The sequence below is a fragment of the Poecile atricapillus genome, chromosome 3 (assembly GCF_030490865.1).
Source record: "Poecile atricapillus isolate bPoeAtr1 chromosome 3, bPoeAtr1.hap1, whole genome shotgun sequence".
In the NCBI taxonomy this organism is placed as follows: domain Eukaryota; kingdom Metazoa; phylum Chordata; class Aves; order Passeriformes; family Paridae; genus Poecile; species Poecile atricapillus.
In genome coordinates this window covers 44,764,496-44,899,408 of record NC_081251.1, presented here as the reverse complement: position 1 = coordinate 44,899,408, position 134,913 = coordinate 44,764,496, and the positions used below count along the sequence as shown (strand labels likewise).

The window sequence follows — 134,913 nt, the reverse complement described above, 5'->3', positions numbered from 1 at the left end:
CCCAGCCCTGATCGTTTGTTTTTTGCAGAGCAGGAGGATCTCGCAGAGACCCTCGAAAAGGCTTTGCTGACAGCAAAGAGTTGCAGGAGTTTAGCCGCAGCAGGGCTTGTGCTGTGGGCTCGGTACATTCAGTGCACGCCAGCAATACAAGGTCTGGGCTCAAACCCACCAAGCAGCAAGCATGAGAAGCAACCAAGGTTTATTTTTTTCTTGCTTGTAGTATTTTAAAATACAGTGATTTCTCAAACTTGTGGAAACTAACTTCTAACTACAGATAACCTTCAAAGGATGGTGCTTAGTAGGGAGGTTTCTCTCCTCTTGTGCCCCACCGCCAGCAACCTCACCTCTATGTTTTGCTTACCGTATTCTATTACAAACAAATCAGTACAGTTGAGCTCTCATTAAGTACAGGAGATATTCCCAGAATCACAGTGTATTCTTTCACACAATAAGAATAAAACAGCACAAGGGGAAGTTGCTTTTAAACACGACCTCACATGGCTCTTTGAAACCTTTGGCTGGAAAAAGCCATCTAACCTCAGATGACTATTTTGCTTTGAACAGCCACCACTTTGCTGATACATTGAGTCATTCTAATGAAAAAGACAAAACTAGTTCTTGTATTACACATATTGCTAGTTTCTCTGCAGAGCAGATAGAAGAGTTTTAAGGAAAACCATAGAACTTCTGCTAAACAGAGTATTGCCTCAAATGGTTCTTGTTCAATGGAACATCTGAGGACTACTTCTCAACACTTACTATGTGTATTGTAATAAAACACTGGCACTTTTTCATTAAGCACTGCATAAATTTAACAGGTTTGAGTTGACAATCTGACAAAAAGATTAATCTCAAACTCCCAGCATAAACAGAACTTCCTTTAATGTTGAAAGATACTATGGTGAAGATATTTGCAAGCCTAGGTGATGTGAATTGACTACAGCAGGTTACATGAGTAGACCAGAATGATTTTTTTTCAGGATCAAGTCTGTCATTCCAGTTTTCCTGACTAGCATCTGAAGGTTTGGCTGCAAATTGAAGCACTTCCCACCCCTCTTGCTACCAGTTCTGAATGCTGATTCTCACTTCTTGATCACCAAAAGTAACGACATTCATCTGGGGTTTTTCACAGTATTTTTCTGAATGCTTTTGAATGGAGATGTGAACTTACTTCTCCTGACAGTAGGCTTGTTTTCTCTGCTAGTTCTGGTAAGCTCTTTAAAAAGAACCTCCAGTCCCCCAGTACTTTGTCAACCACCAGATGAAAGCCTCAGTCTTAAAACATATCCTGTTTTTCTCAGTATTTAATGTAGGACTGGGACGGATACAAAAGTTCTACCTCTCTGTGTCCTAATAATAATATCTCCATCTGACAGCAGGTTATTTCTGCAACTGTCACGATTCCTACTTTTCTAGAGCTGTTATTACCTTTATATATTGCATATTATTACACTGCATATTCTTGGGAAGTTGTTCTTCTAGTGACAGCATATGGAGGACCATCAACTGTCAACACAGAAGTTCATGCATTTAGAGTGCTCAGACGTTACCTGACACACATCTGAGGTACCGAAATAAGTTTTGGAAACCATCTAATTATTCCACTTGTTACTAAGGGGGAGGGAGTGACTAATGAAAAGGAATGCTTTCAGGTTTTAGTGGTAACTCCTGAATTCATAAGGGGAGGCAGAATATCACAATCTATGGAAGCCACGCTTTTGTCATCCATACAATGGCATTGATCTGAACATCTCCAAAAAGTTATGAGAAAATAAATCTGCTATTTACATTACAGGCACCCTAACATTAAACACATTTCCCAAACTGCGGCAGCACCACATTTTTTTTTGTATAAAAACCTGTATTTTCGGCAAAGAATCCTGGTTCTCTAGTTCTCAATATGGATTCTGCAAACATCTTGAACAGGTGAATAAAGGTGACTGATTGGATCAATAGAACTGCTCAGATTTATTCTACGAGACAGAGATACTGGGGTATGTGGTATCAGTAAGCAGACAAAGATGAAACCCCGATCCTGTGGGAATCAGTGAAGATTTTACTCCTGAGTTTAATGAGACCAAATTATTTGTGAAATTTCCAAGGTGATTTTAAATCAATCTATTAGATCGTGTATTCTAACTACAGTGCAGTAGAGAAAGTCTCTCACTGTCATGATGGTTTGAAGCTGGTTGGTTTCTTGGTCACTTTTAAAACTGGGAAGAAACTATGAGGTTCCACCTTTTGGTGGTCTTTAAGTCGTGGCAAGAATCGGAGCTTTTCCTTCCATTGCCCAAGCACATGGTCTACACCCAAAGCTCCATGTTTTACCAAGCTCCATATTTTTGTTCTATGACAGATTTGTTTCCAGCTCTGAATTTGCACTTGGGTTTTTGCAAGCACAGTAATTTAGACTTCTGAAAAAAAAAAGTATCGGTCATAAAATTGCATGTGCAAATAAGCTGCCCAAAATAAATCACGCCAGGTTTAATTTATATTCTATTGTTCATAGTCCTATTTATTAGTGTTTAGATGTTTTAAAAGTGGACCTATCCACATACCAGACCTGCTTTTTCGGTAACATAAAAAAACCACTTTGCTCCAAGTTCTTCATTTTGGCCTTTATTAATGCATCAGGCTCTTTAATATTATTAATGAGCTATTTCTTCTCGGTTTTTTTTCCCTACTGAAGAGGACGAGATAAACAAGTAGGCCTGATTTTTCCAGCTGCTAAATATGTAAGCAGCACGACGGCTTCAAAGCGAAAGGTTTTAGAAGGCAACAGCAACAAGCGAACGGTGCTCTGGGGGCACTCTGGAAACAGTGTGCCGGTTTTCAGAGGCAAAATCGGGACATGCGGGGTCATCCCCGGAGCCGCGGTGCTGCCCGGAGGGCGGGCGAAGGGGCCGCGGTCCCGCCGCCCCCGGCCCGAGGAGCGGCATCCCCGCCCGGCGGCCGCGGCGAGAGCTCCCCCTCCTGTCCCGCTCCTTCCCAGCACGGTGGGAAACGCATCATGGAGCCTCGGACACCGAAACGTGTTTAAGCACCAGTCTGCGTGCGATTATGCACGTATAAACCCACACGTCCACCCACACACACGGGGGGAAAGGGGGGAAGCCGAAGGTAAAAAGGGAGGTTGTTTTCTCTTTTTCTTTTTTTTTTTTTTTTTTCCCCAAGTAGCGGCCCCAGACGTTGCAGGCCAAAGTAAAGGTAAGGCTCATAACTGGATTCTCTTCATATTGCTGATAATTTACCGTATTATTCTCTGCTTGCCAAGGTGTTGTCAGCTCTCCATCAGGTTGCTTGGTAATGCCAGTCACCGTGGAAAACATATGTCTATGCAGTCTTTCACCTGTATCCGAGGGGAAGCCATAATAAACAGCAATTTAAATTCAGGTATTTGGTTTGCTGAAGTGTTTAATTAAACAAAGAAATTCATTATGTGAGTTCACAGAAAAGTTCCATTACGTTGATTTTTTTTTTTTTTTCATTTAACTTGAAATGGAAATGTTCCTCTGACTTTTTGTGTGGCACACTAAGATGATGGATTATTTATGCCATCAGAAACAAACAAATGCAGTGAATAATTAAAACACTGGCTCCCAATATTTTTTTTTTAATAAGTAGACAGCCATTTTCATTCACATGGAAAACATATATATGAGCTTCTCTCTCGCTTCAGTTCCACCCAAACCCCACTTCCACTTCAGTGATGTTTTTTCACCCATACCTTGGAGAAGGGGTACATTCCACTCGTTCCTGAGCTTGGACAAACGCCCACAGCGTTACTCGCACACAGTAGTGTCTGTAGATTCCTTTCTGCTGTGGATACTAATCTCAATCCAGAGTTTCCTTAGACGATTACAGGCTGTTCTGCAAAATGTCAAGAGGTAGCTTTTGCAAAGCAGACTCAGTACGGCAGTTGAAATGGGGGTAGTGGCGGCCTTCCAAATACAAAGGTCTGGAAATGTTTGGAGATATTTTAATATTGATGAATATTTCTTTGGTTTTTTTTGTGCGGCTTTAGGGTATCAGTGTCAAATGTATATGAATTAATGGCAAGACAGTGCCTTAACACTGTTAATGTTTTTTTAAACTTCTGGCAAAAAGGGATAAACTTTACTTATTTTATTAAATTATTAATAACAATTGTTCTTTTGGCCTGAATGCTCACAAAATTTGATAAACAGAAAGGAAAGTTAACTCGTTTCTATGATTCTTTGTTAAATACTTCCAAGTCTCCTGTTAAAATGCCTTTTTGTTTCTTGTTTATTTTCTCATGTTCCTTACAAGAAAAGCAAGCAAGAAAAAGTCTTTAGCATGAGAGAACACCCATGCTATTAAAAAAATAAAAAAAATAAAAAAAATCAATCAATATTAAACCTTTTTAAAAGGTAGCAATGCATTAAAAACAAAATTAGTAAAAATAAATCCCGGACACCAATATTGACTTTGGGGAAAAAATCTTTATCATCTGTCTATTGCTACACTCTGCCTATCCACTCTGATTGTTCAGTGGCTCTTCTGTGATGCTTTCTTATTGAATACAATGCCAAAAATCAGATAGAGAAAAATAAAGGACCTATGGATGAGCAAAAAACTTAAGACACATTATACCAGACTTGAACTTGGCTGTGACAAAATATGGATTTGCAGCCTTATTACAGTTAAGGTCTGTACCTCAGAATGAAATTTATCTATTAAAAGAGATTTTGTGAATCTTTTGAAGTTTCACTTGGTCCAAAATGGTGCTCTACTCGCTGTCACAAAGGTTGGTCAGGGCATATACTAAGCCCTACTTTCTTCTTTCATTGGGGCCGACACCCAAAATGCTGATCTCCAAAGGCTGCTTCGGAGAAGGTCTGAGGTCAGCACCCTCCTAACTCTGTGTGTGCTGTGCCCCTGCTTCTTACACACATCAAAAGCAGGCAACTGTCAAAGTCGGAAACAAATCCGGTGAGGGGTGAAGACTTGTGCTCTCTGCAACAGTCCTAAGCTGTAAACCTCCCTCTGAGGTGAACTGAGAATGTTTATAGCCAAGGCATCTTCATTTCTTCACCTACCATCTCTTGACAATGACTTTTTCCTCCCCTTCTGATTATTTTACTTCTCCATACAGAAAAAGGCAGGAGAGAGTCTTCTTGGGTTTAGTTTAATAAATAGGCAAGTCTCCCAGATACTACAATGGCAGAAGAAAAGGGGCAGAGATTCTGTGGGATTGGAATATAGCAGAAAGTTCTCCTTTTGACTTCACTCTTTTTTTTTAATAGATTAATTTTGCTGATTCTTGAAAATACTGGTACAGTACTCTATGTCAAGTTCTTCCTAAAAAGTATCCCTCCTCTTTTTGTCTTTCTGTGTAGAATAAAAGAATTTTTTACAATAGTGACAGTGGTTTATACATTTTCTCATAATCCTGTATTTCCCCTGTAAGCTTTGTTGCATGATATAGTATGTCAGTTTAAGTAACATCTGTCAAGGGATGGAAAGCAATTGCAGGTTCTTTTCATTCATAAAGTCATTCTGGAGTTTCTTCATCCTTAATTTTCTTGTCATGCTTTCAAAAACATTACATAATTTTGTCCAAATTACCCCCTGCATTGCATATACAAGATACAGCAGGTTATTAATTTCTTTCCTGGACCCAAAGAAACATGTCAAGGTATCTACACTGATATATACTAAATAATTTAGAGTTGGTAAAAGTTGAGCTTTGGCATGTCATTATTTGACAATTGCTCTTCTACTGCAATGCTTGTTTTCCTGCCAGAGTCTCCTCAGAATCCTACATGACATGTGATTCAATCTCTTGATCTTCTCAGTTACATTTACATTAATTTAACACATTCTAATATATAATGGCAATGCCTTCACATTGATGTGGTGAAAACTCTGACAAAAAATCCAAACATATCTTGGGCATGCATGACAGAGATGTATTCAGGATTAGAATAGGGCACATATTTAGCAAATCAAAGAATAGCTGGGATTGGAAGTGACCTCTAGAGATTGTACAGTCCAACCTCCCTGCTCAAAGCAGAGCAGGTTGGTTTCTGTGTCCAGTCATGTCTTGAATAAGTATGAAGGCTCCAGAGCATCACATTCATAGTAGAAAAAAAAAGAGATTTTTCTTATGTTTATATGGAATCAGCGTACTTCTACCCAAGGCCCATGTGCCTCTTGTCCTATCACTGAAAAAAGCCTGGTTTTGTTTTTCTACTTGCCTCCCCTCATTCAGATATTTGTACACATTGATCATATCTTCCCTGGGCCTTCTCCTTCCTAAACAATCCCAAATCTCTCAGCCTCTCAAACATCAGATGCTTCAGTCCCTTTATCATCTCCGTGGCCTTTCTCTGTCCTTGTTGCAGTGTGTCCATGTCTCTCTTATACTGTGGAGCTCAGATCTTGACCCAGCAGTCCAGGTGTGTCTCACCAGAGCTGAGCAGAGAGGAAGGATCACATCCATCAACCTGCCAGCAGTGCTCTTCCTAATGCACCCCAGTCATCTTTGCTGCAAGGCTGCACTGCTGGCTCATGTTCAGATTGTTGAATACCAGGGTCCCCAGGGCCTTCTCTGCAAAGCTGCTTTTTAGCTGCTTCCCCAGCTTTGTTACTACAAATATTGTTCTGATCTGCGTGCAGGATTTCACATTTCTTTGCTGAAATTCATGGGATTCTTTTCAGCCTTTTCTCCTGCTTCTTATTAAATTTGTTTTGATTTATGATCTTTTAGGTAATTAGTAATACTATTAGCAGGAAATATTTTGTTTTCATGAACTATGTGGCTTTTCCTAATTAAATCATGCATGTAACATTAATGATAATAATCTATGTCTCTTACCATAAGTAGATTTTTCTCAAAGACAGTTCTTGGAATCCTTCTCTACACATACAGGATCTTTCACCTTCAAACATGATCAGCGTTTGTATCCTTCTCCATCCAAGATTCTTGAAGTCAGGTGTGGCTATTGATTTCTTATCACAGTGCTACTGGGTTAAGTGGAATTGACATGTTCTCACTACTCGTTTTCAGGTCACCAGAGGGTGTAGATGGGAGACAGTCACAGGTAACTTCCATCCCACCCAGATGGCTCAGCAAATGCTTGCCACGAGACTTCAGCTTTGGACAACTTCTGGGAGCTGAGGCTCAGGAACACCATGCTTATGTTCCTTAGCATGCACTGAAATCTTGCTCAAACACATGGCAAACCCTGCCATGCTGGTGTTTATTCTGATTATCACTAGAGGTCCCCAGGTGCACCACCATTCCTGCAAAATCAGGCAGCAGTGGCTTGCAAAGCCAAGGCTCTGTACTATTTCTTCCTCTCAGCCCTCAGGACAATGTGAGAAGTTTCCTGCTGCACACTGTGTGTCACAGCTGGTGTCTTGAGCTCAGGTGAGAGGAGCTGTAGACTGAGGTTCACTGGCTTTGCCCAAACTGTCAACACTAAAACCAGATCCATGGCCAACTCCAAAACCTTGCCACCCGTATGATTCATTGGGGTCTTCTTGTCTGTTGTTAACTAATATTACAACTATCAGTTAGTATTACAGCTATTTCACAAATGAGAAATCATCAGGCAAGAGATAAAGTGACAAAACATATGTACTAGAAGAGACTCATGGCCTCAACTAGAACTCAGCTCTTATGTCTTGTAAGACAGTCCTGTCACCATTAGAACACGTAAGCTAACCTTCTTGGAAAAAAATGAAATGTGAGCCTCCCTTTGAACCAGCTTGACTTTGAGCTCTCATGAAACACCAACAACCTTTGAAAGAACACAGGGATGGCACCATTGACAGATTTTACCTCAGCTGGCTACAAATAAAGTTATTTGAAATAACTGCCAAAGCTGTAATTTATCAGACTTTTTCACAGATTCCACAAAAGCAAGGAAATTCAAAGTTGAAAGGCTTTCTCCAAGCACATGCCAGGCATTTGTGCATGAATTGCAGGAGGGGAAACGATATGTTTCTTTCAGAACTGTTGTTGCCATCACGGAAAGCGAACAAGCATCTGTGCTTTGGAAATCAGTGGATGGAAGGTGTTCCGTGAAAAGCAGCATGTGGGAAAGCAGCTTAAAATGGTGAGAGTGTACAAAAGTAGCAGGAGTTCTGAATGCCACCGGGGAGAAGAAGTGGAACAAGGCTGACACATAGAAAGGTGGTGAGAAAGCAAAAAGAAATGCAAAGAGGAGTACACTGAAAGGAAAAAACCCACCCACTTTTGGCTAGAGAATAGGTCTGAACAAGTTCCAAGAGAGGAACAGAGAAAGAGAAAAAATTATAGGGTAGATGGAAAGTGTATCTATTAGATGACTGTGCAGGTGAAAATGTAAGTTGAAATTTTGGTGTTTTACTGTGGAAACAGATACAAAGCTGAAAATCAGATGTTCCAGCAGGACTCCTGATACAGCAAATCTGTACATTTATAGTACATGAAACCTGTAGGATTATTCTTCTCTGCAGCGTTTGCCACTGATCTTCCTGAATGGGAAGATTCACATTTAGTAATATTTAAATAAAGAGTACTACTTACCTTAAATCACAATAAATAAAGGTTGCACTGCCAGTCCTAAGGCTCTTAATTTCACTCCAGGACTGATGATTTCCTGTGTCACTACACTGTGAAGCTGAATCCAGAGTAACAATTTAATACTCGAATGCCCAGAGTCAGGCAGATGCTTTGCATAAAAGTGTTCTCTTGTGCTTGTGGAGTGCCTGCAGCTCCCCTGAAGAGCTGGTGGGTGCTAAGCATCTCTGAAAATCAGGTCACTGTCACTCAAGAGCTCATAAAGCAACTGAGGTGCCAAAGTTTAAGACTAAACTTACAAGTAAGTGACATCATTGTGGAAGACTCTGTCTCTGAAGGACTGCTGTGCTTTCAGTCATTTGAATTTTGGTATGTGATAGACATGCATTTATAAATTAGATGCCTTTATAGCTTGTAGCACCCTCTAGAAATTAGGATAAAAGAAAGAGGGCATTAGAAAGGAAAGAAGGAAGATGAGGGGAACTAATAAAACAGAAATGGATGGAGATGTTCAAGATTATTTTAAACTAGTTTGGGCATGCCTCATTGGTTCTGAATGCAGATAGGAAGCTTAAAATAAATTAAATTAAGTGGGGTTCTTCTACATAACACATAAAAGAACTGGGGAACAGAGTGTCCACAGGATGTTTGGAGGGAAAAAGGTCCAAACAGCTTCAAAGAAGAGCTTGGAAAAGCCAGACTTGGAAGATCTGAGAAATTACTCCATTTTCATTTATTAAACATGATAGACTTGACAGAGCATCTGGCTCAAGAAGTCTCCAAAGTGCAATCAGGTGGGAGCTGGGTGGACATACCACAGAACTTACTTATCCATATTTGCGTCATTTCTCATTCTATTGCCTTAATCATTTCATTCTGGCTCTTATGGGAGACAGGCTGTACTACTTTAAATGTTCCTTTCATCTGACTCAATGCTCTCGTATTCTATTTTGCATTAGTAGCTTATGTTTTCCCTTCTATAGGAATAGATACTATCTATCTTAACTGTGCTGGCCTAAGTCAATTGGTCTTCCTCTTGTCCTTCTGCAGCAGTAACTATGATTGCTGTGATGTCCAAATATAAACTGTTTTAGAGTGGGTACTGAAGAGGCAGGCAGGCATTTTAATTACAGGGTTTAAAAGGAGAACAGATGCAAGTGAGTCGAGAGCTAGGTAAATATAACTGCGTCACCCCTTGTACCCTGAGAGTCATCACTCTTTGTCTCCAACAGATTGACATCAGGATAAATTCAAAAGTAGAGGGAATAGTACTGGAAAATACCTATTTTTAACAGACTGGGGTAAAGTGTACAGATAGCACAGATATTATAGATGGATACATTTTAATTTACTCAAAGCCATTTAGTCAGTGCTACTAAAAATACATTATTTTGTTCAGACACAGAATTACAAAGATGTATTCAAGTGGTTTTAACTTGAGTTTTCCAACTCAAATTGAAAAAAAAAAACTTTTCCTGAATCTGCCATGTTCACTTTCATATATTGAGCTTGGTTCCCAGACTGGCATTATACTCCACCTGGTAGCAAGGCAGTGAGTGGGCACAGAGGTAGAGAAGTCCCTTAGAAAACTGTTTTGTCCAGTGCTCAGGGCTTTAAAGTTGATTAGTAAACAGTAAGCCAGTGCTGAGTCTCTGGTGCAGACTGCTTGTGCTGTGCAGCTCTGCTCAGGGACTGGGTAGTGGCTTTCTTGGGAACTGGATCTTTCAGGCATGTTTCAAAGGGGACTCATAAATAGAAAGGTACAGAAACTCAGGTGGAGATAACAAAGACACCAGTGACTTCCACAAAGTTTACTTCAAAGGAAATGTGCAGCCAGCGTTAGCTTCCAGTCTAAGTAATAAGAAGAGAAAGACAGAGGAAGGTGTCCAAACCCAGGACTATCAGCAGAAAAAAACATTTAGAATTGTATCTATGTTTCAATTGTGCATATGAATAGCAATCAGCGAAATATAAACAGCACTTCATAAATTACATATATTTAATCCCTGAGAAGTAAGCATTTTAACTGAGAAATGTTTCCACTTATTTAAATCCACATAAAATGTGCATGTTGTGTATGTTTGCCAGCTTCCTGACCATACTATGACTATAATCCCTGGTTTCTATCACTGCCTGATAACTGTTTCATGATTTAGGTAGTTTTTCAAGCCATTTTCATCTAACATAAAAAAATCCCATTTTTTTCCCTGCAGGACCCTCCTAAATCCCATCATCATCTCTGATTTTAAGGGATACTAAGATGGATCTCATTGAAAAAAAAATCCATAGAAAATCTAGAAATTTGTGGGGTGGGGAATTTAATAGAGGGTACATGGGTAAGTCTTTGTTCAGCATGGCTGTCAGTTCCTCTTTGCTGCATTTCATTCTTGTCCAAACCATGAATTCCTTAGACAGGGGACCATCTCCTTTGTTCTGGTTTTGCAATATGTCTGGTTAGAGTTTTCTACTGCTACTGATGTTCAATTAAATACAAATAATAAATAGTTAATGGTTTGCTGAGCTGCAGAGGTGGGGCTAATCAGCTGAGACTTCATGGGGTGGTTAATGATGGATTAGGAATGGGGGAACTGATAAAGCTGAATATTTAAAGACTAATATTGTACAGGATGATGGATGTTTTGTCTGCTTTCATTGCATATGAGCAGGAACTAACAATGTGCTTATCTTCCTCCTCCTTCTATTGTAGATTACTCGGCTCCAAAACGTTGCTGTTCTGAGTCTCTGTCCAAATTCCCCTGAGTGGAGCAGTGCCCATCAGGAGATGGCCTGAGAGGCTCTTACAATGGAAATTGGGTGGGGAGGTGAACAGTGACTCTATGAAGGGGGGCGTGTTATCAGCTGCACACTCGTCCACTCCTGTTCATACTAAGCTTGCTGAAATGGAGGGGTTACAATTGATTTTGCTTTCTTTTGCAGTGCTGACTGATGAGCCAGTGAGGAGGCAGCTGCGTTCTGTGGGCAAGTGCCACAGAAGGGGTTTGTCCCACTGCCTGCGCAGCGCTGCTGAGACACAGCGGGATCTTTGGCTTTCCATCTGTGTCATATACCGATGAGCTACTCTATCCCTGATGATGAGCTACTGTATCCCTGAGACTGGTGTGCAGAGTGAAGAGTTACATACACCTTCTCTGTCAAAGGAACCCTATGTATCACAGATATATTTATTTGTTTTGAAAAAATCTTTTGCATTTGTTATCGTTTATTAACCAGCAACATATCAAGTTCTGATATTGGTATCACAGTAGGTATAATTCGGCTTAAAAATTAATACTTCTAAGTGTCAAATTCTGTCAAGGGACATGACACCTACTGAAACCAACTGATGCTAAATGATGATGTTTTTTCAGTGTCTAACTATAGGATCAATATGGCCTTCGCCCTTGTCAGTAGTTCTGTCAGCTGCTAGGAAGACAGGCAGCCTTGCAGACAAGACACAGACAAGAAGGTCAAGAGAAGTGGATTCTTTTCTCAGTTTGCCTTAGGCTTTTGCAAAACCTTGGACAAATCACACAACCTCTCCGTTCAACCTCCTGACTTCCAAAATGGAAATGATCATAACTCTCTGCTTTCCCAGGATGCCATGGAGTAAATCAATTATTGGGAGGAGGGAAAGGGGAGAATAGGTGTATGTAGGAACAACAACTATATGGGTGCTTTGGAAGGAAGAGACAATTTTTCTTTACTTTTATTTTTGTAAATTGTCTTTGAGTGCACCTGGGATTTAACATATTAAAAAATTAAGCAACATCTATAAGATTTGGTCATGTAGACAGGTTATAGTTACTACAATGTATTGGCATTGCTGGTCTCATTTTCCTAAAGACATTATTTATTTTGAATAACGCCAGGGTAACTATGAAAAATTGAAAGTTCAAATGCTCCAAATCAAATGGAAGTGCTTTGCAATTGTTTTACTTTAGATGGCAGTCAGGAAAATATTTCCTTGTTTCATGTGCTAGAAAAGAGATCCACAGCTGGCATTAGTAGTGGCTTTGATGTATTCTCTGGTACATTGGTCCAGAGCATGCTGATGTAAACAGAAGTGTCTCTTGACCTGTCATCTTTATTCTTCAGCTTTGATATTGGCCCTATCCAGTGGCTTCCTTCTCCTCCTGGGGAGGCTTTTAAAAGTCATTTGATACAGAAAAAAAAAAAAAGAGTTTCAGTTTTCTTCTCTGCTTAAGACTCTAAAGAAATAGACACATCTATTGTACAGTCACTAAAGCTCTTGAAATAGTGCGGGTTTTTCTCTCCAATCCTGCAGGGAAATGAGCAAAGAAAAAAAAAAAAAGAAAAAAAAGAAAAACAGAAAAAAAAAAAAGCATGTGGTTTTGTCCACAACTTATGATGTGGTAAGTACATCATACTTTTGCTTCTGATGGGTTTTTTTTTTTGAGATGAAAACTGAGAAGCTCTGTTTCAGAGACAGGCAGTACAAACAGCAATGCCTATGGGTAAGTTAGTCCATCATTGCCTATTATAGGACCCTGGCTTTTGATGCCTGTAACTGTCAAATATCAGCTAATTTGTAATGATTTTTTCCTGTGATTGGTGTGCCAGCCTGAAGCTGATTTTTAAAATAGTTCGCCCAGTTTGAAAAATGAGGTTAGCAGAAAAAGAAAACGTTCTCCTTTTGTTGAAAAACATCATTGGGTTGCATGACTGAGAAACTCTCCATGCTCTAAACCTGAAATTTGGCAAAGAATTTGCCAAGGATTTGGAGAGTCCCACCCATAAGGATGTATGATAAGAAGATTAGGATGCAGGTTATGCAGACAAGAGGGTTATTGAGGGTCAAATGAGAAGGCTGTAACAAGACTGAAAGAACAGTAACCCATAGGGATGATGTATGGGACTGAAGCAAAGCAGTGAGGAGATTTGGAGAAAGAAACCGTGAACTTGGACCAGGAGTAAAAAATGAACTACTGAAGCAAGACTCCATGGCTAAGAGAAGGGAAAGGGATGAAGGCATTGGGCTGAGAATGAGAGAAAGAAACTCCTTAGGTATTACAGTACAATCTTCTCCAAGTGTCTCTGTGGCCAAGAAATAACAATTTAAAAAAAGCTGGAAAATGACAAAATATTTGCTTTATTTCTCTAGCGATTGCTGCTTTTAAAGAACATCAACTTACTGCTGGTGAATCCTGAGAAAGCCCTAGTGATAGTGTGCAGAGTTGTGGATACCAAGGGTTTTGCTCTAGTTCAAAACCATTTGGACTTAGAAGAATTCTACACAAAGAGTACAGAGGCATTCAGATTTTTAGAATAACATAAAGAACAGCAATTTTAAAAAGTTAAAGTCTCACGCATTAGGAAATGGTAGGTTTACTGCCCATGGAACCCTAATTCTCCCCAGTTTATACGTATTATTTTAAGCAGACTTTAATTGCATAATCATGTTAAGTTTTTCACAGAACACTAACCACATTAAGTGCAAAAATGGATATGGCTCAGGAAATGAATCAAGGAACTTGTCACCATTACAGGATGAGGTGCCTTGGTAGCTCCTCTTAAGTGCATCCCTCCGGCAATTTTCATTAACTTAGGCTTTCTGCACAGAAACATGCCACTGCATTCTGTCATTTCTAAACTGTGTTTATGAGCTGAAATTCCCTATTTAGCAACAGTTTGTTCTCTGACACCAGCTAACTAAACTGCCTCAGTGGCAGCTCCTTCAAAGCAAAGCTTTATTCTCTTAGAGACAGGCAGCACAGAAAGCAAGGATTTGACACCAGAAACTTAACTCTTAAGTTACCTTTCCAGTTCTCACAGTTTCCTCTGTTCTAGTTTTTCCCCTCCCTATTGGGAGAGGCCACTTATGAGACACCACAGGCATGTCCAGGTGTTGCTGACTCCACAGTCAAAGCCCTTCTTTAGGACAGTACCTTTTAGAGTGCTGGAGTTGTCTCAGGTGTCAAAACAACAAACATCATGTTTTTGAAAAACAGGTAAGGGCGTTCCTTTTTAGCAGCTTCTCCCCTGCAACTGCAAGAGTTATATTGTGCTTTCCTGGACATCTTTCTCTCTGATGGGATTATTTTCTATTTGCATCTTCTTTTACAGTATCCTTCAATGTAACTCTCTTTATATCATGTGGAATAATGCAAACAAAATTAAGTGACCTGTAACTTGTATTTCCAAAGATAGGAAATGTAACACCCTCATTTTCAATATGACTGTAGTCAAAAGGACAGTTTTCTCCTCAAATCTTTGCCTGATCCGTTGCAACAAAGCCTTGAAGATATAGAAGGAACGGATGTCAGTGATTGTAAAGACAGACCATATTCTTTCTGTGGGTATCTGTGTAGTATTAGAAGTATCTGTGGGTGTGAGGAAGTCACTTAAACACAGTTTCTGAAGACAGCCAGTGAATTCTTCTCCTCTGTTAAATCTGTTATCTGAAATAGAACATATATTCTCTGCATTCACCAAAGTTTTGGGGGCAGGTACCTGCAAAGAGGCATTGGTGATGGCCGTGCTCAGAATTAAGGAAAGACTACATGATATACAGCAGGTCACACAGCAGGATCCTGAAGTCTTCACTAGGGTCCTCAAAATTAGCTGTCTCTTTGAAGTTCACTGGTTGCAAGTACCTCCTCAGCTCAGAAGGAGCCTGTTCATAACCCGCTCAGCTGGCTCAGAGCAGAGCACCATACAACACAGCTGCAGTGCAAGGCAGAGCATGCAGTAAATAAGGGCGGGTGATGCCATGCCCAAGACAACTCCGGGAAGAGGTAAAAAAGAATGCCCATACACTTAAATTATTGACCTACAGGATCATCGGGGTTGGAGAAGACCGTCAAGATCAGCACATCAGCCGTCAGTCCGAGCATCAGACCAGCACTGCCGCCCCTAAACCACATCACCCAGTGCCAGATCCAGATGCCTCCTGAACACCCCGGTGAGTCCACCAACCTCCCTGAGCAACCTATTCGAAATCCTGACCAAACAAACAGCAAAAAATAAATGCACAGAAATCATGACTATGCAGCTAAAGACTACAGGCCGAACACCTCAGGTGGGACCCTGACCTCTCTTCCCCGCTGGTCCTTGAAGCAACCCTGGGCACAGGCAGAGCACATCCCGTTCTGTGGGACACCCTCAACCAGCCGGGAGGAGGCGCGGGGAGCGTTCCCCCTCCAGCGGAACCCTCTGCCATGGCTCTGGAAGGCAACAAGCGCAGAGTAGGGAAGCGCTTTATCCCCGCGGGTTCTGAGGGCAGGGGACAGCAGGCACAGCTCGCTGCCTGAGGACACCAGCGCACCCGTCAGCAGCCCCCGCCTCGCCGCCCTCGCTTTACGGCGCGCCGTGTTTTGCGACGCCCAAGATGGCCGCCCCCAGGGCACAATGAGCCCGCTCCGGCCGCCGCCGCCGCTGGGGGGGACGCGGGGCACGGGCAGGGCCGTCCGGGGCACAGCCGGGGCGTTCCTCCGGCAGCAGGACCTGTCCGCGACTGCTCGGTGTGTGGGGCCCCGCCGGGGCTCGTAGCGGGAGAGCGGAGCGTCCCTTGGGAGGCGGCATGTGGGGTGCCCTGCTGCGGCGCGGGGTCCGCTGCGCCGGCGGGATCCGATGCCTGTCCTCGGGCGGCCCGCCCTGGAGCCAGGTGGTGTCGGAGGCCGAGAAGATCGTGGGGTACCCGACGTCTTTCATGAGCCTGCGGTGCCTGCTGAGCGACGAGCTCAGCAACATCGCCATGCAGGTCCGCAAGCTGGTGGGCACCAAGCACCCGCTGCTCGACACCGCCCGGTAAGCGCTGGTGGGAGCTGCGGGGGCACGGCGGGGCTCCCGGCCCTCGGCAGCCTTGGCACAGCTCCTGGCAAGTTTTGGGCTTCGTGCCGTGAGTGGGGTGTCCCCAGGGAAAGGCTGCCTCGGGGGTGGGAGGTTTCGCCTCCGCTCCGGGATCCTCGTTTCCTTGCCGCAACAGGTTTTCCCTGCGGTTATCCGCTGTCATTCGGAAGTTCCTTCCTTGTGGCGCCACGTGCGGCGCTTCCCCCGTGCGGGGAGGGAAAAAAAAAAGAAAAATTCCCCGGAAAAGCGCGGCTGCCTCGCTAACAGTTACGTATTTTCTTTATAACTAGGAGCTATGTGTCAAGGGAAACAAGGAAAAAAAAGCAGAGAGACTACTCAGTTCAAAAGCTCGGAATGACACTGCTCGGAACTGTGCATTTTGTTAGCAAGTGTTTGGGATTATCCAGCTGGGAGCTGCGAGTTTTTGTGTGTTGTTGAGAATTTTAGAGTTGCTAAGCTGTTTATCCACTCTTTCATTCTTAAGGCAAACTAATGGAAGTCTTGCGTTCCTGCCAATAAACAGAAATTGGGATTGTTGAGCAGGGTTTTCTTTGACTGTAAAACAAGAACTGGTTGGCAGTGGGGTTTTTATACAATGAAACTCCAGACGCTTACCAAAATTAAGGAAAAAATAGAAGTGCAGTTTTCTGAAGACTTGTGTTTGTAGGTTTGAGTGTCTTGGTTGTGGTTTTTGTATGGTTTTGGGGTTTTTTATGGTTTTTGTTTGATAGATCTGTGTTTGCTGTAACTGCAGCTAGAGCAACATTAATAGAATCCAAGTTTAGTATGCACAGTATTTTTTAACAGGTGTAAGACAAAAATGAGCATTTGTTTAAAGTGGATGTTCAGCTTTTCTTTTAAGGAGCGGAAATTGTAACTCTTTAGAGCTCCTTGGCAAATCCACAGTGCTGTAATGGTATAAAATCAAGATTTGTTTTTCAAGCTCTCTGTCTCTAAATCTGGTTTTCTTGAGTGAACAAAATGAGTACAAGGGACAAACTGTTTTTTTTAAAGAAACATGATTTTCAGGAAGGGAGATTTAGACATTGGCCTTAAGTGGACTTTTCTGGAAGAAACAGATTAAATTATTAATAAAAATGGAAAATACATGACTTTATAAAATGGTGGTGGAGGGGATTTTGTTGAACTTTTTATAACTGAAGGTTGTGATATTATGACAAAGAGGAGGGATGTGAAGAAAATGCTCTTCTGTCTTTGTATAGTTGATGGAATGGAGGGAATAGGAGAAGTGAAGCTCAATGTATTTGGGCTCTTAAGTTTGCACTGCAGTCATAGAAGTGTCACAGAGACCTGCAGTGCTAAAGTGGAACCTTAGAGTGCCTGCTCCATGTGTGGTAGTTGCTGGTTTGTTTGTGAATTAAATTTAAAAGCAGTATTTTGGGGCATGGTTGGAAATTTTGTGGTGGGGCTGTGATGTAAGGGTTTGTTGGGGTTTTCTATTATTTTAAGTGGGCTGCTTCAGGCTTAACTCTGTAAGCCTGTGGCTTGTGGAACACTGGTAGGAATATAGTCATGCCCAGGCTCAGCAGGATTAAAGATACTAATTTTTAAAATTCATATATGTTTCAGAGTACACTACTAAGCTGATGTGTTGTGCTGGAAAGAAGAACTGTTTACTCACATAAAACTGAAACCCTGTGCCCTTATTCTGAATCTTCTTATGTTCTGAATCTTCTTATTTTCTTGGTTTCACTGTGTTTCCGAGGGCTTTGTTGCAGAATGGTTTCCAGTAGCCTTGACCTTTGTGTTATAAGAAGAGTTAATATCCTATTGACAAGCTTTAGTACACCCACAGTAATGCACAAATTGTACCTTGCTCACCTTGTTTTATGGTGCAATGTTGCAATAAGGTGAAATTTGACCGTGTTCTTTCTCAATAATCTTGATAATTTATTTCTGAAATTTAAGTGTTGTATGTTTCAATGTAAATTTGAGTGATTTTAGTTTTGCGTCTGAGATCTGTGCCCTGACCTATCATAGCAATTTAGGAAACAGGTCATGATTTTTCAATACTAGGATTTTTTTTGAATACCTTTAATCTGTCTCATTACTCATTCTTAAAAAGTAACAAAGGTTTCCTGTTGTGTGTTCAGACAAATGCTTTAAAGCATGGGTATCTAAAATATTTTATTTGCTGATTTATTTTTTTTAATACTTAAGTGATTGATATATTCTGGAACTCTCATCTTTGAGATTCTGAGTGAGTAAATGCTATATATGTCTGAGAAGTACTCCAATATTTAAGGAGATTTTTGTATTTGTGGAAACAACTGAAAAATATGTGCTGTAAAATTGATTAATTGCATGTGCTGTTTCTCAAGTTTCTACTCATTTATTTTGGAGGTTAGAAATGGTGACAGTCAAATTGATTGCTTGCTGTCAAGTCTAAACAATTTTCTTTAACCTTCATTGACTGGTAGCATTTTGTCATCAGTGGTTTTGTGTCTACCCTCCCTTCATGCCTAAAGGCTTTGCTAGCTTTTGAAGCCTTCCTGAGTTCGTTAGGGGTTTCTTAAAGCAGAGGGTTCTCTACCAATGCTTATCTTCATGGAATAAGTTCTGAGCTGAGACAGCATAGGACATAATTGCCACCACACTGAAAGCCTTTAGTGTAACCAGAGTGTGGATGAGTGTTTTTAATATTTTGCCAAGCTTTGGCTCTCTAGACTGTTGCAATTCAATGCTTGTGCTGAGAGTCTTGAAGAAGGCAGGTGAAAGGTATCTGTGCGTGTGAGACAGGACATGTGTAGAAACAGCTGTTGGGCCAGTATACATTTCCCTGATGATCCCATCCATTTCTTCCTCTTGTTCGGATGCAGCACTGGCAGCTCCTGGGTGTGCCTGCTGTGAATCAGGTCTGCAGCAGGTGTTCTGGGATGATGTGTGACCCTGGTACCTCCTACCAAGCTCGTGCCTGGCCAGCAGCTTTAAATCTGAGAGCTATTGCTGGCCCTCCTCTTAGGAGGACAGAGATGCCTAACTGAGCCCTACAGTGATGGATTTGGGAGTTCTGTAATCCGTGCAGTAAAGTTGAGTTTGTATTTTATTAATTTTTGTTATATTTCTGACATTTTGGCTTCTTAAAAGTCAGCTATGTGAACAGCCCTTGTACTAGCTTTGCCAGACCTGTTAGAAGGAGTGCAAAATGTGAGGAAAAGGTTACATTTTGTTTAAGAAAGGCTAATGTCTAATGGTTAATGGATCATTGGAAGCTGGGGTATCTGGATTAGATTCACAGCTGTGCTTTTGGCTCTCTGACTAGAGCAAGTCACTTAATTTTTCATACTTGTATTTACTTATCTGTGAAATGAATAATGTAGCATCTGTTTTCTGGAGATGTTGCACTTCATTCATTGCAGCCTGTATCGATCACTATGATCTTTCAGTGGAAAATGGTGTATAAGCAATATTAACAATGAATACTTTAAAGAAATGCTATCATTAAAAAAAAAAAAATTTGCCTCTCATGGATACTCTGGAAACAAAATTGCAATCTGACTACTTCTGGATCTTTCTGTTTGTAGTCCTGTGAGTCGCTGTATGGTTTTTCAGAGCTTTAAGATATGCTCTGATGAAGTGTCTTCAGCAGCTACTCAAAACTAGCACTTCTTGTTTTTTTTCTCTTCATGCTTTGCTGGGCTAAAGCAAAACCTTTTCAATGCATGATTGTATGACTTCCTATTCACTTGAGAAGCAAACAAATCTCCTGACTTTTTCCCATCTCCTTTCTAGGCTAGCATACATCCTTCTTAGTATAGGAAAGAGTCTGTAATTGGCACAGTGATCTATTTTTCTCAAATACATAGTGTGAATAACATTTTCTTGATTACTTAATCTCCCTTGAGAAGGGTCTAGCTTGCTGCAGATTGTAAACAGTAAATGTTATGGCCAATGCATCACTTTTATAATACAACTAAATGAAATGGAACAATTCATACACGTAAAATTATTATGGGATACCATTTAGCTCCAGCCATTCTCTCATTAGCCTGCGGGAGGAATGATTATATTTTAGTTCTGTCAGAATTGTTTGTTGGTGATAAATGCTTAAGTAGACATGGTTACAGTTTTCCTGGATTATTACAGAAGTAAAAAGACTGGCTAGACCAGTCTTTGTTCTGTTGCAGCCCGGTCAGTGTAGATCCCTAGGCATTTTAAGGGCCAAGAATGAGATCCAGAGCGCTTTCAAGATGACATGCTTTTTGTTTAAAATGTCTGATAACATTGGCTTTCTGGTAGTTCTGTTTCTTTATCAGCTTGAGATAGCTTAGTTTGGTAACACATCTTGTAACTCCAGGTGTGGCGTGCATCTGCCTTCCTACGCAGGTGACCGGTTTCAGCATAGACGTAGGCATTTGTTCCAGCCTGTTGTTGATGGAATTGTTATTGCCAATTTATATTTTGTCTTAACAGAAAGATGACCTTAAAATTGTCTTTTTTTTATATAATTGAAGTTGCTGTGAGTGACTACAAGTTTTTTAGCGACTTGTTTCAAATGTTAATTAATTTTTATTTTCTGAGCCAGAAAAATGATAGCATCTATTTACAAGACAGTGGCTAATGAGGTACCTTTCTCTGAAAACAGCAGGCAGCTGGACACTGAAGATGATAAGCAGAAGGTCTGGCCAAGGCTGAGCTTCTACTACAATCTTTCAAGTTTTACCGAGTTGCTTAATCTATAACGGGCGTGGGGTCATAAAGTCCTTCTCCTGCAATTGCCAGATTAGAAGTTAAAACACATTGGCTTTCACTAAATTTTATTCTATTTTCAGCCTGCTATAACACTTCATAAAAAATATTTTTGCAGTAGAGAGAGGTGATTTTTATAATTGTGGTCAGAATGCCTGTAAAGTTAGCAATGATATGGCAGCAGTGTCGTTTCCTATGTTCACTGCACAGATCTGTTTGACTTCCTGGAATCACTGACTCCCCCAGCTGGCATTCAGGACACTTGTGCAGAAAGTATTAGTAGTGATGTCAGAAATGCAGAAGTATTTTTCCTGCATGATATGTTTGATACTATTTGCAAAATAGAATGGTGGTTATGTCTATATATCTATATATTTTTATATATATCTGTATATATATCTATTTATATACCTGGCTTTGTCCAGGAAGACTATTGCCCTAAGCATTGTGTATAGCTGATGGAAACAGGGCTTTTCAGGAGAGCTCCAGTGGATTGAAGCACCAAGTTAAATTCTTGGTTTGATTCACCCCATCAAGAAATGTTTGTTTTTCAAGGAATACTTACCCCTCTCAGCTAAGTTAAGTTTTGCGACTATCTCCCAGTCAGTTCTGATGGACTTGAAAAACCTTCATCATATTACATAACTTAGAAATGTTGGTACTCCCTAGGGTTTTCTGTTACCATGCCATCAAGTAAACCTTTCCTAGACACCAAAACTGATTTATTGTGTATTTTGGCTGAATGAACTCACAAAGACCTATTATGGTAAAGTTAACTTTGGAAGGTAAAAAGACATAAAAGAAATTAAACCATTGCAGGTTCATATATGGATTGAAATTTCCTTCTGATTACTTCTGTATTATTTCTTGTTCCAGTGGCCTTCAGTATGGTTCTCAGTCAGCCACCACTTAATACTGTCTTGTACAGTTAAGAGGAAGAGAGAATCCATTTCTGTAGGTCCCACTCATCCTTTATGTCGTAATCAGGTAGAATGGGAGGACTAGATATCTATCCACACATACTCCCTCATTGTATTAGTAAATCCTATCTCAAGGAAGTCAAAGTTGCCATTGTCAGGATCATGGGTTTTCAGCTGTTGTGGTGCTGAGTTCTTGTCTTGCCATTCATTCATAGTATTTGTGTGCAAAAAATTATGTAAAGGATGTTTAATTGTATAGTACAGCACTTAGTTTTGCTCATTATTTTGCTACCATAAACAAAGTAGGATCGAGTAGGAAATCTGCAGTATGAAGATGCATAAGCTAGGCTTCAAATTAAATTCTCTTGAATAATTGGATTTTTTGCAGTGATTCTCATTTAAATATCTATGTTAAATCCAGGTTTCTGTGCTTATGAAGAATGTATTATTTCAACATGTAGGGTGGTCTTTGTAAACAAAGTATACTCAGTAGGTGGTGATTCTGTTTGGGATTTTCTGATGGAATTATTTACAGTGAAAACTAATATGCTGTTATGATAGTGATAATTTCTGATATTTTGCATAGGGAGTGTGAAAGTTTTAGGAGAATTTCCAGTACAACTCGGTCTGATTAAATGAAAGACTGCGGGAGTACTTAGGCTTGGGTTCTCAAGCACGTGACAAAGAAACGGAATATATAATGCCCAGATGCAAGTGCCACTCACTCAGTCTTGAAAGGATGTAGTATGCCACACCTAGAGAAAATTTTGCTTCACTTTGGGCATGCAGTAGCCTAAAATGAAGGTAATTTTTAAAGTTCACATCTGTTCTTTCCTGCTTTCAAGTACAATTGATTTATAATGCATGTGAATATTGAATACCGAGTTGAATGTTCTAGTGATTGACTGTTAGGTCAATGTTTGCTCAATGCAGGAAAAGAGTACTGAATAAGTGGAAATAGTTTCAAAATAATTCTTTCTCTAACACTGAAGAGAGTTGCCAAATATGCCTTTCTATAAAATGAAAATGAGAACCAATGTCAAAGAGTAATCAAAATTAATATTTGGGTTACTGGAAGTGGTTTTCACTCAGTGAATCTTCTATTTGGCAGTGGTAAGTTAACCTCTTTACCTTACAGGAATAACGGAAAAAGTACTTTACCCAGGGCTTTTTCTCTCTCCGAGGTCTGTGTTTTGTAGCTTACAAATAGTGTTCTTCCCTGCTGTGCTGCCTCTTTTGTTGATGGAGCCTCCTAGTTGACTTCTCTCCTTGCTTTGGAGGTCCTGGCAGTGGCAGGAGGTGTCATTAACCATGAACATTTTCAGAGCTCCTCCAAATACCATGGGTAACACTGTATCCTCTGCAGCACTTTGTAAATCTGTTGAGGAAAATACAAGTTCAGGGAGGACAAATGTAAGCTCAGGAGTTAGATCTTTCCATACTTACACTATTGCTTTGTCCTAGGGGTGGCAGACCACTGTCTTAAATTATTAATATCTTTCCTTTACCCCACATCTGAGTGTCTTAGTTTCCCTCAGGGTAGGCAGACAGTCTGTAGTGCTTGCCCTAAAGGAACTCCTGCTAGAGACAAACCTGACAGACTATAAAGGAACACTGTGAATTTAAAAATCGGATCTATTACAAAAAATAAGTTTAAAATCTTAGTAGCTGCTTTGCTGTCCTTGAATTGTCCCTGCCAATTGTCTGAGATTGACAATCACTTTAGCTTGAATTTTTTTTTTTCCTTCTCTGTTGCTGTATGAAAAAATTTTATTTAAGGAAAGAAACCCTGATCATAAAGGAAAACTGTTGAGACTCATTATATTTGAGCTTTTATCAAACACATGCTGTGAAATACCTAGATTTTACTTATAATGATAGATAAGGCTTAGAAATTTGCCTCAATGCTTTATTTTACTGAGAAACTCTAGGACCTTTTCAGCCTGCTGGTGGTTCTTCAGGTGAGCCATAGTCATCTTTTCTTCAATCCTCAGATATTCCTAATGAAACATCAGGAGCTCCAGCTTTTGCATTCATCTTTCTCATTTCTTTTCCACATAAATTACAAGTGATGGTTGTTCTCATTTCCTTTCTCGTTCCCCCAGTTCCTTTCTTCAAAATAGGACTAGCTGGTTCTATTCTATGGCAGCTCTTCCATTTTGGAGAAAAACAAAGTCCTAAAGGTAATCTTCTGTGCTAAAGGTAATCCTCTGTTTCTTAATAAAATGAAAGTTTATACTTTGTTACATCTGGTTTGTTTTGTTCCCCTCCTTTTTCCCAGCTAGGGAAGGGTGTCATACACCTTGGCACCACTGACTCAGGTTTATTTTTCTAGTAAAAAATATGAACAGGAAAGCCCTTTAGCCTTCATCTCTAATTTGTTTCAAAAAGTACTGCCTTTAGAAGGAGATTTTTTTGAGACCAAGTAGAAATTCTTTTTGATGATTTGTTGGTTAAATGATCCTATAAGCATGAATTAATTGACTTGATAGCTGCCACTAAACATGTACTATTAATTAGTTTTATAGAATCTAAACTCTTTAAAGAAAAAATCATTCTCCCTTACAGCTCCCATTATTTCTTTTCTAGATTTTCACACTCGTGGTGCGAAGTGCAAAGTATGACAGCTATCTTTTCCATTAACTGCCTGTTCAGCACTCTCCATGAAATAATCATAATCAAAGGGTCGATACATCTATATAATTGTCTACACTGTTTTCATTGCTCCTGGAAGTAGCTTACCTATTGCACCTTAAAAAAAATAAATAGAAAGATTCTGTGTTTCAGTTATAAAATAGGACTGGGTCTGTAGCAGGCTGTGCTTGTGTAGACCCATCCTGCAAATGCAAAGATTAAGGCAATTTGAGGGTAAATGGTCCATGCCAACACTCTTTGTGGCCGGTTGTCTTATGAATGATTAGCCAGTAGTAGAAGCACCATAATTAGCTGATTTGGTAAGACTTCTTTTAATCAGACTTAAAAGACAGTTCAACTTGTTAAGAGCTAAATGAAAATTGTATTTACAGTTGTTAATTGTAAATACACAAGCAAAACTACAAGTTGAAAAATCGCCTCTTTTGCACATTTGAAAAATGACCATGCTAGCATGCGTTTGTTACTGGGTGGGTTTTTTTCCTAAAGACCCATTGTTTTCCTGTTAAATTAGTGTTGAACTTTGAGATTGAATATGACAGAACCACTGTGTTTTTCTATTATGGAAATTCATATATTTTCATAAGGTAGAAACTAAAGGTTCCTTTGATATATCAGCATTATAATAAGCATCTTATGTTCATGCTTATTATAAAAGGGTAAAGTTTTTACCCCAGTGACTTTCCAGTTTCTGGTTCCCAAAGGCTTTCTATTTAATGTGGTGTATGAAGATGAAGGTATACTGTGTGCATATTTTAAAAGAATTTTGGTGATGTTAATGCTACATTATGAAGTTCATATTTGGTTTTCTTTTAGAAGTTGGTTTCTGAATGTGGTCTATCTGGTATGACTATATTTCAGTAATTAAAAGTTAATCTACAAGAAAAACAAGTCTTCCCCAAACCTGTGTTGTCTCATGGAAGTGAAGCTGAAGCATTAATGGGTCAGTTCATCATCTGTTCTTCATCCCCAGTTGTTAAAACCAGAAATACAAGGGAAGATTTGTATTCCATGTTTTAATGTCCACTGGAAGAACTTGTCACTTTCTGATTATTTTTAAGTTTACATAATATGGGAGTCATTGACAGGCTCTGAAAGAAATTGGATGTCATCTCTCAGCAGGAGTAATAACGTGAAAAGACCATTTTCAGAAATAAGGTTCAGAAAACTTGAGAAAAGTAGAAGTATGGAGATCTTTAGAGTAATTGTGGGGGGAAGCCCTCCATCCAATTCACATTTATTCAAGGAATGGAAGGCATTAAAGGAGTTTCTACTTCTAGAATTTACAGTATATTTTACGTGTCTTTTGTCCATGATATAACTTCATAAAACTGAAACAAGTAGTCTTGCCAGTTGGAAAGTAGGAAATGAAGCCATGTAATGACTATAACGTGTTGTAGCAACCATGTTTTAAAATAGTCAGGTTCCAAAATAAGGTTATAAAAATTATGTCAGAGACAAAAAAAAAATACTGTGTATTATGTTATAGCAACAGAAACATGGCCTTGTTTGTTTGTTCGTGAATCACTTGGGATCACATTTCTGCCTGTGGATTTTTGTGGGGGAGCAGGGCTGGAGTTTCTGTCCTAACACACAGTGTTTGTTTGAGGGGATGTGTGAGGTTATACTTTTTTTTTTTTTGTCATCCTTATTCCTGTGACAGTTTGAGAGGACTGAAGTTAATTTTTCCTGGTTTGAATTTATTTTCAAATAAAGAACTAACCAAAAATTCACCTTCTTGATTGCTTTTCTACTTCCAAGACTTTAAGAGTTCCCTTGAATCTCTCCAAGTCTTTTACCAGGGAATGATAAAATTTTAGTAGCCAAAAATCATGAATGAAGCTTCAAGAGGTTGGGTTTTTTTCCACCATTGGTGGATGCCATCCTGCAGCACAATGTTCTGATGCTTCCCAGAGCAACTGTGAGATTCACAGTGGGAGTATGTGCATCCCTCATCCCTCCACTTCTGTGTGCATGGTAATCCAAGCCTGGGGGAGCTGCTCCCTGGGGCTGAGCCAGGCTTATTCTCTTAAGCAAGCAGCTCACAATCACAGTGTACATCCAGAACTCTGCGAATGCAAGTGGTGGGCAGCGTAGCTCTGTGTTGGATTCGAAGCGTGGAAGCAGAAATGGGATGGGCTGTCTTGCCCTGCCTGCATGGATGTTCTGCAGTTAGTTCCTTTGAATATGTTTTCATTTGAGGGCTTTGATTTCTAATTTTCACAGGTCTCATCCTCAGTCCCCAGTGTTCTTTCATATGTACCGTCTTCCTAATAGTTAATGTAGAAAAAAACTTTTTCAGGTAGCTGCTAAGATGTGAACATGCATTGCAACTAGGAGTTGAGGTGTCTTCTTGGCAATAATTCTTCCTTTCTCTTACTTTCCTCTGTTATAATTGCTAAATTATTTACTTCCTAGAAATAGAATAAGTCTGGATTAATATATTGTCCTTGGTTGGTACCAGTGCTTCAGATTACCTTGGTGTGCATGTAGGTATTAAATATTGAAAGCTGTTTTCATGTTCTCACGTGATGGAGCTCTGGGTGAACAAGTCTTACTGAGCAGTTTGGGAAGCATGTACACACTGGTTTGCCTTAGGAAATCTACCATTTAAGCCTTTGTCCTGATTTTCACTGGCTGTAGTAAAAGAAGTGGTAGACAAGGAGCCGTAACAGTGAGTGTTACTAAGAGGAAGAACCATTGTCCTGACATTGTGAAGAAAATCTCCTTAAGCTCATGAATAACTGAAATGCTTACCAACTACTGTCACTAATCCTCATGAAACAATTTTCAATCTTTTTTTCTTTTTCAAAGGCATTCAAAAGTCTCTTATGTTGTATAGAGTCTTTGCTCTCAAGATTTGTTCCCCCCCATGTGTTCAATCTGGAGACAAACAAACAAGCCCTAATAAATGTAAGCATTAAGGAAACAAGAAAATACATTGAAGAAGTTTGAAGACAAATTAGTACTTTAAATCTGCATAGAATTAATGTTGCCATGCTATGGAGTGTAATGTAAATGTGAAACCTGTGAAGGTGTTGCTAATACCTGTGAGAGTGTAGTTATATGGTTTAAAAAATCCCAAACAACTGAAAAAACCTCCAGTTTAGGGGGTAATGTTGTGCAAGTTTTATCTGTTTTATAATTTCAAATGTGTATTGTTAAAGACAGGAGATAGTCAGACCTTATACATGTTTAGTCTTAGCTTTATTATGAGTCATTTGGAGATGTTTTCACACTTCTATATCAGGAATGGAAATCCCTTTCCTCATTTGTGTGCTAAATAGACATTTCAGAGCTAGTCTAGCTCTAGACAGAGTTAAAGAAAGAGTGAGCTAGCTCTTTTTTAGCTTTAAATTTCCCTTTTATGATTTTTATGAATTCACAAAACATTGAATATTTATTTCCTTTTGTTACTGAGACACAAAAGGCAGAAGCCTGCAGGCTTGTTATGGCATAGGTAGCCTATTATGTTTCCATACCTGATGTAATTTTATGTAAAAATTGAATTTTGCATTAGATTACCTCAAAAACGTCATCATCTGTTGATGCGAAGAATTTTAAATTCTTCCCCTGTGACTGATGAATTATTCTTTCACAAGAGATCTAAATTATTTTAATTAATTACTTCAGGCTTTAAATCTTTAAATTTAAAATTAAGTTACAGGTGAGTTAAGCTGTTCCCTGAGGAGCTTTTACTGTGTTAGCAGTGGAGAGGGATAATATTTGCTGCATAATTCTCTAATAGGCTGTTGTATGCTGCTCTGTTGAACAAGTCTTGATTTGCTCTTTTGCTCTTGATTTCTGGTTTGTGTCCAGCATTTCAGGGATCAGCTTGGACAGTTAGGAGATATCACCAGAAACGTATTTTCCTGTCTGCTGTGGAAGAGAAAGATTAGGACATAATGTATTGAAATACATTGCTTTCTGAAGTCGTTGAGGACCACAGAAATTTAATGTAAAACCAAACGATGCACTGATAACTGGATGTATGACATTTTGTAGAAAATGTACAAAATACAGAGCCAGGTTTATTGGTGTTAGTTTCATATCCTGATCTCAGTACATATTCCTTTTGCTTAAACTATTTCTCATGTATGTATATAGCTAGATACAATTACAAGAAGGTAACTTAATCGTTGGCTTGTGGGCTGTGGGGATTGAACCAATGCTTATTTTCCTCTTCTCGTGTATGATTACTTGTTGAAGATGTGATACATTTAGGTCATATTTGGCATGTGTTTCAACTGAGCCCGGAACTGATTTATGAAAAAGAGGGAATAACAAACCTAAATTGTGTTTTCCCATGTGTGGCTATTGTAGCCAAGCTGCAATTTATTTTGTAGTGTCTTAAGTTACAGTAAAAAATACATTCACAAAATAAAGCAGGGTAAAGAGTTCAGCCATTGAACTGTTTTTTCCCCTTTTCTTACTTTCTTTCTTTTTTCTTTTTATTTTTTAAGTTGGCTTTCATCATTATGCCTTTAATTGTGTTAATTACTTGAAAGAATTTTTTGGGAGGCTAGTTGAAGAACAAGAGGGAGGAGAAATTGCCTCTAGCAAAGACTTTTTTGTGAGAACATTCTTACAGTATCTTATGGGAGAGATATCATTAAAAAAGTCTCTTTTAAAATCCCCATCGTCATACTTTTTTAAATATGCAAGTATTTTTAGTTTCCTAATAATGTTCCAGAATACCAGATTTCAATGCCTGCAGCCAATGTGAGTGAGCAAAATTATCCTGTAATTAAAATTTTATCATATATTTTCATTTTTTGTATCTTTTGAAAGTGGGATGCTAAGTTAGATGAGTTGAGTTGTTGAACTTGGTGTGCTCTCCCAGCACTCAATGGTTCAAGTGCTGGCTGGCTCAGGCTGGGTTCTGCATTCTGTCTGCGTGGCTGTTGGCAGGTCTTTTTCCTGTGCAAATTGTGGCAACTTGATGTGCACAGCACCGCACTGGGGTATGGACTCAGAACATGGCAGGAGCGTAATGCCCCAGGTGCCTTGAGATCAGAACCATGTGTCCATGTTCTGCTTCCCAGTCAGTGTTTTGTGAAAATCCCCCTGGGGAGCCAAAAAAAGTCAGTGTCCTAGCCTGGAACCTCTGTTTACTGGGGTGCAAGAGCTGAAAAATTAATTGAAAAGCTCATGAAAACTTAAATGTGGGTAATTGCATGTGATTGGAACTTAACAGTGATGTCATACAACTAATAAACTTCAGTTCTGTTGATTTTTTGAAATTTGTTTTGGTGATTATTTTTAGTTTATATTTTTACTGCTATTGTGAATTTCTGTTTTCAAACACTACTGGCAGTTAACTCTGAAAATGCTTAATTTTTTTTCCCTACAAATGATATAAGATTGTTTTAGCTGTTACAAACTCAATATTACTAGGTTATTAATATAAATGCAGTTTGGGATGTAACAATAAATATACATAAATATATATATAAATATATATTAACAAAAATAAATGCAGTTTGCTTAGTGGTAGCATTATTTATGGGCATGTTCAAAGTCATAATGCTATGTAAATGGGAACTTCTTATTGGCATCCTATGATATTGGAAAAAGAAAGTATTTGTGTATGTCATATGTAAAGAAAATTGTGTCCAACCTCTTTTTTTTTTTTTTTTTTTTTTTTTTTGCTTCATGCACAAGTGGTCCTAACACATTTTCAGACTGAGGCAGAAGGTAATCTCCAGGTAACAATATTCTATGCTATTTTAAGGGTGCATGGCCCACTGATGGTTTTTAAAGCACAAAATAATGATAGCATACCAGGCAGAGGTCTTGCTTGCCTGAGGCAAATAGTCTGAATGCACTAGATGCGGACTTCTGTTTGCTGATGAAAGTGTTGGAAAGGTGCTTGGTTTTATTTGTGTTTGGTTGGGTTTTTTGTTGGTTTTTTTTTTAATAGGCAGTTATCTACTTTGCTATTAATGATATTGCATTCATTTAATAGCTGAAATATGTTACAGAGAATAAGAAAAAAAGCATAAGGTTGCCTGGGAAAGAAGTTTGATGCTCAATTTTGGCAAAAGTTGATTCAGTTGATTGCTTGATAATGGCAAAAAGAACACCAGGCAGTTTGGATGAAATGTGCCAAGCCAGGGGCAAGGTAGATTTTCAAGCAAAGGAAAAGCCTCCTGACAGATTTCCTAGTGAGTGGGGAATTGGGATGTTACCACTAAATTATTAGAGAAGCAGTTAATGAGGGAGGAAGGAGTCACGGAGGCTAAGAAACCCACAGATTTCAGAAGGAAAAGGAAGAGGTGTATGTTACAGAAGTCAGATTGAAGAGGAGTCAGGGTGGAGTGTGTGCACACTGAGGGCTCATCACAGTGAGGTTGTTAAAGTTGCATGAAACAATTCCAGTTTGTATCCAGAGCGTTCCAGTGGTTCCAAGAGGTTTTTGGCTGTATAGTGCTTTTGAAAGCTAGGAACCATACATGCTCTTTTCATAACATTAAATTGAAAACAACAGAAAGATGTAGTTCAGTGGACAAGCATCTCTCCTTATGGACAGCAGTTCATGAACTTCATTTGTCTTGCAGTGCATGTCTGAATTGTGCATACACAGTCTGACAGCCTTTCTTCAGCATCAGCAGGTACCTGTCAAGTAAAGCTGGAAATACGTAGTGTTTTTCATACTAATCATCAGAGAACATATGATACATAAAGGAATGCAATGTAACTTTTTTTGATTCGAAAGAAATACGAGTGATATGCTAGTAGTAGTATAGGGAAGAAGAACCTTTTAATTAAAAATACAGAAGTCCTGATAGTGTCTGAACATGCAAATGACCAAGTATTAGCATGTTGCATATACACCTTTATGCAGGAATTGGAAGTGCTTTCCTAGTTGGTTGGGACTTGAAAATATTTGTTGTATTAGCTTTCTATTTTGTAGTTATTTCAATTTTAGACTCATGATTTGCTGAGGGATTTAATACTTATCTGAAATCTTGTATTGGCTCTTGTAACAATTCTTTCTCTTAAAACTGTTGTAAAGCTTTTCCTTTGGCAAGGGAAGTTCTTGGTTATAATGGGCTTTGATAAGTTTTATTCCTTTTTATTTTTGCCTTAGTTATTACATTCTTGCTCATCAATCTTCTGGTTCAAAACTGTGGAAGAGGAGAAATGGGAGAGAGCAAGAAAAACACAAAGAAATGTGATTCTTGTGAACAACAGATGAAAGCTATACTGAAATGGAGGATTATTATGGAAAATGTTGTTTGTGTCAGGCCATTGTGTCTATCACTGTGTCACTGACACTTCAGTTCATAAATAAACCTTTTTTTTTTCCTTTCTCAGTTTAGTATCAGGACCATTTGTTCTGTATAAGATTAATACAGAAGATATATTCATTGTTGCTGTACTGTTGTTGAGTTTTAATTGCCTCTTTTGGGGAGAAAAAAATTAAGGCAGAATAAAAAGAAATTCTTTGCATCTACAAGAACATGAATAATACTTTTTTGAGCTTGTTTTTTAATGATTCAGGAGAAACTTGTAGATAAACAGTTTTGTTAAGTGAAAATCTTTCTGGATATACTGCATAGAAAGCATGCAAGAGATCTTTTTGTTTTGGTTGGCCCTTAAGTGATGCAGTAGGATAGTTTTAACAAGGGGCTTAAGGCTCGTTGTGTTGAGTGCAAGAAGCAGAGTTGGCCAGAGAGGTCTTGGATTGTGGTTTCACAAGCAGCTGAGTTGGTCTGCTGGCCATTGCTGCTGGAAGCAAGAGGTGATGCTCTTTTCTTCCCTGCTCCTGCTTGTCACTCCTGTGCTTTGGCTGTGTATGATGTTGGTCTGACCTTTCTGTGAACTAATGTAATCCCCCTGATCTAGGAGAAGGAAAAAAAAGAGGTGTTTTCTTCATTTTGGGTGCATTTTCTGTTTGATAGAATTCAGTGGTGAAGGTGGTTTATTGTGCACTCTCAGGCATGATATTTAGGTTCCTTAACAAGGCTGCCTTGTTCTGGAGAGGTGACTTCTTCCCTTTGCAGTTTGTAAGGATACTTGTCTCAGCATCTGAAGTACCAGCTGAGCTTCTAAACTCTGCAGCACCACCTGAGTTTTCTCCAACTCTCTGCTAGTTTCTCTTTTCACCGAAATGAAAAAGCTTAAACAGTTTTCTGTTTCTCTCCTTGAATCCAAAATAGGGGTGAATGGCCTTGCGTATTGTAGTTGTCCTTCTTTGCTGTTACTACACATTGGTTTCATTTATGAATGTAGTTTTGCAAACAGCCAATGAAGAGAACAAAATAATGAACTCGGGTTTCTGTATAGATTTTCTCTGTTCACACCCTCACTCAATGATTGAGACAGTAGTGGAGCTCAACTGTTGGCATCTGGCAGGAGCAATCCTTCTCTATTTCATGATCATTTCATGTTAATGTACAGATCAGTGCAGGAAAGGATGTGTTTGTCTTTCACAGGCTGTCTAGCCTTGTGAGGTGGATAGGTGTCAAGTATGTCTTGGATATTTTAGCAATTTGTTTTGTCTTGGCCATAAAAAGAGAAGATTACAGATCCATTTTCTGTTTAAGGATAGCCGAGGTCACTCCCAGTTGCCTCTATATGTTTTCTGAAATTTAATTTGCTGTAGGAACTGCACATATTTTAATGCTCTTTTTTAAATACCTTGTCTGAAGAATCTTAGATAAGCTGAGATGAGAATGGCTGCCCTCCCAGACATGGTAAGTGGGATGCTTAAAATCTTCCAGCTGTTTGTCAGATACTTAACTTTCTGCTCTGAAACTGCTGTACCATCTGTCTAGCTAAAAAAGGTGCACTGAGCAAGAAGAAAAGTATCTTTCCAATTCAGATGAGACTGCTGCATCCTGTGAGATAATCAAGCCACAGATGATTATGGAAACAGTGAATTTTAAATTTTATCAGAATAGCTTCATAGAAAGCATGAAAGATGAAATTTGGATTAATTCATCTTCTGGGTATCTCAATGGAGCAACAGCGCACCATCCTTAGTTTAAATCACATATCTGTCTGCTAGGTGAGTTTGTTATTCAGTCTTATGTGTAGATAATAGGCTTTGTTTTCTCTGTTAAATATGCCATTTTATTTAAATTACTGGTGTTATCCATCCATTATTTTATGCTATCTATTACAGATGCCTAATATTTGGTGAATAAAGAGATTTTTTTTTTGGAAATTTCTGAAGAGATCTTAAAGGTGCAGCAGGAGGACAGGGTAATTTTTATCGATTTGAAGTGATCAAGATGCTTAGAAGGTGAGTTCTATGGTACAATTCAATGAACAAGAAATGAATAAAGAGTAAAAGACCTCCGACAAGGAAAATGTGAAAGAAATTTCTTAGTCCCTAGTGCCATCTGCAGGATTACTGCTGGAACAGGCAGGGAGAGCAGAGAACAAATTTGAGTGACAGTTTGCTGTGTTTGGTAAGAACAGAAGAAAGTGTCACCTTCAACAAAACCTGAAGAAATACAGTTTCTTTGTCATGCTGAGTTACATAACAATGTATGTGTCAATTCGTTTTCAGCTTGTGAGCAGCATTAGGTTTGGTGGGAATACACCATGTCGTGAGGTTTTGCCACACATTTTGTTTTCTGCTTCTGCTGTAGCAGGTGGCTTAACCAGGCTTTCTTTCTTTGCACTTCTTGAAAGAAGTATCAGTCATGTAAAAACACACATCCATTAGGAACCATTTTTGGAATGACTGGCTCTTTGGCCGTCCTTCCTTTTTGAAAGCTGTCTCTTCAGAGAGGAGTGATGGACTCTAAATATTTTCCTCCGATTCCCTCCACCCCAGATATTTGTGTAAAGGTGCATAATAGAAATGAAGATGTAAATCTGCAGCTCCCCTGCTAGGTCTCTGGTATTAGAAAGGTATTCTTTTCCCTACAGGCCAGGAGGTAAGCTGACTTTAGACGTGTGTGTTGGCAGTAGGCAAATGATGTATACATGAAAGGATAGGATATAAATAACAACCAAGAATAATCAAAGCTGAGGTTTTGGGAAAGAGGGAATGCAAGCTGAAACCAGATGTGGGTAAGATGGAGATGATAATGGTGATGGTATCTGGAAAATTGCTAAGCCTTACAAAGTTGCCGTGTGTTTGGCATGTGGCTTTGTCGGGAGCGTCCCCATCTGCTCTACAAGAGTTTAGTATTCACAAAGAGTCTTTTCTCCTGCCTCTCCCTGACAGAAAACTCTCCCTTGACAGAGGCTGAGCTGACCTCAATTACTTATCTATTCATCACTTTTCTCCTGACTATTGTAATGTGATACTCCTGGGCACAAAGCCTGCAGTTCCTCTGGAGCACCAGCTGGTTTAGGGTCTTGTGTGTCATGCCATCAGCACTGGCTGCCACAAGTCGAATCTGATCTTTCTTTCTATGATGACTTTCTGCAAAACACCAAACTAAGGTGTCTGTTCTTAGTCTTCAGAGTTCTTGCCGTTTGGGGTTCAGCATGTGTAAAAGGCTGCAGGAAGCTGCAGAGGGAAAGCCGTGGCTGCTTGCCGTGCTTTCTGGCACACTGGAGCCCTTTGGAATGAAAGCCATATGTAGCAGGACGTTTTCCAGGACTGGTCTCACCAGACATGTAGGTCCCTTTGGGCCTAAGAACTTCTTAAGCCTTCTTTGGCACTTTTCTGGTAGGTATCTGTTGTATGTGGAAAATGAATCATGTCAATTTTTGGAGTGTTATGGACTTGGGAACGAAAGCTTCAGCCTGTGTGTTGACATGTCTATCAGAAGTTAGTTTTTACTATGTAAATGTCTGTATCAAAGCTTGTTGCTGTGGTCAGCCTTTCTAATGAGCATAGGGAAATTAATGCTTCAGAAAGCACCATCTGTGGCATCCTGTGCTGTGTAAGTTCAATGGTTGCCTTTTTGAGGAGCTATGCAGGAGGGAGGTGAATGATGCCTGCTGACAGTGTTTCAGGTCTAACAGGCATCCCTACTGAATCTTAAGTTCAGCAGTCACTTTATTTGTATGACTGGATCATTTTGGATCATGTAGGGAAGTGGATATGGGAGGGAAATACCTGAAGTCCATTGAAGACTGCTGCTATAGAAGTTGAGATCAGACATAAGTCAGGCGTACAGGGTTGGTCTTGTGAGAACTTGAATTGAGGGATTCTCTTAATCTTTCTCTTAAAAAAGAGAGTACATATTTTTTCCCAGATAAATGCACCACCAGAGAAGGGGCACCAAGACCTGCATAACAGAAGCTGGGTTAGTAAAGTGGTTTCGGAATTGAAAGAGTATCTTTACTCATGAGGCTGTTCTGATAATGAAAGCCAGAAAGGTAGCAGGACCAGAGAAAAGGAAAGGCCTTACTTTGTAAGGACTTTCTTCTAAAGTAAGCTTTTGCTTGTTTAGAAGAAAGAAAAAAGCTATAGTGGAGCTACATGTGCATGTTATTGAAAAATTATGCTTCTCTGGCCTGATTAACCTAGTATTATATTTCATAATTCTAAGAATTATTTTGCTTGGACCAGACTAAAATGAAGTTCTGAAGTGAGCTATTGCTCCTGCAAGCCACCAGAGGAAAGTAAACAAATAGAAATCTTAGCTTCTTATTGTACGTGCAGTCTTTGTACATAATGCATATTGAAGTAGTATGCTCCTGGCTTTGAGTTCTCCAAGGAATGCTATGAATTTTTATTTTGCCCCCTTTTTTTTTTTTTATATAGAATAAAACATGATAAAATGTGAAAGTGAACTTCTGATGTAGATCGAGCATTATCACAAAGCAAGGATGTGTAGAAATGGTGCTGATGCTAAATGGACAAATTACAGGAATGGCACTTCCATTGGGCACTTTGTCATTCTTCACATTTGAAAAGCAGAGAGTGGGAGTGATGAGATGTTTCTACATGGAAGCACCAGTCCATTTCTTGTGCCTGTATATTTTAATCTGCAGGATAATGCGGACTCTCATTGTCACTTGTGTCCTGTTTGTTTTGATTCCATCTTTGTTTAGACTATTATTGGTGTTTAGAGATCATGCAGGGATAAAGAACAGTCTCAAACAGCAGGTTGTAGTATGTGATACCTGTTCTGCTTCATTGTAGAAAGAAAAGTTCTTTTGAATATTTTAAAAGTATATAAGAAATCAGTATTTATTTGTTGTTGCTTGCTAGATTTAAGTAGAAATAATAAATTGTTTCAGATCACTAAAGCAGTTTGAGCATAGCAGAAGGTGTTGCACTGTTTAAGGATACGTGTACTGTTCTTTACTGTTCTTTAGCTTTATGTGTGTATATAAGCTCTCTCTCAATTTATTTCCAAGGGCTTGCGGATAAGAGTAATTCCATTAGGCAAGTTCTTGTAATGAAAACAGATGTACTTTTGGCCCAAGTTCTCCTCTAATTTGAATGATTTTCTTTGAAAATAATTTGCTTGTGGATGCATGCATACTGAAAAGTGAGGTTAGTATGAACAGGAGGGCAGATGCCAAAGTTGATCCTTGATTAGAAGAGTTTTCCTCTCAATTTTAAGTGATGTAATTAGTCCTTCACAATGACAAGGTGGGGAAGGTTTTCAGTGCAGCCTTCAAGAGCGCAACAGTGAGTTAGTGTTCACAATGGGAATGGTATAGTCAAATCCTCATGCATTGTGCTGAGTGTCTGTCACATCATGTCAGTTATTAAGGGATGAACCTACTGGGCAAACTGCGAGAATTTCATAAGGTTGCTCTAGACATTATTAGGACCAATAATTAGTCTTGTAAGCTGTACATGTGTAGTCATCACTTCTGTGCTGTGCTTGGGTTGCAGTGAGTGAAGTGACATTTTAAAAAATCCATGCAGTAGGGTCCTTTTGTAGCAACTTAAATAGTCAACATTTTGATACTTTTCTTCCAAAGCAAGAGCATAGAGGGAGATAAAAAGATTTTTCTCTTCAACTCTGGTAAGATAATTTGACAAAATAGAATTATTCTTCCTTTCATAGCTGTGAAAGAGACTACCTGGACTGAGTTCAGGGTTTTGGTTTAATCTCCTAGCTCCTTTGTGTCGTTACTCCACTCTTTGTCTTTTATTGTAAAAGAAAGAGCTAACTAGGTGAAGTGCCTTTTTTATTATCTTTTAATTTTTTTTAATCGTTATTTTAACTCTTTTCATGTCTGTGGGAATACTGCTAGCAGTGAATGTCCTAAAATTGAATTTGTTTTTCCAGTGTAGTGCCACTCTTCTGATACAGCTTTCACTCAGCCAGAGAGAGAAACACCAGCTGATAAAAGTGGAAGATTGCTTTGTGGCCAGGAGTAAAGAAAGCCCTGGGGCCATAGAGACAGGGGGCTTTCCCTGTGTGGATTCCTAGTTAAAATGTAAATTGAGACACTCTCATTTCCTCTTACTTTCTCTACAGCCCTCCAAAAGACCCTGTATACAGAACTGTGGCCTGATGGGATGGTGTTTTGATGCATTTTTGTAAAAAGATATACTTCTTTTGGAGACAAAGAACCAACTCCCTTAAGACAGTTTTTACTCCTCACATTTTTTTCTCTCCTCCCATTCTTCTTTTTTTTCTGCAACAACTTCTGCTGTTCAACAGTTGCATATTGTTCAGAAGGTTTCTGCAACAGCTTTCCAAAGTGGAAAAATGAAGACCTCTGACCAGGAGCAGGGATTTTTTCCTGGTTGTGGACTACTGAGCTTATCCTGGGACCTCCAAAGACATGTGTGGATTCATATACAATAAGATACTTACAAAATGGACATTTGAATCTGGTGGAGTTGAAGGATGCTTTAATGGAAAAAAGTCTGTTCTCTTTAAGTAAATGGAGCTTTCCAAGCTATCGTGAAATTAATTTCAGTGTTCATTTGAGTGCATGTTGTAGGAGTATCTCACTTGAAATTATAATCTACACTTACAAAAACAGTGTCATTTTTCTACCAATTCAACAAAAAAGTGAATTTAAATCCTACATGAGAAGAGGTGGGCAGATGTTAAACAGTCTCCCAGTGGCACTTACAGTGTAAATTCTGTTAATTCCTTCCATGGCTTTAGTATGTATTTAGCTGCACAATAGTAGTATTTTGTTTTGGTTTTTGGTGGATTTTTTTTTAGGATCAGGAAAGCAAAACTGTGCTAAATTTTCATGTTGTGGCCATTGTATTGCCAGTGGTAGTGTACTGTAACTGTATTTTATATCAACACATGGAATTGAGTCTTAAAACCAGAATTGTTTATAAAGGGTGTGCAGTGAGGTTACTGCTCATAAGATGAGCTGTGAACACTGAATAATGTGCATTCACGTTGCCCAAAGCAAATGCAAAATAATGCAATGTAGCTTGACCTTTTCTCATTGCAGGTTAACCTGAGTCTAATTAGCCTGGATTTGCCTCAGGCTAAAAGTGGACGGGAATCACAGCTTGGCTGAGTAATAACTTTTTAACTCTTTGTAACTTGCTTTTGTGTTTACATCCTATACTATTAGGGGGGAAGCAAGGAACTGGGGTGTTGCCGCTGGTGCTGAATAGATCACAAGAACACAGGTCGAGGTGTGGTGAAAAGAAGAGAAAGTTTATTTTCCTCCCAGGATTTATAGGCTCCTGACCACAGCCAGGGATTGGATGGTCAGGATAACACTTTCTCACTGCACTGGCCATGAGAGATGCCCATCACAAGACGTGTAACAGAAAGAATGTACACATATCTATGTTTATAGTTACTGTCCTGGGAAAATCTTTAGAAAACCATGTCAGCAAGCTCAGAAGCTGAGTTTTCAGGGTGACACTGGGGGTAGAACAAAGTAGGACAAACCAAAAGTGCTTGTTGCAGTGGGGTAGTCACCTGCTAGAAATTTAAACTGAAGTTCAGCACTAAACATCTGCTTGTTGTTGTGCACCGTGTAAGTTCAGTAACTTGCAGTCCAAACAGTTTTAGGAACAATCCCCCAAATAAAAAGAAATCAGTAACTTTGTATCAACAGCACTGGGGGCTTTTTATTCTTTTTTCCCTTTTTGACATTGTGAGACAATGAAGCTGAATTGTAAATGTGCAGGGTCAAAACTTATACTAGTGTCTAAAGTGAAGTTCTTAAGTTTTAATTTTGTTTGCCGTTGTGGTATTGCATCTTGCCTTTGAGTGAATTGCATCTTAAATATCATATCTTCAAACTTGTGTAATTTTTATTAGCCATTATGAAAGCTATTTCAATTCATAAGTCTGTTTACTTTGCTGACTCCAAATAAGGTCACTGAATTGGGGATTCAGTACTCCAAACTTAAAGTTTAGAACAAAGAAATAACCAGTTTTGAGACACTTGTTTTTCTTGTGCTGTGTAAATTCATAGAACTGTTAATTTGCTCTGAAAGTACTCTAGATAGGTTTAAGAAATAAACTGTCCATTTGTGTGCTGCGGTAGTTGTTGTGGCAACAACACTTTTGGAACTTTCCCTTTCAAAATATGAATAGCAGTTTTTTTGTTTTTTTGGTTTTTTTTGTTTGTTTGTTTTTTTTTATGGTTTGTGCTTTCCTCTACTGTGTGTTCTGCAATGAGAGGTCATTGCAGCTTGAGATACCAGTTGAAAAAGTTGTAGCTTATACTGTCAAGTCACATCCAGAAGTTCATGCAAATTTTTCAAGTTCATTTTTTCACCAGTGTGTCTGAAAAGCAGACAACAAACTACCTTATTTCAATTAATGTGTAACATAATGAAACTAAGAATTATACAGCTACATTCTAGATATGCAAAATGACATGACTAGCATGAAATTCGGTTTCGCAAGTTATTAAAAAATTCCTTGTGTGAAGCTTTAAACCCCACACTTGCAAATAACTTGGTTTAGCTATGTGCCAGGTAGTCTCAGTGTGTTTATGCCTTTATTTTGAGTGTGGTTCAAAATCTCCAACACTTCAGTCTAGTTTTTGTAGCTAGAAATAAATATACCAAGTAAACTGCTTTCAAATGGGAATGGATTTATGCCATAGCTTTTTGTGCAGCCATTGCAAGGTGAAAAGTGGGGTAAGAAAGTCTTCACTGTTAACTGGATTTCAAAACTATATAAGTAAGTTAGCCATGAATTATTTGAAAATTCTTTGTATCTCTGGACATATGAGATATTTCATAATGTGATATGGATGATTTAATGATACACTTGCTGTGTGTGCAGCATCTGTGAGGAATTATTGAAAAGATTCAGAAAAACATTCTAGCTTTACTGTGAAGAAATGGTAGTTTTTATTGTTTTTTTTTTCTTGTTAAGATTATGGCCAGCATCCCATCCATGTTCTCCTGTTCTTTGACTTTGCTTTGAAAACATGGTTTTGGTCTGGAAAATAACCAGTTTTACTGTGAAGAAACATGTTTCTGTAAAAATGTAGGTGAAGTCTGAACTACAGAACACTTGTAGTTTTGTTGCAGCTTTTTTTCCTTTTAACTCAAAAAACCAGCCTTCTGTTTTCATCTGAAACAGCTTTCCTTTAAAGTATTTTCAACACCTCTTGAGACTTAATGTAGGGTCTATAGCTGAAGAAAAAGCAGTGTAAGCTCATTCACAGAATAACAGAATCAGCTAGGTTGGAAAATACCTTTGAGATTGGGTCCAACCTAAGACTGAACACCTGCATGTGAACTAGACCATGGCACTGAGTTGGCACATCCAGTCTTTTCAACACCACCAGGGACAGTAACTATCACCTCCTTGGGCAGCCCATTCCAATGCCAAATCACTCCTTCTGTGAAGAACTTCTTCCTAATGTCCAGCCTAAACCTCCCCTGGCACACTTTAAGGCCGTGTCCTCTTGTCACTTGTTGCCTGTGAGAAGAGACTTACCCCACCTGGCTACACCCCCTTTCAGGTGGTTGTAGAGAGTGATAAGGTTACCCCTGAAACATCCTTTTCTCCAGGTTCAACAACCCCAAGCTCCTTCAGTCACTCCTCACAGGACCTGTGTTCCAGATCTTCCCACCAGCCTTGTTGCCCATCTTTGGACATGCTCCAGCACCTCAACATGCTTCCCAAACTGTAGGGCCCAGAACTGGACATAGTATTCGAGGTGTGGCCTCACTTGTGCCAAGTAAAGGGAAAGAATGACCTCCCTGCTCCTGCTGGCCACATTATTCCTGATCAAGGCCAGGGGCCATGGGCCTTCTTGGCCACCAGGGCACAGGGCTGGCTCATGTCCATCCAGCTGTCACCAGCACCCCCAGGTCCCTTTCTGCCTGGGCACTGTCTAGCCATACTGTCCCCAGCGTGTAGTGCTATAGGGGGTTCTTGTGGTCAAAATGCAGGACTTGGCGTTTGTCCTGTTAAACCTCATGTTGGATTTGGCCCATCTATCCAGCCTGTCCAGGTGCTTTTGCAGAGCCTTCCTATCCAGCAAATTGAACCCAACTTGGTGTCATCTGCAACTTTACTGATAGCTTTGATCCCCTCATCCAGACCATCAGTGGAGATACTAAACAAGAGAGGGCCCAGTACAGACCCCTCGGGGACACCAGAATTGACTGGCCACCAACTGGAGGCAGCACCATTCACCACCACTCTCTGGGCCTGGCCATTCTGACAGTTCTTTACCCAGCACAGAGTGTTCCTGTCCAAGCCATGGGGTGCCAGCTTTTCCAGGGAATGCTGTGGGAGACAGTGTCAAAGGCCTTGCTGAAGTCCAAATAGACAACATCCACAGCCTTCCTCTCATCCATCAGAGGGTCACCTGGTCATAAAAGGAGATCAGGTTGGTCAGCCAGGACCTGCCCCTCCTAAATCCATGCTGGCTGGGCCTGATCCCACAGCTGTAGGCATGTTCCGTAATTTTGCTGGGCACCGAGGTCAGGCTGACAGGACTGCAGTTTTCCCAGATCCTCCTTTTGGCTCTTCTTGTGGACGGACATCACATGGGACAGCTTCCAGTCATCTGGGACCTCCCCAAGCCAGGACTGGTGATAAATTGTTGCATTCCACAGCTACAGGATCAGGTCCAGAGAAGCTACAGTTGCTGGGAACCAGCATGGGACATTAAGGAGATGGGCTTCTGTTCATGAAACCATTTATGCAGAATGGGAACAAACTCAGATCCCGAGACAGAGAGCCCTGAACAGAGGGACAGAACCAGGGTAGAGTTTAAGGTCAGGGACCACTAGGAACACAGCAAGGGAGAAACCCCGGGGGCTCAAACCCAATCAGAACTCCTGGGCTGCCACCCCATGAGGGGTCTGGGGTGAGGCAGCTCTTCCAGGGCTCACAGGGCCCAGCCCCCAAAGCAGAAGTTCAGAATTCACACTAGCTGGGCCTTACAGCCACACCTCTCACTTTAACAATGCTTATCTGAAACTAAATCTTTGCCTCCCTGAGGCATCTCACAATAAATGATGGAGAGTGGCTTGGCAAGCTCCTCCACCAGCTCCCTCATCACCCTAGGATGTATTCCTTCTGGTTCCATAGACTTGTGAGCATTCAAGTGGCTCAGCAGATTACTAACTGCTTCCCTCCTGGATTACAGGGGGGCTATTCTGTTTTCCATCCCCATCTACCAGCTCAGGAGGCCAGTTGTCCTGAGGACGACTGGTTTATTGTTGAAAACTGAGCCAAAGAAGGTATTACGTACCTCAGCCTTTTCCTTATCCTTGATAACTATGCTCCCCACTGTATCCAATAAAGAATGGAAGTTTTCCTTGCCCCTCCTTTTGCTATAAATGTATTTATAAAAACATTTTTTTATTATCCTTTACAGAAGTGGCCAGTTTAAGTTCTAATTGAGCTTTTGCCTCTCTGTTGTATTCATAGATCCGTCCAATAATAATTTTTATGCGTATTCTGCTCATTGTTTTCTACATCGGGAAAAAATTCTGTTGTACTTTGCAGCTGACATAGCAGTGTGCATCTAGTAATAACACAGTATTTTGTCCTTTGCCTAGGAGAGAGAAGGATCAGCCTATCTATTGCTTGAATGACAAACTAACCTGTTCAAAACTCCCACTCCCCACATAAAGCTAGCACACAAGGCCTTAAGCATGTTTTGCTGGCCATAGAGTTTTGGTGGGTTTTTAATAGGAACCTCCTTAGCAATGGTGCTTTATCTACGCACAGCAATTGATTGGCATAACTATAGCGCAAGCTGCTGTTTTGGAGTAGGGTATAGATGCTCTTACAGAATAAAAGTGGTTTTATTCTAGACCAATTCTGGTTCTTTCTGAACAGACAAATTATTTAAAATTGCTCTCTCAAGTGGTGTTTGCTTATAGCTGCAGACGTGAGTAGTTTAAAGACCTGTAGCTGTGGTCCCCAAAGCAGCATCTTGTGAACATCTTGCCTTTGTGATTCTTTGTAGCCCTGGGAAAGGAGAAGTCAAAACTGATGCTGCCACTGCTATACTGACATGGTGAGCAAGTTACTGTGATAACACTTTGCAGGCCAGCTTGCTGAACATTCTTCCTGGGTCAGCGAATGTTTTGTATCGCTGTTTGTTAGCTATTGGTGGTAAACTTTATCTTTCAATTTACTCCATTTTCTTTTAAGAGAAAACAGTTGCCATTTTTTCAGTTCATGATACTCAGGATGTGGTATGTAGTTCCTTATGCCTAACTGAATTAATCCTTTCTCTATGTGTTCCAGTATAAGAAGCCCTGATGAATAGAGAATACATGAAAGATTAGAAAACAACAAATGTTTTTGGAATCCTTTTTAGCTGCAGACTAAAATTAGGATTCTAGCAGATCCCAAGAACAAGAAAGTATACCAGAGGCACCAAGTCCTTGCTGTTTGAGGAAAGAGCTAATTTTCTTTCATTAATGGTACTTTATCCTTTAGCTATGTCAGTCCTGCAAAGAAGTACAAACATACAGGCTTCATCACTCTGTTAGAGTTACAGGATGCAGTTACTGTCTCTGCAAAATTGGAAGGAAATACAAGGTTAGCAAGGGAATATTTGTTCCTGTCTTTGCTCATCTTGTAAGTTACATTGAAAACTTCCCTAAAAATAGAGAATTCTGAGAGACTGTCACAAGCACTTCAGCCTAAATTTGGAAAGCTAGTGTCAGTATAAACCCTTTTTCATGTGAAATTGGTAGATCATTGACTCAAAAGAAGAATGAAAGTCCCAAGATCAGTTATTTTTGTATTAGCACACTGTATATTTACTACAGTGGTTTTAATAACAGAATATAGGGCAAGACTAAAATTCTAAGTGTTTCTGTTCATGGCTACTATTATATTTGAATGTAACAAGCATAGTCTATGTAGATATAAAAATACTACATAATTTGTATATGATGAAAAAGGGAAATTATGTAAAAAGAAAGACTTTGTGTTGTTTTATAAATTGTTCAATTTAAGTAATTTAAGTCATCAGAGTCTGACATTTTGATGACTCTGGATATACCTTGAATTACATATTATATATGTTACTTGTCATTTATACAAGATCATTTAAATTTTCTGCTTGATGTGCTGTCTCTAATGCTCCTATGCTTCAGAGTGAACTCAAAGTGTTACAAATTCCAAAGTCTTTGTTTTTATGGATTTTGAAGATGTGTGTGGTAAATTTAATGCAGTATTACTGACTGACAAAAAAAAATGGAGATGTTCCATATTTACATGTTATCATATAAATGCTGTCATACACTTCTTGCATTATTTTTCAGAAAGAATATTTTAAAATTTTGTGGTTCTGGTGCTGCTGCAAGTATTATAGACCTGGTAAGATTGGAGCACCAGTTCTACAAAATCATTGTCACTCGTGGTGTTTGCAAATACAGGTTAAGGATGGTGGGATATTTGGCTTATCTTAATATGAAGTCTTGGAAAGAGAGCTTGTCCTAATGCATGAAAGTGCACTGTAACTCTGGTCAAGGACAGTACATTTGAGTCAATTTTATGTTAAAATTAGCAGATGTAACACACCAGGAATTAGCATGTCCTCTCTTTTGTTGCCTGGAAGAAGCATTTACAGTAAATCAGGACATTGTCATTTGAGTCTCTAAATGGTATTAGAAGTTTCCTCTTAACACACGCACCCAATTTCTGTCTGATATGAAGGATGAATATAATGCTTTTGTTCCTTTATCAAAGGATAGGCTCTGTGGAGTCAGTTCTAAGAAGGTCAATAAGGGGAGTTAATTAAACTTTACTTGTTGAGAGTTTGCACCAGGATTGACATTTTCTATACACAGTCTATTAACATTTGCAAGTTCTTATTTTCAGTTGGCTGACTTACCTATAGCTGTCAGAGGCACCCTTGACAGTTGAATTTTCATTTGCAGTCATTAAGTCTAGAGCAAGAATCTGATTATTTAAAGACTACACACTTTAATTTGATCCCAAGTTCTGCTCAGTGAATGTAACTAGAAACCACTGTTGTCCTTAAATGTAGTTAGCATTTAGTGTCGTTCTAGATCATACTATAATGTTAAAGTGCCCTCAGAAGTTACTTTGTTTTCCAAGCAATGGATGATTCTATGTCTATTTGTGGTGGTTGAGAACATGAAATATTTTTGTTTAAGGACGTCATTCTCTGTATATTTGCTCTGTGTAAGTTAATATAACCACATAGTCTTCTCTGTGATATAACAGTTTACTGCCAGTAAACTGAAGTTTGTTCTCTGTCCAAGATGGGCAAAACTCTTGCCCTCTCCAAAGATGTTATTGTTGGGTGTTATCCTGCTTATTGAAAAGTGTTACCATTATCATTCTGTTCTGTAGCATTACTCAGCAGAAGTATATTTCTGTAGTGAGGATGCTGGTCTTGCAAAAGTCTGCAAACTTCACCATGGGCCTGAAGGATCTTTTTTTTTTTATCTGCTTCATTGTCTTGCTCCAGTCCTGAAAGGGTAGGAGACCTGGCTAGTAACTGATTTCAAGGTGTTGGGGGTTCAGGTTTGGTTTGCCTTTTTTTTTTTTTTTTTTTTTTGGCCTTGTGGCTTGCTACTAAAAGGCTGCTCTTCAGTATTTTATTATGTGGTGAAAGAGAAAGTAAGCTGGGGAGCTTGTTGAAGCTGAGGAGACACTGCCTGGCCCCTGGTCTGCTGACACAATAAAGCTCTTGTAAGTTTGCTTTGGGAGTGGAGACCATTTGGAGTGAACATGGGTGCAAAGAGCCAGGTTTGTTCTTTGAATTTGTAAATTTTGGCAAAGTAAAGGAGGATGGTAATCCTGAAATGTGGAATAAAGTTCACAGTGGTGTTATCAACCTTTCATTAAAGTTCTTGTAAGGTACTTTTAGAGTGGTGGGGTTGAACTGAAAGCTTGCCTTGCCAGTTATACAGAAAAGTTAGGCTAAGCCTTAATATATAGTGAATAGTCTTTTTTTATCTCTAACTTTTGCAGGTGTATCTAAAGAATTATCTGGGTTAAACAGTTATCTGTGTTTGTTCCTCAGTGTTTTTTATCTTCTGAGAGACTGAATAATGTTTGTGGCAGAAGACTGTTGAGCCACACTTGTCTTTCCACATAAGCACCTCTCCAGAGGCTCAGGTGTTAAAAAAGAATGTAGAGGGGCAGAAGTGCCTATACAGACATTTTTGTGAATTATACCTTGCTCTGGGTAAGACTGTTCATTGTGTCTGGAGATTTATTTTTTTTTACAGTTTCTACTTTCTTCAATGAAGTAAAAGTGTTTTCAGTTTCGTCTCAGCAGGCTTGCATGTCTGTGCAGAAGTTTGTCATGAAAGGAAGGACATTTACAATTCTTTTTTTTTTTTTTTTTTTTTTTTTTTTCCCCCAGAGGAATGAGTAGCCAAAATACAATAAAGCACAGAAACAGATAGTGGGCTTTAGTGGAGAATTTAATATCTTCATGTTCTGCCTATTCTTTATTTCTAATCATTCATACTTCACCCCAAAATACTAATCACATTTAATTTTAGAAACCTCAGGATCTGCTGTGGCTGGCCTCATCAGCAGGAAGGAGATGTCTGAGCACAGACCTAGAGGCACTGAAAGGTTCTAGCATTCTAGCTGGCTACCTCCTAGTCTGGTGAGGAGAGAAAATGAAATATCAGAGATTTTTTTGGACTGGCATCTAACTGCTAAAAAGCAGTATTTGCCAACTAGCAAAAACAAAGTTGATAGGCAAAGAAAATTGTTGAGAGCACTATATGTTATAATAGTAGTGGTAGTGGGTTAGGGTTTTTTTTTTTAAAAGCTCTGTACAGTTCCAGTGGTATGCTTCTTGGATATCTGTACATTTTTCATTTACATTTTGACATTTCAATTTATGATCCTGTAATTTTGCAGCTCATCTTACATACGCTTTTTCAATGGCAAATTGAAATCACAGATGAAGTGCGCTTGAGTACAGCAAAAAAAAATGTTTAGTGGGATGGGGGAAAAAATGTTGTAGCACACAAACATATTCCTTGGCTGCAAGCTTGTATGTGCAAATCAGGCTCACTTATGAGAACGACCTTTTTCATATTTTCTTGTGCTAACATATCCCAAGGAAAGTGCATATGGTTCCTCAAAGTATTAAAATGTATCTCGCTGTTGGCATGGTAGGGAACACAGTTACCATACTCAAGAACTTGCCAACAAACTGCAGTGAAGATATAACTGGACTATTGGATTAGTGGTGAAAGCTTAGCAACTTTGCTAGAAGTTCTTTGGCTATGGTCCAAAGTTAAGTTCTGTCCTTCAGATGTAAGGTAACATAGAATGAAAAAATATCTTTACCACTTTTGTCATGCTCTCTCTTAATTTTTAAAAAGTATATTATTTTTAAAAGTCAAGTTTAACAGGTAACTTGTTAACTTGTTTCTGCAAGTCAGCACTCTATTAATATTGACAAAGTATCATTTGGGGAAAACTGTCTCAAAGTACCTGATAAATTTGAAATTTGACATTTCTGTAATTTTTTCCTCAGATGAGATGTAGCACTTCCAGATCTGTGCCATAGTTGTTACTGGTTTTTTGGAACACTTCTCATTTTTCTGAGGGTGGTGGTGATTTATATGAACCCCCTTTTTATTTATTTTTATTTTAAGGTTCCACTTTAATTTTTTGAGAGTATTGCAAGAGGCGGTCATGAAAGAGAATTTGTATTTCATTCCAGAGTTGGCTTATATAACTGGAAAACTAAAGATAAAATAATGGAACACTGGAAATCATTGTCTCTTTTTTTTTTTTTTTTTTGAATTCTATTTGCTCATTTTTTTCTTGAAATGTCAGTACACCCAGGAGAATAAAAAGGGAATTGTCAAAGTTTCAATTGAGTTACAGTTTTACATGGGTGCCTTTTGCCATTGACTATAATAACAGTATGCTTCTGATACAACTAAAATACATACAGAATTACTTCCAGAAGATTTGTTTTCTTTTGTTGGTAGGGTGTTGCTGGTTTGGATAATATTACATTGCATGACTGAAAGCAGCATTTTGTTGATCTTCATTCCAGAAAAATTAGAAATCTTTTAAGATTCTAAGAGTTAAGATTATTAACACTAAGCATACAGATGCTTTTAAGTCGTTAAAGAAGAAATAGATACTCTTCAAAATAAGATGGACTTCCTGTAGCAATTTGAGTTGACATTTTTCATGTAAGAAATTCTGTCATCATTTAAGATTCGTTTAAGCTACTGCTGAAAATACAGGTCCTATTCTGAGTTACTTCAGAAACTATTACTGTTGTGAGCTACATGGCAAGATGTATGCCAGGTTAGAGTAAAATACCTGGATAATCTAGGTAATAATAAAAAACACACATGTAAACTAAATGTTAAAAAAAAAAAATTATCTTCATGCATATCCCAGGTTTATCTCTCCTCACTTCGTTGCACTTTGTTTCAGCAAATATTTAATATCAGTGCTGTATTCCTTTGTCAGAGCCAGCCAGTTAATTTTTATTTGTTTCTGTATCTCTTGGAGGCAGGATCAGATCTGTGACTTAAATTTCCTTCCTTGTGACTCTTAATTCTGGGACAGTTTTGCTTCTGGCAGTTTCACCCTGGGCTCTCTAGTTTTCCCTAGGTGGTGGACCTTGGAAAATCTTTATTTTCAGATTACCTAAAGAAGATTCCTCTATTTTCACCTCTCCTATTACCATGGTAACTTGGAGGTTTTTCCAAGGTTGCCTGACATGTACAGTGAATAACAGTTTTCTCTGTACTGTGGGTACCTGAAGTGGTAGATTTGCTTCTACGAAGCAAATTGACAAAGGATGGCATGGCATCCATTTTTCATTTTTCTTTTCACTCTTGCTTCTACTCCAAGAATGATATTTTAGTAAGGTGTTCTCTTTTGGCAGTTCTAGAGTGGCTCTTTTTACGCCTCTGTTAGCAGAGCTGCCTTCTACTTGTTTGCCTTGCTGTCAAAATCATTGGGAGTTGTGGGAAGAAATTAGGTTCCTGCTTCACATTCCAGCAGTACTTCCTCTTGCCAGTTTTCTCTCGTGGACTCCAGATATTCCTACAGACTTAAGTTTCTTAACTTGCCTTCCAGACTCTGGTACCAGGCAGACTAGGAAAAACTGAGGTGGTCAGTACATTTTTCCTGAGCACTTTTCCCAAATAACTTTGTAACTTCTGTAAAGCAGCTCCCTCTCTTTTTTTGTGTTGGTGTTCAGTCTTGGAATTGGGACCCCTCCTTTTGTGTTATGTCCAATGCAAATAAAGTAGTCGGTGTGCGGGCTGAGTTGTCTTGTGTTACAGGTGAAGCCTATGGTCCTTTTGGGTGATAAAAACATGGCTTTGCCTTTCACTCCTCACCCCATTCTGAATTTAGTGCTGTTCCATACACTTGCTAAACTGAAGTTCAGGTCCTTTACACAATGCTTGCTCTGCACTGCCACCCCTTTTAAAAGGGCTCTGTTAAATTGTAACCTGATTATTTGGAATATTAGTTAAAGGTTTTACCCTACCTGTGTACTTTCAACTGTCTTTGTAGCTTTCCACCTTCTTTCTTGCCCGTCTTGAATGTAGGAGTGATGCTTTCTTCCAGTCCTTGGGAACTTCCCCTGATTACCATGACTTTTTAAAGATCGTGGAGTGACTTGGCTATAATGTTAGGTAGTTTCTTCAGCACTTGTGGGTGCACATGTGACTTGTTTAAAAGTTCCCTAACCTTACCCTCATTCACCTGCTGTTGACCAAGTTTATATATCAAAGCCCCATCTAGATTTGTTTTATGAAGCTAAATCACATGGCACATGGAAATGGTGAGTTTTGGTGTAGTAAGCAGGTGAACAACAGTATCCTAAAATGACAAAGGTGTATTGGGATTGCTGGAACGTTGACCAGAGCAGTGGCCAGTGGATTGATCCTTGAAGATGTAGACAACGATAGGGATTTCTTGTCACCTCAGTGTGTGCTTCTGAACAGGCTGTGCACCCAAACCACCCTAGGAATTTTATGGGAAGTAGTGTTAAGCATCTCCAGTTTAAGCACTGTTGGAAACTCTTGGGATTTTGGTGGAATGGACCCCACTGTTGGATGTTATTTGTGTATCATTTGCCTGGTACCAAAAAGAAGAGCATACAACTACCAACACAAAAATTGTGTGGGATTATCTATCTGTAGAACTTGTTGCTTAATGCAGTCTCAAATGAGTATCAAATGACATGCAGGAAGACTTCTCATCCATACCCTAGAAACCATTTCTGGCTTCTCTGTGCATACTGAATGCTTGTTATCCTCTTGATCTTTGCCAAACATATTCACGTCTTTAGTAGTTCACACATTTCCAAATGTATTATTGGTTGTTTTTTGAAGTTGAGTGGATTTTGAGAATTTTGGTTTGTGTGGTGATTTTTTTGAATTTTGCTTATTAATGATAACTGGTGTGATATTGGGAGCAGACTGGATATGAGTGGACCTGGAAATTTGTACCTCCTATAAAGAAAAGTTTTTAGATACTACATTTGTCCTTGACATGCTGCTGAAAAAAACCCCACCAAACCACAGTTTCCACAAAGTTGTTAACAAAAGCAGGCAATAGAGAATTTATGTGCCAGCCCTCATGGAAAGGGCGTGAATTTCAGTGGAAGTTGGACTAGAAAAACTGATAATTTTATAGTATTTTGATAATAAAATAATTTCTAATCTGTTTAGAATGCAGGGGATACTTGGATCTGAAATGTGTGATTTAGGCTCCTGACATGCAGTCAAAAACCTGATGTGAGTTTGGTTTCTAACTTTTCTCTATTTTATTTCTTTTTCCCCTGATTTTTGGCATGAAACTTATTAAACAGCTAAACCAAACCACTGGAGCAATCAGCTGAATTCAGTAGCAAAATTCTATGTTAGCTTACACTGCAAGCAGTTGGTACTTCAGGCTTTTCCAGAGAGGTACAAAATTGAATGCTTAACCAAATCAAATCCTCTTGATACTACCAACCATCTGTGGAAAAGAAACCACTTGTATATTGTGTGCCATAGCTATAACTGAAAGATTTAAATGCAAAGGGATTTTCTTTCTTTCACAAATCACCTGCAAGAATAACCTCTCCTCATTATGTCATAATGAAGATAAGTTTACAGTTCATTACATCTTCTCTGAATAATTCCAAATGCAATGCAACAATTCTAAAGTACATTTTAATACCAGTGGATGTAAACAGTCAGATTTCTATTTCTTGTTTGAATTAATTATTTTAATCCCTGTCAGATTCATATTTGTGGTAGTAATGTACCCTATGTGGCGAGTGCTGAGAAAACATTTATAAAAAGCTTTGCCAAAGAAATCTGGCTATATAGACTACAGTGACTTTACTGTTGAGAATCTTCATCTGTTTATGGAAAAAGCCCATACTAGTTGAGCAAGTCTGATTTGTAGATTTTGTTGCTCAAATACCCAAGTTACTTAATAACTCTAATACAAGAGATAGAGTAATACAGCAGTTCTATTGATATGTTGGCGAAGAAGCAAACATGACCAGTCTTTACCATCTGTTTATAATGCTATATAAAGAAGACCTTACTGGTTGCCAGGGAAACCAGCATTTCCAAAACCACAAGTGTTTGCTTAAAATCTCAGGCCTTCTAAAGTCTTGCATTTTATGAAGGAAAAAAGAATTGAAAATATCTAAAGTTTCCCAGTGATTTATATTTCCTAACAGTTGTTTTGCTGTAAAATACTTCCAGTATTTTTGTGCTGTATCTTCTTTCAAAACTTGAGAAATTTAAAGCATGCTGCTGGTAACTTAATGAGCTTATTTGATGCTTAGCAATCATCCACAAAAAGGTGACAGATACTTGTTGGGTTTTAGGTTAATCTTTGTAAAAGGAGGGGTTTTAGTGCAGATGAACAAGACCAGTTGTGATATTGACACAGTGGAGACACTAATACAGAATTTGGGTGGAGGTCACATTGAAAATACTCCTTAACCTAAGTAAAAACCCAGTTTCATCTCAATTATCAGAGTTGGTCACTTGAGTCTCACTGAAAAATAAGACTCTCTAGAATCAGAAATCTAGAGAAAAACAGCAAATGAAGATAATACTGTTACTGTCTAAGTGTCTCTGGTTTCTACTCTTGGCTTGAAATTGTTTTTTTAAAAAGTTTGCTTTGATTACTTGGAACTATTGAAAAACTTTCAGGTATAGTATTTAGAAGTATATACATTTGTCATAGAATCTGTGAGTATTTATCTTTTTTCTCATTTGAGACTGCATGTTCACATTGCTGCCTTGCACTTTGTGCTAATCATCCCCTATGTTTTAAGGTGTTTTTTCACCCCACCAGCTTACAAAAGGCTTCTGCTGTATATAACCACTTAACTCTACTAGGCAGTGACACTGTAGACGTGCTGCATTTGGAGTAATGCTGTTGGTTGGGTTTCAACCACCTAATTTCTATTTTTATCTAGAAGAAAGCTTTTTGTATATGGCGCTCTTTGCATGTATTTGGCTTGAGCTACTTGCTGTTGAAGCAAAAAATCTGGGACCTCTTTCTCACTACTAGTGAAGAGCCTTCAGTGTTTTTAGGGAAGAAATATTTGTAATTAATTCATCTGAATAATGCTGAAAATCAGTGAAGTTATTTAGAAATCTTATTCAGTATGGAAGGTTAAAAGAACTTTTTCTATCATTCTGTCATGTCAATACACTGTGTAACATTTTTGCCTTTTTATGTTTCATCCATTTGTAAAACATGCTGTGAACATTTTCAGTCTGAGATAATGGCCTGAAGTTGACCTATTTCATTGTTACATTTTCCTAGTAAAGTTTATTTAATGCAAAATACATTTTTATGACAGGCTGTACAATTACAATATTGCTGAAGTGACACTGGACCTCCAGAGGTGTCTGAATTAATTAGCCTTCTGAAGCTAATAATCTTTCTGTCATTCACTGAACTCTTCCAAAATATTTTTACTCCTTTCACTTAGCAGATTATTCCTGCATCTTAGAGAGCCTTTTCCCAGAAAAGTAGTCTTGTGCTTGAGTCCACCTGTTGATACTGGTTGGCAGTAGGGTGTTAGACCTCCCACTGTTTAAATAAAGCAAATATTGATGGAGAACTCAGACACACAAAATTTAGGCTTCTGTCTAAGTATTTGTGGTTAGAAAAATAAGGGTGCCAGACCTGCAAGCTACTCCTGCTCAAAGTAATTGCACTCAGATACTAACTGCATTTTTTAATGTTAGCTTGCCTGCTATCCATACCACATTCCAAATCAAGTCACTGACCAGGAAAAACAGTGGAGACTGGCAGTTGGTTTAAAAATACATTTTGGTGGTTTGTTTCCTGTGTGGTGCCTTTATTGTTATTCTTAAAGTGGTCCTTTTTGCCCTGCCTCTACCACTCATAGGAACTCATGGGTGGAGGGTAGAATTACTTAAACTAATAATAGTAGTAAATAATCTTTTTTTACTGAATAATCAATGTCTTTGAGACAAATGTCTGATTATAGCTGCCTTTTATTTTTACAGTGAGGTTTTTGATGTGTCCTTAGTAGGTATTTTTCAGATTGTATATGACCATGCAACCTCAAAACAACCTTTTTCACACTTAGGTGTCAAACTGTTCCTGTGCATTTGGTTCTTCTCACCAAGCTAATATTTTTCCTCTTTGTCTTCATCTGGTCATAAGTTTTGCCATAAAATAGCAGTTGTTGAAGTGTGGGCTTTTTTGTTCTTGTTGGGTTTTTTTGTTTGTTGGTTTTTTGGGCTTCTTTTGTTTGGTTCTTGTTTTTTAGTTGAGTGATTTTGTTTCTTTGTTTGTTTATTGATTTTGTTTTAAAAAGTAACTCCTTCCATTGATCCTAGGGAATATCCTACCCTAAAGGAAATAAGTGCATCAAAACCCCTGAAAATAATATTCATCTATGTGGCTGATCTTCATGGGGGAATGATTCAAATAACCTCTGCCTTTTTGGGAAATCAAATAAACCTAGCAGCACTCAATAGTAGACTGATACAAGTGTCTAAATAGGATTTTACAGACTCCAGGGGAAACTTTGTGGTTTTTTATTTCAAGTATTTGAAGCCTGTATTGATTGTTAGGAGCTACAAGTGCTCAGATACAATTAACTCCAAGTTACCATGGCCAAGTATTTGGGTGTTTGGGGGCGGGGGGCTTTGTTTGGTTTTTTTGTAGGGTTTTTGTTGTTGTTGTTGTTGAGTTTTTTGTTTGTTTGTTTGGGGTTTTTTGTGTGCCTAATCAAAAACCTGTTGTTCCTTAAATTTAAGAATAAGATTTGGGTTTTGTGGGTTCTTGCCCATTTGAATCATCACAATTTTATTTAATCTTCTGACTTTCATAATTTCCTGGAAGGCTCCATCTTTTGTGATCACTGTTATGTTTTAGAAACTGTTGGAATTTTCTTTTCAAATGTAGGGCAATATTTGGGATAGTTACTAAAGCCTGAAGAAATTAGTGCATGTAGCAGCTCCAGAAAGAGATCAGTCTCTCTTCCAGTCTTGAAGGGTGCTGTGGCTTTTCCTTGAGATTCTTGAAAGTTGTGTGCAAGACTTTATCTTGTGATAAATTGCTTTGGGAATGATGCGATTGACCCCACATTCTGAGCCAAATTCTGTGCACTTCCTGCTTCCTACCTGGTACTGCAGTTTTCCATACTCCCAGTCCCTGTGAAGATCACATTTAGTAAACAATAGACTGATGAAACTTTGCATGTAATTTTTCACCATTATTTAAGAAATATTTCTCGGTGTAAGCAATATCCCATGAAAATTAAGCAGCTGGAGTCACTTGAGTTGGAAAGGACCCCAGGAGTTTTCTTCTAGGAGCCTTCTGTTCTAGAAGCTACGCATTTGCAATCTTCTTCCAAGATAAAACAACGAAAATCATCTTTGTTATGTTTCTGTCCAGTTTGTGAAAAACATATTTAATATTTTAAAGACACAGTTTACATGCACTTCTGGGACTCTTGAACACCTGAATTTTGTACAAGCAGTATTTTAAATGATCTTTAGTCATTCTCTCCAGCCTAGTAAGTGTCTGAGACTTCATAAAATGGAAGGAAAGGTACCCAAATTTATACAGTTCTTTGCAGCCCAAAAAAGTTACAGTTTTTGTGGAACTGAGCATTTTGAGGCCTGTTTTTTACTGAAGACCTTGGTTGCAATTCATTCCCAAGTACTTCTAAGTCTAAGAGTGTTGCAGTCCACTACCTCAGGATCTTGTCCAGAGAAGCCGCAGGGTTCTGAGAGACCAGCATGGAACACCAACGAGACGGGCCTTTGTTCATGAAGCCATTTATTCAGCATGGGAACAAACTCAGATCCAGAACAGAGAGCCCTGAACAGAGACCGAACAGGGGTTTTTGAGGGACAGAACTCTTGAGGGTCTCCACCTTTCAGGGTGGAGTTCAGGGTCAGGGACCACTAGAAACACAACAAGGGAGAAACGCCCCAGGGACTCAAACCCAATCAGAACTCCTGGGCTGCCCTTCACCAGGGGTTTGGGGTGGGATAATGCTTATCTGAAGGTAGCTCTTTGCCTCCCCGAGGCACGTCACAACATAAGAGTAGCCAAGTGAAAGCACAGATACAACATTTTCTGTATTAGTTTTTCAGTGACTCTGCCTGTAGATGCATAGCTATGAATGCATAAATTTCAGGCAAGTATTTCCTCACTGGACCACAACCATTCTTGTTTTGCACATGTGGGAATGGGTCTGGCTGGGGATCCAAGCCAGCTAAACTTCACTCAGAAAAAAAGCCAGGCATTAAATTCAAGCCTTGGGAAGTATTTGTTTAAGTTATGGCAAAGAGAAAGAGCTTATGGCACATAATATGTTAATAAAGTCACCCCGTATAAGGTCATGTTTCGAGAATGTTCCCAGGTCTCTCCCCTGATTGGTTGCTGTTTGTCACAGTGTTTTGCGTATTTCTAACCCCAATTTGTGGTTGGATCCATGCCCTCAGACTCCACCCTCAGACCTACCCTATATATTGTGTCAGCCTATATATTGTGTCCTGGTCCTTGGAGTTTGACCCACTTCTCTGTGTGGTTTATGGACATCATCCCCTATTTTCTTTTCTCTTAAATGTGTTTTTCTTTTTTGGTCATCTCCACTGTTCCTGCTCCTGTTTATTTTGCATCACTGGGACCCTGGAGTCAGGGAACCAAAGGTTTGTTGCAGTAATCCTCACTGCAACAACTAAGTTACTGTTTTGGCTTGCTTTTAACTCTCTAAGCATCACACTAGCTAACAGTTGAAGTGATTAAGAAGTTTCCTTGTGTCATAAGTGAAAGCCACACTTCTAAAACACCTTCCTAATTTTTTTGCCTTTGGGTGAAAATCTAGTGCAGAGACAGGCCCCTGTCTTCTTCACACCAGAGTTTTGCTTGGTGTTTTGTCTGTGAAATCTTGTGTTTCTTTATCATTGGCTTCACAAAGCTAATGGTGTGAGACCCCTTATTTCTCAGAAACAGATGGAGCAGGGGGACTGTTAAAGACTCCCTTGTAACCTGGTCTAAGAGCATATTCCTGCAAAGTGGGACAGGAACTTGAATTCCTCCAAGCCTGGTGCGTCTCGTTACACAAGTCTGCCCTTACTGAACAAACCCTTTAGTTACCAGGCAGTTACATAATCATGATGAGCCCCATCCCATTTTTCACAAGTCTGTTTTTCAGGGAAGGAAATTCCCCAAACTTCAATAGTCATTTTCCATATGAAAAGAGATGTTTAGTTGTCCAAATCCAAGAATAAGTTTCTAAAACAAACATTCTCATCTGAAGCCTCTAGTGGGCTTTTGAGTTGAGATGGCATGTGGGTTGCAGAGCATCCCCCCTTCTATCTTTTCATTTCACCTGTATATTTAATTTGAATCCTGTATATTTAATTTTAATTCTATTCTCTCCATGTGAAGTAAGTTTGTCTCCTCTTCCCGTCTGAATTGTGCTCAAAGCACATGTCATGACAAGGCTGATTCTCCTCTACAGATCTGGCTGTGGAAGTTGGAATGGGCCAGGGTTTTTAATGTTTTCTGGAGAGATATGCAGAAGGATATTTAATAAATTCTTGAAAACTTGAGTAGTGGGTGAAAACAAGTTGATGTAGATTGCTGTTAGCATATACCAAATGTTTAACTTTGAATGTTCTCAGTATTTAAATATATGCATGTTTGACTGTGATCATATCGTCAGATGGTGAATCCTATGATCGAGATATGCACATCAATAATACAGTGGTCTAACATCCATTTAAAAAATGAGTATGTCAGAGAGTTTTTTCTTATTTACTTCTGACAAGTCATTAATAAAGCAAATTGGATAAAAGCCCTGAGGCTGGTATTTCTTGCATTTCTAATAAGGAAGCCAAGAATCTTGCCAAGTAGCTCCATGCCTTACCTCTAGTGATAGCTATAGAATTGTCTGTTATAATTAATTTTAAAAAAATGGGTTGTGTTATTTTTAAAATGTAACTTCACCTGTAACTATGAGTGCATCCTGATAACCCTCCTATACTGAGCAAGATAGAAGGTACTTTCTTTACTTGTTACAGACGAAAAACTCTGTTTATATTGTCACATCTGGGATTGACAGTTTGAATTGAGGGGGTTTTCAGAATAGTTTGTAATTCAGCCTAAAACTAGTCTGGGCTTTCAGTGACACTATCCTATGCTTATAAATCTTCTTCATCAGTGTAATTGATTTTGGTTGTATTATAGACTTTCCCAGCTGCTTTTTATTAGAGCTGTGTGAACAGATCATTTTTTTCCCCCCTCCTTTTGTTTGACAGCTGAACAGGGAAGGCAGAGGAATGGAATTCCTCTTTCTTTTCCTTCCCCTTGTTAACTACATGGGGCTTGTGTATGGCCTGAAACAAAACGATTGATCTTGTCAGTGGGACACCTTCAATAGGATGCATGGAAAAGAAGGGTAAAAATGACCAGATGTGAGGAGGACAGTGATCTGTCCATCAGTTCTGTGGCCACCAAACATGCCTGGGTGGGGCTGGAGGGGCTCCTGTGGGGTAACTGATGGAAGGGCTGCAAGCCCCACAGCTCCTGCTTGCTTGGATTATGAGCAGAATATTTGGGAAGCACTAACAACATTTATCTAAACATTTAGCAACACCTTTTTGTCTCTCCCCAAATACCTTTTCCCATCAGTTTTGTTGGGAAATTTGTTCTGCATTCTTCCTAATTAAATTTGAATTAGCACTAGTACCCATGAGTATGGTCTCTTCTGCTACACCCACTTGCTGTCAGTTGACTTTACACTTGCCTGTACAGGCGTTTCTTTTGCTGCCTTTTGGTACCATCAAATTACCCCTATGTCCAGCTCTTCCTTACAGTAACTGTTATGGTTGCCATGTTTCTTCTCTATTGTTTAAATTCACAGTTTAATACGATGAAAAAAGTGCTAGTAACGTGGTTTTGTCTCATGCAAATAATTTTAAAATCTTTGCGGTATTTACATATTTAATACAAATGACGCTTGCAATGAATAGCAGATTTTTATTTTAATAAAGGTGTAAATTACCGATGGAGTTAAACCTGGCGGTTATTGGAGGTTGAAATTCTACTGAAATAGCTGCACGTGTGGAGCAATACACAAAGCACTAAGTGAAATGTTCGCTTGATTTATTCTGTGCAGCAGACGGACGCTGGTAGTAGGAGGTGTAATTTGCAGCGCATTAGCTATTAGCCAGTGTCACTGCCTGAGTGGGTGGTGTGAGTCTCTTGTGCGTGTGCAGTGTCACAGCGCGCATGTGTCAGAGCCAGGCGCTTCTCCCCTGTGCTGGAAGACGGATTTTTTTTTTTTTTTTTTTGTGAACACTGTGCTGTATTTAAAACTGTGAATCTGCCAGTTTTCAACTGGGTTACTCCGTCACACGGATAATATCTAGAGTAAATGCCTTTCCCTCTCCCAGATTCTGAATTCCAAAACGGAAACGTAGAGGTGTTTGACTTTCCTACCTTTTTCTGGTATGCAGTCCCCGAAGGATGAAATATGTCATTTGCAGATACCCAGCCTGTAAACTTAAGAGGAAGCAAAATTGTGCTAATGATTGAGGGTTTTTTTTTTTTGGGTACCCTATGCATGCACTTGTGTTGTTCAGCAGAGGTTTTCCAAAAGAATGTCAGCTTGATGTATCTTTTTTCCGTGTGCGCAATTTCACTTGGGTTGCTTTTAGTTCACTTTTTTCCCCGGAGGCACCTGTCTCCTGCCACATACCCATCAAGACTAATTGCACCATCTGGAAGACTTTTGTGTTGCTGTTACTTGTGCAGGGTATCTCTGGGGAGCTTAATTCAGAATGTGAATGTGACCCCTGAAGCCATGTCAAGTAGCTGCAGTAGTTTCTAGTGTCTAAAGGATGATCACCGGAGGCTTTATTTGTTTCAAGTCTAATGCGGTTTGCTTTAGTGTGGATATGTTACATGTCAGCAACACAACATGTTTTGAAAATGGAGTTAAACTTTGGCTACTGGTTTGGTAATTCATAGAAAATCCTGTCTCAAATTACATCCAAACCATATGTAACGTAGAGGCTGTATGATTAGGTGTAGCAATGCTAGACATATTGCTCCTTATTACTTGATTTTTATGTTCTCTTCTTCCCCCCACCCACAGCTGCACTTTTCATGAACAGTTTTCTGCTAAGAATGTAAAGTATTCATTGCTAGTGGTGTTGCAAACCCCCTGAACAGTCCATAACACTTGCTTTTGCTGTTGCTATAGACTGAGTAGTTTCAATACAGGTAATTTTCTTCTTCTGTTCCTCACCTAGTCTGAATCAGGTAAAAGTGCTTCACTTCTAGTGTCTGTCTAGGCAGTGGTTTATTCAAAGTCCAGTGCTCCATGTTCCTGTGCTGAGCACTTTTGGCATCTACCTCTGTAACATCCTGTCACTTGACAAGCTGTAGAGCACTGGTCATGAAAAAGCAAAAGTGTTCTGATTGTTCAGAGTATCACTATAATTTGCTATTTTTTTTGAGCATTATTCATGTCTCATGATATCTCTGCCTTTAGTAATACACTCTAATTTTACCACATATATGTGTGGAAAAAAAGCTTTTTTTTTCCTAAAACCACTTTTCTTTAAAAATTATGGAGTTTTAAATAGTGTTGAGGAGATATATTTTAATTCAGTTGCATCATCTGTGTAACTTCTGTGGTTGTGAGTAATCTGGTCAACTGAAGTTCAAGCCAGAGAAGTACTTAGACCACCACAAACAATTATGAATTCTGTGTACAGGATGCATACACAGTATGTATTATTCATTATATATATTTTCTGTCTTTTTCCTGGGTAATTTAATGTTCTTTGTGGCTCTGACTTTGGAAATGTATAGAGTTTCAAGTGTATAACTGCCTTGGCTGCATTCTATTAACTGTATATTGGAGCATGGTAAGAAACAAATTATACATTTGTGTGTTTGGTGAGAAGAGAAATATGCACGTGACAAATTCAGAGAATGCTGAAAGCAAGCAGTTGTCCCCTTCCTTCTTAAAATCCCTCACTACGTAGTAAACAAAATAAAGGTGTATGTCACATGACCACAGTGTGTGTGCCCTTGAGCAGAGGTCTGAGCAATCTTTCATGGGTTTGAGTGGCTGGGAAGTACTAGAGGGCTGAACTGAAAAAAAAAAAAAAAAAAAAAGACTTCTGCTTTGGGAACTTAGATAGAATCTCCCTTTTGCTTTTTATGTTATTCTGGTCAGGGTTGCTGTGAGCATGGGCACACCTGACTTGTGCAGGATGGGCCAGCCTTTCAGCCTGCAGGTGAAACAAATAGGATGTGAGCAGATTATAAAGGCACAGAAGTCATGGCCTCATTTGGCTAGTTAGATCTCACCAGAGCTAGAAGTGTTGTGGGTTGTGGTAAAAAGCCATACTGGCCTCCTCTTATCTTAATTGATCATGGCACTTGTTAGGGTGTAGCTGCAGTGAGTAGGAGCTTGGGCATCTCTTGGAGGGAGGAGTATTAGCCTGGAACTGGGTGTGTGAGTGTGGATGTGAAGATCAATCCCAGAATTTGATTAGTACCAGCTACCTGGGTGGTGCTGCTCATTCTTCTCTGAGAATAGTTCGGACCATTTCCTCAGCACTGTAAAACAGGATGTAAAGACTCAAGAAGTCATTTTATTTGCAGTAGTCCAGGAACTTTCACAGAGAAAGGTGCTATTTAAATGATTCTTTTTCATGTTTATGCGTCTGTGTTAATGAAGCTGTATACAGAAGGTACACTTGTATTGCAAAGTGTACACATAATGACAAAAGTCCAAATGAAACTTTAGATTGCATGCACTGTTTTCTTTATTCAAACATACTTGCAAGATCAGCATCTTAGATTTTTTTCATTCAGCTGATATAAAGACAGTTCTGTTTTGATTTCCCTAAGTTACTAGGGCTAAAATTATACTGATATAGTATAGATATATACTGTATTATACTCTGATATGTATAGGAGATGAGTTAAAGTGCTTAGTGAATTTGCGATGTAATTCTTCATGTGTTTTATTTAACAAATATTTAGATGATATCAGAGACATTGGCTCTTATTTATTGGAAATTAGTTTACAAAGTTTAATAGCATCTGGAGTGTATTATCCTTTTGTCTAGCTATTTAGCTGTATTAATGAACGTAGGAAGTAGAAAGCAAGTTTGACAAAGACAGGAGGAATACAATTGGAGACATTTCAGACAAAAAGGAAAGCAAAGCTCACTTTAAAACAAATTAAATTCTGAGGTGTTATATCTAAATGGTTATTTGGAATTGCTCTCAGTGAATATGATTTTGGGGGCAGTTTTGTTTTCACCCCAAATTTAAAGTTGTAGCATTTGAAACCGTTTTTTGTTTAAACCGTTTAAACCAGCTCATCTCAACTTCATTTGTCTCTAACTTTTATTGTACATTTTTCTTCAGTTTCTGCATTTTCGTTGTTTTCGTAGTTGTTTTATGTACTCTGCCCTTTGTTCACAACCACTAACAGTTTTCTTCCAGCAGATTATATATAGATTTTGGCTGTACCTTTCCTCCTTTGCCTTTCTTCTCATGAAGTAGGAGGCTTTTGGCTTTTTTTTTTTTCACTTCAGACAAGAAACTGAAAGCTCTTATTATATTATTATATTACTGTTACAGTAGATTTCATTAAATTATTCTGAAATACTTCTGTCATCACATGACGTGAAATGCAAGAGACATGCTGCTCCTTGAAAATAATCAAGATTTAATTCAATCCTGAATACTTGTTTTTCCCTGCAATAGTAGGATTTCATTGTAAGTGTCAGGTAAAGGATGACAAAGATCATGATTCATAATTGCAACTTATTTCCTTGCTAACATGAATATTAAAGACATGATGAATGGATGGCAGCCTGAAGACTTTTCTCCACTTTGGTACAACTACTGAACATGGATTGTGAAAATATCTCTTTTTTTCTTTTCTTCTTCCTGTTTTAGGGGTTTTGTGTACGATAGCCGAAACAATTTACAGATGCGAGGTTTGGTCGTACTGCTTATTTCCAAAGCTGCTGGACCCAGCACAGCAGAACTCTCTTTCCAGCATGACATGGTCAGTGGAATTTACTCCAGGTATGTAGTATGATATGCTAAGTATGATATGCTATGATGTTGATGGGCAATTTCTTGGTGGTATCAAAGCATCCTAAGTGGCCTGCTCACCCAGTAAGGAAAATCAGTACTTAAGTAATCACAAAGCTTTGTTCCTCAGATTTATTATAAGCTTTCCACAGTGAAAACCATATACTCTTTGTATAACTCTTACTGTATCTTAATTGTGGGGCTTGGGTACAACCAAATTGAAAACATTTGTGTCAAGGTAGTTAGTTGAAGGTTTACATTAAGAGGTGCTTGGAATAAAAAAAGCCCCAATGCTGGAAAATATTTTTAAATAGACTATTTTCATTTTGAGTTCCTCCAATGATATTTGGGTACACCCGTTTACTAGAATTAACAGAGTGAGATGCCAGCCTTGTGGGACGCCAGTTGGTCTCACTGAGCCCAGAAGTTTTTGTATAGCCTGTTTGAAGATGTTTTCCCATGCAGCAGCTGTGTAGAAAAAAGTTTTCACCTCCCACTGCAGATTTACTGAGCCTACCATTATGGTTCCTTAGGCTCTCACCGTGACATTTCAGCTTCATTGAGTTCCTAAATATTTTTTAAGCTTTTAAACTAATTTTCATAATACTAGTAACAACACTAACGAAAATCAGTGGTTGCTCTCCTTTGTATATTTAATAGTGAGCTATTCCATTGAAGTAAGTAATGAGATCTGTTGAAAATTTTGAATTTATTAAAATCCTTTTGAAAAATTGTGTGTTCTTGGTTGTGGAAACAAGACTTGTATTTTTTGTCAATTGTGGTTCTGACCTCTGTAATACACTAAGTGAAGATGCACAAGCTTAGTGGCATGTTTACATCCTGATTTGTTTCAAAATGCAGACGTAGTATCATAGAATTGGAAAAACCAAACAAATACAAATTTTAAAATCTATGTAGTATCTTAAAAAAGCAGAGAAGGAAAATATATGTGAGTTAGTACAGGCAGAAATAAAAATAAATAAGAAAAAGGACAAGGCTGTAAAGCAGTCTTGTTATGGAGAGCTGTGTTGTCTCTTTAGCTGTTTAATTCCATTCTTATTTTGTTTCATCCATAATGTCCCCTTAGGGTTGTAAAATTTTTATATTTATATGCAAATGGTGCTGTATGAAAGTATAATTCTAGTTTGTTAATTATGGCACAGGCGGTATTTTAGTTTGTTTTGTAAATGATTAAAAAAATTTACCTTAAGTATGCCTCATAAAAGGAGAGAAAAGGTATTTTTTTTTTGATAACTAAGTTCTTGAGTATGATGATTCTGGCCATGCAGGTAAAGTTTGAGCATTTAAAGCTGCTGTTGGGAAGGTGACTAGTGAAAGTATTCATTAAGGAGCAAATAAGACCTTGAATTAATAATGAGCCATTTGGTGTAAATGGACATCATTGGAGTGGTGCCAGTTCAACCAGCTGAAAATCTAGCCTAATAATCTGTTTGAGCAAGTCAATAGCCATTATAATATCTAGTTCAGAGTTACAAAGGTATACCAAAAACGAAGCAGTTTGGAATATGCCACACACAAGTTCACTTAAGGTTCATTACTGTTTGCAAAAGTGATGACTGTGGAGTTGTTAATTCAAATGGTTTTTCAATGACACTTTAAGTCCTGCAGCATGGTGTAAATATAAGCAAATATGCCACTGGATTGTTTCATTTTGTGTCATGATGGTCAGCTCTTGCCCCCTACTGAAGTCGCTGTGGGTTTTGGCTTTGCAGTTCTTTCTTTACATAAGGTACTTTTCCAACTACACTTATTTATATGGGAATCTAATTTCTGATTTCCATTTCTCCATTGTATATAGCTAAGAGAATAGGCGGCTTGTAAAGTTGTCATCTTAAACGGTTTTTGTGATATTTTTAACATGTATTACAAGTAGTGTTTTACAAACTGCCCTCTCCTGGAGACGAACAAAAGGATGTTGTTTTCCATTAATGCATTTTTTGTCTGCTGTCTTGGTTGCAATGCAATTATATATGGTTTGTGTATATTTGACATATATATCAAAGGCAAAGAATATCCCTCAGTGATATGAAGAAATATGCTTAATCCTTTATTGCTTATATGTCTTCAGCTTTGGATAGTATTTTTTGGAAATAGATTCTTACAGATTTCCAGCTCAGCTGTAATCTATACAGTTCTTTTTGTTACCATGCCATGTAATTACTTCATCTTTATATATAATGTTTTGCTGGAAATATTATTTCTGGCACTGTAATGAGCATCTTCACTGCCTGATACTTACGTGCTGTGAACATTATCTTGTGGACTATTAGCTGGGATATGGCTCACTTGATTTTAGGATACTTAGTAGTGATTAATTAATTGCATTTCTGAAATCTGAGCATGAGCAAAGTTGTTCCAGTACTTGTCAGCAACTGCACCAGCCCAGTCTTTCTTTTCCCAGTGTTTGTGTTGGAACCAGTTCTTGTGCTGTATTTAAATATTCAGTCTTGCAGTAGCCAGGTTACATCAGTCCTCTGTAACTGGTACTACACTAAATGTACAATCTGTGACCAGGAAGATGTAACACTGTGATAACCATTTAATTTAAAAAAAAAAACAACAAAAAAAACCAAAACATGGTAGACTTTTTCATCCTGGAATTTGGCATGTTCTGCATAACCATTTCTCACTATTTCATATTCTTAAATCACAATAAAGTAATACAAAAAAATAAAATTAAAACAGAAAGATACTGAGAGCTGAATTTGGAATAGGAAAAAAAATATCCTATTCTGTTGTTTTCTAGATATGTCAATTCAAGGGACAATTGACCTAAATGTATAAAAATAGAGAATCTAGTTTCGTAGCTGGCATCTGTTTTTCACTGGTACACAATGGAACAAAACCAATGCCTGCTACCAGAGAACAATCTTTTCCAGAATAATGAGGATTACAATTTAGGTAGTTACAGGAGCAGGGCTAGTGTAGTTAAACGGTGCTGCCTCTGGCCAGCATTGCCTTCAGCTTTAGCACTTCATAATTTGCAAGAGTCATGATCTGCCTGCATTAATCTGGGGCCTTGGGGGTCATTGTGTGCAAGGGTGTCATAGTAACTGCTGGTTGCCTTATGAGCCATGCTGAAGATAAGGGAGGAAGTGTTATAAAAGCCTGCCTGGCATGCTTTACACTGTTCAGCCACCTCCCTGTCGTGTTGGCAGCAACCTGACTTTATTCCTATTGGCGGGGAAAAGAACCTGGCTTTACTTCCAGCTCAGCACCAGTGATCCCAAAAGAGGATGAAGAGAAGTAGCAGCATGATAAACAGCTCAATTTCAGCTGCTGGAGAGATTTCCTAAATTAAAACTTTCTGCTGGTCTCTTAGCATTAAAGAAAATATTTCCTTGGCTACAGAAGCAATGCAAATACAAGGATCAATTGTAGAGCTCTCTGCAGAGTATGCAACCAGTACCATGTAAGAGTTGATGTCAATGCCTGTACTCAAGCAAAGCATGCATCCCATATTCCCTTGAAACTCCTTACTCCTGTGCTAAACAGAAAGCAGAACTCACATTTGGGTTTAGGCAGAATCGAATTAACAGTAATTTATCATGCTAATAGTGTCAGAGATTACCTCAGATGTGACACAGAAGTCTAGAGCTTCATAAGGGTTTTGAGATCCATTTCCTAACTGGTGATTATACTAGTGTCTGACACTGCATTGCCTTCTCTCAGGGCAAAACTCACTTGGATAGTGAAGCATGCAGCTTGCTGTTATTTTACTTGCTGGAAATTGAACTGTAATTGAAACTCCAGGATCGTGTGGCTTCTGAACACTGACAACTTTATGCTTCATGGTGGAGCTACATTCTCACAGTTGAAGACACCAAGACTGGCTTGGGTCCTCTCTCAAAGTACACAAAGTAGTATCTTCTTCAGTTCACGTTTGTCACTGCATACACTACTGCCTGGGGACTGAGGGATCTCCTTGGCTTTATACTGAGTAATGAATGCTTGACATAGCCTCTGTATTGCAGCTTAAAATGCAAGTGACACCAAAGAACAAACTTGGGCCGTCTCTTCAGCCCTCGGAATCCTTGGCTCTAACACAGCAAGTTATTTTCTTCTCTCTGTTTTGCCTTTTTACTTTTTTTCTTTTTTTTTCTTTTTTTTTTTTCTTATTAGTGCCAATTTTAAAAATACCCTCTAGTATTGACATCTATTGAGTCAGCTCTGCAGATTTCCTTGGATGCTTGTCAGAGGTTCAAAACAATCCTTTTTCAGTAAAATCTGCCTGTGCATTCACACTGGTGGAGCCTATGGTCATTGACAAGCAAAGACCTTTAATCAATATGAAATATTGAAATTAGAATATAGAAAGTACTATTTCAGTTCTGTACTAAAACTTGCTAAATCTAGCAGATTGCTGGATTTGGACTATCAGTACTGGGCTCTGTCCTTGCACCTTCTTCCTCAGGATGATGCAGCTGACCTTTGCAGCTCCAGGAATTTATCACTTTGCAAGAAGAACATGCTTCACTACAAGAAGGTACTCACTGAATAAGCTTGTCTCTGAATCAGAGTCCTTCCTGCTGCTTGGAAGAGTAGTGGCAATACCGTAGTGACAGGAATCATGAACACAGATTCCTTTCCTTAGTGGTTTAGAAATTATTTTGGAATCAGCATTGGTTCTGCTTCCAATAAAAGCCCAGTTTAAGAGTAAGCTGGCAGCAGATGCCAAGTCCTTGTTATGGTGGTGGGTCTTTTGCTTGTCATGTTCCAATACTAAGTTGTCCTGAGTACCCTTTTTTGGAGGTGCACACACACACAGGGGTCACAGAGTGATTTCACGTGTTCTTTGTCATGGTGGTCATATCACATATTGTGGTCATCTTGTTCTAACCTACTCTAAGGAACACTTAAAACTTAAATCCAGATCTTAAGCAGAGGATTCATTCACCCATAGGTTTCTTTTTCGCTAAATGTTTCTTTGATTGCAAAGACGTCAGAGGGGGTAGGTGTCTAAGGACTGTAAGAACAGAGGACATACTGCTCTGTCCCTTTGCAGTTCTATTCAGCTTTCTCCCAGCTTCTTGCTAGATATGAAAACAAAGCTTTGCCTTAACTTAATTTCCTTTCCCTGCATTCCAAAGAGCTTTATGCCATCTTCAAAGAAAGTTTTACCTTCCATTAAACCTCCTTTAGGGTTCACCAGATGATGCTGATAGTACACAGGTTTGCAGGATAATTCAAGTTGGAAGGGATATCAGGAGGTCTGTAGACCCACCTCCTTCTGAAAGCAGAGTCAGCAATGAGGTCATTTCTTCATGAAGGTCAGGTCTTTCAAGAACAGTCTTCTTCACAAGGTGATAATCAAGATGTGTTTTAAACAGATGAGCGAGCATTCTACTCCTGGCCTGTAGCCTTAGCTCTGTGTCTAATGCTGTCATTGGTGTGCATTCATGGCTATGGAGCTCACAAGAGGCTACAATGATGTTGGCATAATTTAGCCTGTTAGGTGTCTTTATGGTCATTTGACAGCTGAAATATCCAAAGAACATTCCAACCCAAGATTTTCAGAATTAGAAATGGTGACTGTGCCAGGGCCTCCTTTAAGAACACAAGCATAAAGGTCTTGTCTGTCTTAGGGATGTGCCACTGTGTTTTAGGGACAAATTGCTGTGTATTAATGGGGAAATAGAATAGAAGGAATCTCTTCTATTTTTCACAGGTGACAGCTAACCATCTGCAGTGGTCTGTTCTTATCCAAAACCCATGCCATGGCAGCCGTAACAGAGGTGATGCTGTGCTTGTTAGAGCAGTCTTTAATTGCTGTATGCATGAGGAGCACTCGGGCTGCTTCCAGGGAATCCAGGCTTATGTGAATGATGATCCTTGGACAACTTCAGTCTGCAAAGATAAATATGGACAGGTGTAGTCAAAAGCTCAAAGGTAATATGCTGATTATAGTATGCTTTTGAGACTTGAAGTCTGCAAAAATGTGCACAAATGAGCATTGGTTGGTTGACTTTACTTATGCCTGTGGCCTGGACTGCTGTAGGACTGGGATTTTATGGGTGAGAAGGATCTGAAATGACAATACCCTTGCTTTATGTATTTAGCATAACAGCATATTAGGTGTGAGCACACCTTCTCTGTCAATTGAGAAAATGTAAAAGGTTTCACATTGAGTGAAAAACAGAATAAATACTGCATGAGGATATGCATCTTTGGCTCTGCATTCCCTGAGAGCTCCAGTTTTTGCCAAGTAGCTTGTGTCCTGTTCTTGTGAATGCAGCCAAACAGCTGAGAGGTGCTCATGCTCAGGTGACTGTCACATCTCCAGTCAGAGTAGATAGCTACAGTAGCAAAGGGCTGCCTTCTGCTTTAGGAACAATGCTCTCTGGCAAAACAGGTCTTCTACTGTGTAAACTGTATCTTCACTTGCTCAGCTCACCAATGAAGTTTTGTTAGCAGACTCTTTCTACTGTAGACAAGTTGAAAGATGTTTGTAAATTTAAATGCCTTTCAACTGGAATGTACCTCCACATTAACCTATATTTGATTATGTATGGAATATATGGAAAGAAAGTAGATAGTCCCCTTTTAAAAGACAGAAAGAAAAAAGCAAATCTATTACAAAGCCTCCTGACTAATTAGCCATGGGAAACATGAATAAATTTTGGTGAAGGTGTGAGGTTTATTGTATTGCTAAAGTGTAAATGACACTTAGAACTTGCTTTGAGCTGTTTGCTAATAAATTTTACAATAGCCTTCTTTTTACCTCGCATGGTGTAGGTATATCTGTGGACAAATTCTCTTTGAGAATTATTGTAAAAAGTAAAACACAAATGAAAAATAAACAAAGAAAGACCATACAAATTATTATTGTGGTGCCTACAAAAATACAAAGAGCACAAGTGCGTGACTCTTCACCTCACCTCAGATCTTGCCCTTCTTTCAGTTTCTGTACTCTGAACTGCATAGGGTGTTAACTTCAGAGATTGGATTTGACTGTTTCTTAATATCATATTTTCAAGTGAAAAAATGGTTCCTAACTCTACAATGGACTTCTATCATGTGAAGAGTACTTTTATATTAGCAAGAAGTTGGGTTTTTTTCCCATTTCCATTACTACTTTTCTGGGTTTACTAGTAATGGAAACTAAATTAAATTTACCTTGACTTGGTGCAATGCAGAGGGAGTGGCTGTGATTCAGTTTGGGAGACCTCATGTTCCATTGCACCTATCCCCATGAGTGATTGCTAAATCATGGTAGAACATGTTTAAACAAAATAAAAAGTAATAAATGAGAAAAATGTGGTAAGACCAATAGTGTATGTAGGAGCTCAAAACTCAAAGAAAGCAGAGGTCTTATTTTTTGTGATATAAGTATTCAGCCTGGGAGTTTTAGTACAGTGTAGCTGTTGCACTTTAAATTCACACTGGCTTATTGCACACAAGCCATGAGTCTCAGCTGCAGATATTGCAGAGATTAATCTTATTAATGGAACTGCTAATTGGTGTTTGACTTCTAATTATAGTAACAATAGGCCATAACAATCAATCCTCACCTTTACTGGGGCACATTAGGACTCTTTATCATAAAAATGATTTCCTTTGGGACTTACTGTTCTTATTTCTGTCTTCTGGAAGGCTGGCTTTCAGCAAAGGTGCAGTATCCCAACTAGCAAGTACTTTGGAAGCTTAGCTAATTAACTGGTAGAGAAAATGCATAGTCCTAAAATATTCAATATCTAAGTACATTAATAAGTACAATGCTCTTGACAAAATTGTTTGAAAGATAATGGGAAAAGTATGTCAAAATACGAGCAGTGATGTCTTTTATAATCTTCAAGAAATATATAATTTTGTCTCCCAGTCCTTGGTAGCTTTCCCATAGCTTTTAGTGAGAGGAAATCCAAGCAGTTATTCTAAATTATTCTGTTTAGTTTTTTCTCTCCAGGATAAACCCTGTGAGATTCATCATCTCATTTACAAGATGAGTCTCGGGAGATGAAAAACACATACAACTTGATTACATATTCCTATTGATCATCTTCCATCCACAACAATAGAAATCAACTCCAAATACAAATCTAACAATATTACTAATTCATTACAACCAGTACTTTTCTTCATTAACTTTTATTGTTTTCAGCATACTTAGCATGTGCAAATACAGCAATTATATGTTGAGTAAGAAAAGGCCTTCTCCTTATAGTGCAGAATAAATGAAAAGGCACTTTTAAAATAAAAAGCTCTATTACATTAGAGCTGATCAAAGACTGTTCAGAGGTACGGGCTCAAATCTTGTTCAATATAAGTCTTTACAGCACTAGACAGCTGAGCAAGGTAAACTCAGCAAGTACATCACAAAGTGTGTTTGGTTTCCATTTTAAAAAAGAAGTAATTTTCAGTATCATAGAAGGCATGGTAGGGATGGCTTACCCTGGAGAAACTGTAATGTCACCTCTATCTGTCTGTCCAGCTCTCCCTTTTCTTGGAGCTTCTTCCTCCCACTGCTTGTGAAGTCAGAACTGGACTGCCATGATGTGCAAGCGTAACATACAAAACCTGAGCAGCAGGTGGAATTCTGCAGTGGGTCAGGAGAAGATGTGGGAGTAACAAAGCCCTGCTTTCACCCCGGTGGGAGCTTTTCAAAGAAATACCAGGGGACCTGTGGGTAACAAGGCCTGGCACAGCCTTCCTGGGACATGGCCACACACCAGAGCACTTCAACAGAACTGTGTGTGCTGAAAAATCTTCCCCTTTCCCTTGTAACAGTTCTCTACTGGAGAACTTTTACATTTCCTTTAAAAAAAGTATAATAGTATTTGTGAAATTTCTAACCATCTCCTGAGTACAATCCAGTGCTGTGATGACAGCACACAACAGCTTTGGGGACTGCTTGTCTATCAGAACTATGACATCAATGTGGCCGATTGCTTCACTTCAAATTCTTTAATAACTGTATCTATATCATTTATTTGTCCTAGAGTCCCAACAGATTTCACTTGCTTTTCTACCTGCTGAATTACCACCTATCTTCTTTCTGTCCTATTAACATCTCCCTTGACAAATTTTGCAATGCAGATATACAGTTTCAGTACAAATTTCTGCAATTCTTGGAAAATTGTAGCAGTATGAAGTTAAGTATTACAAGGCATACTGCACTAATTAATTTATTTTGTTAGTATGATTCGGTCAGTATTCTGATATAATGTAACTGAAGATACTACAACATTTTTCATCTGCTGGGGTGGAGTTGGGAACTCCATGAGTATACGTATATGAAAATATGAGACTGTATAAAGATTATGCAGTGTTCTTTCACTTCCACTTGAAACAATGGCATGTTCTGGAGCCTAATCACATTAAGTAAATGAATATTTCTTGTGGCTTCATTGGTTTCTGACCTTTAGTAGATTTTCATGTGCAGTTTGACAGCTCTGAGATGCTTCTAGAGCAAACAATAATAAAGAAAGGCAGGAATAGTATGCTGGTGATGTGAACAGGGCACTGTGTTCCTGGACAACAAAACTTGGTTATTTTTATTATATTCAAGTATAAAGGTGAATGTATGAGTACACAGGTAAGAGTGATTGATGATTTGAGAAGAGGAATAAGGAGTTGGGATCAAGATTTCAAGAATATGAATGTAATATGGTATTCTCATTATGTTTTATTTAAGAAGATTCTTATGCAATCAAAAATCAAAAACACAGTGGGTTTTTAATAGGGCTTGCAGCAACTGAAAACTTACAATCAACTGTGCCAGCATGATTATGGAGAATGTTTGGTACATATGAGATTTCGTGAGCTTGATTGCCTGATTCCTGAAATCCATTTAAGTATTTGGATTTCTAGTTTTTAATTTTTCCGAAGACTTGGCCAAATTTGTGTACATTTTTGTGGAAAGAGAAGATGCAGCCAAATAAATTATGCAGCTATTATTGCCAGAAAGGGAAGAAACATAAACAAGTTCTATTTTATACTGAATAGTATTTCTGGTTTCTTTCTCATACTTGCTATGTTTCACCTACACCCTGTTGCGTGGAAAGCTTGCTTCAGTCTCTTATAGCTGAAATTTCATTCTGGCTTTTGATGTCCATACAACAAAACCAGTGCAAAAAGTTCAGCTACATTCATAGCTGTTCCTGTAGGCAAATTAAATTTTAGCAATGCTCTAGTATTAGCTGCAGTCAGGAAAGGATCCTAGTTTGTGGACTCTGCTAGGAATTCTGCAGAAATAAAGTTTGTTCTTGAAGGTGGCTTGTTAGCATAAAGCTGTCACTCCATCATCACTTGCTTGGGGTTAATGTTGCTTGAATTGGTTGATGTCATTTTATCCCTTCCTAAAGTGTGTAGATTGAATCATTCTGGGGTGAAAGAACCGAAAAATGAAAGCATGAAATTTTCAGATACCTTATATTTTAATAAGGTAAAAATAGATGGAAATTGTGCCAATGGTATAATAGTAAGTCATTTTTGTAATCAAAGGACACATTTTTCTCAATATCACACCGTATGCCATTTGCATAAAGTATATACAAATAATAATGACAAAACTTTGCAGACCTCAACAGCACCAAATGCTTGTTACTATGCTGATATGGTCCCAGAAGCAGCAGTCGTTGCCTTGCTCCAAAAGGTTTATTATCCTTTCCCTGCTGGCAATTCTGTCAACACACCTGGTGTAAGGGGCAAGGTCTCTGAGAAGTCTGCTGTCTCCCTTTAGCTATTAGTCTCTTTCCTTGTACATGGTAGGCAATACCCATCTGCTGCATACTTCTGCTTTGTGAAAAGCAAAAGTATTCCTATAAAAAAACATTTTAATGTATGGTATTAATGTCCCTATCCAATTCTGAACATTGAAGGTTCAGGATGGGAGAGGAGAGCACCTGTGATATCCGTACTTTTAATTGCTGACTAACAGAAATGTAGTTACAGCTGTTCAGAATACAACAGGTTTACTTCATAGTATGAGCTATCTGTGGTTGTGCAACCAGTATGTTTGGATTTTTTAAACTCCTCTGTATCTTGGATATATATGGGTATTTCAGACTACACAGTAATTGTTATATAAGCATAATAAAATATATATATAGTTATAAAATAAACCCCAACCCTATCTGGTACACTGTATTCTGGTGATTCACATTTTATTTTTTAATGCCTTTTTCTTGTGCAGTTAGACATATGAACAATCTATTCTCTTAACAGGACTGTTCATTTATCAAGTGATCATTCTTCATGACATAAAAAAGGTTACCTTCTTTTTGCTCTCACATAAAAAGGTTCCATGTATTTCAGGTGTCATTAGTACTAGAGATTTAATGTCAAGGTTAGTGCACCTTATCTTTCAGCTACATTGAATACAATTACAGACAAACTCTTCAGAGAGATTTCAGAGAAAAACTGGGAGTAATAAGTCAAGCTGGCAGTCTCAGAATAGCTGACAGTGCACAGGAATGGGAATTTCTGTTAATAGTGGTTCAAACTGTCACCCATAGTCATTGCAAATAAAATTATAGACATGCTTCAGTCTTGCAGGGCTGAGAAACATCTAATCAATTGTAGGAAAAAGTATGTTCATAAAATTAATTGTTAGTAGCCTGTTTCTTGCATTTACCTGTGAGACCTTTTATTTCCCTTCAAATCTTTTTAGCTGGTTTTAGTGCAAGTATTTAAATATTTTTACTAAATAAACCACAGAGTAGTCAAAACTGTTTTTAAACCATGATGTGAAATTTCTTATGAAATAGATGCATGAGGTATAATCAGAGCATACATGTTGTTGAGGGACTGTGGAGCAAATATGGGTAATCCTGGATGGATGGGCACCCTGGGTGTTGCCCACAAGCAGTCTGGCTGACACATGCTGTCGTCATATGGGAAGGAATGTTGGTCATTTCCATAACAAAATATGTACTTTTCTCCATCATCATGTTCCTTCTGATTCTTGCCGTGGTGATAGTTAGGTCATCCAGTCTACAAATGAATCCTTTTGCTCATACCTCATCTTTTGAGGGTTTTGGTCAACATATGTTATTCAGTTCTGAGTCTTTCTATCTATCATCGTGTATCCTACCATCACATTTTCCCAAAGCCATGCTATAGCAGCTGTTGCCAAAGCTTTTGGTCACCTCATATTTTGCCATTTTTTGACTCTCGTGTACAATACCTAAAACTTTGGCTCACTTCAGTAAGCCAAAAGGAAGGCCTTCATGCTTACTCCATTGTAAACTCTTGGCTTGCTCTTCTTTCACCCTATCAGTTTTGAATGTCTTATTTTTGTCTTTGACTATTAGAAATACAATATGTTTGTTTTAAGGGAAACAGTGGTTGTTTTGTTGTTTCCAAACCAGTTGCAGTTGTGCAGAGATGGGCTTTCTGGTGAGCAGTTTTTTTGGAGTCAGCTGCTGGTATTCATTTTTGAATTTAAACTTAGTCTGAATTGTCTGGAAACTTAGCATGGAAATAACTCTATAAAACTTCTGTATGATGTTTGCTATGTTCTGTTTAGACCTTTAAATTAGCATGATGCCCTTTGGGTTGTATAATGAATCAAGGCTTGCATTTGTTTCACATTGCACAGGTTTCATATTTGCTTCACATTTGCTCATGTCTGCCTGCAAAAGTGCCACCTTGTTAGGGTAAGTGGTTTTGTCAGTAATGAGTTGTACAAAGGGCAGGTAGTAGGATGACCTTTTTGCAAAATATTGTTGTTAACTAAATGCAGTGAACATTTTTTTTACCAGAGTACCTGTTCAGTCGTCATAAGACTGGCATTGCTTGAAATTAATGGAATTGTGCTGTTAACAGTGGTTTGTGAGGCACTGGCTAAGCATTCACTGAGGATGCAAGAAGTCCACATTTGGCTTTCTTGAGAATTTGAAAGGATGTAAAAGTACTCTGTCTGAATTTTCAGAAAATTTCTCTAAACACAGGGATATAGGACATCTAGGTCAGGAATGCCTGAGTTCGTAATGTTATTTCCCTCCCAGTAACTTAGCGGAGCAGGATCTAGAGTCCAGGTGTCTCACCTTTCTCTCCCATAATCTCCTGCATACTGACTTTTTTTTCACTCTTTTGCCATCTGGCTGAATGAATAATTCAAGGTTTTGTGTAGCAGCAGAGTAACTCGGCAGGATTGGCCAAAGAAGGAGGTGTGAGGATGCCCTGGCCTTGAGAGCTGGGTGGCTGCCTGACGGGAAACCCAGATTTCTGAGTGACGTGTCGCACTCACAGAGGAGCTTGGACTGGAAAGACAATTCTCTGCAGTCAGGTGACACATCCAGTACTTAAGTCCTTCCTCTCTTTTGCAGTTTTATGACTTCCAAATGCTGGCTGTCACTTGGAGTTTGGGGGACATTGGCATGTTTTTAAGCGATAAATATATCCTTGCTCATGCTGACAAATTTTCACATTCCCCTCATTACATCTTTTCATCCCCATATCGTCTATAAACACAAAAAGGCAGGAAAATAAATGTCTCCAACAGTAATTTTCTAACTGCAAGTCAATATATGCAGCTGACTAGAAAGGTATTTTAAATCATCTTATAGGTGTTTTCTCAGAGATGGCACTCTAGTTATTTGAGACAACTGTTTTTTCCACCTGCTGTGAAGGATGAGTTGCCTTTTGGACACTTAAATATTTCCATGCTGTTAAAGCAGCAGATTGAAAAGCAGATGAGAAAGTTCAAAGCCAAGGCTGAAAGTTCAGTTTCAACTTTTAGTTTTCTGACTTTTGTCACTTTGTGTCACAACCTAACTGTTGTTTTCACTTAGAGTTATTAAGAAATACCAAGTTTACCCATTTAAAATTGCTTATCTTTCTTTACAGCAAATGACAGTGAATTTCATTCCTTTTAGTACCCTGTGTTAGATAATAGTTGAGGGAATAATAGATTCCAGGGACCTTTGATCTACCATTACTATAAAATAAAAATAAAACTTTTTTTTTTTTTTCCCACTGACCGTAATGATTTTAACCTTGTGTACTAATTTGAATGGGCTTGTGGGGGCAGAGTCTTAAATGAGACACAAATGAAGGAAAAATTGCTAATGCTGCCACTGTATATCTAATGAGCACTGTGTAATAAACCATAACCTCTTCAACATTTCTGTGGAAAATGGTGTGATTATTTTGGATGGCTGGCCCTCTGTGTACGGCTCATTACCATCTGGCATAATGTGTATTGATATAGCCTGTAATTGTCAACTCTTATTTGACATGCTGCCTTTAATAAATGTGACTTGCATGGCTAGAACCTCCTAATGGTTATATGGAAAACTGTAATTAAATAAAATATGTATACTTATGTAAAATACACACCCTTATATCCATAAAATAATTTTGTAGAAGGTCTCTGTTTTTCTTTATCTTCTGTTCTTAGTGGGAATATTTGTGTGTATTCCCAGGTTAGTGCTGCATTACCACTGTGGATACCTAAATATGTGAAGACGGACATGAATCTTGAATAGGTTGTTTCCTCTTGCAGAACTTGCTTCAAATACATTTTGAAATACTTATTTTCTATGAACTGTAAGACAGAATTAATATACCTGCCATAACAGAACAGGTTCCCTGCCTGATGGTGGCTTAGTGTGCTCCTGTGCTGGGAATGGGAGGTAACTCTAATGGGCTGAGTGGCTCTGGTTTTGGTGTTTCTCCTGAAGAAGGTGGCTGAAATAAATACATTTGTAAATCTCAGTGCTGAAAGTATTTATACCTCCTTAAAGGAAAATGGGCTTCTGGCCAATGGTCAATTTTCAGATAGAAGGACCAACATATGCTGCTAAATCTAGTCATCTTCTGTTTATTATCTGAAAAGTTGTTTTATGGTTTTGGTTTTTTTTCTTTACTGTTCATTCCTGTATGAATAACTAAGAGATATCATTCTGGTAGTCATACTGGCTGCCTTACAAAACATAGGATTTCCCCAACTTTAATCAATTTTAATATTTGTTCTATGAGTGTTCATCAGGTGTTACCTTCAATGGCACTGCTGATGGAGAGTCTATTGTTGCTCTTTGTAACAGATTTTGGAAAGTGACTTCCCTTTATTCTTTTTGGATTTCCTTAGGTTCAGGCTACTGGATCTTATTTGATGTTTGCTTGATAATTAGCATATTCTGTTGAATTTGTTTTCTGTAGTATAGATGCTGAAATTTCCTTTAAGTATCTGTGACCAAATCTACTGATTCAATATCAGCCTTCTCCAAGCATAAAATTACTTTAGTTCCTCACTTCATCTGTTTCCTTTGCTTTGATTGTTAGGACAAAAATGTTGAGAAGTCATACTTTCTCAAATTCTTCTTGACTGAAATTTTCAAGTGATAATTTTTACTGTTATCAGAAATTCAGGGTTTTAACTTTTGTTAATATGCTTCCCTTAAATAATCTGTGGATCCTATTGGTCTATTTGACCACAGTCACATTCTTTCTAAGGTGATTATCTCAGATGACCTGTTCTTTTACCCTCCTTTCACCCTTTTCCAAACTTAGGGTGCTTTATTCTTGAAAGAGTCTCTGGTCTTGTATATAAGTGGTCTGCATTGAGGTCTTTTGATTGATCTTTCTTTTTACATTGCATATTTTAACTTGAGTAAAGCATATTGAACCAGCTCAGTTGTCTCTGTATTGAGGATGGTTCACTCTCCTTGCTGTTTGTTAGCTGTGTTATTCATTTTTCTGTTGCCTTCTCTCATGAGTGTATGTTCTCTGGACCTGCTAACTGTAATATCTTAGCCATTGTTGCTGTTCATGACCAATATTCACTTCTGGACTATAAGATGGAAGCACCTGCTTATGTAAATACGTAGCTTAAAATATAACAGGTTTTCTACAGTGACTTGCCTTTATGTGGTTTTGTTTCTGCCTAACCTTACATAAAGGACCAATGCAGTTCTTACAGTTGTTCTTAGTTTTGAGCCTTTTTTTGTATATCCATTTTTAAATTGTCTTTGCTCAGCTCTCTCATCTCCGCATTTTCTTATCCAGTCCTTTATCCATTTTCTTCCTTGCCTGGTTTCTCTGGTTTAGATTGATTCCTATCAATTTTTCAGTTTGTATAAGCTAGGTAGGGAAGGAATTATAACTGACTCAGGTTTGTCTAAACCACATCTTTTTTTTTGTTTTGTTTAATCAGCTTAGTCTTTTTAATTGGGTATTTGTGGCTTTTTGGATCATATAGTGAAATATTCATAAGAAGTTTCCAAAAAGTATTCACATTTTTCTTTTTAACTTATCTATCTGATTCAGCTAGTTTTATCATTGAAAATATTGCTCATATATAATGTAGGCCTGTGAATATTATCTGTCATATTTATAAAGTAAGTTTATATTCTGGTTTGGATTATATTGTTTTCATATAACAAATGTATTGAATTCACATTCACTTGTACCTAAATCTTTCTGACATGATGTCTTTGAGGCAGATTGAATCTTTAATACAGAGAATTCAGGTTAAATGCAACATTTCTTGAGCCAGCAAAATTCCTTTTAGAAATTCAACTTAGTGTCAATGCATTGTCAATATACCTGCATATTGCCAATATACCTTATTGCATGAGCATACTGAGCACTGAATATCTGCATCATTATTTACAAAATGAGAGAAGTAAGTCTTTGAAGAAGTAAACATCTTAGCTCATGCTATTACTTGATGAAGTACTTAATATAGTCTGCATAGCTGTTCATATAGTCTATAGCAGATACCAACTGGAATTTCAACCTGCCTTTTATTAGAAGTTTAAATCTTTATAATTGCCTTATAAAAACACAGTATTGCAGTTGACAGCTTTACTTCAGTTTGGAAATGTGAATCTTCCCATAGGGATAACCAATGATTTTAAAATGTGATTATGATATGTGATTTTATAAATTTGACAATAAGCTTATAAATTAGTAGCTCTAAATTTTATTATTGATTTTTGGCGTCTGTGTTCAAGTAATCCAAGAAGTCTTTTTCCAGATAACTTACTAATTTTTTCTTTCTATCTTTGGGTGAATACTCATGGTTTTTCCTTTGGTTTGGTCAGTTAGGTTAAGCTAGGTATTCTTCCTTTAAAAAATAAAAAAGCCATAAAACCTAAGCTGTAAAGCTATTTTTTTTTAACAATACTTACGTAAGTACTGGCTCATGTCTCTAGTCTGTTTCTTCTCTAGCAGTGTAGGAAGGATCTCTGAGAACAGGAAAAGCAATTGATGTCTCCCTCTTTTTCAGTTTCTGGTGCTTATGAAATCAGTAATAACTGAAATAAAATCCAAAGCTATTTAAGTTTCACATATCCTGGTTTGTGGGGATTAAAAAACATACCTAGGCCTGCCACCACATCTCACTGCTCTTTTAATACCTGTCCCTTGCAGAATGTTCTTTGTATTCTTCTTGCTAATAAAGTCTCAATATGACAAGATTTGTACAGCAAGAGTATCTGAATTCTTACCATGTCAGCCCAGCCTGCCTGCTTCTCATTGTTCACACAGCTGCATTGTCACTGGTTTCTGGATCTTTTACAGTAGCTAGGTACTTCTTACTGAGCAGGTTTCCTCTTGATATTCCCTTCTTTATTGGTCCCAGCCTGTCTGCCTGGCTCTGGCAAATGGAAAACATCCGTTTGACTTAGTGATTCTGGTGGTATTTTCCTGCTGGCTTTTGAGATTAACACTTTTTCCTTTTAAACTGAGTTTGAGGTAGTGATCCTTACCAGGTCTTTGTCTATATTCTCTCACCTATTTTCCATAATTGATGCTTTTGTTTCCAGGCTGAGATTATTTTTCTTTTAGGCTTGTGACTTGAAAGGGGAATTGGCGTGATGAGGCCATTCGACCCAAGGAAAATGTGCTATAGGTTGTGATCACTGTTCTTTGGCCACTGATGCTTTATAGGAGTAAGCCAAACACAAGTTCAGCAGTTGAAGCTTCGTTTTGCTGGAGGTGATGGTGCAAATGTGAATTCTTGCAGTCTGGTACGGGTAGCTGGCTCCCAGGCTGGAGGGCTCCTGGCTACACTGTGGTGACACAGTGGCGGCCGTGTTGGCACATCAGTGGCACTAGTCAGGAACTGATACAAGTTGGTTTGCTTGCATGTTGCTGTCTGGAGTACAAAGTGGGAATTGGTTGCTTGTGGCAGCCGTAACAATGAAGCCAAGACCATTGAAAACCCTTCAAAATATCTGCACTAAGGAAGGGACTGACTTCAAGTCAGGCGTCTCACTCTCCACTGCCAACCACCTACAGTGCTTAGGGAAACTGGCTTGCCAAGTTCAAGTGAATGTCTGCTCACTAAAAATCAGAAAACATTTTCAAATCCTATAGTGGGCTGAGGGAAGATCTTACTAAGACAAATTACAGGAAACAAAACCTAAGCAATAATCAGTGGTGGGGGTGACAGAGAATGAAAATGTAAGGTCTTTTTGAAAATAAGTAACAAAATATATGTGAAGCAGCATTGGTAGAAATTTTACTTCAAAAACTTTGTGATACTAGGAAGTGAAGGAAATGAAAGAGGTAGGAAATGTAGCCAGTTTAAAAATAAACTGGTTGTTAGGAATGCAATTAAACAAGTTAATCAACAAAATAATCAAGAATCTTCATAGACCTGATGTCTTTTAATTTATTTTTTCCTCATGTGTCTTAGGACCAAGGTAGAGGGAACCACAAAAGTCTTGGTCTCTAACCTGGTTAAGGGATAGGAGTGGGTAGATGTTTTCTGGTGGTTAACAGATACATGAGTCATGGTAATGTGGTGAATATTATTTGGTGCTCTGCTCAAATCTGCTGCTTTACCCTGAAAATTTTTCCTGTTAGTGAAATCACAGCATCTGCCATACATGTTGACTGGCTTAAACACCTGCCCCCCTGCCATTTAATTTCTTACAAAAGAAACTATACACAGAAGATGTGAATGAGACTTTGCATCACTACGATGCTATTTGTTACTCACTATGCATTGTTCCTCTAATCATGGTTTATTAACCATGGCATTGACTTTGACAGGTGAATAGGAAAAAGCACTGTAAAAATCACTGTCCTGCCTTGCTGTGTAACTAAGTGAATTATCTTGATGTAGCACCAGCTAGCACTCAGAACATACAAGGCATTGAATATAGTTCAAGCACCTTCTTGTCTTCATAGAACTTTTCTTTCTGTTGACTGTTTACAAAAAAAGTAAAATCAGATACCAAGTGCTGCCCAAATACATAGTCAGTACCTGAAATAATTACTTTAATTCTTTAGTTAATGCTTTTTTATATGAAATTTTCCATTAAAGACACTACTTCTTTTTATTTCAAATTCGTGTGTGTATATGAAGATTATTATAGTTGTCACTGAAATGGAATGGATGCTGATATTTTTTTAATTTTTTTTTAATCCTGAATGTAATGCTTTTCATCCAAATTAATCCTTTTTGTATTGAAAGGAAACTCTTGAATTGACAATCACAAAGAAAATGGTCAAATCTTGGGTGTGTACTGCTAGTCACTTTAATTCAAAGCTTCAATGATAAGAGTTCTTAAAGAATTTTTGATCTATCATTTTCATTATCTTTGTTCATTGCCGTTGCTTCAAAAATTTTCAAATATGATTTTTAGAGGGTAATTTAAGTCTTTGGCCCATTTCTGTGAAATATCATGCCTAAAAATGACATTTTAAGTATTAAATATGTCTTTGCGTAACCTGTCATCCCTTGAGAAGCCCAGTGTAGTTCTGATGGATAGCTGATAATGAAAGGTAAACTAAGTAAAGTTCAATACAACTTTACTATTTAAAATGTCTTTTTTATCATATGTTTTACAGAATCCTATTATTTCTTTTTAGAGTAGGACTTGAAATTATGAACTTTGTGATTTGCAGGGAGTTCTTGCTTCAGAGGTGAAAGGCGTGGAAGTGTGAGCTTTGCTGATTCTTAGCATGCTTCCATTTAGGAACTTTGTGTGTTTAGAAATGTTGACTATTTTCTCAGTAGTACCTTGTACCAAGCTAAATTCAGGTAATTCTTATGGCAGCCACTTCTTTTATTTTTTTTTTTTTTTACTGTGGGCTCTGGAGTGAAAACAGGGTGGAAGCAGTCAGAGTTTGTCATCCCATTGTTTCCAAGTCCAGTATTGCTAAAACATTATTTTTTTGCATGTTGGGATTGGCTGCTTTCAAATACAAAATTATTTAATCACTGAATTGTATTCCAGGTGGAGAAAGCTGTGTATAGTATTTCTTCAGCCATTTAGCAGCAACTTTGTAGCAGCAGTGTTTATTTATTGGATACTCATCTTTACAAAGTCGTGTGGAGGATCCTCCTGTATCTGCGGCATTGTGGGCTTGTTATTGTGCCTGGATATTGTAGAGATTATCACAAAAAGCATTAAAAAATGCATTGCCTGGGATTTCTGCAATAGCATTGATGCTGGTATTTTTAGTCTGCTGGGGAGAGAGAGTGGAAGAGCAATATGTAAGATCAGAATTAGACATAGATTATCTGCCTAATACGGTTCTTGTTAGCACGAATAATGTGAATACTATTTGAAGAACAAACGGATTATAGGAAAAGAAATGAAAACATCCAGATCCTGAGCATTTGGAAAGCATGACACTGATGTATTTGTGTAACCTTTTCATGAAGAGCGATGCTGAAGTCAAAGAGGGGATTTTGATTTCCTTCATTAAAAGCTTATTAAATGAAGAAATAGGACAGTCGTTGTTTTGCTTCAGTAGTTGGGGGTCACAGAGGCGGGCCTGGTCTCCTCAGGATATTAATGCCTACTTTCAGCTGGGGGAAATGAGCCGTCGCCTGAGTTAGCTGCAGCTTTATGTGCCCATCACTAGGGATCCCCATATGTCCTGGGATCTGCGGCAGTCGGAAATGGCAGAGCTCGGCAGCGGGGAGCAGAGGGCTCTCATTGCTATTCATAACAGGTAGCTCGGCTCAATCTGCCCAGAGCAAGTCTGTTTAATGTTGATCAGCTGTCCATCTGATAAACCGAATTGATACGGACATTTCCTCCAAGGGCTGCCCTGACAATGACAGCAGGAGCATCGGGATGTCTTGTTAGTCTTTTTCTCCGAGCCTGAAATTTTATTAACCCTTTGTTAGAGCCGAGCCAAGCATGATTACAATACTGTGACTGGGTTGTGTGAGTTCCTCACTCACGTCTTTGAAAAGCAGCCTCAACCTTCAGATTTATTGTCTACATGGAGAATGACTGTTTGGTTTTTGAATTGTTTTTGTCTGCATGGAGCCAGCAATTTGTGAATTGTAAAGGCAGCTTTCTTTCTGTGCATGGCAAAATACATCAGGAACCTCTCTTTATCCTCTCCCTTCAGCTCATCTGCCTTTTGTGTGTCTGCCCAGGCCGTGTGACTGTCCCAGCTCTTCTCTCTTGCCCACTGGCATTGACCACTGCCCTGAAACAGTTGCTGCTGGGGTTGTTCACAGGTCACATTTATATTCACAGGTCACTGTTATATTTGGGGCATAAGGTTACTTTAGATTAAGATGGTTTGGGGCAGTTGGAACACATGTGCACTGTCCAGAGGAAACAGAATTAATTTGCTCAGCACTGTGCTAGTACTGAGGCAGAATCTAACCTGAGCATGTACCAGCAGGTATATTTGTATATGGAGGTATGGAACAGTTTGGTTACGCAATGAATCAGTACCTGGCCACTTCTGAATTAGCACAAAGAACATTACATGCCTTTGTACTACACTGTAATTAATTACAACTTTAAAGCCTTTAGTCATCTCTTCAGTTGAGGGCATGGATTGCATTTTTGCTCATATGTAAAATGCCCATGGCATAAAGGGAACTGCTTGAATCAGAGAAGATGTGAATGTGCTGAAGATTTTGTAAGAATGAGTGCTATGTATATCTAGCATTAAAAAGATTCTCCAGTGCATTGCTCTGTTTCCCCCTCCTCTTGTCCCTGTTCAGTTATGTCTATTCAACACCCCATTGTCATTCTGAGCAAAGGTGATATCTCTGGGCTTCTTGGAGTGACAGTCCACTGTTGAGGTCTGTACAGGGTTGGATTGGGCGAGGGGGGGCCGAGGAGAAGGCTGTGCTAATGACTCTTTTCTTGCCTTTTCAAAAAAAGTAAAATAGAGAGCAAGCCTCTGTGGAATAACCTCTGTGGCAAGCCTCTCATAGGAATTTGTAACCCCTAAACCCAGAATGTATCACACTGTGCTAGAGTAAGAAGTGGTTTGTAGACCTATCCAATAAAATTGGCCCCTTTGCTAGACAGTCACCTTTGCTGCTTCTGACTAAAGCCACCAGTGAAATACCATTAATACACAGTTCTTAAACGTTCTACTGTGTTTTCACTCCTGCCTGAACCCTTACCCTTTGGTAGTATTAAGCTGCAAGGTATTCTGTTATTAATTTAACTCTAATTTGAGCAGTCATTGACTGCAGCATTCTTATGTTGTTTGGATTGGCTTGCTCAGGACTCCCCTGCTGATATCTCCTTTGTTTCTTTCCATCATTACTTTCTGCTTGGCATTTTCTTCCTGTCAGTGTCCCTCAAGCTTCTGATAGACAAAACAGAAAAAGAAAGCACCATGAGGACTGTATTGATTATTTTGCTTTATTTTGTGAAAGAATTCAAACAAAGGGCAGCATTCTCCCAAGTGGAACCTGTAGTGCCTGTGGCTTGCCTGGAAATACTAGTGACAGTTCTCTGTGTTTAACACCTCCTGGTAGTGGCTTCTAGAAGTGCATAGAAGAGCTACATGATAATTAATAAAATACCTGTTTAGCACATGTGGTTGTTAGTTTATTTTCACTAGGAATCTCTGTTCTGTTCATAGCATCAAACATAATTGGGCTTTTTCTTTCTTTTTTTCTTTCTTTCAGTCAAAGAAGTCTGGCTGAGATAACAGAGCTGATCCATACTGCCTTTCTGGTGCATCGTGGCATAGTAAACATTGGTGAGCTCAAGTCCTGTGATGGCCCACTGAAGGATATGCAGTTTGGGAATAAAATGGCTGTTTTGAGTGGAGATTTTCTTCTAGCAAATGCTTGCACAAGCCTTGCACAGTTGCAGAATACCAAGGTAAAAAGAATAAAATTCCTCTACTAACAAAGCAAGTAAATATTAGCAAGTATTTTGAAAGAGAGGCCTCCTAAAAGAATCAGCAGTTGTGTATGTATATATGGAGAATCATTTAAAAATCAGCATGCTTACCATTATAGCTGTAAATTTGACAGGCTGCTGTGCTGTGAACATCTTTAGCACTCTGCTGTGGAATTACTGTGTTGAGGTCTTTAGTATAAGTTCTGAAGCACTGTAATAATGGATGGGTGGTTAATTTGGTGAATTTAGGGCATATGCAGTAGCATTTTCATGACATGTCAGACTACAACACCTCTGGTAAACTGCCAGCTGAAAACATGTTTGGTCTGTTATTTTCTTCTACTCTGTGCTTTGTGAAAGGCTTTCTGTCTTTTCTCTGGGGAGCAAAAGGCTTTACTGCTTTGTCTCAAGTGACTTTTTGCTTCTAATATTGTTAGGGATTTGGATGCACCTGGATATTGGATTGCCCTACTAACATGGATGTCCTGACTTCTAAAGGACAGCTGTGGTCCAACTGCTTAGCCAAACTGCTTGAAACTTTACAGGGAGATTTTTTAATGACAAACAATTTATGTTTATGTATTATCTTAGAAAATGAGACTGATGGAGACATTAAGAGATCTACTCTCTAGCTGGTTCTTCTTTTTGCCAGATAGAATCAGCTACACAAAATCATTCTTGACCCACATTTATCTAGCTTGTTCTTAAAACTTTCTGTGGTGGACAGAGATTCCTGGGCGTCCCTGTGCCAGCCCAGTGTAACACCTAACTGTGTGTATGGCTGAAGAGCTAAGTGTGCCATTCCAATGGAAAGAGGAAGCAGTACTTTTTTTGCAGAGATGCTTTTCATACATTTCAACATTTCTGCCATGTTGTAATGTAAAATAAATGTTTGTCATGTGCAATTGTCAATAATCAGCATAGCTGTAATTGTGAGTCTAAGGAGTCTACCTTTTTAGATTCTCATGCTAAATCTCCTTGTGGTAGTTGAGTATTTCTGTACTCCTTTGATCATGAGTATGACAGTTTCTCTCAGAAGTGGTGTCATTTTCTACCACAGAGCTGAGATTCAAGAGAAGAGACAGAAAATTAGATGTCAATCTACTGGAATAGTGGGTTAAGCCATTATGGTGCTAACTTGGAGTAAGTATTAGAAAAAAAAATTAAATAGTGCATACCATAACCAAAATGGGGTGTAATTGATTTTAGTAATTATTATTCATTTGTGTCAGTTCATTTTTTTTAGTACCCTGTAAGTTTCTCAAGACAGACCAAAGGATTTAACCCTACATCAATTTTCTGTTTCAACATAAGAGGAAACTTCTACAAAATGTAGCAACTATTACTTTGCATTTAGTACATCATTAAGTATTGCAGCAGGAATGTATAATCCCTGAAGACTTGCCAGAAAACAAGCCTACAGCGAAATGAAGCACAAGTGCAAAGAAATACTTTTTTTTTTTTAAAGCAATCATTATACTGCATGTTGGAAAATTCTGCCAAAACATTTTAGCACTTTTTTTCATTTTTCTGACATCTAAATACTTTCATAGCTTCTACATACGATAAGTGGGATGCCATTATGGAAACTGATTGACTTAGTAAATTATTCTTTTTCATACGTCTAACCCTACTAGCAAAGTTAGAAAAATTGAAGTACAAGCTATAGAAATCTCTTGACAGGTGCAATGATTTAAACATACTGTATTTATTCTTTTGTAAATGATGAATTTTCAAATCTGGCATCTGTTTTTTAGCAGTGTGAAATAACTGTGACTTTTTTCCTTCATAATGTTTTGTGTTCTTTGATGTAAAAAGTAAAAATCACAGTACTGCTTTTTTTGCTGGCATTTAGCAAATTGGCTAATGAAATGAGCAACATTTTATCATGCATGGTACTGACCAGGGTACCTATAGCCTCCATAGACATGCATAGCTATTGTATAGACCAGAATTTAAATTAAAGGGGGTTTTAACATAACTGAACTCACTGCTACCAGGATAATTTTATTGTGCTGTTAAATTCCTGTCTGAGCTTGTGCATGATGCATTTATCTCTCTGCTTCTCTCGGGGCTGACAATTAGACGTGAAATTCTGTAGTCGTAATGAAATGCAGAGCTATTTTATAATTGCCAAGGGTAAAATTAGCAAAGTCAATTATTTTCCCTTAGGCTTTTCCCTGTAGATATTAAAAGGCTGCAAGGTAATTGCCTTAGGTAACACTTTGATTTTTAAATAACATTAAATATAGGAATTGTTGTTGTTAATTCAGAGTAATTTTCCTCTTCTTGCTACTGTTATGGAATATAACCGTAATGATGTTAACAAGAATCAAGGCTCAGGGTTTATGTTTTTGGGGTTTTCTTTTAAACTAGTGCTCATTCCTCTCATAAGTTTCCTAAAGTTATGACAAAGGAGGTTTTTGGGTGGTGTTTTGGGTTTTATGGTTTTTGATCTCTGAAGTACAAGGATTCTAGATTTCTTGAAATGTCAGAAAGCCTCCTGTAAGGTAAACTCTGCTGATTACAAAATCACTGCAAATTTTGTGTTTTGAACACATAACTATTCAGAAGAAAACATTCTCATTTTTCTGCTTTGTGAAATCATGATACCTTGATTATGAATACAAAGTTGATGTCAACTGAGGCTTAAAATATTGAAGGGCAGGTGCATGTGTGTGCTACGTTTTTGTAATCACAGTGAAGTTCTACATATTTTAAGTTAATAAAAACCATTGAAAGTGAGCATTAATTTCTTCAAAAGCCCTTACAGTACAAGGCATTAGATTGATCAGTTCATGTGTTAACAATTCTTTTATACATTCACTTTAACTTTTTGATCACTGTATATAAACTAACCTTTTGGATGGTGGCTCTTCTTGGCCTGCTGATTGCAGTGATAAATTACGCTGTCGATTGAGAATGATATGGATAAACCTTACTTCAGAACTGCATTCTGTAGCAGATTGTTTATTGCTAATCCATAGATTTTAGAACAGAATTGAGCCAAAAGATGAATTGGTTTGTGATCTTTTAGTACTTGTTATATTAGCAGTGAAATGGTGACCCTTTGGCAAGGGAAGGGCATGTTTGTGTTTTGTTACTTAACTAATGATGCAGTAATGCATGCTAATGTGCTGAGTTATTGGGTTGGGGTGTGTTTATATGGGATGACAGGGTTATTTTGATAGGTTTTCTCATTTTGAGGTTGCAATGCTCTGATACTAGGATCATGACAAGATACATGTAATATCTATGTGGAAGTCATTGTAAACATGTAGGTGTGGAAGTGATGGAAAAGTGAATTATTTTTGCCTAACAAAATAGGGTACCTCCCAGCTATCCTGTGGGGTATGTGACCATAAGCAGTTTTAAATAAATGTGCTAATAAATTATTAAGAAAAGTAAAATGATCTGTTTAATGGGTGGTTCTTTGTTGCCATCTGAAGACAGTACGTCTTTAACATTTGTTATCTTGCTTTGCCTAGCCAAGGATGTGGGGATGAAACTGCTAAAAGCAAATCTTTTGAATGAAAGTCCTTCTTTGACTCTGCTAGCAAAAAGTGTTAGTTTTGTCTTTGATTTCTGCGTAAGTAACCTGTACTTCCTTATGGTATTTTTAGGCTGGCATTGAGATGCAAACAGCAAAAGTAACAAACATCATTGGCATTTTTGTCACCTGTTGCATGGATGTGAGATATGGGCATTTTACCACAACTGAAATGTGGATACTGACCATGATATTATCAAATAGTGTGCTTTTCAGTGTTTATAACAGAGAAGTTGGAAGAAGTCTGTCGCAGCTTTAGAGCTGGTGCTTCCTTGAGCATCTGAAACATCAGTTGTGTTATGAAACTATAGACAAGGTGCTTAAAAGACATAATTAAAACCAGTTTTGATGCTCTTCCACTCTAAAGAGAGTGATGCATAGAACTTCAGAAGGTTGAAATGGTGCATTTTAGTACAATGCCTAGAAAATGATAAAATAATCTGCAAATGCATTTCTTGCAACTTCATAAACTGATAAGAAGACATTCCTTTGTATTTAAAGAAAGAAAACCCACAAACCAGCCAAATGACCAAAACAAAACCTCCAAAACTCAACGTATACCAAGCAAAAAATAAAGTTCCCCAAAAGAAGAAAGAGACTATCCCAAGAACCTGAAGTATGTGTTATGGTAGTGTTCTCTGTAGTTCTTACTGAAATGTTAAGAATTGACTCAGTTTTCCCCACTGTAATTCAGTAAATTCTTCTTGAAATGATGAAACTCTTCACAGAAACACTTCAAAATCTCCAGGCTGAAAGCCTGGAATTCAATTTAAGAATCTTGTCTGTCAATGCAGAGCTCTGCCAGAAGACCACATTGTAGAGCATTGTTTTATGAAGCATTATTTGTTCATAAATAAACAGTAGCACAGATGTAGTACTTATATAGTGGATCTACTTCCTTATGTTAAGTTTATGTATTCTTAAAGGCATAAGTGTGTTATTTATCAAACAAACTTTGTGTTTACATAAACATCAATAAGTTACTCATTTAAGTCTTCCTATATCTTCCTGTTGCTACCACCTGAAAGTGCCCTGCACTTCACATAAGAGCTGTTTATCATGAGCTATGATTTCTACTTCTGTAGCGTCAGTCGTGGTCCTGTGGGGAAGGCTCAGTTTGGAACTTAAGCAACTTGGTTCCTTGGTGTCCAGTGAAGGATATAGAGAATATCCTCTTTCTGAAGTTACACCAGTTGTTCATTCAATGTAAATTGACATTTTTGATCATTGACAATCAGGTAGAATCTACAATTTTAATTTTTATATGTCATTTAACAAAGGTGTTACTTGTATCAGACTTTTCCTTTCCCTGGATGATTTCAAGAGAAGAACATACACTTGTAAAAAAGACCTATCATGAATCTGCCAAGAAATACCCTTTTTTTAATGGAAACAAAATGTTAATAGTTGCCAGTGTAAAGGCAACCATTAGCAGCCACTGACTTGTAATAGATTCAAATTACCATCCCTCAGAACAGTGCCTCATTTTGTTAGAAGTAAGTAGAGGGTCCTCCTTCATAAATGTAGCTGAGATGCGTTATTTTCAGAGCAATGAAAGTTATTTTGAAAGAGATTATTCTTTGTTATCTCTGGTGAAAGATATGAACTGTAAATATCTGCTAAGTATATTTGTAGCATATATTTTTATTATATTTTACATAAAATAAACAGAGACCTTTATAACCTGAATTTTCCTACTGGGATTCAGTAGCTTTATTGATCAAAGAGGGCAGGATGAAAAAACTACAGAGAAACGTTGAGAACCAGAACTAATGTGTTTGCTCCCAGTTACAGTATTCATATAAAAAACTGTAGATGGTGATAAAACCTCTTTCTTATGTATTTTTAATTGTTTTTAACTTTTTGCCTTTGCTCACATATTGACTTTATTTTTCTTCTCTAATACAAGCTGCTGTTGGAGATGAGTATCTTTAAAATTATCAATTTACAGAGCATCTGGGTGACAGGAATTTGGTAAGAAGCAGAGACCAGATTAGATCAAAATAGATTAAGAGACATTTTATAGTTTGATAGTGATCTTGTCTTCTTGAGGGGAAAAAAAAGAAGAAAAAAAAACCCTTCAACTTTTTATGTAGAGAGCTGAATAAAGAGCTTTTCTGAAGCACTTTATCATGTCTGTCTTGCTGTACCTTCCCCTGAGGCACTGTTTGATGATGATGTACTGGACAAGATAGAGAGTAGGATAGTATCTATATTGTTGAGCATTTTTGTTTTAATTTAGTATTTTTGAGTGCCACAGGGGTGTGTCTCAAAACCAGAGTCTACTGAAAAATAGAAATAAGTTCAAAGAGCTCTGATTTATGGCAAAGCACACTTAAGAAACACTGCTTTGTCTGGATACTAGGGGAGAAGAAAACCGAGAAAGAAGTCTAATGTTTTTGAACCTTTAAACTAATGGGAGATGACACAGGGCAACATAGCTAACATGATTGAATTATTACATAATAAAGCTCTTCCTTAGGCAACCCTAAATAAGCAGTTCTGTATCTTAAAATTTTGAGATACATACTGAATATTGTCATACAACTTAGCATGGTTTTTACTGGAGAATGCAAACATACTTTTAAGTATGGAGAAATACATAATAATTGATACTTATGTATGAATCATAATGGAGAAAAGTATTATTTATTATAATTATTATATTTAGATGGCACCAAAATGTACTAATTTGCATACCCTTTTAGAGGTAAAATTAGATTTAATTTACTGTAAAGTAAAACATAAAAGAGATGGTAATTGAAACAAACTTTATGTTCATTTAATGGACATGTATTGCTTTTTCTTCCTAATGTTCTCAAATACTCGATTTTTAATAAGATTTATTTACTGAAGTTTTATTGACATGTGAAATTCCTTTGGTAGGAAAAACTATTTTTCCTACCAAAGGAATTGGTATTATTATTCCCTTGGTAGGTAACTATTTTTGTAATAGTTAGTAAAATTACTGAAGCATTAAAGGGGAAAAAAAAATCTTGTATGTAAGAGATAAAAGGTTAAAATCCATTGGAATCAGTACCTGGTAATCAAATTTTTCCCATACTAGTGCTGTAAAACTTTGTCTAACATTTCTGCTGTCATTAGAGACAACACCTTTTATGATATTGATAATGATGATAAAACTGTGGAATGATGCTAGATGATTACTGCATTGTGCTCTTCTCATTGTCTCTTTTGATGCTTGTGTCTGTGGAACAGTTTCATAGCAAGTGCATCTTTTGCCATTGTTCTCAAGAACTAGTCCCTAAAATAACACCTGAGCAAATGAAGCATTCAATTTTCTGAATATTTCACAGGATTTTTTCTATTTTACTTTTGCTATGTGTAACCAGTAATATAATTGAATATTTGTAAAATTTCATTACCTTAATGGCTGTGGTTATATGTTTGAAAAGTAATCTGTTAGAGATGTTAAATTAGAGGATTAGGTGACATAGCTTATTAACTTACTAATTCAATTAAAATTCTAAAAATTAGACTTAATCTGTAATTGTGATAATGTTAGAAACAGTCTCCTTTTAGATTAGTGAGAGTCCTGTTGCATCGCAATGAATGTCGGTTTTGGGATTAAAACTGCTTAACTTTGCCTTCATTCCTAATCAGTGCATTCCTCAAATAGGTTTATCCTTTACCTTAGTGGCCTTTTGCACCTGTACTGGTTTATAAAGTTAATGCTTATGTTAAGCTTTCCCAAAGTTAGACTCCACGAGGGTTAGTATATGCCTGCATGGAAAGAGTATATTTTTCTGTGATTCTTGGCCATGGCACTACTGGAAAATTTTATGTTTAGATTTCAATCTGTTTTCTGTCCTCCCACTTCTGCATGAAAAAATACTTATAAAAAGAAAGAGTGATTTCTGCTACTTCCCTCATGGATGTCTGTGACTTACAAGCAGTGCCTTGTAGCAGAATAATTGTTGCAGAACATGGAAAGATTGAAACTAAGACTGATAGCAGAATATATCATCATAGGTATGGTTGTATCATCAAGTCTGGATTAAAGTCTTTCCCAAAAATATACTGCAGGAATATTTTTAAGTCATCAAGGCATGGTGCTGTTGAGCACAGAATTATGAGTATTTGTGATTCTGCCTCAGTGTCACACTGACCAAGCAACTGACAGTCTCAGGAAGTTTTCCATTCAGTTGTGATGAATTTTCAGTGGCCTACCAAAGATCTTTACACCAATTTGTACAAAGTCCATGCAATATTCTTGCCTCTGAATCATCTCTCTAACAATTTCCTCAACTTACATCTGAATTCACCTTCCTCATGGTAGCAACCAGACATGTCTTTCTGCTTCTCTGGTCTGCCTAGTAGACTGAAGTCAATGTTTACTGCTTGAGCTCATGAACCAAATACCTGTCATTATTCCAGGTAAATATTGTCTTCCTTGGAGATAAATTGCACAGCTGCTTCTAACACCTGGTTTAGTAATTCTTTTTCTTATAGAACTGCTGTTCGCCTCGTAATTAACAGAATGGTCTGGAAAATACAGATCTGCCATCTGCATGAAAGAGTGGGCTTTTCAGAGATGACTAAACATCAATGAGGAAATAGATAAAAACTAACAAAACTGAAGAAAGGATGAATCTGATGAAAGTCAAAGGTCATTAAACATCTCAAGACAATCACTATACTTGGCAAATGAGTTTTGGGTAGTTGGGGTCTGTTCCTCTTACGTTTGCTCCCTTAATGTACAGCGCTGTATTGGCAGTTGTCTAGTGGTGAACATAAATACTTCAAGAGTCAAAAATATTTACAGGCTTTGAGATATATATGTGCATATTACATATGTTTGTGTATGTATATATATAAATTTAATTGAATGTTAAAGCCAAATTTTGAAAGAAAATTTTTTCCTGTTTTTTAAAGTCAAACCCCCTCACTTTTCAGAGAAGTTGCCTTTGAAAGATTTAAGATAAACATTTAAAAGTGTCTGTATTTAGTATTTGTGTCGCTGCTAACAAGAATATTTATCCAAAATCAATGCCAGAATATGTAGCAAATAGATATTCAAAAGAAAACAACATTTATTCTAAGAAATTGAAGTGATGAAAACTTTTGGGTATATGAGGTTTTATTCTGCGTGAGATGCATAGTGTGGGAAAGGACTCTCAAGAGCCAGAAGTTCTGCTGCTTCATTTGCCACTAAGTTACAATAGGTATTGGTACTGCCTGCCTTTCTTAAACAGAATGTTTGTTACAGCTTTTTCTTTCACAGCTGTGAATAAGCATCATGGAGGAATTTGTTGCTAAATAACTCTAGCCCTTACACAAATTGTAAAATGAAAATAAATTTTCACAGAACAGGTATGTGAAATGAGAGTACCGGTGAAATTTCTTCAACAAAAACACTTGAAGAGGCTGCACAGGGAAGTGGTTGAGTCACCATGCATAGAGATCTTTAAAAGATGTGTAAATGTGACACTTAGAGACATCTTTTAGCAGTGGACCTGTCAGTCATGGGTTTAGTTTGGACTTAATGATCTTAAATGTCTTTTCTAACCTAATGATTCTAAGGTGATGTCCTCCAGGAGTGATATTTGCAATGTCAGCTTCATTCTCTTTATAGCTGGAGTGGAAGATCACAAGTTTTGTTTTCATGGCTTTATTTGAAATCTGTTTCTCAAACATAGTAGGATTCCTATTGAGAGTGCATAGAAGGATAAAAAGCAATGAGATCTGTATTGGGTGAGTTGGATGCTATCCCAATATTATCTGAAACAGACTTTTTTGTGTGTTTTAATTATATACTAACTTTCATCTTTGGATGCCTGAGATATTTGGTTCTAGAGGTGGATTTTCATGTCAAGGCAGTTAATATGCAGTTTTGCAGGACTGGAGGTTACAGTGGTTAGTACATAGTCAGCTGTCCACCTGGAGTATGGCTTCAACAGGCAATGTCGTTCTAATTGGGAACGGCGGAAAGAACGACACGGACTCTCAAGGGAGTCAGAACAGGAGAGAGTCTCTAGTTTATTGTTACAGCCATGTTATATAGACTAGTTCGTCGAGAGTACAGAAAGGAAAAACTTATTGGTTGGTAAAGTGCTACATTACCATCATTGGTCAGTGGGGTTCACCACCCCCTGACCTTCTCCTGCAAGGAAAACACGGGAATCAGAAAACAGCACCTGCAGGCTGTTTTCTGTCTTTGAGGATTGTTTTGAATCCTCCCATGAATTTCCCAGGCTAGCTTCTCAGGCAGGGCTGGCAGGCCATGGGCCTACAGCCTGCTCCAAAGCTAGCCTCCATAAGGCAATACACTTTTAAAAACTGAAAATATATTTTTGTGATTATTTGGTTGCAATTCAGAGCTGTTAGCAATAGCGATAATAATCTAAGATTATTCTGCTTGGCTCTTCTTAGTCTCCCAAGAACAAAACTATTTATAATAGGGAAATCTATTCGTATTACAATCAGTAAACTTAACTCTTACCTAAAAGAGTATTTGTCATCAGCTTGCTAACCTAGATTGTATTATTTCTCATATGAGCAAAGTTGTTATTGGTGCTGCAGATGTAAATGTGTAAAATCAGCTGTGGTCCTCCTGCAGCAGCTGCTGGTGTCATAGAATGGTTGAGACTGACAGGGACCTGTGGATACCATGTATTCCAAAGCCCCTGTTCAAGCAGGGTCAGCTAGAGAAAGTTGCCCAGGACTATGTCCAGACAGATTTTAGGTATCTCCAAAAATGGAGACTTTGTAACCCTTTTGGGCAACCTCATCCATTGTTGTATGCCTTCACAATAGACTGTTTTCTTGTATCCAGATAGCATTTCATGTTTTCATTTGTGCATGTTGCCTCATCCTATCTGTGAGCACTGTTGAGGAGAATTTGGCTCCCTCTTCTGCATGCCTTCCCATCAGGTGTTTATACCCATTGTACTGTAGGAGAGGCTAAAATAGATGGGCCATGTAAACAGGGCAATAGATTATATATCTTCCCCTCTCTTTTCACTGCTGTAAAGCTTGTCTTTAAAATTAACCTTTCCGTGGTAAAATTTTTGTAAATGTGCCTTAACATCTGGAGTGGTTTCAGTGTAATAATATGGTGGAATGCATAAAATTTTAGCAGTAATATAAATGATTTAATTGTATTTTTAATCAAAATGCTGATGTATTTGACTTTTGGTGGCTAGCAAGAATATTGAATTTCTGGATGGACTGTAACTGCTTGTTAATTTAACAGCATTTGTTTTGAAATTTAACAGCATTTCACTTGAAGCCTAGAATCTGTTTGCTGTTTCCCCTGGTAAAGGTGGTTGTTGATTTGTTAGTTTAACAAACATCTGCAGCTTTGTTAAGTTGATTCCATCTATCAGCTGCTAGATGGTCTTCTGATTCACATTTGTTCAGGTACAGACTGTTCAAAATAGTAAATGCTACTTGCTGGTACAATTTGTGTTATTTACTTAATTTGTGAGCATTACTGTTCATTGGTTGTCTGCAGCAGCATGACTGGGAGCAGCATTTTATAACCATGGTCCCTTTATGGATGGAGAGGGGTTTATATCTACAGAACCCTGTAGTCACGATACCTTCTTTGTTCACTGTTTTATATAGAGGAAAGTTGTAGTGAAATTACCCATCCAAAAGGGTCAAGCTGAAGCAATCAAGTGTTTCTCTAACCTGGGTCACTCAGCAACAATTGTTGAGTATTTCAGTGCAAGGGTCTGCTGCCGTGTATCTGCAAAGGTATTAAGAAACTGTGTAAAGTATGTGGAAGTAGACAAGGAAAATGATAGTTCTTCTGTTGGTTATGTTGTCCATGAGGAAAATGACTGAATTATGCACTAAAAGTCTTTACACTGAAAATCCAATTCTGTAGATAGTGCTGCATCATCATAAAAAAGATAATACTCATGAAAATCCCTAAGGCAGACTGACCTTAAGGTAGATATTAACAATATTAGCAATTTTCAAATTGATGGCTGCTGATTATTTTTTATGTCTTAGAAGCACCTTTTTAACAAGTAAAAAGGGTTTGGGTGATGTGTTTACACTGTATTGTTATATCATAGTTTGCTACTAATTCATCATTAACAGAATGAAGAAAACCATAACTTAGTTTTCCAAGACTTAAAGCATGCTGGAAAAGCAAATCACTGTTCTTCCTGTGCATTTACTACTAAGAGAGAGCCAGATCCAGGAAACAGTAAAGCTCAAGACAGTTTCAAACAAGAAATCCAAAAGGATTCAATAAACATTAGATTTAAAAAAAACATTCTGTAGGCTGGCACACCTGGTTACCTGTATGACTAATGATGTTTGAGGAGATCAGCAGGAAAGAAAATTGAATCTCACTGTTCTTGGAACTCCTAACAGCTTTTGCTCCCACCCCCCCCCCCTTTTTTTTTTTTTTTTAGGCCTTATTGAACAATCAAAATCCAAAATCAGCTCTTTGCTGAGTTTTGTCTTTAGCTTCCTAGTGTTGCAATGTTGCTGGGTCAAATGCATGAGAATATTTAAGGGCTTTCTGTGGAATTTTTTGAGTGTTGGTGTATTTTCCAAATTAGTGCTTTTGCGGGGAGGGAAATGCAAGCTGAAGGAATTTTTATATGTATATTTAAAGGTTCCTGACCATCTAATTTTCTTCTTTATTTGTGTGGAGAAGTCCTGCTGCATTTTCAAATCTACACATCAGCAGCAAGGATTAGGGTCTGTCACAGCAGATGTGTGAGGAAAGGATATTGTTTCAACATAAGGATGGAAGGAATTACTTGTGGTCCTTCTCGGAAGGAATTTGGCAAAGCTAAGGAAGTTTGTCAAATAGAAATTGTGAGGGATGAAGAACAAAGATATACCCAGTCCTGTGTCCATCCTAGTGCTGTTTCCTGTCTTCCCACAAGAGTTTCATCCTTTGTATGATGTTTCCATTGAAAATATCCGATAGAGTCTAGCGAGGCACCGCATTACTACTCTGAAACAGAGTGGTCTATGTAATCAATTCCATTTCAGCTGTTTAAAAGTTTAAAATAAAATGACCATTCTTTGAGTGGAGCTCAGATTCATTCCTTTTGTAAACTAGAAAGAAAACCAGGGAAAAAACCGTAAGTGGTGTTATGTTGCAGTAAACTTTAAACAAAGTATTTTGAAGACAAACAAAGAGACAAAGTGATGGAGTTGCTGAATTGATGGCACCAATGTTGTCTTGTCATCAGGTTGTTTAAAAATCTTGTGGATGAGTGGGGCTCGGTATCCATTCTTTTTACTGTGCTTGATAGAGTCTGAATCATATCTTTTAACTCTGGAGAAAGTGTTCTACCAAAATGTCTTCTATTGTGTGATTTCACTGTATTCCTTCTAGCATAGAGTTTCACTTCCATTAAAACACACCTCTTTTTCTCTTGAAAAGACAAGAGTTGAATCTTCTACGATGATCAACTGCAGTGGTGAACTGGGCTGCTGTACCTGCAACAGTGAACATGTGGCCCTATTCTCTGACACTGTGTATGATGCTTTGGAAATTCTGAACTCTTATAGATAAGTCCTCAGGAAACTAAATTAAATTCTGACTTCAGGAAAATGAAGGAGGACATTCATTAAGTGATTGCTGGATGTCCTGAGTAATTTTCTGAACTGAGTGAATTATCAACATTTTATTTATTTCTTCAAGTAATATATAGAGATTTTGAGCTTCAGTAATTAGACTCAAAATAAATTTAGAGAGTCTTTAAGGGGTAAAGCTGCGCCTTTTTGATAAACAAGTTACTACACCAGAAAACGGTAAATTAAGTTTCACCAAATTTCTTATCTTTAACCCTACAGAATTCTTCTGGGACTGAAACACAGCATAGTCTTTTGGAATATTTCACATTTGAATGAATGTGAGAGGTCAGAGCATTTGTTCTACCTTGCTGTAGAATGAGCAATCAAATGGTTGTGTCCAGAATTTACATCATGTTATGCATTTAGTCTGCCTAAATAGTGGGAGAGATTTTAGCTTTAACAATCCATCCCTTTTCCCTGTATTCATCCTAAACTGTTGGCCTTTGTGTTGACTTTTAAAAAGTAGAACAGATCACATCCCTACAAAAAATGTTGAAGTAATACCTCCTTAGTGAAAAAAAAAAGGGCACTGGCAGAAATATTTGCAAAGCGTGTTTAAAGGGTGTGAAATCACTTGCATGTGCATTTGTCACCTGCGAGTAATAGGTCATCCCCTGGGCCATACCCAGTCATGGGGAGGAGCAGAAAACAGCACTTTGGAAGATGCCGATGCAGAGTGGAAAATGAAAAATAGAGTGGAAGTTTGTTTTCTCTCAATGTGTGGTTGCTCCTGCTCATCCCAAGTACCTATGAGGAACCAGGCTTCTCAAAAACATGTTCAAGAGTGGAAAACAGTGAGAAGAGAGGTTATGAATAGGCTGCCTTTGGTCTCTTTTGAGATGCTGTTTTCAAGCACTAATTCTGGCAATCCTTTCTTCTTTTTCTTCATCTCTGAACCTTTTTAAAATGGAGCTCAACTGTCAAATGAGAAGAGAAGCAGTTGAGAGCACTTCATTTTTCATCTAACTTTCTTTCTCCTCAGACTTACATCTCAGAAATGTCAGCACTGGTCAGGCAGAAAGGCAGCAATGAGAATGAAGACGGCTCAGATACTGCTTTCTGCTCTTTCGCTGGCATTCTGCATGATTTTCTGGAAAATCAGTTCACTGTTGCCATTTTCCCCTTACATAAAACAGTAGGGAATAAATTTAACAGGAGATGTTGATTGCTTTCAAATTTTCTGATGAAAAGTGCTACATAAGAGCTAGACAGTGTATCATTTCATGAATCCTACTGAACTGTAATCATTTTTCTTCCTCTGTCGTTTTGGGATGCAGGGAAAAATTGCCTGGTTTCCTCGTTTCTCATTTCTTTCCCCAGTGCTCAGGACCCCAGGCCACTGATGTTAAGCAGGAGATGCTTTTCATAGATCAGATTAAGGGTTGGTGAGGTAACAGAGCCTCATGCAAGCATCCCACTGTGCTCTTGAAACTGGAATTTCATTCTTGGTAGTGATCCGTATAGCCTTACATTTACCTTAAAAGTAATCTTTATATATATATATATATATATATATATATATATATATATTTGGAAAGAAGGGGGGTTAATATTAGTACTAAATTCTCACTAACATATTGTGCTCAATATGTCACTAAATGGTATTTAATATAAGGATTTTTCTGAATAGTTGATGTGTAATTCTCCTAAGATGTTTTATAAACTCTAAGAGGAAGAGGTACAATTGTTCACAAATGTTTCACCAAGCTTGTTTTAAGTCAGTTAAAATTGCCTTTGAGAGTAGAGTTGCACTAAAAAGAAGGAGGAGAGATGGAAAAAAGAAACCCCAAAACAGGGTCCTGCTCAGTCTAGAGTTTCAGGCAAGAGAGGAAAAGGTCTAGTTATCCAGAGCCAGCTGCATTGTTAAAAGTTCATACTATCACTTTGACATTTAGAGTAGGACTCTGTGTCTTTGTAAATTCCTCTTCGTATTACCAGTGTAGGTCTCTGAGCTCAGACCATTTCACAAACCATAACATTTTTGAGTGAGTGATTGATCTGTATTATGTGTCCTAGCCATCAGAAGAATCTTGGGATGTTGCTTGTATAAACTGTAATACAATCTGATCCTGGGCATTTAGTTACAGACTTTCATAGACCTATTGGCGATACTCAGTCCTCCTGGATTTGGGAATAAGGCTTATCTGATACCTTAAAAAAAAAAAATGGGAGGGGGATGGGGGGGAGGGTTGTTGGTTTTAAAAAAAAAAAAAAAAAAGCACCCCTCATTTTCTCTGTTCCCCCCTTAAATAACTCAACACATCTGGTAACACTGTAGGATCATTGTCCTTTCAGTTCCTTCAAAGCTCATGTTGCTACAATATTTCTTCGGTGTCTAGTTTCCTAAAGGGTAATGTGATTTTTTTTATTTTTTTTTTTCCAGGCTGTTTTTGTAGGTCTTGCAAATTAACCCATATGCATTGTGAGAAAAAACATGACTTTTAATCAGCACCATTTCTAAAGTTAGCGCTTGCTGTGTGTATATGAATATGTATATGAACCAGTGTTTAAAAAAAAAGAAAACACAACCTTTCTGCTAGTACTCAAAACTAGCATACAAATGTGGTTTTATTATCAAATAAAGAATGCCTAAATGTTAGAATATCTTTCCGTTAAGGCTTTTATCATTTGACTTCTTGTCTTCAGTTACAAGAATTAAAAAAATTGAAACTAAATCTTTTAATTCAATAAGAACTACATTGAATTTTAGGAAGCAAAACAGGAATCAGATACAGACTCATATGCATAGGAAATTAAACATTCAAAAAATTAAAACTTTGTGAGCAACGAAAGAGGTAGCCTTAAGGTGTGCTTATTTGAAATGCCTGCATTTAATTTTACAATAAATCTGAGTATTTTGTTCCAATTAAGACAGTTCATGTGCACAACTTCAAATTTTACAGTAGTTCCAGGGAGACCGTGGACTACTTGTTTTACATTCTGGATCAAGTTCAGATTTTTAGGCTTTGCTTGAATAAAATAAAAAGCCTGAACCCTGAAGATAATACAGATTGATAAATCTGATTTAAACATTCCCGTGTTGCAGACTTTCAGTGTATGTGGTACAGCTGAGCCTCAGGCCATGCACTAAATACATCCACAGTGCATTCCCAGGGCACCCGAATACCAAATGATCACGTTTGAAAGGTTACCTTTCTATGGATTCTGACTTTTCTGTATTAGCCACGAAGATTAGAATTTTAACAGCTCCCAAGGAGAGGTATTGTGAAGTATTTACTTGGCAGGAAAAAAACAAAACAAAACAAAGCCCAGATGAGGTACTGTCTCATATTCATGAACTGGGATTTATTAGTTCTGTGAACGTCCTTGTGAGAATACACTCCATAGTTCACACTGTAGGAAAAACAAGTCTTGTTTTTCATTTATATTAACTTAAAACTTTGATAGAAGAGTTACTGTAGTAGAGGTTTTAGCAGAGACATATCACAGTATGTGTCTCAGTAAATCCTGAAGTCTTTCACAATTAGCTTTCTTCGTGGCTTATCTGTCTGGAAATCTGGCGGTAGCTTTGTTAGTCAATTTGGTGATAATTAAAGATGTAAGGCTTTGTCTCTTTTTCTTTTGCAGGTTGTGGAACTCATTTCAAGTGCTATTGGTGACTTAGTTCAAGGGATATATTATGAAAACTCAAAATCATCTGAGGTAAGAATTTCACTAGATTTATGTACCCAAGGTGTTTGGCGCTATTAGTGTGTGACTACTGTAAATACAATTACTTTCTCACCTGTTTAAAAGGAGGGAGAGGGAGGAAGAGTTGTTAGTCCTAATGGGTTTCAGCAGTAACATCATTATGACACCTGTAAGCTCTGATAGAAGTTTCTAGAAATGCTCAAGGAGGAACTATTTTGTTTTTGTGAGTGCTTAATAAAATACTATTGTGTCATTACCAGGAGCTCTAGTCACATCTTACTGCAGGCTTTCCAAATACTTTCAGAGGTTCCTAGTCAAGGTTCTGTTAGAGGTATTTGTTACAATGTTGTCATCATCATTAATATTTTCATATCAAACCTGTTGTTTCCAAGCCCATAAGTGGTTTACAGAATGGTTCTTCCCAAACTTGTAATATGGCCGTTCTTCTGAGTTTTGTCCTGGAGTGCTAGGAGTACAGCTGAAGTGACTGTGCACATATTTCAGAAGTTAGCATGAGCTAATAGCTGCTAGCATTTAACAACAAATAATCTTCTATTTCATCAAATGCAGTTGCACTTATTCTGTGTTATTGTTTGGCAAGAGCAATAATGAAAATTGGTCAAATTAGATGTAGGTATTTTTATCTTTACTAGAACATTCAAGGAAATTTCTAGAGGCCATTCTTGAAGTAGGCTTGTGTGTTGGCGCAAAAAAGAGGGTTTTTTTCATTTTCGTTTTTTCATTTACTTTCAAATTAGAGGTTTTTTCAATTTTTTTCATTTTATTGTGTGTCTTAACACGTTGCACATAACATGCAATAAAATCAGTAATTTAATGTAATAAATGTAATAAAATCATGGTCTCTACAGATTTTATCATAGCAAGTTTTCGGTCACTGGTGAGCACTGTGCATATGTAAGTATCGCTCTCGAAATCCACTGACGTAGACAGATTCGCTTCTAGCAGTCTTGTCTCACGTGCCTCGGAGACCTGAATCTTATGGTTCAGCAGGTGTTGTGTACTGAAATTGCAGCTCTGGTTTACTGTTGCTATGTTGTCATATGTAACAAAGTTGACACCATGGTAAAATGCTGTTCTCATGGGCTGCTGCTACACTAGATGCCTGCCCTGATGCCTCTGCACCACGCAAACCACAGTGGGCAAGTGGAGCATTCCACTGGATGCTAGCGCTGTGTTCTGGAGAGTGCTGCTCCCTTGGACACTCTCTGTCTCTCCTGCTCTGCAACAGCCAAGTCACATCACTAAAACTAACATCACTGAGGGATATCCCTGTCATTTTGACTGAATCCAGTTAGGAAGAGAACGATCACACTGCTGAGCTGAGTGAGAGCCTCTAGCAGGACAGCAATAATGGGCTGCCTGGGGCTCACAGGTCCCTACGATGCACAGAAAGGATGGCATGCCTGGAGTGTCCTCTGGCACCTCTCAGGAGTGGAACCTGGGAGGAAGTGGACCAGGAGGGCAACATTTGGAACTCAGCGATGCTTCTGCACCTGCTGTGTTTAACCAGTGTATAAACTGACCTCAGCCCTATGGTGTTGCTCCCAGGGACTGTGCAGAGGGTTATATGTTAAAATAGATGATATCTCTGAGATTTTTGTCAAGAATAGTTGAAATGTTGTTTTTGCTATTCCAGCAGGTTTCTAAATACAAGTAGATTGCAGGTATACTTTGAAAACACTCATCTACTTTCTACTTTTTCCTATGTAGAGGTAAAGCTCTACGGGTTCATCTCAGCAATGAAACTGCATTTTACTGAAACCATGGCCCCTCTGTAAATGAGAAATCTTGTGGACTCATTTGGATTCCTTCCACTGCAGAAGATCTTAATCTTTTCTTTCTTAGTCATTCTTTTTCGATTTTCTGTTGCCTTACTGAAGCCTTCCACATGTGTGGATTGCAAGGGGAAGTGTGAGATAAACTAAGTGCAGCTGCATGACATTTACCCTGCCCTGGCCCAGTTACAAATAGCAAAGACTTATTTTGTTTCAGTGACTATTTCTGTCTAAGGAGAGTTGAAAGTACACTGTACCCTTCCTAAGGGGAACCCAGTTAACTCAAAACACAATTAGTGTGGTGGTGTAATAGAGACATTTACATGACAGTGTCTAAAGTTCAGCCTTTATAGTAGTGTGTGACTTCTGACGAGACCTACAACAAGGTGTGGCATCTGCATTAAAATTTTCTGTCTAGTTCTGTGAGAAATTCATAGTTCCGTGTTGTCCTGAGACATATCCCTGCTGCTCTCCTCACACTGTTCTGCCAAGGCAGTGTCCCATTCATCCTGAACATTTATTTAGCAAAGACTGGCAAATAGACTAGTTAAGTTGTTGGTCTTATTTCTGTCCTTTGTGCATCTTCCCTTCTTCCCTAATTGCAATTTGATTGAAACAAAGGTGTGAACTACATTTCCCAGGGGTAAGACAAATGCTTTAATCTGCTCCACAACTAAATCTCAAATGTCAAATTTATTTCTCTTTTTAGGAATAGGGCATAGGGATGCTAGTAATGGCATTTTCGTTGCTGGGAATGTGTTAATTTTTGGAAAAGAAGAGGATATCTTCTCACCTTGTTTGTTTTAGTTTTTTTTCCCTGAGGCAAGAAAACTGTACTTCATATGTTAAATGTCCTTAATGCAGTTGTTTAAAAGCTCTTTAGTACTATAAAATAAACTAACTTAGCACCAAGTTATTTTGAACTTTGCTGAATGTCTACCTGAATGGTAGACAAAATTACAAAAATATCTCTGCAAAGTTAACATTCCTTCTCTGACACCCTAAGTTCATGTTTACAAAAAAAAAAGTTTCAGTCTTCTTCACTTTGATAACCCAGTGGGAAAGTTCAAAGAATCGTTTGACCTAACAAGACTGACCTGATTTACTCCTGAACACATAATGGATATAATTATTTGACAGCTTCATTACCACTTTTTTTTTTCCTCTGCACAGCCACGTGCAATCCTACAGCTGTCCCATTTTAGTACATTCTGTTTGATCATTCTTCATCTTTTCTGCATAGGTAAGTCATTAGATCTGTGTGAAATCAGGAAAGAAAAAGCTAATATTTAACTTCTCATCATTATTTGAAGTGACAAGCCAAACTACGAAGTGTAGGCTTTGACACAGCCTGAAGGTTAAGGGTTGTAACTCGTGTACAAAGTAACAAATAGCTGCTGTGGTTTAAGATATTGCATTAACAATATTAAGTTTATATGTTGAACTATAACCTGGAGCTGGAAGGGGTGATATGATAAACTGTTGCAGTTTTCTGTGCTAAATCCCCTCTCAGCCCAAAATTCTGCAAGTGAAGGACATTCTTCCCAGCTGCCATTTGCCTTCCCTAAATCTAGGTCTAGTTTGGGAATAAAAATTTTGCCTTAGTGAGTGCAAAGGTGAAAATTGTCTAGTCTGGCCTTCAGTTGTGATTGTGGTTATCTATTTTTAACAGAAATAAACCTCCATTGCTCTGAGTTTCTGGTTCAAACTTTTAGGAGGCTGAAGGCTTCTAAACTGTTTGCTAACTCAGAGAATACTGTCATATTTATAAACCCCCTCTGTTTTAATATTCCAGATCATGTAACAAATACTAAGGGGGTTTACTTGAATATTCCTGCCAATTCACTGTGAAGGGGTAAGAGATGCAAGGAAGCTCAAGGTCAAACAGCAGAATCAAGAGAGGGACTTCAGGGTGTTGGCTCTTGAGCTTAACCTATCAGAATGCTCTTCCAGTCTTAAAGTATGAGGGACTTTGAGGGGAAATAATTTGCTTGGGTTTTGGTGATTTTTTCTTGTCTTCAGAATATCTAGCTGATGATAAATGTGCATTAGTAAAGCTCATTATAGTATTAGAGTGGGGGTATTATATAAGGCAGGACCATTCCCAGCTGTTCCACTGATGACCAGAAGAGCTATTAGAAATTTTTGATGCAATTTTGTGAAAGTTGTGCATAACTAATATGTTAAACAAGTGTAAAAAATAATGGCATTAGTAGCAAGTACTCATTGTATCAAAGAGTGAATTAAAAGATATTTATTTTAGACCAGTGTAGGGTTTTTTAATGAAAATTAGTTTATTTTCTTGGTAAGGATGGGCTACATGCGGTGAGCTGTGCCAATACTTCTTTGATGTTTGGTCCCAGCCCTGCTTTGAGGAGTAATGTTTTGGAACATTGCACATGTCCATCAACTGGACTGCTGTGACTCTGTATCATAAGTAAGGGATTTGTTTGTAATTTTACTATAGGAGGTAAATTAAGTATATTTTGAGTCATGTAGGCCACCTTTTAGCAGGGCAGCAGAGCCAGAGCTTTCACTTTTTTTAAACAAATGTTTCTGTTGCAAGACAAAAGAAAAGCATAAAACACGGAATTTGAATAAAGAGCATATGTGAAAAGAATAAGAAAATGTGTTGGGGGAAAAAGAGCATAGCTAAAAAGAAGGCTGATGTTATTTATTTACTGCTTTTGTTCTTTTAAATACTAAGTTTTTCCACAGAGATTTAAAAGCAACAGATGTGAAGAGATATTTATCTTTATGATAAGTTTACAAACTTTTCTTTTAAAACCGGGTGTTGTTTTTTCACAGTGTCATGATAAAAGTAGTCAGTAGCTTGCTTTATTGACCCATTTGCAGACAGCCTTGTTCCTCCAAAAGCAGTGAAGATGGGTATTAATAGACCAATAAAACATGCCCTGTCATGTTCAGCAAGCATGAATACATCTGCTGAAAGCTTGTGTGAACCATGTGTGAAATGTTTTACAGGGGCTTACTGCTGGTAGAGTGATTCATAATTGCATTGGATTTTATTTATGAAAAATAGAAGTTCTTGAACTACCTAATTTAAAACTTTGAATATGCAATGTAAAATTATTTCTATGTGTTTCAGTGGATTATTTGTCCATTGAGAACTGAACTAATGTTTGATATAAATGATTCAGACATTTGGATCATTTTGTACAACAGCAGATGGTTAAGAAGGAGCTGCCATGGTATGGAAATAAATGAAGGGCTCTGTTACAAACTATAGCTGAAGTTTAAAGTCTCTGACTTCTGCTCCTTCTTGATTTTGCAAATGGGTTTGTTCAGTTCTAAGACATGTTTTTCATTCATATTTCCTTAATATGTTTTTGGCTGAGCCTCATATAAGAATCTTCTCTGGTGAGATGAATCAAACTGTGCTATTGTTGCTTGTGTACTGGGTATCCTTGGTACTGTCACTAAGAGCTGCCCTTTCTGATGGTTATGATTGCATATTTTGTCCCACAATTTCATTTTCTGCAAGTGTTTTGTTTCCTGAGGTGATTGTTTTAAACACAGTTTAAATTATGGAAGTAGTTTAATAAAAAAAATCTCAGCTAGGCAGTTTCTAACAAAGCAGTAACTGACCTTGCCAATAGCAAAATGGGAGCACCCTCAGCTGTTCATTTCCCATTGGAAATGATGATTGACAGAGCTGGATTTGGATATTTTTCCTCTGCTCTCATGCTGACATTATGCAAACTGTCTCTGGAGTTGGCTGTTTTCTTCCAGTGATGGTGAGGTGTTAGCTCTCTTCATCCACCACCACCTGCCAGCCTGACAGCATCAGGGGTGATCTGCACCCATTTCTTGGTGACAGAATTTGTGAATGAGGTCAGCCCACAGGCGTTAGTTAGTCAAATGTCTGGGCATTGTCATCTACAACTAGAATTCATTTGACTTTAGAGAGGTTTTTATAAGAAAGTCTTAAGAGCCTTCTGGGCCAACTAATGTCTACCCACTGCTGACAAAACAAAGCAAAGCTTACAAAGCAGTGAAAATTTCTCTAGAAGTAGTAAGAGCTGTCGTGATATCAGATTTTACAGCCTTTGCAATCTAGAGCTAGTTTGGGTTTTCCCTTGATGTTTTTAAAATAGTGTTTAGATATTGTCCTACATACCCCTTGTAAGAATGTGTTGTGGTTGGTGAATACTTTGTGTATAACATGAGAGTTAAGCTTGGGAAAAAAACTGCATTGTTGGAAAATTTTGCTGAAGAAAGGATGTGTCTGCCTCTGTCTTAAGCAGCAGAAGTTTTAGGGGTAAGTGGTCATAAGAAGCTCTGTGATTAAAATCAGCTATATTCTGGCATGCAAGTTCATATGCTAAAGCATATCCATATGGACATGATGCCTTTTTACAACTAGCTTGTTTCTGTAGCCCAGAGATTTACAATACTTACGTTTTCAAGATTTCAGTCTTCAAATATATGTTGAATTCTTGTGTGTTTTTTGTAGTTAGATGCTCATTTTAGGTGCTTGAAGGTTTTATATAATATTTATGTAGTGGACAGTAACTTTTTCTGCCATCATTTTCAATCCTGTTAATGAAATTCTAACTTGTTTAGGAATATAATTTTGTAACAAATCATAGAATTAATTTTCTTGTTTACATTGAGTTGCAGTGACTGTTTAAGCTTCTTCAGTTCCTTCAGTTGATATTGGATAATGTCTGCATTTCTCTTGCTGCTCAAAGGCTCTAGAAAGCAATCATTTTCAGCTTTTGAAAGATTTTGTTAACTTCAAAATTGTTGCAGGGTATTTTTCTAGAGTATTTTTTTCTTATTTGGATGTTAAACAAACTATTTTAAAAATCACTGCCAATTTTCAGTATCATCCAGCAAATTTTAGTAAATACTGTTTTTTCACTGAGCAGATTGGTTGTTAAGGAAAAGATTGTGTTTCGTCTTCCAACAGCTCCTGATTTTAAATTTAAAATAAATTGACCTATATCTAAATGGAAAAAAAAAAGAGACTTGATATATGGGAAACTACTTGAATTAAATGCTCATTTTGACATTTTGCCAGTCATGGGAATTTGCACAAGCTCTGGGCTGCGTTAAGATATTAAAACAAAAATACAGAAACAGAGGAAAGTTTAGGCTTGACTTTGTAAGTTGTCATATGCATAATAGCAAACATGTGGTTTCTCTGTTCTTCACTTTCCTTGTATAACTTAATAGTATGTCTGAAAGCAAAGGCATTTTGATACAGCTCTGTGTTACTTGGCATTGCAGAATTCTCCTACTTTTTCCATTAGTCTCAGATTATCCTCTCCCTTGTAACACAGCACTTCTGGGTGATATCCATAAGGGAGGAAAATTAGAGCTGAACGGATGGATTCTATTTCATTTGTTACTGATTTCATGACAGATAATACCTTGCTAGAAAACTATAGGGTCACACAGAATTACTTCTTGCTCATTTCTAAGTAATTTAATTGACATCACTTCGAGGGAAAAGGTTTGTTGTATGAGAGGGGTTTTTATATTACTCTTTTAAAGAATATCTTTTGGCTTAGGGTATGTTACAAATGTAGCTGAACTGAGAAATTACAAAATCTTTAACATTTTGTGCTTTACATTTTTTTTAGCTTCTCATTATTGATTTTATTTTTCTAAGCAAAACAGTTATGTTCTTTTCTGGTTTTGGGGGTTCCCCCTCCATCCTTAGTATCTAAAGGCATGACACTATGTGAGACAGATTAAAGTAATGTCTAGCTTTGAAGACATGAGTGAATTATTGGCATATTAATACCTTATGAGTCAAAGGAATAGCAGCTGAATTTGGATTTTGGGAGAAGGTATTGGATTTGTGTTAATTAAAACACTGTGGAAAGTAATCCAAATAAATACTTTGGATACAAAAAATTTTGAGACGGCTTGAGCATCTCTGACCCTACTTTACCCAAGGTGGTAAAGTTCAGTAGAGGCATAACTGAGATGCCTCTATGAGCCCCTGAGGACATTAATTAATCCCTGACAGGTTTAAATTGCAACTTCATTTATTTTTTAATACTTTCAGTCACTTCTCACCCTTAATATGGGAGCAGAAGAGGTACAAGTCCTTTCTCACAGCCCCTCATTTTTTCAGTGGAGTCTATAAGAATTTTCAGGACCTGTTGTAATTAGTTTTTTTCTTGACTACAAAGGAGAAATTCTAGGGACTTCTCAAGATTGTTTGGGATTGTTGTTTCTTGGTAACTGGGAAGGGGCTGAAGTGCAGGTGTACTTTGGGGGAGGTTTGCTTTTTGAGTTTGTTTTGGAGTTTTGTTTGTCGGGTTTTTTTTCCTCCTTAGTCCCACATGAGAGCTATAGTTGGCTGTTAATGTTCAATGTGATGATGCAATAATTTAAAAAATATTTATATTGAATCTGTTGACAGTTCCACATATTTTACATTGTACTTTTTGAAAAGAAAATGGAGAAGGTTTTTGTTTGAAGCTGCCAATATGTTTATTTGGATACTTTCCTCTATTCATCCCTAAAAGAATTTATTTGGCACCATGGCAGCCAGAATTTTGTTTGTTACTTACCACATGCTACTCACCTGTGCCACGCTATTGACTTCTGTGAGCTGACACGTGCAGTTTTGGTGTTTTCATGCTAGCCTTTGTTTCATTTTCAGGAGAACTGCCTCACAGATGATATTGGCATATCTAGGTGGAAGGAGCAGGTTTTCCTGTCACACAGTGCCTTGCTGGCAAAGAGCTGCCAGGCTGCAATGGAGCTAGCAAAGCACAGCGCTGAGATCCAGGACATGGCATTCCAGTATGGGAAGCATATGTCTATGAGTCATAAGGTACACCTTTTCCTTTTGTTCTGGGAGCTTAAATATAGAAGGAAAGGCTTGTAAGATGTGTTGCTCGTGAGCTCTGTCATATACTGCGTGACTTATGCTGTAGACTTTAGCCAGCAGGTGAGTGTTGAGAAATTTGACTGCTGTAGGGAGTGAGATGTTTGCAGAAACTGTTAGTATGAACAGCACTTGTGGACAACCGAAATCACACTCCTGGCAATGGAGCTCCTTACATTAAAGGCTCTGTTAACGTCCCTCTGGCACATCTTTCTGCAGCAGCTTAAAACTTTACCTTCTCTGCTCCCACATTATTTCTAAACCCACTGTCCCATTAACAAGAGTTGCAGGAGGAAACATGCCATGGAATATGTTGAATTAGAAGGGATCCACAAGGATCATCGAGTCCAACTCCCAGCCCTGCACAGGACCATCCTCAACAGTCACACCCTGTGCCTGAGAGCATTGTCCAAACACTTCTGAACTCTTAGGCTTGGTGCTGTGACAAGGGGACAGAGCCTGTTCCAGTGTCAAACCACTCTCTGGGTGAAGAGGCTTTTTCTAATAGCCAACCTAAACCTCCCCTGGCACTACTTCAGACCATTCCCTTGGGTCCTGTCAGTGGGCACCAGAGAGAAGAGATCAGTGTCTGCCCCTCCTCTTCCCCTCACAAGGATGTTGAAGACTGCAGTAAGGTCTCCTCTCTGTCTCCTCCAGGCCAAACAGACCAAGTGACCTCAGCTGCTCCTCACACAGCTTCCCCTCAAGACACTTCACCATCTTTGTTGCCCTCATTTGGACACTCTCTCATAGTTTAATGCCTTTCTTATATTGAGGTGCCCAGAACTTCCCCCAGCACTGGAGGTGAGGCCACCCCAGCTTAGAGTAGAGCAGGACAATCCCCTCCCTTGCCCAGCTGGCCATGCTGTGCCTGATGTCCTCTAGGGCAGGGTTGGCCCTCCTGGCTGCCAGAGCACTGCTGGCTCATGTTCCACTTGCCATCAATGAGGACCCCCAGGTCCCTTTCCACAGCACTGCTTTCCAACCTCTCATTCCCCAGGCTGTACATAACGTGTTGGATCTTGGCTGCCACCGTTCGGAGATTTGTACTGTGAGGCTCAATTGTCTGCAGCGGCATGGGCTGAGCCATATCCCCTCTGAATAACTTGCTGTGGAGGGAACTTCCATAGAGGACAGCTAGAAGATAAGGAGGGAGGTGGAGGTCACTATGTCTGGACAGGAGCATCCTACACCTCTACAGTAGTAGGATTTCCTGGACAAGTTCTCTGACCTCTGCTAGAAGACATTGAGTCTGCAGCTAGAGTTAGTGCAGAGGAAAACACAGATCTGCTTGTGCTGTATTGCATCACTTGCGAGGTTAGATATAGCTTGAGACAGGCAGACAGACCTCCCATCTGCTTCAGCTGAGTTGATTTATGCAGTTTCTAGTTCCTACAGGAGAAGGAAGTGGTTTTATAAAGCACAGTTTTACTGCCACAGAAATGCCACTATATGCTGTTACTAGGTACAATTCTACCAGTAAATTACTTCAAGTGCAGTTATATCCTTAATATTTTGTGTGTGCTTTAATATTAATATATTCACCATTGACACATAGTTGTGTATTAAGGATTGCATAATTTTCATAGAAAGCTCCTAGCTATATTGCATTTGCTTTGTCAGAAGGAAGGTCATACTGTGTCTGCTTCCTCAGGTACTCAAAAGTAGAATCTAGTACTCTGCACAGACTAAAACCTGATCTTCCCACCAAAGGTTGGATCATTCTCTCCTTTAATATTTTCCCTGTTTCTTGCCACTCCACATCTCCTACCTGGCTGTGTCCCATGGCTTGCCCAGCTCTGCAAGCTGTCCTTTATCTGTGTCTTTGCAGACTCTCTACATTCTTCCCTTTACCACATCTTTCCACCACTGCAAGGCTTTGAACATCTTTCTATCCCTCCCCCAAACTTGAAAAAGTGCAACCAGAGTACAAGTGCCAAAGTAGGAAGTGGTGAGTAGGTGTAGAATAAGGATGTGGACCTAAGTTTGGGAAGTGGGTGGATAAGTTTAGACTGTTCCTGGGAATTGCATGTGTGTGTGTTCTTTTTCAGCTACATTCGGACCTGCAGCCATTTGTTAAAGAAAGTTCTAATGACACCATGGCCTTCAGTTTGAATTCTGCTCCTGCAATCCTTCATCAGGAATTCCGTGGAAGGGAGGCATGGCTTAAACAGATTAGAGAGGTAAAATGTAAAGCACTGTTTAGAATTTCCTGGTTTTGCTATTTGTTTATTTTTTCCTATCTGTACTTTCAATCTGCAAAAGAACTTAGAAACTGATGAGACGTTTCCCTATGCTCTCTAGTGCTTAGTACCTCTCTCATCCACACTTTAAACAAGGGGAAATTTAGGGACCTGACAGTCAAGCTCTGGCAGACTTCTGTATACCAGTGTAACAGGCAGATTCATTTCCGTGGAGCATATGTTTGTTCCTCTGCACTGCTTGTGCAGTCCCACGTCTTAGTAAAGCTGCTTTCACTGGCAGCTTAAAGCAGAGAACTTCAACCATCACAGGGGTTGAAAGGTAGGCACACATTTCCTTCTGTCAACGTGATGCAGGGAGTAGTAATTTTCAGTGGAAAGGGAAAGATCTGTGGAGCTTGGTTTTCTGACCACAAAATAGTTTTGAGATCTAGCTGTCTGATACCCTTGTTCTTAATTCTCTTATTTACCTATTTTTTTCCTCTGATTTTTACATGAGGAAGGCAATAAGAATAAAATAACTATGTGGTAACTGTCATGTACCACAGCAGGATTCAAGTCCATGAATAGCTTCCTGAATGTTGCCGAAGCACAAATAGATAACTGTAGAAGACAGCAAGAAGGGAAAGGGGGAGGGGGAAGCACCAAAATGGCCAAAATTAAGCATTCTGTTGAGTTCCCGCATCAGTTGGACATGTTTTGTCTGTCTAAACAACAGTGATGACTGCCATTTGGAAATTCATGCTTGTTGTTACACAGTTTGTTAGAAAGGCTGCTGCCTTTAATAAGAAGCTGGCTCTGTGCAAGCATATTCATTCAAGATGTGCTTGCTGATGGATTCTTTCTCCGCTGGCTTGAAAGCAGGAATCAGGTACAGGATGTGGAATCTAAACCTCTGCCTAGTTCTATGTTCTAACCTGCCTTCACATACTTCAAGCCAGAGGCATGGTCTCTTCAGCCATGAAATTTTGGGAGATGTATGCAGAATCTACAGTCCTACAGTTATACAGAGTAGGGGGATCTTAATTTTGTCACTTTGAAATTAGGGACTGATAGTTCATAAAGCATGGTAAGGATTTTTGGAATTCAACAGTGGCAACACAAGGCTCGTATGCGAGTTGAATGTAAATGGATTTGGATTATTGCAGTTGGAGAATAATGGCATTTCCACAGCACATTGTATAAAAGCTTTGAAACAATTTCCCATCTGCAGAATCTAGAGGAGGTTTTAGGACTCCAGGAGTGCCGTCTGTCTGCTTACTAAATTTTCATACCAAAAATGGGCATTATAGAAACAATGAAACTCTTCTGTGTGAAAAGGCTGGGGGTGCCAAGTGACATGTACTGCGGAGGAGTATTTGCTAACTACAAGTACTGCTGTACTTCATACATTTATTTATTATACATACTTTATACATGGTATTTACTATGCTACCACTACTACCAACTACAATATGGAACAAGAGCCTAGTTCAGGAGCCTTTCTTGACTGGTGTTGGTTTAGAGAGGAAAGTTATCTTTGATTAACTACAAGCTCTTTGAGGTATCATCCACAGTCACATTCACTATGTGACATTCAGCATAGGCCAAACACTCAAACCAGAGTCTTCCTCATGCTGGCAGTGCTCATAAGGGTACACCCTTTTGTCAATGTCATTTGTATGGTTTTAATAGGTAAAGCACATGCAGTCCACTTAGGCCCTGTCAGAAGCTTAACCAGCTGAGCAAGTCTGATGTAAAAGGTAATAAAAACACCTGTGTGTCTGAGATGAGGATCAGAAAAAGTTGGAGAGCCAAATTACTACAAAGTGAGGAATAAAAAAGAGAAAAAAACAATGGTGCAGTTGTAGTAAAGAAGGCTTAGGTGACAGACTGGATGAGGTTGTTGCCTGGAGGAGCACAACAGCCATTGACTTGAGTGCTTGACAGGAGTAGATCATGAGAAAATATTCTTGCTGTTGGTAATGAGAATAAGCACAGTAGGAGGCACACTGAGCATACCTTTCCTGGTATTACTATGGCTGAAAAACATCTTCCTCAAACGTGTTGTCAGATTCTCTGCTGCAGTGTGAATCTGCACATAGGCAATCACTTGTTAAAGAACATGTTTCTGGTGTTCTAATATACAATATAACTACTAGATATATTTTGAAGAAGTATAACATCCAATCAGGTGAATAAAAGTTGACAAATCAAAGAAGATGGGAATATACAAATAAGGAAGCAGTAACTGGCAATGGTTTTGCTACTCCCAAATACTATCTGGCTGTCTTCTTATGCATTCCAGAAAAGCTGTCTGTTGAGAAAACTAAAGAGAGAAAGGGTTTTTTTGTGGATCAGTCCCCTTTCTCCTTCAGAACAGAGGAATCTGTTATCTACTCAATCTACAGAACAGAGAGTCCTGTTACTTACTGTTCTCCTTCAGTTTAGTCTGTGATCAGTTCTTTTCTAGATTTTATTTTTCCTCCTTTACAAAAATCAATTCATTTTTCAAGTCTGTATGTTGCCAGCTCGGCAACATCCCTTTGAAGCTGTGCTTGCCACATAGTGTTCCTCTTCAGTGCAGGTCTCAGCTCTTCTCATTATCCCAGTTGGATAGTTGGATCTCTGAAGTCCCCACAGGGGACATGGAGAAGTAGCTGTCCTAATCTACATCTTTTCAGGAGACACATTGCAGAAGAACTGATGTTTGGGGTCTTCCCTTGAGGAAGCTAGAGAGAAAGAAACAGGTGATTTTTTTTTTCCTCAATGAACCTGGAAAGAGAAGAGCTGGAGTTGGATGAGGTGGTAGTGGCACATCCAGATCAGATCTCAGGGAAGGGTTTTCAGGTTGGTTAAGTGCTAATGCTCTGATTCTATCAGAGCACTGCCACCAAGTGAGAAAGACATATTCTACGTCATTCTGTGACAAAATTCAGGAAGTTGAACTACATAGTTGTCTGCATCTGGGCAAGAAGAAATTTAAAATTTATTTGTATTTCTTTCTGAGTGTGTTAGGAGTTGCAGGTTGTATTTATCTGTCGCTTACTCAAAAGGTGATGCTGATATTTAAATGAAAAGCACCTCTAACCTGGGTGTGACTGCTCTGACAGGGTCCAACAGCCTCTTTTGGGAGCTCTAGACTATTGCCTTATGCAAGTCAGTGTATGTATACAGAGAGTTCTCCTTTAAGAAAGTAAGTCCTTTTCATGCTGATAGGAAGGATAGTTTATTTCAGAATCTCATGAAAGAGATTAATTAATGCAAACAGAAAGATTTCTTAAGACCAAAACATTTTGGATTCACCAAATGTTTAACTACAAATCATAATAAAAAAGCCTAAAAATTACACTGAGTATCTGCAGCTCTCATCTGAAACAGAACCATGTTGTGTAAGCTGGTAACACATTTGGTTGTATTTTAGGGTTTTCTATATCAGATTCCTAAAGAAAGTAAGTTATGTTTAAAGTAGTAGCTCATTTAATTGCATTCTTTATTCTTGCAACTCTAGTTTGTAGAAAGTAAGTTTCCTAAAGAAAGTAAGTTATGTTTAAAGTAGTAGCTCATTTAATTGCATTCTTTATTCTTGCAACTCTAGTTTGTAGTATGTAGTGTCTGATATAAAATCTCCTTCTTTTTAAGGCACAAGGAAAAGGAAACATTGTGGACTATAAGAAGGTTGGTAAATTACATTTATATCTCATTTTTAATATTTTTTCAAATTATTTTCAAGAATATTCTTGACAGTTGAGAGAAACTTCCTTATTAAAGCTAGCTTGTAAGTTGTGTGTGTGTATATGAAGGGAGGGGGAATGGCTTGTGCAATTTCTTGGTTTTAAAAAGTCACTAATAGACAGCTGTACTGTAACTACAATGCAGCTATTTAATAATACTATTTTAATAATGTATCTAATAATAGTAATTTAATAATGTAGTTATTGAATAATCATTTTTACTGTCATTTCTCCCATTTACTTTCCCAAACTCGATTTTCAAACCGGGCTTCTGATGACTTTTGCTGCTTTTTTTTCCTGGAGTCACTTGCAGGTTAGATCCTATCAGTGGTCTCTCTCTATTGGTAGAGTACACTGCTAATTTTTTTAATCTCTCCTTAGTTCCATGGCATCTATTGAAAAATATACACATACAATAATTGGTTTTCTACCAGTCCCCATTACAACTTTTAGCTTTACAGCACTGTATTTGCTACTTCTGTATAATAAAGGCAGACATGAACTAAGTAGCTTTACTGGAAGTAGCTGAGACACCTTAAAACTCTTAAATGGCTGCAAGAGATGGCTGACAAGGTTCCCCTGGTTAAATATTGGAGCACAGCACTCTTGTGGTGGAGAGAGATGACACTGTGTCTCTAGCTCACTGAGCATGAGCCTGACTTGTTCTGAGTCTTAAGCAGATCATGAAATCCAGTCAGTTATCTCCTACATCAGTGGGAAATTATAGATAAATTACTGAGCCACGTGCATGATTGAGATTGCTTCTTGAAGTGGGGCCTGATGAGTGTTACAGCTCTGACTGATTGCTGCTCCTATGGAAGGCTAACACACAAGTGTGGGTCAGATTATTGTAAGTATTCTGTATGAAGAAAAATTACAATTAGGATTATTAAAAAACCTCTCTGCCCTTTGTTCCTCTTAGAATGTCAGAAGAATCTCAACTTACTTTGCTATTTAAAATCACTGTGCTTTTGGGTTGTTCTCCACAGCAGTCACAGTTGGATCAGTTTTCTTCCTTCTAAATCAGCACTGAGAGCACCAAATTTGTTCTTCGGGTGTGTCTTGGGGACATTCCTGTGAATGTTTAAGCTAGGTTGCTTACTTTTGCAAGTCCAGAACAAGTTTTCTCCTAATTGTTATAATTGTGATCCACACAATGTCATTTCTGTACTTCGGAAAAGAAAAGATAAGAATTTAAATTTGCTTGACTAAACCAAACATTTGTCAGAGGATTCTCTGTTTTGACTGAAATTATTTCCGATTTTGGATCCTTCTTATGAAATTTAAAAACTTACATTATTCATAGGCAACTTGGACACTTAAATAAAAGGTAAAGAAAAAGAGAAACCCCTTCAAGTTTTGTGTTTTTTAGCAATCAACTTCTGCCAGAAGGCACATGACTTTTTCTGGCTTTGGGTAATTATCTCTTGCACAAGCACAGATGTTATGTGGTGAATGATAGTAAAAAATACTGCACGATTTTTGTGAGTTCAAATAACGATCAGCTTTTTTTCTTTTTTTTTTTTTTAGAAGTCAGTTTCAAAGTCTTAGACTGTCACATCCCTCTTTTCTATGTTTGTTGGTCTAAAGTAAAAGTGGTCATTAGTTACATCTATGCTAAATGAACTCAGGAACCTGTAGCTGTCCCCAGCAGAATAACTTTACCAGCACATGCACACAGACAATTAGACAATTGTTGTGCTGTACAAATTAGTTTTGGGTTTTTTTTTTTGCTTTTTGATGTGTCATCTTTTCTCTTGCATCACCAGAGTCAGTGCTTTGCATATTGCTAAGTCTTTTCTTCTCAGCATCACAGTCCCTTCTCATCTTTCTGTTCAGTAGATACAGTTACTTTAACATTCCTAATCAAATCTGGGAGCTTGTTTCTCTTTGAGCCTTCAAAAAATATCTCCTCTTTAATTTTGTAAAATCAAAGATCACCAAAACTAGCTGTAGAACTTCTGAAAATTTCAATTATTCTTCCTCTCTTAGTTTTTATTATGAACTTCAGTGTGCCATTTAATTGAGATGAAAGTATTATGCTTTTAGTTGAAGTCATAAATAAACATAAACAAAAATTGCTAGCCTACTTAAGAAAGTTTCACCTTGCTTGCTGTACTTTCAATTAAAATAATGAAGGTAAATTTGAGAAGTTGAGATCCTCACATTTAACATGCCTCCTTAAAAGATAAGTCTTATTTCAATTTTGAGACTGCTTAAGAATTGTTCTTTTCATGCATATTATATTAAAATGGTATCCCTGATTTTTTAAGTTTAGTAAGGTCTCTGACACAAATATAGAAGTGAAATACTTTCTATTAATTTGATTAGATTTGAGAATGTCGTGTCAATAAGGTCACTATGTTCTGCAGAATTTTTTAGCGATTTCTCTTCCAGTTTTGCTCAATCTTCTTATCAGAAAGATTTTGATATCACAAAAGCATTAAAGTCTGTGTTCTGAATATATTTTCTCACATAAGTATCTGAGTGTTTCACTCTGTTTCTTCCTATGCTATCACACCACATCCAGACAAATTATTGATCCATCACTGTGGTGTTTGAAAGTCTCTTCCAGAGACGAAAAAAATGTTCCAGCTGTTTTTGTGGTACTCCTCAGATAACAAAAGGGAAAGTACCAATGCATGTGAGGGACAAATTTCATGTATGTCATTGAAAGAAGCAACAACTTTCCTGAACACCTCATTTCTATGTGGCAAAAATCTCAGACTTCTTAAAATCAAGGAGCTTTTGTTACTATTACGTATACCTTTCATGCAAGATAAGCTGTGTAATTCTCAAACAACAAATTAAGATTCTCCATTTAATTATTACCACTTGATAATATTGATTAAAAACTCTCTCCTAAAGTTGAGGCCTTAATGGTGCTTGGCATTATACAGGCTTGTAAAGGAGTGTAACAAAGGCCCAACCAGTAGGAGAAATGAGTAAGCGAGGAATAATTCTTGTTTTCTGGCCAAGACTCTAGAAAAATTATAATACTAAATAAAGAAATAAATCTTGTATTTTGCAGCCAATGGCTGCACTACACAATGATTTGTTATTTTTCTAAATGCAATATTCAGAAAAGATAAATTAAGTCAAGTGAGAGAGGACATAGCACAACTTTATATATATATTTTTTTTTTTACTGTAGCCCTATCCATTTACTCTGCTGTCTCTTATAGAGGCCTTTCATCCAAACTGGCATAGAAAACATGGCATAGTCTGGCATAGTATGCTGTGACATACTTTCTTGGTTTGTATATGAAATACTGTGCACTACATCAACGCCGTGAGCTGGGTTTGTACAGTGCTGGAAGGGATGAGTCAGGATGGGGTAGATCCAGCTGTTCATACACTGCATGGCACTAAAGTCTTGACTTCCCATCTGGTAGGAAAGAGAGAAGAAAAATGGGAAAGGTCATATTTGGTTACAAGGAGGTTTCTCAGTGGTAGCCTGCTGCTATGCTGCTAATAAATAACACTAGCACGGTGCCAGCCAGAGGTGCCAGCCAGAGGTGCAGGCTGCCCTTGCCCACTCCTCTGCTGGCTGCCACGGTGAGTGCAGCCATCCTCTGCAGTGCTGGCTGCGGGTCTGCAGCCCCATGGTGTAAGGGACAGTCATCCCATGTCTTTGTTAACATCCCAGGGAGTCATTATGAGGACTGGAGGCCACGGGCTATTCACCCTCCTGCTCCTGAAATGCAGCAGAGTTAAAAACAGAGGGTTGTTGTTTGTAGATGCTTATGACCCACGTTTTGCATGAAGATTTGTCGTGTTTGTTTTAGAACAGCCACTGCCATTAGTTCCTTTTGTTATGTATAATAAGAAATACAGTACAGTCAGTGATTTAATGAAGATGGAGCTTATTAGATGTGTTAGTAGTACTACAAAAGCATTAAAAATCATTCAGATGAAGCAATTTTCTTATTTTTTGGAATTAATATCTGAATTATCAAGGTGTACATCCAGTACCAACAATCAGTTGCATCTTTCTTTGTAATCATTGGGTATTTTCCCACTTCTTTGGGGTGAGAATCAAGCATAACTTTTGTTTCATTAAAGCAAATAATCACATGTTTTAACATAAATATGAACTTGATTGCATGTGTGTGCTAAGATGACAATTAACAATCACTATTTGCATTAGTGTGATTTAAGAAAATTATGCTTTTGGGTAAAGAGTCTTCACAACTGCCATTGTTTAGATTTAAAAGCTAGTGGGTCTTGTTAAGTTCATTGTGAAAGACATAGAAAGGCTTTGGTGTCCCTTCTAAAATAATAAATAATCTGTACAACCAATCAGTGTCTCGGGATGGCTTGTCATGTTTTGGCAGAGTATTGTAAGAGCTGTGTAACAGCAGTTTTCCCTGTAAGCAGGCCATCTTTCCTCTCCTGTTGGGGACGACCCTCCCCACATTTAGTCTCATCCTATATATAGTGTGGGTTTCAGTTTGAAGTTAAAAGAAAATTTTTCTTTTTGTCAGATGAATAAAGAAAATAAATTCTACTCTTACTAATGGAGGCTTCTGCAGGGTGTTTGGGCCCTTGAAAATGCATTTCTTTACCTTTTGTACACAAAAAGTTTCTCAGAAAGTATTTGATATTTTATACTGCCCCAGTTTCAGCTGGTATATCATGCTGCACATAGCCAACAAAAAAATTTTAAAAAAAAAAGTTTCAATCCTATGATGCTATGAAATTATGCAAATAAGTGATTTTCCAAGTTTTTTTTTTGAGAAGGAAGAGCTCAACCCTATGTCCAACCACAAGAATGGATGCTGAAACATTCCAAAGTACTTCTTTAGAAAACAAAGGAAAACATTGACAAAATTGATCTACTACCTATGAAATCAGTTGATACTTTTTTAAGGATAGCATTTCAGTAGTCTGAAACACCAGTGCTTATTAAGCATGCTGTTCCCACAAAAGGGAAAATAAATTTAGGAAAGCCAGTGCAGAACACTGTGTATATTTTGAGCATTATTCCGTCACTCAGCCGCAGGTCCATTTATATTTTGAATTTTGGGGTTTCTTTTTGTTTCAGCAAGTACTATGCACTTCAGAAACATAAAATGTTTTAGCTCACTTCAGGATCAGAGAGAATGCATGATATTCAAAGATTTCAATAGATAACAAATTATCTGGTTTAGGATCATCCTTCTGAAACCACATCAAAAAAAATCTGAAGTTTCTTTTGATATTTTACCACTGAAATAATTAATCAGATTGGACTATGGAAAAAAAAATTATTTTCAGGGCTCTCTTTCTCTCATTGCATATAAAGTCTATTACAGGCAAAATATTTACCACATATTCAGTGAGTCTTCCCACCCACCCCACCCTGCCCCTGATTCATTGCTCCCTACAGGTAGCACAGTGTGAAAGGAATCTTCTTTCCTTTGGCTCATGAAGCAGAAATGTCTCAGCAGAGAAGATCTTAAATTAGTTGACTTTGTTCTTGAACACCTGCTTAGTTTTTGACTAGTTCTTCAGTCTCCAAAATCCAGCAGTTCCTAGCTTTCCTCTTTGACCTCTTGCTGCCCTCAGCCCAGCTGTTCTGTCCAGCAGCAATCCGGAGCAGTTGATCTGAAAGGCAAATCCTTCACTTCTGTGGTGCAGATGAGAAATCCTCTCTTTGCCTTTTTAAAACAAACAGACTGAGAAACACGGTACTTTAAACTGTTCACAGAATCATACAGTAATAGGAGTTGGAAGGGACCTCTGGGGGATGTCTGGTCCAGCCTCTCACTCAAAGCAGAGCCACTGTGGGTTTGCTCAGTTAAGTTTTGAGTATCTACAAGGGCACAGATTGCGAAACAGTGCAGATACGTTGTGGAGGAGATCGTGTCTCATCTGAGCCTCATCTTGGCTGTGCTATTGCAAGACTATTCTTTAAGCTGAATTTAAATAACCAAAACCCAGTTGGTGATTTTCTCAGAGTCTTGGCACTTCTAGAATGAAGTAAGGTTTTAATGCCAATGGTCTGAACAAAAGCTTAAAAGTAAAAATGCAGTATTCCAGCATATCTAGCAGTTCAACTGGAGAAAAGTGTAGCTAAGCAATCTGTGTTTTGACTTGTGTTCAGTTTTAATTACTGAATATCATTCTGAAGGTTGTGTGGATTAAATTGTTCCTATAAGTGAAAATATGCACAAAATTAAATATGCCATATAAGTACAGACTAAAAGAGCAGATTCTTATATTTAGAAGAAATTAATGAGGCACCTTAAATAAAGTTTATAAGGTAAAAAATAAAAGCAGTTAATTTTGCTTTTCTGTTCATTTGCTGCAAAAATTAGCTGGTCCTGTCCAAATTTTAAAATAGTACATCTGTATGGGATTTTTTTTTTTCCTGTGTCCTTAGTTTGTGAAGTTCATTACATAAAATTATTGAAGCTCAAAATTTGAGAGAGTCTGAAAATACAACTGTAATGTAAACAAAAGTACAACTGAAGTCTTAAATTAGGGGGCTTTTGCATACAGGGGGGCTGCTGAAGCCTGGTTTGTTACAGAGTTATTTCTTGTATTTCTTTAAGAACTATCCCACTACAAAAAGCCAAATTTGTACTTTTTTTTTTCCCTTTTACAACCCCTGCTGAGACAGAGCTAGTATGCACTCTGGTTAGTTCAGACTGCTTTGCCTCTGTATGTGCTTATTTGAGTTGACCAGCTGCTTCTGCAGGTGGAATATAAAACAGGTAAGTTTTTGAGGGCTATAAATTGTTCATTATGGAGGATGATCTCTAACTGAAAAGCTTGCCATATAAGCAGGTATTTTCCATTTTGACATTCCTTGAACTTCGCTGGGGAGCATTCAACAGCGGATTAGTCTGATTTTTGTGTAGTGGTTCCTCTGCCTGTAGTTTGACACGGGCTTTGCAATTGTATTGGCTTCAAAGCAGTGCATGTGTCTGAGGGCTTACACAAGACAGGCGTGTAAATGGATTGTGTGTCCTTGTGTTAGGACTCTCCCCTATTCCAGACTCTGTTCTTTCAACTAAGTCATGGTACATATATGTGAGCACATATATGCCTAAGCTAAGCTTCTCTGGCTTTGGACCAATTTAAGACTTTCTAGGAGCTATTTTCTTTTCTGTTTACATCCCAGTACATACTTCGTGAGTACTAGAAGTTATGCTAATCCTTTTTCATAAGCTTTAGCAAATCAGCAGAGTTTGCTTCAAGATATGTGGGTTCTACTGTCCCACAAGGTTGTGTCTCAAAGAAGAGGAAGGGCCACCTTTGCACACTGCTAGAGTACCTCATCTCACCTGTCCTCACCTTTGCTGCAGAGCCCTGGAAATATGTCTGATTTCCACTCATTAGAAGACATGTTGAATTAGCTATGTGATGCATTTATGCCTCAGGGCAAGTTCCTTTCCAGCACACAGTGCAGGAAGATTCCAACTGAAGAGGAGAATAAAATTTTTATGAACTGGGACTTGAATGCTCAAGTGCTGTAATATGCTTTCAGCTAATTTCATCTTTAAATACAGATAATGAATCCACTCTCAGATAAGAAGCATCATTCATTCTGTGTGAATGCAAGTATGTATAGGAAGTGGGTGACTTACAATTTGGTCATATCTAGGATTTTTTTTAAGATATATACATACATACATATATATGTGTGTGTATGTGTGTGTGATTTAAACTTACTGGATAGGTAAAGTCATACTGATGTATTTTTTGAATAATAATAATAATTTGGGCACTGACCTGTGTATTGATGAAAAACATGACTTAGGAAACCCTGTATAGTTTGTTACTGGAGGTCACTGTATCCAAGAAAAGACATTTTTTTAAAAGGCTGGTGCAGTGATATAAGACAGTTGTGAAAGCCATCTGGGGCATGTTAAAGATCATGAAATGCTGTATTGCTTTCGGAAAAATCAAATCCCAAATATCCACCTGGCCTTTGTTTCCAGACTCAGGCATCAGGCTGGAGTTGGTCTGGGAACATCTGTATTTTAGAGCAGAAAATGTAATGGTCTTTCATGACAATCTCATGATGCTGTTAAAAAATTAATTAAAAATAAAAAAGCCCTTAATAAAAGCTGTTTAGAGCTTCTGCTAAGTTTGGGTATGGGTAAAAATAACAAGTTTTATTTTGTCAGTTTTGTTTGTATTATTTTGTAAGAAATTTAACCCATCATTTACCCAAGTTTTTAAGGTGCCAAATCTTTCCAGCAACTTTCTGTGAAATGTTGGTTATACCATGAAAGTATTTTCTTTCTCATATGGTGTATCACCAAGCCTTTGTCAAATTCGGCAGCCTTACTGATAAGATGGAATTTGCATGAGTTCAGTATAGTAGTTTACCACATTTTACTGACAAAATTTGCTTTTGTCCACTGTGACCAATGTAATCACATGGTCTATAAATAGAAACCCCTATTACAAAATACAGTCATTCCATCTGTGTCGTCCTATGTTGGTTTCCAAAAGCAGGGGGTGGAATGGGTATTCGTAAAATCCAGTTTTCACTGCATAAAACAGGAGTGTGAGTGAATGGCTGGTTTGCCAGTTCTGAACAAAAGCTCTCAGGCAGTGGCTGAGGTATGAAATGTTCAGATATTTAAATATATATATATATATATATTTTCTTTTTTTTTAAGTGTGTCCTTTGGAGAGCCAGCATCTTTCAGGTGATGAAGTAATGGGTGGTATAATTACATTACACACAGTTTCGCTGTAGTGGGGAGCTAAACAGAGCAGCTGAGAGGATTTAAGGGCTTTGTCTCATGGCTTTGGCTTTGCCCTTACCTCGGGAAGAGGCGGTGGAAGCCTCTGTGCTCCCAGATATAATTGTGCATGGCTGAAAACTGCCCCCCACCGATGTGCCTGTGTTTTCCAACAGCTGCAGGAAGCGATCAAGGCTGGCAAAGGTGTGACTTCTGCCATCGACCTCTGCCGCTGCCACGGAAACAGAGCACTGGCAGCCCTGGAGCAATTCCCTCCATCGGAGGCCAGGGACGCCTTGGCCAACATTGTCTATGCCGTGACCAGGTTTCCCTGACCTGCCGCTCCGGGAGGAGCATCCCTCCCTCCACAGGTGGAAGCAACCCGGCAGGGACACCAGTGCTGCCTCACACCTCTGGTCACCTCATCCCGTCCTGGCAGAGGAAGATGCACTTGCTGCCGCCGTCCCCACCAGCAAAATTAGGGAGAGGAAAGAAAAAAGGTCACAGACGGTTTTCACTTGTCGTGCCAGAAGCGCACTTGAGGCTGCACCGGTAGAAATAATTAATGAGTCCCGTTTCCGTGACCTCAGCAAATGGACAGGAAATAAGTCGGTATTGATTGGGCACCAGCGGGGACGGCGCCAGGGCGGAGGCCGGTGGTTTTCCTGCCAGAGGGAGGGATAGAGGGAGGGAGGGATGGATGGAAGGGCGTGAAGATCCAGGTGTCACAAGAAACCCGCTCAAACCTGCCCAGAGAGAGTGAGCTGCCAATACCGGGAATTAACATCCCCTTACCCAAGGGGAAGGGCAGTTTGGGGAATTAATGGGGGGAAATCCCTCTCTGTCTGCACGCTGTTATGTCTCCTCACACTCTTTTTATGTACTCAAATGTAAAATTGCCCTGTGCCTAATGAGTGTTGTATTTGAGAAACTTGCTGAGAAAATGTGTCAAGCATGGTAAGTAGGAGCTTTAAAATATTTAATCAAATATTAATTTGGCTCTGTTAAGGGAACTGAGTGCCTGGAGTTTATACTGTGCCTATGTAAAATGTTACTCTGGGTCAAAGAATGAGGTTTTTCCAACTTCTGGAGGAGGGAATATCCCTCCCTTAGATCCAGCAGTTCGTTTCAACAGCGTCTTACACGAAAGAATTTCCTATGTTTTTGACACTTGTGTTAATTTAAGCCAAATAAATGTTAATTTGTAAGGCTAGACATCAGCCTTTGGCAGAAAGGAAGCAGGAATGCTCCTCTGTGAGTAGTCACTGCACTGAATAAAATGCAGAAAATACTGGAGAAGTTTTGAACCTCAGTGTGTTGGATTTTCAGGTCCAATTACAGACAGCTTATAAGGTGTATCAGAAGCCTGCAATTTGAGACCGTCTCTGTTTTGTTCATAGGAGATGATTTTTGTGGTTTGCACGCCTGCAATCTGAGAATGCCGTTGACAAGAAGGCTGAGTTTACATAAATGATCTAGATTGAGACTCAGCTACCTTTCTTCCTTCTGTGGTGTAATTACAGCCCAATCTGGAGACAGCTAGCACAGCAAACAGATTTCATTACATCCCTCACTCAAACACTAAGTGGAGTTATTTCTGTTAAATTCTCTCCTCCCTCCTTTTCCCCCTGCACTCCCTCCTCGTCGCACAGCTTGTTTGTCATAGATCAGCGTGTTGCATTCCACCAAATGCAAAATATAAATAAAAACTCTATCCTCTAAAAATATACTGAAAATACATCCTGTGTAATGTACATAATATTCTGTGTACATTCTGCCCACATTATACCATGATATTTTATGTATAATAAGCAACCTTGAGTCACAATCTTTGTTTAGGAGCAGCATCCAGAACTCAGGACTCACTTTGTTCTGGAGAATGGCTTCAACACCAGACTCCTTCTTATTTGCACTTTCTCTCTTGCCCGCCCTTGCATCTTTTCCCAAGACTCTGGCACTTCTTGAGTTACTGTTGTTACTGCAGCAGGATGGCTGAAGAGAGAAGAGGAGCGCTGAGAAGCATGGTTTATTCCAGGCATTTACCCATGAAGTTCCCTGAAGTTCTTCTAATAAAAGATGTGCTAGAAAGAACTACCTAAGTTCAACCAGAGTCATATTTCAGCTTTCTTTGGCTCTTGTTTTTACATATTACATAAAGTAAGAGCCATTCATCATCTTTCTTTGTCTTATGTCTATTTTAATTGGTTCATAATGATTTAGGGCTGCAAAAACTTGGGTTGCTGGAGCTGTTCTGAGTCACTTCACCTCAGCTGTGTGAAAGAAATCCCAAACATACTGCAAAACTATGTACACCTCTCTTATTTTTTCACACAAGTACAAGTTTTTATTTGTACTTGTTATCAATAAAGGGAAATCACTAAAAATTAATTACTTTTTTGTATTTTTATCACCAGAGTGTTCTGATTGCTGTTAAATAATTGAACCTTAATTTAAAAAAATACCAAACAATGTGAATTGTCCCTTATCAATATTATCAAGAAATCTTACATTTAAGGTATTTGACTGTAATTCTTCAGAAATTTTTGTTGTCTTGTTTCCTCCAGATAAACTACAAGTGAAGTATTGTACCTGTCAGACTCTGGGTGTATTAGTCTTTGCTGTATACTAATGTACTCCTCACACCTCATACAGTTTCTGAGCAATGTATAGCCTTAGGGCAGTTCTGGTCATGGTCTTAGTTTTGTCTCCTTGGTTCCTTGTCCCCACCTACCTCTAAAGTAGGTCAGGGAGAGGGAGGCCTGTGGTCTGAGGAAAGCATCCTCACTGTTTACTTCAGTCACCCAGCTACTCAATGAGACATTCCTGGTGCCTGCTCCTCTGAACTTCTAACCAGTATGGAATTGCTGCACTATTCCACAGACACACAAAATGCAGGACAAGGTCCCAGCTGCTTTTTAAACCAAATTAAAATAAAAAAGTTATCCTGATCTACTGCGTCCCACTTGTGATGGAGTTAATTTTCTTCATAGTATCCTATACAGTCCCATGTTTTGGACATGTAACTAAAACAGCATTGCTCACCCACTGTGCTCAACAGTGCTTGCACGGTGCCAAGGCTTTCTCTGCTCCTCACTCCAAAACCTAGTGAGGAGTTGGTTGTGGGCAAGGGGCTCAAGGGGCCACAGATGGGACAGCTGACCTCAGAGGTAGTCTGCTGTACAAGATCATGCTCAGCAATTAGAACTGGGGATGGAGAGGGGGGGATGTTCCAGGGGTCGGTTGCCTGGGGACTGTCTGGGCATCAATTGACTGGTAGTGATTGTTTTTTCCTTGCTTGTTTTTCATGGTTTTGTTTTCATTTTTCCCCCCTTTTATCTATTAAACTGTCTTTAACTCAACCCACAAATTTTCTCAGTGTTGCCCTTCTCTGGGGTTGAGTGTGGAGATACTTACCTGTTAGTGGTTAGGGATTTTTAGAAGGATCTACTAAAATTGTGTCTTTTAGTGGTGGCATCAATTTCAGTTTCCCACAATATTTTTGACCTTTAGGATTGTAGCCTCAAGTTGTTCCAGGAACAGAAGTAGTTCAGTAAAAATCTCTTTCTCTTTTGGTCTGAGAGTCTCCTTGGCCCCACTCATGCTCATTGAGCTGAAACACCAGCAAATACCAAGGGGATTAAAAGCCTATCAATAGGCTTTAATCATAAGGCATTTTTGTAGACTACCTTTATACTCTTCAGATCCCCCTCACCTGATTGTTAACAGTCTTTGAATAATTTTGCACATTCAGTATTTTAGTAAAGGAGCAAGTCATGCAAATGCAAAAATGTCTGTTTGCCTGCCTCTGGCCTCACACTACCTCAGCTGGATAGAGAGGAATGCTGCTCCCTGTTCCTCTGTGCTGGGCACAGAGGATGGGATGTACCATCAAACCTGGCTGGGCATGTCTAAGCCCAGATGTACTTCATCTCAGCCCAGAAAATGCTTCTATGAGGGACTGTGTCTATCCTTTGTCTATACAGAACTAAAAACCCACAGTACATCCCATGGTGAGGGGCACTGACTGAACAGCTCTGAGGTGCTTAGCTGCCATGCAACACAATTATTTTTGGTACCCAGGATGGAACACATAGGGCTCAAGATAATACAATGTTTTATCAGAGTGTGCTAGAGGGAACCTTTTATGCTGTTTAGCTATTGCTGGTTGTGATGTTGACTTACTCTCAATGCAGGTTTATTTGTTCCCTTTCTCACTCCCTGTCATGCTCAAGATTAAACATGACAATTTGAGAGCTTGTTGGAGGCTGGGTTTGTCTTCTGCAGTTTGCTGTGCTGTGTAGCACTTGCTTGTATTTTCCTTGGAGAACTATGATGAAAGCACTGGCCCTGAGCCTAATCTGGTATTTGGGCTCTGTGTTGCTGCTGTCCCAGTACTTTGGGAACCATCTCGTGGAGATAATTAACAATTACACCTTTTCTCCCTTTTCCTCTGAGAGACAGTTTGTGGAGGAAGCAACAGCACCTTCCCCTTCACCTCCAGCAAGGTAATTGTTTTCCACCTTGTTACAATGTCTCTTCAGTATTTTGAACGCTCCTGGGTAATCAGAATGTTCACATCAGTGTGTCTCAATCTGTATCCAGCTTTTCCTAGGATTAACGGAGTATTTAGGAATATCACATGGGGATATGTCCTGGGGTTGTGTGGTCATGTGTGGCAAGGTATCTGGAACAGTTTTTACCTCTGATGGTGTGGGACCTGACTGCCAAACAAGTGCAGGATCCTGAAAAAGTGGCCGTACACTTGAGAAAAGGCTGTGCTGTCACAGCTGCCCTGGCTGTGCTAAAGGGACACAACTTCTCACACTGTGCTGGGCCTGGCCTAACTCTGCCAAGAACTCTTCAGCACCCTTAGAGGGCAGAGGTGGTCTCTGTGTCTGAAGACACACAAAAAGCACCATGGCTAAGCCAGACAGCCACCTCTCAACTCTATCAGTTACCCCTGAGTAACCCCCTACAGTTATGAAGAAATGACAGAGGCAGAAGTCAATTAGTCAGGGAGAAAGCTTCTCCACAGAGGGAACAGGAGGAGGATTTGGAGAGGCAGCCTGTTGTGCAGCAGAACAGTCACAAGAACAGGAGGGGAAAGAGACAGAAATGAACAAGGCAGAAATCACCATCTCCTTATCCCCGAGTAAGCTGCAAGATACACATAAATATTACAGCCATCAACCTGGTGAGCTAATTATCAGCTGGCTGCTGCAGTGCTCTGGTACTGGAGCCAACAGTCAGGAATTAGAGAGAAGGAAGCCCAGCAGCTGGGACCCCTCACAAGGGAATGGGGCATCAACAAAAAGAGGAAAAATCGGCAGCTTCTGGAGGCAGCTGAGTTGAGTTGAGTGTGAGGAAATATTCCCTTGAAGAAGGTTTTGTAAAGTATTAAGGCAAGAGTGGACAACCACTGAGAGTATGCAGTCTCTGAGGGAATTAGCAGTGGTAGAGGTGATCTACAGAAGCCTGGATAACAACCAGACATCTAAAGACCCGGATGAAATCCAGTGCCTGTGCTCCATGCAGTGGAAGTTTCTATGGAGCACCTGGCGCTCGTGACTTGGCCAGACATCAAGGCCCCAGCTGTGGGTAGATTGGCCAGTCTGCTCCAGCAATTCGAAGAGAATCTGTCTCCCACCCACCCCTGCAGGCCTGTGCCTCAGCTGGGGAGAGATTGTCCCAACAGCTCCAGCTATTCAAAAAACATGTGTCCTCCTCCTCCTCCCTACCAGCCACCACCTAGGCTGACAAGGGAGTTGTTTTCTGCTCAGGGGGGAGGGTACCATGTGCACATTTGTGTGCCATCCTGCGGTTCTGTGTGCATTACCATGAGGGGAGCGTGGGGCAGTGGGATGCCTCAGATGTGGAAGCTGGGGTATATGAATTGCAAGGAATTTGGTGGCCAAAAAGGGCAAGAGAACTACAACTCTGGTTGCTACTGAGCAGTTCCCCAGACAGTGCAGAAGGATTGATACTGCCTTTGACTCCAGTATGGAACTCCTGGTTAGCAGAAAAAGGATCAGGTAATGAATACACCATCCAGGAATTGAGGGGCCCTGCCTCTGGCCAGGAGAAGGAAAGGGATTACCAGGTTTATTTGACTGCATGGATCTGATGGCCTGGCACACCTGAATAGCTGGCTGTGCTTCTTTTAATCTAACCCTCCATGTGCATTGCCTTATTGGCAAGAAAGAATGCACACGTGGCCCATATTTGACTTAGTGTTGAACTTGACAGAAGTAGCTAAAAGATTGAAAAGCTCTTTTTGGCTTAATGGAAACATTAAGGAAGCATTCTCTGGAGCTGCTGGGGAGTGCTTCTTGCCCCAAGCGGTGCTAAGGATGCCAGACCAGTGTTCTCAGGGGTACACCTGCAGATGAGATCTCCCCGTGGCTTTTTCTTCTCAGCACAAAAGGCTAACTCAGGCAACTGTGCCATGCTGCAGATTTGTCAAGGAAGTGGCTTCTGGGTCAGAGTACTGGCTGTCACTACGCTTGTCAGCTACTTCAATCTCAAAGAAGAGTGAGGCATCAAACTTTTTTTATTCTTTGTAGTCTTCAAAGTCTTTTACCTGCACAGTGTCTTACAAAAAATAAAGAGCTAAAGCTTTTCAGTCTCTCAAAGTAGTTCAAAGGAAAGAATATTTCCAGTTCTGAAAGTCATCTGTTCTGAAGGTCTTTGAATTAAATTATGCTTTCTTTTTCACCTTTTGGAAACCAATCCCTAAAATGCATTAATTATTTACATAATTAGCATTCACATGTTTCTCTCTTAGGCTAAGCCTGGTTTTTCTAAAGCTAGGAGAAAGTGGCCATTAAGCTAAAATTCATACAGCAAATTCCTTTAAAATAAACAAAAAGATAAAGTACAGAGCTTGCTCTGAGTTGTGAAGGGGAGAAGAGGCTGACAAACAAATTGGCATTGATACACCAAAGCCTTGTGCAGTCACCTTTTCCAGCCCTTCATGCACTTGCACTTGTGCGTGACTCTGCCCGCAGCTCCCGGCGTTGCTGCCGTGTTGCCAGCCCTGACAGCAGCCGGAGAATGCTCGGGCTCCCCCCTGTGTAGGAGATTCCTTCTCTGCAGTGCGTGAAGTTGACTTAAATTCATGCCTATTTGCAAAATGCTTCAGTCAGTGTGCGTCTCTTGAGGAAAGACAACCTTTTTCTCCAAAATAGAAAGAGCAACACGATGGTTTACTTACTAAACTGGAAAGCAGTGTTCTGTCGACTTCACACGGTGAAATTGCAAATCTGTCTGCAGGAGAAAAGAGGGATCACATCATGCAAGAACATTCATTCCTCTTGGCTAATAGTGACAAGCAGGTGTCCCACAGATAACTAAAACAGTAGCTTTCAGATTTATCCTGTTTTTAAGAAATTTTTATATTAAATTCCATTTGAGGCTTATTTTGATATATTGTGCAGAAGAACTGCAATTGTGCAGCAACATTATTAAAAAATCTTACTTTGACATATCCTTCTTTACCTTATTCCACTTTGTCTTCCTCCATTCCCTCCTTGCCCCAAATATCAAAGACTGAAAATACTCTGCTTTATTATTAGAACAATGCTCATCATTTTTAGTTTTAAAATTGTACACAAAAGTGAGCATTTTACTTGCAACAAAACCAATATCTTAAAACAACACTTTTCTATGCTTTCAATTACTACAGCAAACAACTGGCCTCAATTGCAGTGTTGAAATCTTAGCAGTTATTAAATGTCAAATTCTAGAAATTAAATGTTATGCAGAAACCATTAGAAAAATCTCAACAAGTACCAGTAGATTAGATTAACTTTTTTCCCCCCCAGAAAAAAATATGAACCCTTATTTTAAAAAGCTTTACTCTCTGCAGAGGAGTGTGATGGTTTTTCTATGTGACCAGCTTATCCGAAACACAGCATGGTTAGGAAATGAGGCATTTTTCCCTCTTGGCTAGTTTTGATGAAAGCTCTCCAAGTTGCACATTGTGTCTGAACATTTCTTCATTCATAGCATGTGCCCATCGAAAACTGTTTTCTGTTTGCAGCATTTCAGCTGTACTATTTATAAGCTCGTTGAACAATGCTACTAGAAGCTGTAAAAGGTGTGTATTTCATATGCAAATCACTAGCAATAATTTTCTACAATTACACTTAGTTGCTTGAATCATTATTTTCATAAAAATGGGTTTAGCGGGAGAACATTACAGAATAAAATGTCTGTATTAGTAAGATTTATTTTTAATCAAACAATTTTATTTATATCCAAAGTATAAAAACTGTGAATGTCCCTACCTCTGCTCACATTATGT

At 38.5% G+C, this 134,913-nt stretch overlaps 1 protein-coding gene across 2 annotated transcripts; it reads left to right on the top strand.

Annotated features, from left to right (window-relative positions):
* The first annotated feature begins 15,852 nt into the window (after positions 1-15,852).
* Positions 15,853-128,346, top strand: PDSS2 (decaprenyl diphosphate synthase subunit 2). 2 transcript variants are annotated; one of them, XM_058836853.1, is made up of 8 exons: positions 15,853-16,300; positions 63,378-63,509; positions 86,341-86,539; positions 103,275-103,349; positions 111,780-111,953; positions 114,059-114,190; positions 117,830-117,865; positions 126,543-126,681. In XM_058836853.1, exons 1-8 carry the CDS (start codon positions 16,074-16,076, stop codon positions 126,582-126,584), a joined length of 1,017 nt encoding a protein of 338 aa, XP_058692836.1. In that variant the 5' UTR covers positions 15,853-16,073; the 3' UTR covers positions 126,585-126,681. The 2 variants fall into 2 exon arrangements, with proteins under 2 accessions (XP_058692836.1, XP_058692835.1); XM_058836852.1 differs by lacking the exon at positions 126,543-126,681 and adding an exon at positions 126,785-128,346 and having other exon boundaries at positions 15,854-16,300.
* Positions 128,347-134,913: the final 6,567 nt, after the last annotated feature.

Coding starts and splice junctions, on each gene's coding strand:
- PDSS2 (XM_058836852.1), top strand. CDS start 16,074: ATGTGGGGTGCCCTGCTGCGGCGCGGGGTCCGCTGCGCCGGCGGGATC. Junction 86,540..103,274: donor CACAGTTGCAGAATACCAAG/GTAAAAAGAATA, acceptor TTTCTTTTGCAG/GTTGTGGAACTCATTTCAAG. Junction 117,866..126,784: donor ACATTGTGGACTATAAGAAG/GTTGGTAAATTA, acceptor GTTTTCCAACAG/CTGCAGGAAGCGATCAAGGC.